Source organism: Glycine soja, chromosome 5, assembly GCF_004193775.1.
Source record: "Glycine soja cultivar W05 chromosome 5, ASM419377v2, whole genome shotgun sequence".
NCBI classification, from domain to species: domain Eukaryota; kingdom Viridiplantae; phylum Streptophyta; class Magnoliopsida; order Fabales; family Fabaceae; genus Glycine; species Glycine soja.
Genome location: NC_041006.1, coordinates 40,212,549 through 40,353,113, shown reverse-complemented (window position 1 = coordinate 40,353,113; position 140,565 = coordinate 40,212,549). Strand labels below are relative to the sequence as shown.

At 31.8% G+C, this 140,565-nt stretch overlaps 17 protein-coding genes and 1 non-coding gene across 30 annotated transcripts; 11 read left to right on the top strand and 7 right to left on the bottom strand.

Annotated features, from left to right (window-relative positions):
• Positions 1-6,074: 6,074 nt before the first annotated feature.
• Positions 6,075-20,068, bottom strand: LOC114413311 (ADP-ribosylation factor GTPase-activating protein AGD3-like). 4 transcript variants are annotated; one of them, XM_028377633.1, is made up of 20 exons: positions 19,852-20,068; positions 19,505-19,581; positions 19,237-19,332; positions 18,446-18,516; positions 15,444-15,506; positions 14,891-14,935; positions 12,473-12,538; positions 12,319-12,366; positions 12,133-12,228; positions 12,003-12,044; positions 11,171-11,386; positions 10,931-11,050; positions 10,619-10,843; positions 10,459-10,545; positions 10,036-10,371; positions 9,102-9,247; positions 8,942-9,035; positions 7,779-7,944; positions 7,447-7,696; positions 6,075-6,646 (listed from the first exon to the last, which is right to left on the bottom strand). In XM_028377633.1, exons 1-20 carry the CDS (start codon positions 19,875-19,877, stop codon positions 6,538-6,540), a joined length of 2,379 nt encoding a protein of 792 aa, XP_028233434.1. In that variant the 5' UTR covers positions 19,878-20,068; the 3' UTR covers positions 6,075-6,537. The 4 variants fall into 4 exon arrangements, with proteins under 4 accessions (XP_028233434.1, XP_028233433.1, XP_028233435.1 ...); XM_028377632.1 differs by having other exon boundaries at positions 19,237-19,337; positions 19,852-20,067; XM_028377634.1 differs by lacking the exon at positions 19,237-19,332 and having other exon boundaries at positions 19,852-19,880.
• A 1,755-nt stretch (positions 20,069-21,823) lies between these two features.
• On the bottom strand, positions 21,824-29,267 carry LOC114413309 (signal recognition particle subunit SRP68-like). Its single transcript, XM_028377631.1, has 14 exons — positions 29,107-29,267; positions 28,906-29,002; positions 28,700-28,766; positions 28,206-28,316; positions 27,467-27,662; positions 26,767-26,852; positions 26,300-26,495; positions 25,322-25,433; positions 24,536-24,663; positions 24,244-24,450; positions 23,994-24,103; positions 23,140-23,269; positions 22,375-22,521; positions 21,824-22,213 (listed from the first exon to the last, which is right to left on the bottom strand). The coding sequence occupies exons 2-14, from the start codon at positions 28,994-28,996 to the stop codon at positions 21,983-21,985; spliced, it is 1,812 nt and encodes a 603-aa protein (XP_028233432.1). The 5' UTR covers positions 28,997-29,002; positions 29,107-29,267; the 3' UTR covers positions 21,824-21,982.
• A 1,962-nt stretch (positions 29,268-31,229) lies between these two features.
• LOC114413308 (magnesium protoporphyrin IX methyltransferase, chloroplastic-like) lies at positions 31,230-33,555 on the top strand. 2 transcript variants are annotated; one of them, XM_028377630.1, is made up of 3 exons: positions 31,230-31,955; positions 32,746-33,160; positions 33,285-33,555. In XM_028377630.1, the coding sequence occupies exons 1-2, from the start codon at positions 31,383-31,385 to the stop codon at positions 33,145-33,147; spliced, it is 975 nt and encodes a 324-aa protein (XP_028233431.1). In that variant the 5' UTR covers positions 31,230-31,382; the 3' UTR covers positions 33,148-33,160; positions 33,285-33,555. The 2 variants fall into 2 exon arrangements, with proteins under 2 accessions (XP_028233431.1, XP_028233430.1); XM_028377629.1 differs by having other exon boundaries at positions 31,231-31,955; positions 32,746-33,543.
• Positions 33,556-33,744: 189 nt separating this feature from the next.
• On the bottom strand, positions 33,745-36,392 carry LOC114413307 (trihelix transcription factor ASR3-like). Its single transcript, XM_028377628.1, has 3 exons — positions 35,437-36,392; positions 35,259-35,303; positions 33,745-34,212 (listed from the first exon to the last, which is right to left on the bottom strand). The coding sequence occupies exons 1-3, from the start codon at positions 36,251-36,253 to the stop codon at positions 33,953-33,955; spliced, it is 1,122 nt and encodes a 373-aa protein (XP_028233429.1). The 5' UTR covers positions 36,254-36,392; the 3' UTR covers positions 33,745-33,952.
• Positions 36,393-48,240: 11,848 nt separating this feature from the next.
• On the top strand, positions 48,241-59,418 carry LOC114413306 (protein MEI2-like 4). 6 transcript variants are annotated; one of them, XM_028377624.1, is made up of 15 exons: positions 48,241-48,748; positions 49,540-49,642; positions 49,859-49,910; positions 50,559-50,840; positions 51,032-51,444; positions 51,552-51,710; positions 51,906-52,022; positions 52,122-52,270; positions 52,572-52,654; positions 52,734-53,141; positions 54,223-54,859; positions 55,264-55,348; positions 55,432-55,500; positions 55,606-55,785; positions 58,717-59,418. In XM_028377624.1, exons 2-15 carry the CDS (start codon positions 49,565-49,567, stop codon positions 58,861-58,863), a joined length of 2,859 nt encoding a protein of 952 aa, XP_028233425.1. In that variant the 5' UTR covers positions 48,241-48,748; positions 49,540-49,564; the 3' UTR covers positions 58,864-59,418. The 6 variants fall into 6 exon arrangements, with proteins under 6 accessions (XP_028233425.1, XP_028233426.1, XP_028233428.1 ...); XM_028377625.1 differs by having other exon boundaries at positions 49,476-49,642; positions 52,740-53,141; XM_028377627.1 differs by having other exon boundaries at positions 48,242-48,748; positions 49,476-49,642; positions 52,122-52,258; positions 52,740-53,141.
• A 4,263-nt stretch (positions 59,419-63,681) lies between these two features.
• On the top strand, positions 63,682-67,265 carry LOC114413305 (ethylene-responsive transcription factor ERF114-like; the record flags this gene model as incomplete). The annotated part of the gene is made up of 2 exons (XM_028377620.1): positions 63,682-63,910; positions 66,592-67,265. Coding segments are annotated over 2 exons (681 nt in total), but the record flags the coding sequence as incomplete, so codon positions are not given.
• Positions 67,266-72,127: 4,862 nt separating this feature from the next.
• Positions 72,128-81,232, bottom strand: LOC114413303 (phosphatidylinositol transfer protein 3-like). 3 transcript variants are annotated; one of them, XM_028377617.1, is made up of 8 exons: positions 81,104-81,232; positions 78,141-78,350; positions 73,661-73,675; positions 73,216-73,474; positions 73,051-73,087; positions 72,834-72,939; positions 72,499-72,609; positions 72,128-72,409 (listed from the first exon to the last, which is right to left on the bottom strand). In XM_028377617.1, exons 2-8 carry the CDS (start codon positions 78,279-78,281, stop codon positions 72,293-72,295), a joined length of 786 nt encoding a protein of 261 aa, XP_028233418.1. In that variant the 5' UTR covers positions 78,282-78,350; positions 81,104-81,232; the 3' UTR covers positions 72,128-72,292. The 3 variants fall into 3 exon arrangements, with proteins under 3 accessions (XP_028233418.1, XP_028233419.1, XP_028233420.1); XM_028377618.1 differs by lacking the exon at positions 81,104-81,232 and adding an exon at positions 78,485-78,607; XM_028377619.1 differs by lacking the exons at positions 73,661-73,675; positions 81,104-81,232 and having other exon boundaries at positions 78,141-78,488.
• A 6,994-nt stretch (positions 81,233-88,226) lies between these two features.
• Positions 88,227-91,570, top strand: LOC114413302 (probable beta-1,4-xylosyltransferase IRX10L). Its single transcript, XM_028377616.1, has 4 exons — positions 88,227-88,747; positions 89,702-90,090; positions 90,245-90,486; positions 90,833-91,570. Exons 1-4 carry the CDS (start codon positions 88,642-88,644, stop codon positions 91,344-91,346), a joined length of 1,251 nt encoding a protein of 416 aa, XP_028233417.1. The 5' UTR covers positions 88,227-88,641; the 3' UTR covers positions 91,347-91,570.
• A 4,271-nt stretch (positions 91,571-95,841) lies between these two features.
• Positions 95,842-100,000, top strand: LOC114413299 (transaldolase-like). Its single transcript, XM_028377613.1, has 6 exons — positions 95,842-96,137; positions 96,255-96,304; positions 98,382-98,682; positions 98,772-98,960; positions 99,070-99,252; positions 99,403-100,000. The coding sequence occupies exons 1-6, from the start codon at positions 95,982-95,984 to the stop codon at positions 99,670-99,672; spliced, it is 1,149 nt and encodes a 382-aa protein (XP_028233414.1). The 5' UTR covers positions 95,842-95,981; the 3' UTR covers positions 99,673-100,000.
• Positions 100,001-100,780: 780 nt separating this feature from the next.
• On the top strand, positions 100,781-102,418 carry LOC114411395 (transaldolase-like). Its single transcript, XM_028375090.1, has 4 exons — positions 100,781-100,807; positions 101,060-101,170; positions 101,699-101,881; positions 102,000-102,418. Exons 1-4 carry the CDS (start codon positions 100,781-100,783, stop codon positions 102,105-102,107), a joined length of 429 nt encoding a protein of 142 aa, XP_028230891.1. The 3' UTR covers positions 102,108-102,418.
• An 824-nt stretch (positions 102,419-103,242) lies between these two features.
• On the top strand, positions 103,243-105,025 carry LOC114413301. Its single transcript, XM_028377615.1, has 4 exons — positions 103,243-103,570; positions 103,685-103,743; positions 104,449-104,566; positions 104,671-105,025. The coding sequence occupies exons 1-4, from the start codon at positions 103,362-103,364 to the stop codon at positions 104,747-104,749; spliced, it is 465 nt and encodes a 154-aa protein (XP_028233416.1). The 5' UTR covers positions 103,243-103,361; the 3' UTR covers positions 104,750-105,025.
• Positions 105,026-105,749: 724 nt separating this feature from the next.
• On the bottom strand, positions 105,750-107,201 carry LOC114413300 (uncharacterized protein At4g14100-like). Its single transcript, XM_028377614.1, has 2 exons — positions 106,628-107,201; positions 105,750-106,049 (listed from the first exon to the last, which is right to left on the bottom strand). The coding sequence occupies exons 1-2, from the start codon at positions 107,112-107,114 to the stop codon at positions 105,874-105,876; spliced, it is 663 nt and encodes a 220-aa protein (XP_028233415.1). The 5' UTR covers positions 107,115-107,201; the 3' UTR covers positions 105,750-105,873.
• Positions 107,202-111,246: 4,045 nt separating this feature from the next.
• LOC114411566 ((+)-neomenthol dehydrogenase-like) lies at positions 111,247-113,855 on the bottom strand. Its single transcript, XM_028375209.1, has 4 exons — positions 113,661-113,855; positions 113,296-113,557; positions 112,802-112,996; positions 111,247-112,000 (listed from the first exon to the last, which is right to left on the bottom strand). The coding sequence occupies exons 1-4, from the start codon at positions 113,750-113,752 to the stop codon at positions 111,605-111,607; spliced, it is 945 nt and encodes a 314-aa protein (XP_028231010.1). The 5' UTR covers positions 113,753-113,855; the 3' UTR covers positions 111,247-111,604.
• A 1,334-nt stretch (positions 113,856-115,189) lies between these two features.
• On the top strand, positions 115,190-118,813 carry LOC114413298 (calcium-binding mitochondrial carrier protein SCaMC-2-B-like). Of its 2 annotated transcripts, none has more exons than XM_028377612.1 (5): positions 115,190-115,488; positions 115,697-116,230; positions 117,143-117,925; positions 118,066-118,156; positions 118,315-118,813. In XM_028377612.1, exons 2-5 carry the CDS (start codon positions 115,795-115,797, stop codon positions 118,505-118,507), a joined length of 1,503 nt encoding a protein of 500 aa, XP_028233413.1. In that variant the 5' UTR covers positions 115,190-115,488; positions 115,697-115,794; the 3' UTR covers positions 118,508-118,813. The 2 variants fall into 2 exon arrangements, with proteins under 2 accessions (XP_028233413.1, XP_028233412.1); XM_028377611.1 differs by having other exon boundaries at positions 115,628-116,230.
• A 3,286-nt stretch (positions 118,814-122,099) lies between these two features.
• On the top strand, positions 122,100-122,181 carry TRNAS-AGA. The gene has a single exon. It is a non-coding gene; the product is annotated as a tRNA-Ser (tRNA).
• A 1,301-nt stretch (positions 122,182-123,482) lies between these two features.
• On the top strand, positions 123,483-124,382 carry LOC114413297. The gene is made up of 2 exons (XM_028377610.1): positions 123,483-123,636; positions 123,719-124,382. Exons 1-2 carry the CDS (start codon positions 123,619-123,621, stop codon positions 124,190-124,192), a joined length of 492 nt encoding a protein of 163 aa, XP_028233411.1. The 5' UTR covers positions 123,483-123,618; the 3' UTR covers positions 124,193-124,382.
• A 2,963-nt stretch (positions 124,383-127,345) lies between these two features.
• Positions 127,346-130,984, top strand: LOC114413296 (calnexin homolog). Its single transcript, XM_028377609.1, has 6 exons — positions 127,346-127,546; positions 127,665-127,734; positions 128,955-130,081; positions 130,176-130,247; positions 130,332-130,448; positions 130,539-130,984. The coding sequence occupies exons 1-6, from the start codon at positions 127,439-127,441 to the stop codon at positions 130,671-130,673; spliced, it is 1,629 nt and encodes a 542-aa protein (XP_028233410.1). The 5' UTR covers positions 127,346-127,438; the 3' UTR covers positions 130,674-130,984.
• Positions 130,985-133,184: 2,200 nt separating this feature from the next.
• On the bottom strand, positions 133,185-140,114 carry LOC114413295 (ribonuclease TUDOR 1-like). Its single transcript, XM_028377608.1, has 17 exons — positions 139,974-140,114; positions 139,522-139,687; positions 139,261-139,335; positions 139,031-139,144; positions 138,842-138,946; positions 137,837-138,043; positions 137,544-137,759; positions 137,360-137,467; positions 136,494-136,664; positions 136,094-136,291; positions 135,636-135,998; positions 135,323-135,553; positions 135,053-135,241; positions 134,897-134,974; positions 134,613-134,807; positions 133,775-134,152; positions 133,185-133,653 (listed from the first exon to the last, which is right to left on the bottom strand). Exons 2-17 carry the CDS (start codon positions 139,678-139,680, stop codon positions 133,465-133,467), a joined length of 2,976 nt encoding a protein of 991 aa, XP_028233409.1. The 5' UTR covers positions 139,681-139,687; positions 139,974-140,114; the 3' UTR covers positions 133,185-133,464.
• Between the last annotated feature and the right edge of the window lie 451 nt (positions 140,115-140,565).

Below are 140,565 nucleotides of genomic sequence, written 5' to 3'. Positions count from 1 at the left end.
AAATATTTTTAAAAAAAAATTAAAATGATACACTTCAAAAACATAAAAGATCATAATAAAACTTTTAAAATATACTATATCAAAGCGAAATAAATAGGAAACAAAATAAATTAAAAGTGACATTAAACTATTTTAAAATTTAAAAATTAATAAGACACTAATATTTTTAACGAAAAATTTTAAAAAAATTATATATTTTAAAAATATAAAGATCAAAATAAAACTTTTAAACTTAAAATACCAAAATAAAATAACTAATAAAAACAATCAACTAAAAATCACATAAAACCTTTCTTTTATATATGTTAGTGTTGTTATCTCTTTCTACATGATAGCCACAATAGACAAATATAATAAATTTACACCTTTGATTAAATGCAATCAAGTTACGGTCATTTGTTTGAGGTATCTATAGATTTTTGGGATGGGGTTCTGTTGTGAAAAAATTGAATTAAAAAAATGGTGTTCCTCTTTATAGAACCATGCTTAATCATCATCAAAATTGGTTAGGGCCCAGAGATAAGCATATAAGGGGTAAGATGGTTATTATAATTCTATATTGTTTCTTCTGTTTTTGTGTCACAGTGAGTTTCTTTTATTATTCTAAACAAGTTATTAAAAGATTGATATTGATGACATCAAGATAATGAATAATGATAAATCACTAGAGTACGTACGTAGCCATAATTATTTAGTTGGGTCGGCTTATTTATAAAACTGTTGTCTGTGCAATGTGTAGCTACAGCTGGTACTAGCTACTTTTTCTTCTTTGGTAACGCATACATGACTTGTTTACTACCAAACAACATGGAATTGAGTGTCAAATTTGAACATTATTATAATTTAAATCAAAATCAAGGGGCTATCAATTCAAATTTAAAGTTTCTGTATTGATGAATTATATGTTCATGGCCATAGACTTACGGCCACTAGTAAACAAAAAGTTTTTAAATCGATTTTTTAGATAAGCTCTAAGAGGAATGCAGAATAAATAGATACAGATAGTGAGTACTTAATTTTTTATTATATGAACTATGACTAGAATCAATGTAGATTATTTATGGTCACAATTTATATAGAAAATATATTTTTTAAACTGTAATAAAACAGTTAAAGTTTGTTGTATATATATAACAAAAATTTGCCAATCCATTTTTATAGCCAATCTATATCACAATTACCAAATCTAGAGCTACTATTTTACAGAACCAATTCAGATAATTATATCACAATCCGTTTTTATATCACGTTGTAACCACACATACCCACTATGTTCCACATTTTTCCCGTGCCTTTGAATTGTTCTTTCTGCATATCATCACATGTGAACCTACGCCAGATAGGCCTTCTCCTGGCTGCGTGGAGCTTCACTATTGGAAAGTTGAAAGTTGAACGATGCTCTGTATTTGGTACAAAAGAAAGGGGTTCATTTTTCTTTCTATGACATTCGATTCAAAGGAGAATACAGTAAAATAAATAAAATAACAGAAATTAAGGAAGCCAGAAAAAGAACAAAATCCAACATATAGCTCATTCATATTCAGTGAATGATGAGCTAAGGGAAATTTTATTGTTATTTCAAAGGGAAGAAGGTAATATAAAATATAGTGATCACACATTTTTCTTCTTCTCCCATTACACTTCAGCATAATTAATCATACGACTCCATCCATGGGTTTGTCTTATTGCAATCATTCACATTATGCAGCTATAGTCTATATTTGTTACATAGTTCCAATAAAATTTTGAAAAGAAAAAAGTTAAAACATGTTCATACTTTATATAAAAATATTTAATAAACGTAAACTTGAAGAACAAGAATGAGTTGCACATTGAAGTTTTAATTGACCAATCCAATAAAAAAAATTATAATGATGAAACGCGTTCATGTTAATATGTTTAAAAATTAAACTAATATTGATCCATTAGAGAAATTATTGGTTCGCGGTTCATTAAAAAAATAAAATAAAAATCTAGATAGAAAAAAAATTAAATTAACTAATTAAGATGATTCTACTAAATGACTTGTAAAGTAAAAAATTAATAACGAGATACTAAATAAATTACTATAACAATTTACATATAGATACTAATCTCATCTGCAGGCATTTATTCGGCTGAAAAGCATTTTTGATTGAATTAAAAATATGAAAAATACAAATTAAAATAAATGGTTCTAAAAGTAACCAAATATGTGTGCCATCTTCTATCTTAATAAATTTGTTTAGAGTGCGTTTGGATAGAGAATTTTAACTGAGAAAAGTAATTTATTAGAGAATTTGAATTTCTGTATTTTAGAATTCATTGTTTGAATGTTTTTTATGAAGAATTTAAAATTTTGGAATTTTAAAATAAAATTTTAAACAACTAAAAATTTGGAATTTCAATTTCCTTCTATGTGAGAAATTGAAATTCTCTTCTTACGGTCTGAGCTCCTAAAATATCGATCGGGTACGAACATAGAGAACACGTATAACTAGCACACCAACCATATCTTCTCTTTTTTTTCATTCATTTTTTTCATCCTCATAATTTTAATTTTTTTTATCCAAACACAAAATTTTAAAAATAAATGAATTTCAATTGAAGTATTTAAAATTCTTAGAATTTAAAATTTCTCAGAATTTTAAATTTCTACATCCAAACACACTCTCAAATTAATCCATTTAGATAATCATTTCCGACGAAAAACAAGAGTTAGCTTCCAAGGGGTTTTGTAGATGAAACAAACTGGAATATATAATGCATTTTTGTTATATTGTTTTCCACATTTTCTTTGGTCATGGTGGATAACGTGGAAGCATTAGGATGACAATGTCTTCTTCAGAATTTTGCATCATTCATCTCATCCTCTTGGAAGAATTATAAATTATAAGTTTGCAAGTTGTAACTACTAAACATGGGATTGAATGGCAAGTAGATTGAATGGGTAAATTGCTTTTGTTTTTCATTATTGAAGGGAAATTAAAAGGGTATGTAAGGTCAATGAGGTAGCGGTATTTGACTCAAGTGTTGCCCCTTATGAATATGAAACTAAACTCTTTGCAAAACAGTTAGAGGTCGCTGTTTTTGTTTCGAGTTATTGTATTTTTATAATATATTTTTACAATATTTTATTACGATTCATTCCTTTTTTTTTTCTCTCCATTTCTCTCCACAACATCGCTTATTTTATATCCCATTTTTTCTTCTTCTTTTCTTCTTACCTTTTATTTAATTGTAAAAAAGATATAAAAAAACATTAATAGAAATTGTTTTTATCAAATTCTTTACTCGTCCGATTGAATGCTTTCTTGAAAAAGGACTTTGATGATAAAGTCAATAGGTATATATTGACGTTAGAAGAAGGTTTAGACCACTTTTATTCCTTAGTCTCAATTGTGAGACTTGTAACAATAATTACAAAGTTTCACATCATTTAAGAATCAAAATTATAAATTGTTTATAAATATTTTTTTTTTCTCAATCCATTAAAACATCTTCTATAACAATAAAACTGATTGAACACCTAAACAAACAATATCATCTAAGCTGATCCATCTTTATATTATATTTCTGTTTGTAGGCCATGCTCTAATGGACCAGTCAATGTTAAACTTCGTATTTCAGGTGATAACATCTATCAGAATACCCTAATAAACTAACTACTTGATTGATTGGTCTGTATAATGTAACACTATCCAAAGGAGGGTAGTTGTCTCATTTGTCTGACTAACTATAGAAACTTGATGTATTTCTTGTATTCTCGTGTCTGATTCTATTGTCTTAGCTTTCTGATTACCACTTACTACCTTCTTCCGTGGTCACCGTCATTCAGCTTTTTCCCTTAATTATTACAAGTTTCATTCTCTTAAAACTATACCCAAAATAATTATTAAAAATACAATTTTTCTCGTAGTTATTAGGGTATTTTGATCGATGCTATCAAGTGTAGAACATTGTATATAATTTATTACAGACCAATCAATCAAGTGTAGAACATTGTATATAATTTATATCTCCTTATACTATCTTCCTATTAATCAAGTCTGACATTTTGTTTAAATATTTTTCTTAGTTTCATCTTTGTTGTGTGAATTTCATTAGTACGCAACTAGTTATGTATATAGGTAATTTTTTCAGTGAGCTCTATCAAATATTGAATGGACTATTTATGTTCAACTACCCATTTTTTTCGACCTAAAAAGTAAATGGTAACTCTAACATAGTATTATTCATGCATATGTGCACGTATAAAGTCTAGGCAATTCTGGTTTGCTAGTCATTTAAAGAAAAAGAAAATGCAATAAATGTTGATCCAGATGAGTCTTTAAGATTCAACTCACTTGAATTTTTAACTAATAGAACAATACAATAAATTAATGTTTTTAGAGCTATTGTTATAAAAAAAAGTATATCTTAATTGAAGGTTTAAATATACTTTATTGCTTATCCCATTATTTAATCTAGCTTGCTAAAAGGTATGTGCCTAACATTTCTTAGAAAAGCATAACAACAGGAAGAGCAATTTGAGAGGAAAAAAAATGCAAAATAAACCGAACAGGTACAGGAGAAAATAATTAACTAGTAACAAACTGCTCACTAAGTAAATAATTAATTCAACTAAATTTTTAACTAATTAATGCCAACCAGACTCTAACTAAGATAGTACAGCATAGGGAGTTAAGCACCCTTAATTCATATTGCACTCAAGTCATTTATAGGATCTTATTTCATCATATGCTAGTATCATCGCAAGTATGACTTGGTGCAAAAGCACGATATAATTTTTTCAAAAAGGGTTGTGCAGGTCACATCAGATTTATATTATATCCATTTCCGTGGGCATCTACCACCTAAATTCTTGATATAGGTTGGGAGGAAACAAAAGTGAGAAAGGAATTTGAAGTTAAAGTAGTGAGTCATACTATGAAGGAGTTCAACTCATACGACAGTTAAAGCATTGGTATGAATGTACAATTGAGGTAAGTATGATTTTTGATTTGGGCAGTGTTAGTTGCGCTCACTAAAACATTATACGAACCTCAGACTCATTTATTTTAGTGGTATTTTAGATGTTCTTTTTTCTTCTTTGTTGGTTAAAGAACCTAACTTCATCTCTATTGATTACCATTGGAGATCTTCATTCTTTTTTGGGGTTCCTTTTCGAATTTCTTATCTTGACATTTTTTTTATATTTCAATTCAATTTATAAAAGAAGAATTAAATTAAATTTGTTTACAAAAATATAATTTTTAATACAACTTATATATTAAAAGATTCCTAATATTTTCACAGTAAAATAATTAGTATTTTTTAATATTTTATTTCAAAGATGTTTGTTTCCCGTTAGGTTTGACCTAATAATAAAGGTTGGGATATGTGTGAATAGGTTCAAATCTTGATACTCATAAAAAAATGTTTATTTTAAAATACGTTTAGAGATACATTTAGAATTACGCATCAAGGTGTAGCGTGTGATTTAATTTCCTTAATAACATTTATCTAAAATACATTATCCACCTAAATTATGAAACATGGAAAATGCTGGTTACATGAACCTCTCAAATTGTTAACACATCATTGAAAGTGAAGGAAGTGATTTTGAAAACAATTAGACCGGAAAAAACTAACTGAGTCGGACTTTTATTTATTTATTTATATCTATTTGTTTTAAAATTGATATTTTTTCTTTAAAATCCAAGTGACGACTAAACATCTTATTTGAAAAAGTTACCAACATTAGGTGTTTTTTCTAGTGAATTGAAGTAGATTAGGTGTGTTTAATTCAACTTATTCAAGAGAGAAAAATTGTTTATTTTGTATCAACTTCTGAATTTTTTAAAAATTATTTCCCTAAAAATAATGCTAATCAAACGAAGAACAAAATAGTAATAAGAAACTTGAACCCGAGCAGCATGATATTATAACTTCTAGTTTTTTTACCTTTGTATAAAAAAATCACTCAACCAAGTTATATATGGTTTCTGAAAGTCACTAATATCCTTTTAAGTATGCGGTATTATGGACAAGACATTTTTCTAATTAAAAAAAATAATGATTTTTACTACCTGATGGAACATTGAACCTAACAATTCTGTCATAATCAACAACTTAATTAAGATTCACGTTTATAGAACGTCCCTCACATTTCTCTGCTGTAACTGGGCCATACTTTATTAAGATCCTTACATTAAACCTCTTTTCTTCTTCATCTGTTTCTTCTTTTTTTGAATGAACTTATACACCTTGTTGAATAATCATTTAAAGTAACTTATATATACAGTCCTTGGAATACATGACAATGATCTGAGTCCCAAAAATTTAATGAGAATGGAGGCTGCAAAGTTGAACATTCGAATAGACGTGAAACCCCACAATCAGCCCATCACATCCATCAATTAAGAAGATAATTACACTATACAACATGGCCCAATAAAACTAAACCACCAGGCCTCTTTGTGCTCGTATGCATGGCTAGTTGGTCCTCAATCTTAATCTTCTCGAGAAGTCACAACAAGGAATTTAATGACCGCTCATTGTAAGATTTTAAACATGTCATCTGCTTGTCAAGAGAGCGAGAATTTCATCATCACCACAGCCAGATTCTGATGCAAGCTTAACAGGAGTTTTGCCTTCTTTATCTGCGACATATGTATTGGCTCCCCTGTAATGTTGGCATTCTATGTCAATTTTCCAAAGTAAACCACAACTTATCAACCATGAACACAGCATATCAGAGATAGTATATGAAGAAAATTTCCATGAAACTTAAGTTTAAAATTGAAATACAATATTTATCATGGTACAAGTATAAGGCTACTTCACGGTCAAGCAAAAAACTCATTTGAATGAGATTTTAATTCCAACAATCTAATCTCAAGTTCGAGTTCCTGTTGTATGGGTATGGTGTACAACTTACCAAAGGAAAAAGGGTCAATAATGAATTACAGAAATGATATTTTCATATTATAAAAAAAGAAACTTAACTAGTGCCATTTTAGATAATAAACAAGAAAAACATTTCAACGCACTATTTCTCTCTGATTCCTTCCCCCAAGCAAAATAAAAATAGTATAACTTTTTCTATGAGCAAATATCATGCTTACAATGAGCAAATGTGCATGATAATCTGTTTACAGCTTATTCTGCCAAGCATTACTATGACTCCAATACGAAATTATGAAGCAATGATGAAATGGAAGAATAAATTAATAAACATTCAAATTTCATAAAGTTCTGCACGAACTCAATTGTTTAGCTAGCATATACAATAAATGTATGTATAACATATATATGATGTGGGGGAGAATGCTTTAGTATCCCTAAAGGTTTGGTATCTTCCTCCGGGACTGGAGGCAGTGTAAATGTGTAGTTGATCCTTTGATGACTATAAAGTGAAGATAGCATATAGAATACGATGATTGAAAATGATAGGGACATACAAGAAAACGTCCAATTAATTACCTCATGATAAGCACTTTTGCAGCTGCGGTCTTCCCTTTAATAATACAATAATGTAGTGGTGTCTGACCTCTAGAATCACAAGCATTTATATTTGCCCCATGTTGTAGGAGCAGCTCCACCATGCCAATGTCACTAGTTAGGCATGCAAGGTGAAGCACGCTAGAACCATCTTGTATGGCCTCAATGGGCTGAATTTCACTTTGAGAGGCAATGTTTAAATTATTTGAAGAAACCATGTTGAAAGAGTCATCTGCACAACAGCTCATTACTTACTGGTTTTCCAACACCAAAAACTTCACTGGAGTTTAGACTTCTGGAATAATAAGACATACCAGACGATGCTTGCCAACCGATGGCATTGATGTCAAAATCTGACTTGATAATATGCTGGTAGACTGCTTTCTTATCATTGGCATAGATGCTTTCCAGCACCAGTTGTGCGGGTGAAAAGAGAGGGTGATATTTCTTTGTCCGGGGAATAAATATTTTCTCAGAATACTGCAATAAGAAACCGTCAACATATATTAAACTTCCGTCAAGTAATACTTCAATAATTAGATTGCCACTAAATGCTAAAGGCTATTTATAAAGGTAGAAAAAGTAAACCTATAACCTATCTAAGGTTAAATAAGGAAATAGTGGTGTAACATGGGACAATTAAGAGTTGAGACTTTATGCAGTAGAGCTTGAGAAATCTAAGATAGCAAATGGAGACAGTTGTAAAGCTGTCAACCTTATCTGGTCATTCTATTAAATGAACTCTACTTTACTGGGCAAAAAATAAGTAAGCAAACTACCGAACTGACCAAAACCTGCAGTCCGAACTAGAACACAAAGTGGCCATTTACTCTATCCATGAATATAAAATCTCGGTAATTACGTGAAGACTCATTAATTGCGTTTTCAAATCTCCCGTGACTCTACATACAAGATTCCTATAGACTTAAAGCACATCCAATGCACAAACCCATTTTTACCATGTCTGAAATTCAACTTTAATGAGAAGAATGGGGGAGCCAAGGATCAAAATCTTGACCACTTGGTCATAGAGACCTTGATATAATGTCAACAACTAGTTCTTTCAAAAGCTTGAGTTGAACGTTCATGAATGATTTCGTCGCATCTCTAACAACCACATGATGATTCATTAACTGGATGAACTAATAACTAGACTGAGATATTATCATATCATAAAGGTACAAAAAACTGGATATCAGCAAATCAAATATGCTACAGAGTTCACCATATTGGATGCCCAACTTTCAACTTCCAATAGAAGTCAATACAATAGAGAAACAAATAGAGTGTACATTTCTAGATCGCTTTAGTTATTTCTTAAGAGATTTTAGGCTAAGAATACATTTACTTACTGTTATTCGAAGTTGGAAAATATAGGCTATGAATTCTTTACTTCTCAAAGTTGGGGGATTCAAGCTTCCCCCATCTTTCTGAAAAAAGGTAATAGCAAAAGAAACTTGAAATTTTCTTAGAATACCTTTGCATGAATGAACCTTTCCTTTAATGAAATAGAATCGTCATGTTTTGGTTTTCTTGCATGAAAGAACTCCTCTCCATTTTCCTTGGATGAACTACATTGCAGGTACATATTAGCATAAGTTCAAACAGATAATCCCCTCATTTTTTGCAGCACTTACCTCGCAGGGGTGTCAACAGTTTGCAAATTACTCGGTGGATACAGCAGCTCCTCCCAAACTGAGTTTGCAAAAAGATTGCCCAGTGACTTAAGCATACTTAAAACAGAGGGATCCCACACTTTAACATCAAGTGTCAGTGATCTTACCTGCAAAAAATGTTTCCCAACTTAGCTGCAAAAGTGAGAATGAAAACAAAAGGATTTGTTTTCCCTTTTACTGATAAAAAAATTACTAAAAATGATACTGTTGAAAGGGGGTTGATTAAATTAGGAGTGGATCCCGTGCAAATGCAAGGGTTTTTAAGTGACAGAAAAGAGAGGAAAAGAACAGAGAGTAAAATATTAAAAAAATAAAAAAAGACAGAACTGTCCAGCCGTTGATGGGGACTACTGGACAGTTTTTATATAGATAAAAAGAAAGTAATGTTAGATTCAGAGTTTAAAAATAATTTTGTCTTAATTATGTTTTAGTCCCTCAAATCTAGGGGTTTATCTTTGTTAGTTCCCTAATTTAAAATTTGTATTTTTTTAGTCCCTTAAAGTGGTAAAACACTTTTTTTAGTCCTTCTTGATTGATTTTTGGTAGTTTTTGAGTGTAAGAAGGACTAAAAAAGATATTTTTGAATTTAAGGAACTAAAAAATTCAAATTTTAATTTGGGAGACTAAAAAAGGCAAACCCTCAAATTTTCTGCCAGTAATAACTTGACTAATTATCATTATTCTCCATATATGCAGACAATAAAACTTTAAACTTATAATTTAATTAATTTATATTTTTAAGAGTAACAATTGTTAGCTAGAAGTGAGGGCTTTGAGGTACCAGGTACCAGGTCCTCTAACCCTGTCTCTAGCTTTTATTCAGTAAAATTTTATAAGATATGAGCCATATACAACATTAAATTGTAAGATTAAATGTGCGCCCTCAAATACTTACTTTTGATATATGTACACCAAGATTACGATGAACACCAGAACACTCAATGCATATAAGGATGCCAAGGTTTAAGGATGCCCATTCTGGTTCAGGTTTACCACAATCAGCACATTTGTCATTCCCACTCACCCTCCTAAGAACATCAATTGGTTTTTCAATTCTCATACTGTGTTTATGCAACTGCAAACTTCTAGATGAACGAAACTGGTTTTTAGGGGTGGGATTCTTGGATGCAGACTTCACAGTCACAGTGTGATCATCATCTGGAGAGCTTTCTAACTTATCAATATTGTCATCAGAGTAAGAGTCGCCGTTTTCTGAGTCAGCTGAGAGAGGCTGTCACATAATTGTTTTACAATTGTAATAATCAAATTTTAAATGGGTATCAAAAGATGCATATAAAACAAAATATCTACTACGTACCATTCCCAGTGTCTGGACACTCAATAAGGAGGCAATTACTCCATTTATCTTTTCCATCCAATCCATCTGATCCACTGCATTTTCTGCCTGCATTGCTTCCTTTAGTATAAGTAATGATAAATGCCCAAACTTTAAACTGATAAAGTTTTGGAATACGTACCTGCAACGTATAGTTCTTCGATGGCGAAATAATCCTGAAGCAGAATCTTAAATCCGACTGGTCAGCATCAACCTTGATTGTTGATGTCAGCAGGCTTACTGTATGACGTGCTACAGATCTTTCATCATGGACACCCCCATGGTAATGAGAAGAAAGCCATCGACTCAGAAGCCCAGAACCATTTTCAGTGCCACTATTCCTCTTTGGAGATGGTTGATTGCTGCCCTGAAACGGGACGCTCAGCATTTATTTAGAAGAATGAGCATTACCTAGTTTAGTGTATTAAAAGTCGAGTTTTAGTTGGTTACTTACATATGGATTGCGATAGTAGTACAACATTCCTCGACTGTCAACAACAAAATACCTTCTTTTCCAGTCACCTCTCAAATTGGAGGATCGTTTAGAAAGATATCCTTGTCGAATGATTTGAACCTAAAATTTTGCAAGCGATGAAGAAACGGCAATGGACAGGACTCAACTCAGAATTGAAAAGTTTTAAAATGAAGTAATACATAAATCTCAGAAAGAAGGAAACGTCAAATTCTAAAATACCTTTCCATTTGCAGCGGATTCCATCACTACATCTGCCACTTCATTTGATATCCTAGAAAACGGAGGTGCAGAGTCTCTACTAGGAGAACCATAAGGACCATTCAAGGACAACCTACTTTCTTCATAAACTTGTTTTTTGTAGTCTTGCATTCTTTCATAAAGTGAAATCTGCTCCTGATTGTAACTTTCTTTTGACTGTTTTACATAATCCATAATCTGCAACATAGCCGAATCAAATATTTTGGCATTCTACCCCTTCCTCTTAGCATAAAGTTAAGAAAAAGGTTCAGTTTTTCCAATGATGGTTAATGCCCACCCTTGGATCAATATCATGCCTCACAGGAAGGAGACTATTAATCTTATAGTTTCTAAATTTAGCCACTAAATTGTAGCAAATCAATTTTAATTAAACCATTGAAAATCTCTTCAAGAAAAAAAAAAAAAGGCACCTCAGATATGGACAGAAAATCGAACATTCAGACAATAATCAGGAACGCTAATCATAATTTCAACCAAAAATTTTGTTCTTTTCTTGAAAGCAAATATATCACACTGATTAATTGGTGGGTTTCACGTCTGGATGCCCCTACCAATTATTCAAGGTTTTGAGTTTTGAGGAAGTACATTATTCTAACAATTCCAAATGTGTTAAATAAACCTAACAGTCAGATGGTAGATACATTAACTATGTGTTGTGGCTGCCTGATCCCCTTTGGTTTTTTAGTTTTAGAAAAATCAAAACAAAATGACATCTATTTATCTGTGGAAAAGAACTATGTGTACTGGCAGCAGTCAAGTTAAAATAAAAAAAAAATGGAACTAATAACAAAACCTCACTAATTAAAGGTTCCAACTGATGTAATAGCTGATACCCCTGCAAGAGAAGAATTTTCAGTTATAGCATAGGTGCAATATAGATTTGGAAAAAGTTCCGTATATGTACATGTGATTATGCCATATACCTGTTGAAAGTATCGAAGATGAGCATCCATAATTCCAGTTACAGCCTTTAAAACCTCAAATCTCTTCTTGAACTCAATGTTATTAAGAGTGCCAACCTAGATGGTTAAAAACGTCATGTGGTTAATCCTTAATGATATACACATCTTTCCTTTTCTAAGTAGCATCTCTTGTGCAACTTAAATTACCAGATTGAAACGGGCTTCCTCAAATGATGCTCTTGCATCCTGCAACTCCTGGAATGTCTCTACCATATTAGATTCAAAGGATCATAGTAACTCACGGCAAGCTATTTGACTAATTTCCGAATCAAACATGCCAAAGAAAAGCTGCTGGAAATACCTCTTCTATGACAGTGGCAATGTCAATCTTAGTGCTTTTTTTCAGTGACATAAACTTTTCACGTGCCTGTAGCACAAAATCCACATTGCTTGCAGGTTATGATCAAGAAATATGTAAGTGAACTTTCCACAGCACTACATAGACACACAAACTCATGCATCATACTCCTTCATAAGTACCACAGACACAATTTAAACTTTTGAGATGTAGTTCACCAATAAAATACAAGTACTTCCTGAGGGTTGTATCTCCAGGAACTGAGGGAGCAATTGATTTTGCCAAAAAAAAAAAAATGCAAGAACTTTAAGGTTATATGAAATGAGAATAACTGAAAGATCAAACTTGATTTTAAGGCAATTTGACCTAAGGAGAATTTGAAAATCACTGACATTAAACTGCAAGGTCAGTTTCCATTATCTCATTTAATTATACCATTAAATCCTGAATTCTTAGAGCATGTTCGGGAAAGATTATTTTTAGATATTTCAGCAGTTTTTGGGACAAAAAAGCTGTTTGCAAAATTACTCTCTCAATAATCAAATTTTGATGCAACAACATAAAAATTCAACAAGTGAACTGGAGAATTTGAAGTATAAATCCATGATGGTCATTGACTAGGAAGCATCTACACAATCCAAATATTGATTGACCTGTGAATTGTGAAAAATAGATTATACTGATTATCATACTCTTGGTATCAGTTAAAAAGAGAAGCTCTTATGCTTCTTATTTAGTAAATTGTATATCTCAAGGAGATAAACACATGTAGCAGAAGAAAAAAAGAAAATCTACAGGTAAAATGTATTATAGGTCCCTCAACATTTGGTGAAAATTGATTTTAGTCCCTACATTTTAAAAACGGTTGTTTTAGTCCTCATTTTTTTAAAATATGGTGGATGATAAACCACCTTGAGTGGTATTTTGTACGAGTTTTTGTGTCATTTTACATGCATTTTTTGGCAGAATTCAAGTTTAAACACTAGTTTTGTATTGCAAAGACACAACTGCTCAATTGAAAGAAAGAATTGAAAATTACACAAATTTAAGATTTGAAGACTCTACACTTGATCATGGCCATCGTACATTTACCATGGCCGTGGCAATCAACATGACCATAGTCAGGCGATAACAACCCTCCCAAAATAGCCTCAAGGATACAATAACGGCTATGATAAATTCATGAGGGTCGTAGTCAATTCATAATGACTCAAGGCTTCAGTGTCACTTCCGACCACGGCTGGCCATAGTGCACCTGCGCCTTTTCTTGCAGATATCTTTAGGAAGCTATATATAGCTCTCTAGGCTTTGTAAAAGTGAATTGTTCAGTTATATTTTTATCATTTTACAATTTTGAGAGAACCTAAAGGGTTTTTGAGAGTTGAAGATCGTGAACAACATCGCTTGGACGAATGTGACCCTCGTTCTTGCCTATTGGTATGTTTATGTTTACTTTTTATAAGATTGTTAGTTTTGCTTTGATCATGAGTGGCTAATCCCCTAGTCCGCATGATAAATATCGCTAAAACCCAATAATGCAGAGGAAATAAAATGAAGTACTCTAGACACAAAGTATGGAAAGATGTTTATAACTTCCCCTAGGACCTACCCTCAACCTGGGTTATGATGTAGCTATCAAAATGTATTCCTCTCCTTATCCTTAATGGAATTTCTCATTATTTTATGTTAATTAATTTTCTTCCTTATTTTAGTCTTTAGTTGGAATCGATCATTCTAATACTCAATCGATTGCATAATAGTGATCATCTCTATGTAATTGATAGATCTAGGTGAAAAATGTTTTGTATCAAATTGCGTAATCAAGCTGTTTGGATAATCTACGATAGATTAGTTAATCCTTAATCATCATCCCTAAAATTGATTTTATCTTTTGATTTAAGTTGATAGATCCATGATTTCATTAGGATTAAGGCTGGAAAAAAAATTGGTACTAGTAAGTCATAACCCTTGCACACTCTTATTATAACTCAAAACCTCTTTTTATATTCATTTATTTGTTTTCTTATAAAAATCAAAATCATAAAAAATATTTAATTCCTATTTTTAATCATTCATACTGTTAGTTTAATAAATATGACTAATTGGAAATACAATTGGTCCTTTGGGTTCGATATCTGAACTTTTGAGTCCATTGTTACTATTGCCTAGAATATGTTTGACTTTACGCGATCCTAACATATTTTATGCATGGATTTCATCCCTGATCCTATACTTCATTTTAACCTGACAAGGGACCAGATCCACCAAATTTCAGAAATACAAGGATAATACCATATTTAAAATGTAGGGACTAAAACAAATTTTGACCAAAACTTCAAAGACTTTAAACACACTTTACCCAAAATGTATTGATGCAGAGTTCATCACACTATGTAACTTTCATAGGAAAATGAGAGGCACCTGGTCATATACAAGGGAAGCTTTATCAAAACGCTTACGAGCTTCCTGCAAGCAATGCTTGAAATATTAGAATTAAAAAAAAAACAAACAAACATTAAACCAGTCATATGGAGGCAGAAAAATATGAAAGTATTATTAGATATGGAAAGCAAACCTCAGGCCAAAGAGTGTTCACTTTTAAATTGAACATTGATAACTTCACCATGAATAGTTTTGATTGACATTCTTCTAAAGAAGTTATTCAATCACAGTTTTTACAGCAGTCATAATTTCGACTTTACTGTTTCCTTACCAATAAAATATAGTATAAAACAGAACTGGACAAACGATTTATTTCATGAGATTTCACTACCAAGAGCTGTACATAACTTGAGAGAGGAAAGGCAACATCGTACTGCTTTACGAATTATGACTTAAATAGATCCACTAGAGAAACTACTGGAGCTAAGCCATATCATTAAGTATGACATCTTACTGTTCCATCGTTTTGATGTATAATAATCAACACTATTGTATATGAACATTAAAAAAAATCTTACTACTCACAGTATACCTTGACTTCATGGATGTCAACATCGACAATGGGTAGTAACTGGTCATTGAAAATGTGCTCTACCTAAGAAGCAATATTAATTAAGTCAGTATAGCAACATCAATTAGAGCAATGCCTATAATTTAATTAGGGGGGAATTCCAATCAACATAAAGTGACAAGTTATACTTGCAATAGAAGCTCAAATTTTAAAAGTAAAATACTGGAAAGGCACAAGTTTCACCAGTGGTCAAGTGTTTATCTTACTATCATGGGCCAAAATTTATTACAGGCTGTAACTAAACTGCCATAGGATCTGGGCACATAACAGGCACTATCAAGTATCAACTATGTACCAAGTTTTACTTATGGTTTGTAAATGCACCTGAGTACCATAAGTTTGTTATTCTACAATGAGGAATAAGTAAAGCTAACAGTCACATTTTTGAAATTATACAAAAGGGCATCCCTATACTCATGAATAAGCACTCAGCAAAATTGATAGAACATTAGGAACAAGTTGAAATATTTATTGAAACACAAAAAAGAAACACGGACTACACACTACAGCAATGATATTGCTGTCCCAGGGACTCAGCGTCTCCTACAAAGATATTCTTTGTTCTCAAACTTACAAATACCACACCATAACAGTCCACTTACAACCTAATTCTAAATTAAACACTTCAATGCCCTTCAGTTTTTTGAAGAATGCATCTGTGGGGAAATAATATCAGCAGAGGAAAACAATACAATAAGTAATAACATTCTATATTCTCCACTTCATTCTGCTCGTCTACCTCACTGGCCATCATCTACCACATCTTCTCCTAAAATCCCTAATATCGTTTTTTCTTTTTCTTTTTTTCTGAACATTGATGTAATTGATGAAATTTCTCCATACATTTTAAAACAGTCCCCTAGATTTTATTTTCCATTAACTCTTTGACAAGTTAAATGCCATAATCCTCTATTTTATCCTCCTTCACTCTGATCTTGTCCATCTGTCCTTTATCCTACTGTTGTCACAAAGGAATATGCCCCTCGATTTTATGAAAAATTAGACGTACTTGTTTTCTCTGCACTCCAATTTTGCCCAGCACAGCAACACAAGTCAAATTCTGCCTCCCTGTAGTAGTTACCAAACTCCTAGCCCAATGCTCCAATGCCTCATTTCGCTGGTTTAGTTGCAGCCCCAAGAAACTTTTTTTTGAACCCCAACACCTGCTGTTAAATCAACTTTCTCTGCCTCCAAATCTCCTGCTAATTGCATTGCTTGGTAACAGAATTTAGGCTTGAATGTATGTGTGGACTCTATACTTGAGATTAGGTCAAAAAGCACCCCAAAAATACCCTAAATATTGCTCTTGTTTCGGTTCTGTCACTTCTTGATAAGGATTTTCGACGTATCTCCCTGAACCGAGCCACTAACACCTTCAACTTGTCTCAAGTGAGTGTTTCTCCAGTTGATCTCAACAAGTTGAACTAATGTATGGTAGACCCATCCATACTTAATTCGGCCAAACAAAATCTTCACTTCTTAAATACTCTGAACTTCAAAATAAGTGTCAGCCTGAGTAGTTCATCCTAGTCCTACAGGATATTCTCCATTAAAACTGACTAATTCTATCTTCTTGACTGCCATGACAGATAGAATTTCCTTCCTTGAGGCTGCAACTCTCGTCTTCCTCCAGCAATCTCTTCCAAGTCCAAACAGCCTCTGCATCTCAGAGAGAAGCCTATCTTCTATGCGTCCCATTCTCTCCTCCACATGTGATATGCCCCATCTTGGTTCAAAGTTCTTCCATTTTTTCCTCCAATGAATCCATACATCTTAGCCATTGTAAGGTCACTGACCTCAATAAATACCCTTCCTTTTGATCTAGCAAGTCAGAGCATAAAATGATAGAACACCAGAAACTAGTTGAAATATTGAAAGTTCGAAAGACGGAAAAGTGAGAAAAACACAGACTACAGATCACAACTATGATATTGTTGTCCCACAGACTCACGTGTCCTACAGAGAATATTCTCTGTTCTGAAACTTATATATATAACCGTAATTGTCCACATGCACACTAGAAGAGTGGACCAGGAGTCCGTTAACATGCAAAACTGTAAAGCAGTTTTTGAGTTTTGCGTTCCTATTTTTCCCGCTCCCCGGCCCAGGACACATGTCGAAAGGAGACAACCTTATAAATAAAAATCCCCATCAAAGCATAACCGTCATATTATGTGTAGTAACTTCCATTCACTAAGTATAACTGCCCACTTACACAGATCCTACATGAACTAGTTGAAAAACAGGCACTCTGTGCCTGGTGCCTTAAAACTGTCTTTTTTTAGTTAGATGTGATGTGATTGTAATAATTGTCATGCTGAAAAGCTATTAGACAGTAACTACTATTTTTAGTTAAATGTAATTATAATAATTGTCATGCTGAAAAGCTATTAGACAGTAACTACTATTTGTGATTGTGAGTGATTTTTAGAAGTAGTTGAAGGATAAATTAGGAATAATAAATGTGTACACCAAATGGAATAATTGTTATAAATAATAATTGTCATGTTGAAAAGTTAGTAGAGAGTAACTACTTATAATTGTGAGTGGTTCTAAAAGTAGTTGAAGGATAAATTAGGAATAATAAATGTGTACACTAAATTGGATAATTGTCTTCATTAATAATGATAGATTATAAATAATATCTTATATGTTGAAAAGCTATTAGACAGTAATTACTATTATGAGTGGTTTTTAAAAATAGTTGAAGGGTAAATTAACAATAATAAATGTGTACATTAAATGGAATAAAGTAATTGTCTTTATTAATAGTTATACATTATAGAAACTGAAAGGCATAAATGTCATTCATTACATACACCCTCTTCCGCAATAAACATTCCGAATAGGACGGCTTGAAGATGGAGCATTGTTTCCAGCAAAAGTATAAAAACCTACCCTTTACAAAACAATACACTGCTAAAGAACAAGAAAGTCAATAACAACATTAGATAAATCATTACTTGAAACCGGAGCCGTTCCTTGTAAGTACTGATTTCTCTCAACGCTATAGTAAATTTGGCCATAACAGGTCCTGGGAATACCAAACAAAATTGATCAAAATCAACAGATTCTGGAAGCTCATTTACGGGCTTAAAAGTTAAGAATATCATGCAGAGCAACAGAACATACCTCCAGCAACATGACTTATTAGTTGTTATACTCAACCTAATTTGCATGTCAGTTTAAGTCTTGTGACTTGTTCAAATAATAAGACAAGACATGTAAATTCATTTAGTTGCTACAACCCAAGTAATCTTCAAATAAGCATATTTCGAGTTATTTCTTCTCATTGAGCATATCACAAGTAAATTCATTTAGTTCTAGGTTTAATTGCAAAAATAGTTTCCTATTTATTTCAATTCACTAAATCGGTCCCCTGTAATTGTAATTTGATTCACCAGTTAAGTCCCCATTTTTTTTTTAATCAGACTATTTGAGTTGACGGTCACGTATCATAATATCTTGTTGGACGTTAACTGTGACGACCACCATGTGTCATAGTCCTATTGGACGTTAATTTTTATACACCATTTTAACGTCCATTGGGATTATGACACATGACCGTCAACATTATCCATTAACCGTCAACGTCCAATTTTGGAGTTAAAAATAAAGACTAAATTCGTAAATTAAATTATAATAGACCGATTTAGTGAGTTGGAATGACCAACAAGACTATTTTTACAAGTCTTAGCTGGATAAGACAAGACATGTGGGAGGGAAAAGTGAATGATGCGTAGGGAAGACTTACCTCCCAAAGAAACAAAATGAGGATCATTGTGCCCTCCTCCAAAATTTTCTATGGCACTTGCAAATGCAATGTCCCCATTATATGACTCTCGAAGACCTTCCCTAAAAAGTGTTACCAGAGAAGTTAGATGAGATGTATAGTTAACTTGATTAGTTAACTTGAGAGGAGGGGCTCAATTCATTTTCCTTCCTTTATTTCCTTTATCTATAAGTGTTTTATTATTAAGAAGTTTTTCAAATAAGATGGGATGAACGTGGAGAAAACTCACATATACTTTCGACATCCTTTGTAGAACTTGCAGCATCTCGCGCGCAAGGATTCAGTATTTTCCTCCAAACACAGGAGCTGCATCCACAACCATTCATCAATTTACCAACCTATCATTATTATTATTATTATTATTATTATTATTATTATTATACCAACCACAAAACACGTTCTCGACACGACTTCATAAATTTTTAAACAGAACAGCTAGATAACATAAATCACCACGAGATGCAAAATGCGTACAGAAACGGCACCGTTTGAACACAATATATCGTTTAATTCAATATTCAAAGGAAGACGGCACCGAAAACTATAAAGAAGGAAACGGAAGAATAAGAGGAGAACCTGTTGGCGGAACATTGGAGTGTCATCGAGATTCGTGAAACGCATTTTTTCCAGAAATCTTCCCTTCGTCCTCTTGTGTTTCGCAGAGAAAGGAATCGCTACAACGGTTTGTTCAGAGAGAGAAGGAAAGTGAAAAAATAAATAACAACAAATATTATAATATTTGGAGCGCGTTTGAAGGAAAGAAGGAAGGAAGCGGTTAAGACTTAAGAGTGTTTGCGATATTTCATGTCTGTCGTTCACTCAAATAAGTTATAAGAAAATTTCATTAAAAATGATATCAGATTCTTCGATGAAATTAATTTTTAACAAAGCCAACCATACTCTACCAATTACATCTAAGAAAAAATAGTATGGTAACAAAACGACGTGTCTTTTTTTTTTCATAGGCATTGGCGTGCATTCAAAGTGGGGTTGCTTTCAACTTTCTTAATAGTAGGTTCAATCTTTCATGTTACACGTGAAATTGAAAGGAGCATCCATCCTTGCTACGTTCATTAAACTCAGTAAATATTCTCTAGATTTGAGGATAGTAACATGCACAATAAAATTTAATGAATATCCATGAGTTTGGGTTCAAATATAAGTAAATTATTCACAAAACTTTGTAGATATAAGTGTGAATATGGACATATACTTCGTAACTCTGTTCATAATAATCTCCAACAGTTATCAATGTAAATTGCAACAATTTTTCATGACGTCAGTTAATTAATAACATTTTTTTTATATTACACAAAAACACTTTTGAAAGATATAGTCTAAATTTTATGAAAAAAGTATAATCATAGAAAAGGATATTTTAATGAAAATGCCACTAATGAAATTACACATTTAGCTCAAGATTATTTTCATATTAATTATTTTATGCACTATACAAAATTTGACTAAAATCTCAAAATTTCCAAACACAACTTAAGTGTCCGAACTCCAAGTTCAAATTTTGGCCAAGTTTATTTTTTTCAACAGAACAACGGGTTAATGCGAGTAAACGGAACATGCTTCATTCCCTTCTTAGGTAGACGGGACGGGACCACTTTCATAATGTAGAAGCTGTGCTGGAGTTTTTAAAATGTTTCTGATTATTTCCGAGTTTGTTATTTTCCTTGAATATATTATGCTCTTTTTTCTCTTAAACATTTTTGGGCTTCTCTTGATAGACCATTACATTGACGAAAAATAGTCGAAGGCAAGTGAATGAGGAATTCCTCCCATCTGCCTTGCCTGGGATAAAAAAACGAAAGGTTGTGTGAAAAGTATTCATTTTTATATATATTTTGTAACATGTTTTATAAATTCCTATATCAAATTAAATTGATATTTTACCTATTTATAATTATTCAATTGTAATTTTTAGTTTTCTTAAAAAAAATTAGCAATACTTATGTTTCACAAATCAACATCAACCATTTCATGTCTACAATTAAATTAAAAACTCGTCATGTCATGCCTGAAATTCTAAGCACTCCAACGAGAGGTGAATATAATAGGCTTTGGTTAAAACAGGCCAAGTGCACGTGAGACGGACCCCTTAATGATTACGAGATTGAGAAGATGGATACAAGACCTACATGTAGCATGTATAAAAACTTCGTATCCCATTAGGGATGTTGTACGCAGCCTTACCCTTGCATATGCAAAGAGGCTGTTTCCGGATTCGAACCCATGACCAACAAGTCACCAAGGCACAACTTTACCGCTGCACCAGGACTCGCCCTCACATGTAGCATGTATAATTTTTTTATAATTATTTTATCGATAAATATTAATTTGTTAGTTTTTTTTATAAATGTCAATGAGAAAAATTCAAACCTAAGACCTCTATTTTCCTCCTTCTCCCTTCACCCCCTTCCCAACCGTTAAACCAAACCTTATATATCCGGTGGCGTGTGAATGTTCTACGACAGCCTAGCATGGCAAACGTAACAGCCTGCCCTACTTATTTCAAGTCATGCTACGACAAAATAAAAAATAGAAGCCACAAACAATCTCTCTACTGTAAAATTTCCAAATATCTAGACCTCTCAAAGATTTGTATAGTACATAACATCTCAAAATTCATAACAATATTCCACAAAAGAAATCACCAGATCAGTTGTCAATATTTATCAAAAACCCTAATTAAATATACTCATCCAAATATTCTACTGATAAAGCCGCCCTTGGCTTTTCTATCCTTCTTCATCCTGTTTTCAATAGGTGGGAATTCAATCATGTTATAAGCCAGATCCAGCACAATAGGATTACGGGAAATTGCCTGGAAAGCCGGGGGGAAGCCTGCAATGCGTGGTGTACACTTCACATTTGAATCACCCACAGCAGATTCATAAACATCTAGTTTCTCAAGAAGGAACTTCTCCAACTGTAACAGGAATACATGTCAGAATATATCAATAAATGCTCATGCAAATACTATTAACTCCAAGATATTACAAATTGAATAGGGTCAAAACCTTCCCATACGGTAATGCATTAGCAAAAAAAAACCATGATTTTTTGTATGAGAAGTAGAAACAAATGTACCCGCTCAGTTCCAGTCAATGATATATTGGAGACCCTTTCAGATAGATTTTCTTGAGTCTTTTTCTCCTCCATGATCCCCAATGCATGCTCTATACAACTGTTAGATCGGCACTCATTGCACAAATCCTCCAACTCTTTCATCATAGTCTGTGAAACCAAAAAAACAGAGAAAAAATTAAAGAAAATACAAAACCAATCAATACAAATGTGGGGTTTAAGTATTATTGGTATGAATGCTGAAATGAGATTGGACCTTTAAAGTGAGGGGTGTAATGTAGAGAAAAAGGTGCAGAATTATAACTGTTGATTGGAGAATCGACAGAGTGAATGTTAATAACTTAATAATAAGCCTAAAAAAATAATAATTTGTTATGCGTGTGTGTGTGTGTGTCTATACTTTATTATTACAATCAAGTATAATAACTCTACACTTTTCCCTGCAAATTGATTTTATTATTACCATCTTTAGATCTATACCGGGTCATTATACAAAAGGCCTTTGTTTAATTCTTTCCTGTTGCCCGATGGATTGTCATCTTTGGATCAATGCCGAGTCAGATCATTATAAAAAATACTATGTTTACTTGATTAATTCTTTTCCCATTTGTAACATTTGATTTCACACTCAACTTCAGGGTCTACCAAGTGCCCAACTAGATCAAAGTTATCATTTGAAAATATCTTGCAGCGCAAATAATAAATGCTGATCAGTGAGGTGTCCACAGTCCACCAATCTGATCCTAAAAAACAAATAATTAAAATTACCTTATTATCACCATCCAACATTTGGAACTTTTTTAAGGCATCATCTGCCAAATTGCGAGCACGACAGTACAATGCATATGCTTCAGCCCTCTTTCCAGCCACACTGTATGACTTTGCAACATAAAAGCACCTGCATGTGAGTTATGACCACATATCAATATATGTACCTTTAAGTTGAGATAGAAACATCATCTAAACCAGATACAGATTTGGCTGTACTGGCCACTCACTAATCATATACATTCATACCAGTCCACCACTGACCCCCTCCCCCTCCCTAGGGCCCTCAGAGGAGGGGAGGGAGGAAGTCCCACATCAAGTACAAATATGACCAAAAGACGGTACCAAAGGCTATCCTACTCTAATATTGGGTCACCCTAAGTTGTCGAAAAATGAACTTTGTTCCACGGATCTCCCAAGAGAGTTCCCAATGTAATACTTATACATAGGAAAAAAAAAAGAGGCCTACAACCTACACACTCAAAATGTCCAATTCTAGACATGAGGTGGGTGTGTTGAGTTGAGATCCCACATAGACTACAGATATGACCAAAGTAGAGCATAAAAGGGCTTGGACAATCCTCACCTCATGAGCTAGTTTTTGGAGTTAGACCCAGCCCAAATTTAAAAGGGATGAACAGCATGGTTCTTCGGGTGAACAGTAATTAGTGTCCTGATGAACTTTCTTTTGCAAAATCCCATACGTGTTGTTGGTACATGTTTTTTTAAGAATATATATTTGAAACATAGCTTTAAAAATAAAAACTGAAAATACCATGAGTGTGTGTACATTTAGTAAGCAATTAACAAAATTTCTAAGAATGATAAGACAGTATTTTCTCCAAGAAGCAAACCTTTGGGCTCGAAAAGCCAAACTTTTGCATGAACACACTTCAGCAAAGATAACTTCTTCTGGCTTTTTATCCCTTCCAGAACTGACTAAATCAGATAGATCACCTGTATTCTGTCAAATGTGTGATTAATATTATCAGTGTCATTCAAATTTGAGGAGCATATCATAAATAAATATGCAGTGGCCTGGAAAGTCTTTATGCAAAGAGATATTTGTTCAATTAATGCAAGTTCCAAAAAGTGGATGTCAACCTGCAGCAAGAGATCATATAAGCGAACAAGCTCTTCAGGTTTGGTGAGTTTTTCATTTTTATCATCATGACGCTTTGCAAGTTTGCTTTTTGCAACCTTAACCAACAAGAGGTTCCGATCAATGGTTCTTTCTCCTAGGACAGCACTGACAGCCTTATCAAGACCATTCAAATCATCTTTCACGCTTTCTGTACTTCCTGTAGTGGCCTAAAATGTACAGTAAATTAATACTAACAAGTAAAAAAATCTTGATAATTATTCATAGTTAACAGCAGCAAGCAATTTCCCATACCAAATCAGCCCGAATATAGCCTCTGGCTTCATGATATGCAGAAAAGATTTTGTCAAAAATAACAAGTCTTTTGTCTGCTGGAATTGAGTCTGCCAAGGGACCATGTATATCTTTCTCCAGCTCCTGAGCTGAGAAAAATATTCAGATAGAAATATTACTTGATATAGGCATTTAGCTAAAAGAGAAGCTACCATATGTTAAATCAAACAAACAATTACATTTTTAAAAAACCCAAAAAAATGTTACATTATTCATTATAGAAAAGAATGCATTTCACGTGCAAATAAAAAATTATGCACTCAACTTCACACACAAAGACACCTGATATTTGGCAAAATATAATGTGTTTGAATTGATAAATATACTTATCATGGACAAAGGAAAAAACTGTATCCAATTGTTTTTCAAATAAATTTTGGCAAAGTGAAACAAAGCCTTGGAAGAAAAGGATTGCAACAAATTCAAATGTTAGTTCTCAAAAAATTTGCATCACAGGTATCCACGATGTGAAAAGGCCAGCTTCTAACTCATCACAGTAAAGGCCATCTGGTGTAGGCAACAGTGCAGTGCAATTAATTAACTTTATCGCAGTACATGCATGAAAGAAAACACAACATAAAGAAAAGAATCTCATGCAGGGCAGTAAATGTCATTTTGCAGAGTAGAAAAAGAGATGGGACAAAGATGAGGTTAAGACAGGAAAAGATTACTGTTAAGAATAATAAACAGATAATTTTGTTTCCAACTAACTAACCTGCTAATTTGTAAGGGAAGAAAACTACCAACCTTTCAGGATGGAAACCCTTGTTTTGGCATTTGATATTGGAAATCTGTGGCCAAGCCAAAGGAATTCTGTCATGGAAGCAGCTTGTTGAGATCTTGCCTCAGCCATGGCAGCCTGAAACAAACATTATTCAATTCGGCATTTTTATCATAGGATGTACATACATGAATCCAAAAAAGCACCCTACTTGGTTCAAGTAATAGAACTGTTTGATTGAAAATATTGTACTTAAACTAATATAAAAAGGTGATACCCATGAGACATTTACAGTGCGTTGGTTCAAAAAAGGGAAGGGGAACGGAGGGATTTTAATGGAGGGAAGGATAGGTCCCCTTGTTTGGTTTGGTTCACCAGAAAAGGAGGCAAAGGAAGGGAAAGTAGACCTTGCAAGGGAAGGGAAGAGAAAATATGGATAATATACTGCCATATCATTATAAATAGTAATGGAGATGAGAGATAACATAAAATCTTGGAGCAATTTAGCCTACACAGTCCAAAAAATACAAATCACTTTCTCTACCCTCCAATATTGGAGAAGAGACAAAAACATGTGGGGAGGGATTTTAGCCCCTTCATTTCCGTCCAACCAGATACAGGCAGGCATGATGCATGTGAGGAATTTACAAAACTTTCTACCTAAGGACCCTGATGCAAAGGGTCTTGGTAATATAGTATGTAGTATAGGACCAACCATATTATTGGAAAAATGGAAGGAACCAATTGAAAATTAGGACTTCAGGAGTTCTTGAGTGTGAAGGTAGATTGTTCAAGATAGTATATCGATACTTAAAAGATTATCTTATGTCTACATGATTGTGTCCCCTCATTGAATAAACAAGAAAATGAAAAGTCTATCTTATCCCAATGCAACATTTCCTCATAAGAAATATATGAATACATTGATTTGCAAATATATGCATATCATATTACTTGTTTTCCTTTTCCCCAATTATACATATACAAAAGAAATTTATACCAACCTCTAATTTAGCTTTAAAAAGGTCTAATGCGGGACCTTCCACATCACTGATTTGCAAAAGTTCAGAGGCCTGTAAATCTGACTGGCCAATTTTGTGAAGGCAGTACCGGATACTAGGTTCTAGTTCCTCAACTCGCTCACGACACAAAACTTGGTTATCCAGATCTCCATATTTCCCCAATTCCTCATATACAGCCCTATTAAATAAGGACATGGTTAAAAACTCGAACAGGGTGAACAAGAAAAACAGAAGCATGCCAGAAGCTAGTATGCTATATAACACAGTCACAAACTAAACAAGTGTTTGCCATATGAAAACATATAATATAAAATCAGTCACAGAATTAATCTCATTCAAGCAAATATAAGGTTGTTCCCTTTTTTATTTTATTTTTTACCAAAAAGGGCATGTATTTCTTCTTTTTTTCAAGGCAATATGTATGAATCATGGAAGCAGGGTCAATGTACCTAGCACTTTTGAAGTTCTTTAAAGCCACGTCCCAATTCTGATCTTGCTCAAACAACAAACTCCCTTTCATATAGGATTCATAAGCCTAAAATTCAGTGAACAACAAAAAGAGAAAGAATGTTCATTTTCATCAACAGAAGATAAATAGTTATCCACCTTAGATTAAAAAACAAAAGGCTAAAGCCTCCAAAGTATTTACATTTTAAATAGCATGTCTCCTAAAAGTTTTTAATTGATAAATAATTATCAAACAAAAACAGAATAGGTAACATATCCCATAATGTGTAAGTTCAATTTGTTTAAGGAAAAAAAACTAATGAAATAAAGATGCTAAACTGCAATTTTAAGCACAAAACTGAAACGGAAATGCAATTGAGGGATGAAATGAATTGAAATTTATCCCTGTTCATGAACCAGAAGAATATTTTGCCTTATTAATTCTCATGTGTTGATGTAAATCTTACTTTTTTTCTAGGTTTACTATCTATTTTGATCAAACCAAACAGTTAAAATCTTAAAAGAAAATACAAATAAAAAAAAATATGATTCCATAGATAATAATAGGAAATATAGACACTTGAAATGCTAGCTAGTTGATCTCTCTGAAGCAGTGGATTGTAAAAAAACAGCACCAGGAGAAGGGGGAACAAAATACTGCAGTAAACTAACCATAATTAGATGGGGAAATAAAAGACACACCTCAGCTTCCAAGGATGTTCTAGAATCAGCTTTGACCGCACACAATTGTGAAAACAAAGTAGCCCATTTTACTGCTTTCCGCAACCTACCAATCAAATATATGCGCTGACGTGCATTTGGGCCATTTGGAAGCTGCCTTTTCTCCATGGCATGACTCCAAGCTCTCTCTGCTGTATAGAGAATTACATGAAGAAACCTGATTCGAAACCATAACACTTCCAATGTTAGACATAAATGTATAATTGAAAAAGTTACCAGGCAGATGAAATATTTATTTTCCTTTTCCAATAAATTATTGAAAAAGGTTTTGAGAAAAGCAAGAGGAATAAAGACAAAACAAGGTCTAAATGATGGTTTCATATATGTATTTAAGGATTTTTTGATTGGCTAACTCATGGGACTATTGTCGAAGGAAGAAGAGGAACAGGGGTAGGATGGGAAGTGACAGGGAAGGTAGTGGAAAATTTTCTGTTATACCACATCCTAACAAACATTCACCGTGGAAGCAGGGCAAGGGAATAGTAGATGCTGGAATCGGTGGCATGAGGCATGAATGTGAGGGAGGGGAAGGGGAGAGGGGTCAAGGACAACAAAGATAGAAAAGCCTGATAGCTAACAACCAATTGGAGCCAATCCTTTTAATATTCTTGCCTTCTATAACAAAATCTCAAACTAAGTCAACTACAAAAAGGTGCCAAAACTTATATCAGAAAAGAAAAATACCGTACGTAAAGCATACCTTACTTCGGTGACAGTAGACTCAGTTAAGGCCCTTTTTGCATATTTGCCACGACCATGGGTAAACTTCAACGATTTATATAACCTCCTCAAACGAGCTGTGCAATACCTCCTACAATATTGAGGGAAAATTATGTCTATTACAAATCGGTATAATGTTTCAACATGATAGCTAAAGCAACAAGCAGCTTAAATCACATAAATTGAATGGCTGGTCCATAATGCTAGAAGACTCTAAAGCCATGAAGCCCCAAGGAGCACAAAATTATAAAGGAAAACTGTCATTCAAAGCATTCAGAATAAAAGCGAAACTGACACATCAGTAAACATTTTTAGCTGTTTAGTAATAGAACTAGCACATTGAGTCTCCCAGATGAATCATTCTTAGGGATACAGATTTACAAAACACATCTAGATACACAAATTAAATTAAATTAAATTTTAAAAAAATTGAACGCTATTTGACATCATGTTAGCTACTATACAAATACATACCTATAGCGAGTGTAGTCTCCATGACGCAAGCCATGCTGCATTTGCGCAGATTTTAAGAGCTGCAGCACTGGTAAATTTTTTAAACAAAAATATTAATTAAACCAATCACCAAAGTTCACCGTTAAATGCTGTATTATTTTCCATTTCGTTGGTGAAAGGAATAGCGCGGAATGGAACACCAATGCACAACGAAGGAGAAAACAAACCGTTGATGGAGAATTTTGGAACGATCAGATCGGAATTCATCGATTTTGGAGCGTCGATTTCCATAGCGGACGTTTGGCTCTCCTTTCCCATCGAGTCCTGATTAATGAGTGAGCAAAAGATAGAAGAAAATAAAAATTGAAGGTTCGATTGAAGACGCTGCAACAGATCTCGAAATAATAAGGATAGGGAATGAGACAAACCTGGCCAGCGAGGGCTTCGAGTGTCGTGAAAGGGTAGAGGTTGAAGCAAAGTGGTGCCGCTGCGAATTTTTTATGTGCGCAATAACAAAAGCGCTCCGAAAATGAATGGAACTGTCACGGTAGGAAGGAAGTGAAGACCCCCGGTAAAGAGATGCAGTGTAGTCTACCCATGTGTTTAAATGGGCCGGGCCTTCCGCTTTGACATGTGGTAGAGGTCTTTTGCTTCCTTCACCTCCTTATTTTAAAATATCCCAACATTACCCTTCCTTCCATTTCCTATGAACAGGAACTTCTTGACCCACCTCCATTAACATGCACAATTGCACACTGCAAACTCTAGCAATCATATTGGGGGATACAGTATATAAGAAAATAAAACATTTTATGAACAGTTGTTCCAAAATGCAACTGATAATCCAGAAATGTATTTCGAAATATCTATTCTAGAATGTTACAGATGTATTTTGGAATAGCTATTTCATAATTGGAATAGACATCATCCAACATCTTAATACAGAATTCCACCATTAAAACCGATGATTGCATTTCCATTAATTCCAATTTGTTCTTGATCAACATAAGCCGTATTTTTTGTGGACCTGGCCACGGCATCATGAGAGTTCAGTTCAAGTCAATTTCCATATTATTATCAAGTATATATAGCATGAACCAAGGGGGCCTCCTCAGTTGGTTTAACAAATGCTTGAGTCTTGTGAACCCTTAATACTCTGTGCTGGATCAATAATTTTTTTTTTCAATATAAAGAATCCAAAATATCAATATTTTTACAAATTATAATTATTTTTAACACATTTTCACTTTTTTTTTAAATGACAAAAAACATAATTCAAACGTGTCGACGAGAAAGAGCTTTGGAATGGAAATGGGAAAGGGAAAGTAGCAGCATTAGAGGTGCAGCAACGCCGAAGGTGCTTCATGAGAGGGGGGGTGCCTAACAAGTATAACAGGATAAAGGACATTTTTGTCCGTTCGGGGTCATAAATGTTTCCTATCGTCGTTTGTAAATAGTTTCCGTAATGCTAATATGATATGTATTTAAATATGTAATGTCAATAATTATTTTAATGCATATGTGCTGTGTACCAATGAGGTAAGGTTTAGCCAAAGGAAATCGTTTTCACAATATGACATATTAATGTTCAAATCTTTTTTAGGAAAAATGTCTAAATTTAGTATCTATGATAGAATTATCCACATCAGTCTGTTTGAAAATGCTTTGAAAAACATACTTGCCATAAAAAATCACATCATTTCCAAAGCAGTTAGCTGTTGTTTTTTCATCTTTTCTTATCACTTAATAATCATAAGAATCATTTTTAAAAAAATCTAGGCTTTAACGAGACTAAAAAAACTAAAATCAAATGTAATCATTTTTATAAGATTTTAAAAACATATTTTATAAAAAAAAATCAAATATACGTTTACTTCAGTCCATTTTAAAATTAATTGGTTGATTTTATTAATTTTCAAATAGAAGTTAAAAAAATATTATTATTTCTTAGAAAATAATAACAGTCTAAAATTCTTTCCTTTTCTCATGACTAATTAATCAACTGCATTATCGCATTAGTTTCTCCTTTTCATAATTGATTATGTGTTGTTGATAATCGATTGTTTTCCACTTGTGCTTATGATAACCAATTCTTTTTGGCTTTGATTGTTTGTTCTTGACAATCAATTGTCAACTGTTTCTGTCTAAAATCAACTATTGTGTTTTTTTTTATCTACACCATTGTATAGTTTCATAATTGTTTGTGTAGTCATGACAATCAACTATTGTGTTTTTGTACATTTACCTGAACAAATAATTGATAATCTAATTCATCATTATATGTTCGTTTTGGCATAGGTGGTGTAGTGATGTACAATTTTGATTTCACGAGAATTTTGTTAGTGAACGATAAGTAAATCTTGTAAATACTAAATGAATCTTTTGAAAAATGTTCTGATCACAGTGAGTCTTACCTAATTGTTTCATTCACACACACACAAAAAAAAAGTACCGTTTTAATCTCAACCGTGGATATTTCCTTATTAAATCAACGGTAAAATGCTATAGGCATACAGATGCAGTCGTCTAGTTTGGTGCACAGCGGAACCCATCTGGAGAAGTAGGACCCACGAGAATCAGCTCGAGACATGGAAACTGGAATGTTATCTTATCTGGATAACATTTCAACCACTTACTCCACTCTTGAGTCCTTCACACTCGACGCTATCACCGGCCGGTAACGTCACACAAACCCAAAATCACAATGGCGTTCTCATCGTCCCTATGGTCTTCCCTCTTCGTTGCAAACCCAAACAGAACCGCCATTTCCACTCGATTCTCTCACAAACCGCCCAAACTCCCTCTCTCGCCGGCGTTCGCCATCCCGCCGCTCTCCACGGCCACTGCGGCGGACGTCTCGGGCGCCATCGACGGGACTACGATCGCGGTGGTGAGCGGAGGATTCGTGGCGGCACTGGCGGCGGTGCTGTCGCTGACGGACCCGGAGCGGCGGCGGCAGTTGCAGGCGGAGGAGGTGGGCGGCGGCGACAAGGAGGTGGTGAGGGAGTACTTCAACAACTCCGGGTTCCAGCGCTGGAAGAAGATCTACGGCGACACCGACGAGGTGAACCGGGTTCAGCGCGACATTAGGTTGGGCCACGCCAAGACCGTGGAGAACACGCTGAGCATGTTGAAGGACGAAGGTTCCCTTCAGGGCGTTACGGTTTGCGACGCTGGGTGCGGTACCGGTTCTCTCTCTATTCCTCTTGCCAAAGAGGGCGCTGTTGTGTTCGCCAGTGATATCTCCGCCGCTATGGTTGCCGAGGCTGAGAAACAGGTTAGTTTTAGTTAGTTAGTTACATTTTTAAGTGCGTTATCGGTTTCAAAATAAATGTAACATTTAAAAAGAAAAAATTATTCAAAACATGCGTCTCATCTGAAAAAAACAAATTCCAAAATAACTGTTGCATTTAATTTTTTTAAGGTAAATTAATTGTTTTTTTATTAATATTCCTAATAAGTGTAATTTTAATTGTCCAATATAATATTAATATTAAAGTTAGTCTTGTAAAATTATATTTTCTTTCCTCTATTTTTTAGCTTTATTTTTATATTTGTAAAACAAAATAGGACGATGCTTATCTTTAGACGGAAGAGTACATTAGTCAACGGGTAGGCAACCGTTGAGTTTTGGGTTTGTTTTATTTTAAAAATCACGCAGTTTGAGATTATCAAAGCAAACAAATTAATAGTAAAAAATATATATATATATATATAAGGTCCCGATAGGTAGGGAAAAAAGCCTACAAAATTGAGACTTGTATAAGGTCCTCCTGACTTGTGCTCCCTTCAACCAATCTCTTAACATTACTAATAATGTCATGTTTGACTCATTTATATACTTGAATTTTATATTAAGCTTAAATTTGCCTGTTTAAAAAACTAAATCAGCTTGATAAAGGAATTAACAAGTTAAATAATTGTGAAAAAAGTTGAGCTTATTTGTAAGATGAATAGCTGAGCTACCCCCTCAACCTAAAACAATGAACACATGAGAAAAAGCATTAGTGTGAGTTCAAGTAATGTGTCATTACTGAAGTAAAGCAATGACTCTCTATTTGGTGCAGGCAAAAGAACAGCTTGCAACCAGTGAAGATGGATCTGTGCCCGTGATGCCTAAGTTTGTAGTGAAGGATTTAGAGAGCTTGGATGGCAAGTATGATACGGTGGTCTGCCTCGATGTCTTGATTCATTACCCACAACATAAAGCCGATGGGATGATTGCACACCTTGCATCATTGGCCAACAACCGATTGATTCTGAGTTTTGCCCCAAAGACGTTTTATTATGATCTGCTAAAGAGGGTTGGAGAGTTGTTCCCTGGTCCTTCAAAGGCAACAAGAGCATATCTTCACTCTGAGGCAGATGTAGAGAGAGCATTGCAAAAGGTTGGCTGGACCATAAGGAAGAGAGGCTTAACCACTACCCAATTTTACTTTGCTAGGCTTATTGAGGCTGTTCCTATGTAGTGGGGATTGAAAGGTGAGTTTTGCATGATTAGAGGAAATTCTTAGTGTAAATTGTTAGGCCTTCTATTAAGTGATTTTGTATGCTATTATCCTCCACATGGACCACATATAATTCTATTGTGTATATTTCTTCATAGCCTAGAAGATGCTGACGAATTGAGGCTATGTTTTCTGGGAGAAATAGAGTGAAGTGGTTCATGATAATTTGTGTGGAGCTAGTGCCTAGTGAGTTACCGGTCCATTGGGTTGGTGGAATGGAGGCAAGCTCCCTTTAAGCTGTTCAGAAGTTACAGCGATTATTACTCAAGGGTAGTAATTAGTTCCTGTATTGCATTTTTTTTATAAAAGTGATAATGATAATAATAATAATAATAATAATAATATCACACTTTTTGATACTCTTTTTAATAATGTCTTTATTATTGATTAAAATCTCATGCTAGCCTCCTTAACAGAGACCGGAAGTCTGGAACCATATTTTGCATTATGATAGTTTATATTAATTTTACTGTTTCTAAATACCGGAGGTGTTGAAATACTGGTCCCTTTCTAAATCTTAGGAATAAGGGAAAAAGGAACAGATTTGCAAGCTGCATCTAGAGTTGAAAGAATAAACATCAACTGCATGAAAACAAAGACTAGTTTTCCCCAAAAAAATGAGGTAAAAAAACTGAGAAGTACTAATTAAAAGGGGGGGAAATGATGATAATGAAATCTAATGCCATAATTAACAGTAATATGCAGATCCTTATAGGTAGGTTTGAAGCCCCTAAGATCTTTCATGTGTCTTGTGACGCGAATTCATTTACAGCTTGTCAGCAATTTTTGTGAGGGCATCTGTGAGCTTGCCAAGGGCTGCAACTATAATATCAGTTTGTTGTTTCTGCTGGTCCCTGGCCAATTGGTAATTTATGTTCTGAGCCCCAAGATGGGCTTTTAGCATGTCACTGTTCCTCCTTAGTAGATTGGTAATGTTGCTGTTGAAATCTGTGCAGTCCTCACTACTATCCAACGGTAACCTCTTTCTCTTGTATCCCTCTTGGAACATAGGTTCCTTCTGAAAACCTGAACCAAAATACTTTTCATGAGATTGTGAAAAAGGTCACTAATGTTGGAATCAAATTCGGTGCAGTCTACTTTCCATGTATTCACGCAATCAATGAATCATAATCAATGGATGAAGATTGGACAACTCAAATCTAAAATGTTTTATAACCAATTTGGGTGTGTTTGAAAAAACGTTGGGTTCAATGTAACCCATGTTTTTCCAATCCAGTAGTATAGTTACTTCTTTGTTTGCCGCCTTGAAACGCATGAATGAAAAACTAAACATGCACTTTATCGATATAAAATATGTTTTATCCTATCTTCGTCTAATGATTGCTTCGTTGATTATATCTCCGAGTTTTTGTTTGTTTGTTTTATGTGTTTTTGAATCACTTGTCAATCAATTAAGCAAAAGTATGCTTAGTCATGAGTTCAAGGAGTGACCAGGCGTATAATATCAATTATTAAAGCATGCAAAACTGATAGCTTGCAATTGGTAACACATTCCTGGTAATACATGTCATTCTTCTATATCTAAGTAGTATCAGTGTCTGTCTAAAATGATATTCCAGAAATCCACTTTAATAACAGCAAAAAAATAAAGGTTCTAGGTCTATTAGTCTATATTAAAAGACCAAAGCCATGGTATTGAAATAGTAATTTTTTTTTATGATCAAATGCATAACATATGCAGCACAGGATTGCCAGATAAAGTACTAATGAATAGTAGTTCGCTATTTGTTGATCCAATTTAGAGTTTTATGCAACGATTGCATATAAAGAGATTGTTTTGGTGTAACAAAAAGCTCTTTGAAAAAGGGGAAATGGACAAAACAAAAAAACAAAAAAGTGGAATGATATTAAAATATAAAAATATGCGGAACAAACTTTACTATAAACGCTAAAACTGTTTCACAAATCACAAGTAGTATAAAAAAAATTGTTTCATATAAGTCAAACTGAATGATTTCAACCGCTTAAAATGTTTGACTATATGCTATGGACACAGGAGTAACCAACAACACATAGTATGTACACAGCAGAACTGAGTTGATTTGATTTACCAGGATCGTAGTTCCCTTGGTAAGATGGCTGCTGCTGTAGTTTCTCTGCTTATTAATTAGTTTAAAGCAACAACAAAACAATTGATCAATTAATAAGAAAAGGGTATAGATAGTGTAATTATGTGAACAACAATAACAAAATGAGTAGTGTGATGTAATTTATGTAACTTAGTTGTACCTGGAGTAGGCAATGTGAGTATGGGTGTCCTCTTGAGCCTCCCTGCAATACCTTTTTCCTTAATAAGAAGACCTGTTGGTGTTTTAAGAAAACCATTGATGTTAGTCTCCATGTTTTCCTCCTCAGTGCTCCAACCCATTTTCTCAGCATCAACAATCGCCTCATCTTCCTCCTCCTCCTCCTCCTCCTCCTCCTCTTCCTCCTCGTTCTCCTTACACTGTTCCTGATGATGAGACACTCCCTCAACAACAACACCATTCTCACCCTTTGGCACCATCTTAACCAGTGTCAAGGGAAATGCAACAGTGGTGCACACCCCTCCATCCAAAACATTGTACACCACAGAATCAAAGAACCCGGGCAACTTCTTCTCCTTCCTCACATCATTTCTCATTATCCAAAACGACTCACTCTCCACCTCTTTTACACCAGATTCCCACTTCTTGATCTTCCTGAAATCAGTGAGAAGATTGCCCCACCTTTTCCTGCACTGAACAGCCCCTCTCTTCACCCCTCTCTGCTGACACAGTGATGACACCATGTCCCATTTCGGATCGGTTTGAACGCACCCTGATGCTGATCTGAATCGGCAAACTTGTTCTCCATTTTCCACCATTTTCTTGGACTCTATCAGAACAAGTGTTTCTTGCCTTGTCCATCTAGGGTGCCTTGTGGCTTTGATTCTTTGAGTTGAAGTGCTTTTGGGTTCACTCTCTGGTGGTGCTGGTGCTGGTGCTGGTGCTGGTGCTTGTGTTCCAACTGGGGTCGTTGGAGACTCCGAAGCACCTTCACAAATTTTCTCTGAATCTTGTGCCATAACTACTTGATATCACCCACTTTGTATCACTGGTGGACTTCGAGGTTTGAGATGAGACATACATATAATGAAAATGTGCTTTTACTGTGAGTTAATGAACTTCCAAAGATGTTGCGATATTTTTCGTGTAGGAACTTCTTCCACACATGTTATTATTCTCTGAATCAACAAGAGATTTTTTTTTTATATATTACTTGTAGGAATTGAAGATATGACATATATAAAAAAATTACAACATCTTACTTATCTTATTCAATAAATTAAACTGGATCCGATAATATGACACTTTCTTATGCTGAAAAATATTTATGCGTGTAAATATAATTTTTTTCACACCATACACTAATTAAAAACTATATAATAGTTTTATGATTTGTGAATAAAAGATGATGTAAAATTCAATGCATCAACTATTTACAAAAATAAATTGTTGTAATCGGAGATCACCTAATTCCGCCAATATTTTCATGGCATATGTCATGTTTTTAAAAATTATTATTGTTAGATTAACGTAGAATTTAATTAAAAACACCTCTTAAAAGTTGTGACATGTGGTCATATTTTTTGAACTAGTAGTGTATATTATCACGCCTTATATGAGAAGATTGATTGAAAAAAGGGTGGCATCCCTCATACGGTAATTTATCGTGGACACTCAATAGGGTGCCCTTTCCTTCCAAGAAAGGAGCCATTTACTGTGGGCACAAAAAGGACCAAAAACATTCTTTCAGCAAAGTCAACGGCCCTTAATTTGTAACGGTGCCCTCTCCTTCCAAGTAAGGGCGAGACTTGATTTTGAAATGAAAAATCAATCTGATGAGGATGATAATTTTTTATGGTTGGATTTAGACTGATTTAACAAAATAAGAATAAATAATATATATTTATGGTATACCTTTTCTTTACATTTTTGTCTAGTTACAAATTAACATGAATGATATATTGGTTCTTTTTTATAATAATTACTGAAAATGGTTTATAATTAATTAGCGGTGCAAAAATTTAACTAGTGCATCCCTATTAAACTCCTAAAACAATCTAATCAGTTTTCATTGTTATTTGAATTAGATTGATAATTTAAATTTGTCTCTCTTTTTCTCAAGGTACAATCCTCTATTTTTTTTATTAATCAGCGTAACAAAAGAATCTTGAACTAATAAATGAATTCTTTTAATGGGTAGTTTTTCATTTAATGGATAACATTTATTATATAAAAAGTCATATACATAATAAATATACAAAAATATTCAAAGGATTAAATTTAATAATTAAGTCACAACTTAGCATAAATAAAAAATCACAAGTCAAACTAATTTAATTAAATTTGAGGATTAAATAGAAAAACTAATATAAATTTAGTATTTTAATGTTTAGTTCAATTTTAAACATGAGAAACAAAAACTAAATTGAACAAAAAAAATGATTTCTTTTATTTATAATTTTTCAAATAATAGTTCATTCATATTTTTGATCAATTTATTGGTTTGAAACGATTTAGATATGTTCATAAATATTTGAACTAGTCATTGTCAGTACAAAGTATAAATCATACGAGGAGTTTTTACCAATTCCAACTATTTTCCAAATTCCTTGTTTTTTCCTTATTTCCTTTTCAATGATTTTTGGAAAGAATCGGATCTTCAAGACTCAATATTAAGAAAATATCTCACAACTTTTATTAACAGGATGCATATACATGTTATGGTAAAAGAGTAACGGTCTAAAAAAATTAATAGATTGATTGTACCAGGGCAACGGGTTTGGCAAAGAAATAAAAACATATCTCTCCAGAAAAGGCTAAAACTTCAGAAAAAATCGTCCAGATCACACTATTTTTAACTATTCCATTTTATATTATACTCTTTTTTGGTAATAACATATGAGAAATATATTTTGAATGCATTTCTTTCATAATTAAGCAAGTATTTGTGTAAGAAAGGTGAAATGAAAATAAGTACAAAAATAAGGCTTGTGATCTTTAATACATATTCCAATTTTCTATTTGTTACCTAATAATTTTTTTTTCTCCTGGATAAAATAAAAATTTTAGTTTTTAGTCCTTGACAATTTTTTTACTCCTTGATAAATTAGTTAACTTTATGTTTTCTCATTGATAAAAAAAATTATTTGTTATTAGTATTTTTGAAAAAAAATGAAAACAAATGAAAAAATATCAGAAAATAAACACAAAATTAGTTGGGACTAAAAAAAATATTAAAGATAAAAACAAAATTATTATTTTATTAAAAATTCGTAAAAAAAAATTATTAAAAATAAATGTAAAATTTAAATATTTATTAGAAATTACAAACATATTTTAGACTAAAAATAATTTTATAGTTGTTTTCTTGTTTCACATTGCTTAGGGTAGTGACAATTGCCCGGACTATCCAAAATTCTTATTAATTCCTTATCTTCTATTTGATTTTTTAAAAATCCAAATGTAAACATTTGGCGTGATTTGCGTTTTTTTCGGTTGAACTTCTGATATGGCATTCTCTCAATTCGTGATTTTGATGTTTTGTTTGTGCATATTACCCCAATTCCACCGTTAGGCTGATCCTAATGAGTTCACATTTCTTTGTATTGAAACAATGCTTTATTTTAATAAGGAAATTTAATTCAACAAATTTATTTTGAATGGTTTGTTCTTCTTTTTAACGTCCTGGTAAAGATTATACCTATTGTTCACATGTCATACATACCTTAGGAGAGTGTATGTTTTGAGGGTGAGAAAAAATAAGAGAATAGAAAATCATAGGGACTAAAAAATAAATACAAAATTATTACTAACCGATCAAAGTGATCTACTATTACAATTTATTTTAGATGGTTCGTCCTAGCTGACACTTACGATCAAATTTGGTTTCAGATAAATTTTGAATTATGTGTTTTCGTTGCATGTTCCATTGAGGTAGTATTTGGAGAACTTTATCTCAATGTTAGTTCACATTATCACAAAAATTGGCTTCCAAATTGCGTTATGAAGAGAGGGTAACGCGGGGGGGAAATATGCAAAGGGGTGTATTAGTAATAAGGGAGATGTAAATAGCAATAACGTGAGACAGAGCATTTTCTCAAGAATTGAATTGGGTCGAGAAAAATGGAAGTTGTTGATTTTCATTGGATGGGCTGGCAGAGATAACTCAGCATTAGTGGATAAGGAGAGAAGGGTGATGCTAGGTGAACCAATTTTATTGTTTGTGCACCTAGTATTTTTTATTAATTTTAAAATTATTCTATGATTGATCCGTATAATTTGTACGGATGAACTTAATCCGTAAGTATAATTTAAACATATGGATTAACTTGATATGTATAACTCATACGGATTATGTTGATCCGTACAAACCATACAGATCAACTTGATCTGTATGAAATTCATATAATTCATACACATCAACATGATCCGTATGAGTCATATGGATCATGTTAATCAGTATGACTCATATGGATCAACTTGAGTGAAGGGTATTTTTGTCCATTCACTTAAAATGCTTGGTGCACCAATAATAATGTTGGATGCACCTAACATCACCCAGGAGACAATTGGACTTTGTTTTTGATACTTGTACATTGCCTTTATCAGTTTCCTAATTAAAATTGTCTGTCCCATGTTATTGTACGAATAATTTTAAATCTTTCTATTACGTTTTCTCATCACTTTTTTATGGTAAAAGTTAATATTTTAAATATTAAATTTATTTGTTTATTTATACAATATTAAGAAAACTACCAACTCGGACATAATTATTTTATATGAAAAATATTTATGACCTTATATAATATAAAAAAAAATGTAACATGCCCTGCAATTAAGGTCATTTTCAGATTATTGAAGGATTGTAATGTAATTATCCTCTTGGTTACATTGCCATGGCCCTCCCTAAACTAAAGGCACTGTGATCCAATTTCTTTATATCCTCCGTCTTTCTATAAGCTGTTTTTCATTTTCAATTCATCCCATGCCTTTTTTTTTTTTTTAATAAGGAACAAGACAATTAATCACTAGCCAAAAACTGCAAGTAATCTATTATCGAGTTGTTTCAATCCATCATCATCATCAAAATATCAACTAAGACATAATTCGAGCAATAAAAATGCCAAAACAGTTAAATATATGAATAATTATTTCTTTCATTTATCCTTAATTTGTCCGTACTTATTCTGAAAATTAATCTCAATCATGTTATAGCATCTAATCTCCATTCTTCAACTCCCTTTGGCCTTGTCTTCATTCTTATAACGTCCCTTTTTTGTGATCATAATATAATATGATAATAAGCGTACTCATATTCTTTTTTAAGGAATTTCTGTTGTATTATAAAAATTGTTAGAATTTAATTGGAGCATAATAATAATGTAGAGACTTTTTACTTTATGATAAATTATTATATATGGTAAGTTGTTTACTTTTTATAACAATTATGTTAAAAAAAAGTTATATCTAGCTAATTTTTTATTTATTGTCCGTGACAAGTGACAACATGCGAAAATTAAAATCAAAATAATATATTTAATTTTAAATATGTCATAAAAAGATTACTGGTAATTGTGCTGCATGCGAAATTTAAATTTTTCAAGAACTCCATTTACAGGTGGGAGAAAACTATAATTTTGTCAAAATGTTAAAATATGTTTTTTTTTTTACAGAAAATGTTAAAATATGTTAAATGACATAACAAGTATTAGTTGTCTAAAAATCAATAAATATGTCAAACCATTATAGTAAAGGAAGAATAAAAAGAAATCAACTTTAATATTTTTGTCTGTGTTATAGAATTCGGCAAAACCCAATTGTTTCAACTGTAGGCGGTAACTTGATATGAAGCATTAACATAGTTAGTCCAGGATGGCAACATGTTATATTATTAAGAACTTATATGATTCGGTTTAATTAATTCACAAGTTTTCTTCAAAATAATCTTATTTTAAAGGTTTCTATGATATTAAAATTACTTTAAGGGTTGAGTGATAATGACACTAAGGAGGTGAATATACATGGTGGTGGTAAAAGTGATTGTGACAATATTAATGTTAGTAGTAGCAATAAACTAATTTCACAAAATGTAAAAAGAAAATAATATAATTAAAAAACTAGACAATTATATCGTCACGGAAATTTAGAAGAGTTGTTATTATTGATAAAATTATAAAAGCCACAAAAGGTTAGCAATCAACTATAAGATATTCGATCACAAAGACAAACATACAAATGAGAAAAACAAAAGAGAAAATAACTAATTTTTGAGGATGATATTATATATTATGTTTATATTTAACAAAATTAATTGAAAGTTTAAAGTTGGTTGAAAGTTAAAAAATCAGTCTATTAAGTTATAAATATTCAATAAAATTAACTCTTAAAGTAACTAAAAAATATAAAATGATATGAAAAAATAATAAAATTATGATTTATTTTTAAAAGATAATAAGGAAATTAAATAAATGTATTGAAGATAAAAATAGAATAAAATATAAAAATTTAGAAATTAACATTTTAAAAAATATTATTTAAAGTAGCGTTTCAAAAAATAATAATAAATTATTAAAAAACTTGTTTACTAAAAAATCAAACATATTTTCTAGTCAGTAAAAAACAACTAACTTAAATATCTAGTCATACATAATCTACATAGCCAAATTTAAAAATGAAGTGATGTATTTTATATTATTATGTTCATAGACTTTGAGAGCTTAGATCAACTTATGTAAAATTATTTAGCTTTAATCAATGGTGCGAGTCTAAAAAAAGACAATAAATATTAGTTGTCAATTTATTTAGTATTTTTAGTCTTATATATAAAATTACATTAAATATTCATAGATAATTTTTTAAACTTTAACAAAATTGTCTTTCTTAAAAATACTTGTGGTTCATGAATTTTTCTTTTATAATTTATAATGATCCTAACCTTTTTAGATAAAATTTTCTTGAAAGATATTCATGATTCGTAAAAAGATTAAATTATTTTTTATGAACAATAAATTTCAACATAATATTAAATATTTTGCATGCATATTTAGGAAAACGTTGGTTAGACCAAAAATAATTTTGTCAACAAATCAAGATTCTTATTTTTTTTATTTATTTTACATTAAATTGTTAGATTTGTCTCGTGCTACACAACAAAATGAATGGAAAAACAAACACACTCTACATCATTATATATAAACACATTGTTTAATAAACTTTACCCTAATTTATCATTCTGATGGTATAAAGTTTTATATTAACAAAAATAATTCCATTTAATCTAATAAACACACATCACTTGTATACACGTATTTTTTTAAGAGCACATGTATAGGGTTTATATTTCGGTTTAAAGTACAGGTAACATACATTTACTACAGAAGTGTTCTGATGAGCTTTAAACTTTTACACTGTGAGAGATAAAATTGACTTAATTAAGTTGTAATGTCCAAATCTATAAACAAACAATTTTTTGCTTAAACTCGTTGAAATTATAACAATACAACGCAGAGGAGCGAGTTTCTTAATATACATCATTCATAGTATAAATACCCTAGATGTTGCTCTTTTCAGTATTCGACCATTCCATATCATAAAACTGTAAGTGGGTGCATTTTTTTAATCATGAAATTGGTATAAAAGGATGAGAGTTTCAGAATAAATGATTGGCCATGTGATATATAAGCGATAAATTGCTTCTGATTGGTCGGAACTTGTAGGTAGATGAGATGATCCATACACTGATTGACACTACCCAAGTTTGTTCCTTGAACGAATAAATGAATTAGTATAATACTATATAGATAGATAAATAAATATAAACAAATATTTAACTGTTGATAAATAATTAAAAATAGATAATAGTAATATTCTTTAGGAGGAGAGCTGTGAGGACAGGATCGAATCCCAAATATAAAACCACATCGAATAGAACAGCTAATATTATTTTTTTTATTGTGTTTGGTAAAAAATTACTATATATATAGAAATTGTGGTCTCTGATCCAAAGCAAAACATTTTCGTACACGACACTCACCTTGATGCGGTAGAAGATGGTCGATCGGATATGCAACAAGGAACAGAACAGATCCAATGTTGAAGAAAATAATACTATTTATTTTTCATAAATTATTGTATGATTTCGAAATTTTTCTGAAATGCATGAACGTTTTAGTTGGCTAATCGACAAACAGCAAAATAGGAAACCAAGAACATCTTTTTTCCAGAAATGGAGGAGGAAATTGTCGCGTTCACTGGCTTTATTTTTATTTCAAGCATGCACATTGGAAACAATCTATACCGTCTGCAATATATTTAACTTATTCAATTAACGGGAAAAAAATCTGACATAAGGAAATTTTATAGTAAAAAATTATCAGGAAAAAAATATTTAATCATTCTATTCTATATGGCAATAAATTAAATGACCAGTTTTTTTTAATACTTTTATTGCTTTATTTTTTATAGATTTTTTTTCTTCAAAATTTCGCAAGTTGCAACTAATTTAATCAATTAGCGGATTATAAATAGATTAAAAGATTCCTATCAAGTTATTTGCCGCATACGAACAAAACACTTTATTGATTGCTGCACTTAAAGATTATAGACAAGTAGTTTTAAGCCAATGTTTTTTTTAAGGTGGAATGGGTAATTTTCAAACTTAGATGGTTAGAGGTTATTTTTTTAAGGAAAATAAAACTATATTAGATCAGACAGAAACGGCGGTATTGTGGCATAATAGGCTAACACATTGGTATTTCTTTTTTTCTTCTAAAGTGAAGTGATGAAGGGTCGAGAGGCTCATCCTTAATCCTCATCTATTCACCCATTGAAATTGCTATATATTTAGCTAAATCTGCTAGTCTATCAGCATTCCGGTGTTCATAAAAAATTCAAAAAAGAAAAAAAAAACCGAAGCAAATTCTACACCTTGGGCAAATTTGGACCACCTGAATACTACGTTTCTATTCAGCACATGTAAAGCATTGGAAAGTAAAAAATGTAGATTTTTATTTATTTATTTGTGAGTAGGAGAGAAGAGTAATGACATGATCAGAAATATAGAGAGTGCAAAGGAAAGTGAGAGAAAAAAAATGAAAGTTTGATAGTAATAGCACCAAAACATTATTGATAATTGACGAAAAAATGTTGATAATTTTGTTAGTATGTTTTTACAATTTTGCACATTTTCTCCCTTATTGACTTCTCATTACATTGGAGTCATGTTATCATTACATCATCAACTTATGCTGGCACTACATGTATTGACATATGGTAAAAATTATCACATTAAAATTGACTAATGAAATTGTTAATCAATTGATGAAAGGATTAAATTTGCAATATTTTGAAACTTTGAAAACAAAATTCAGGAAAAAAATAATTGGACGCCAAATTGGTAACAAAGTCAAACTTTAGGAATAAAAAGTGTAATTAAGTCAAAATATTTTTATACTATAATCTAGTCACAATTTGTTAAATATGATCATTTTTAAAAAAATTATAATAATTATCTTAAAAATTATATTTATTATTATGATTGGTTAATGGTTAATAGTGTAAAATTTAATACAAAATCGATACATATGCAATAAACTCTTCTAAATATATAATAATATATTTTGTTAGACTATCTCTAGCCCGGGGTGATTTTAAAATCATACTTACAGCTATGATTGGGTGATAGTATAAAGTTTGTCACAATACATGAAAATTAAATCTTTACAAATATATAACAAAATATTTTATCATACATTTTTTACTTTATATTGATTATATGAAACTAAAATTACCCACAACATTATCATGAGTATATGTTATAAAATTAATTAAATTTAACATTAATATATATCTAAAGTTACATAACTTTAATTTTAAATTAGGCCAACGTTTGTAGTTAACAGTGGCAGATCTATATTCAATTGTTGCACCCTCACTTTAAAATATTACATATAAATATATTGAATGTGTGGTATTATGTTTTTCCTAATTTTGTATATTTGAATTCCTATTCCTAATTCTTCATTGCTTTAATGTATTTATTATTTTTATTCAAGTATTTAATGTAAAAATTTAATTTATCTTTTTTTTATTGACTCAATAGGATATGATAAGTCAATTATTTTCTCCTATTAATTTATTGTTTGTTATACTAATAGGATATCATAAAGTTATCATAACTCTTATATTATTAATGTGTATATTTTGCACTCCTATCTCGGGGTCGTAAATCAGTCATGGATAGTTTACAACATTGTTTAAAATTATTATTTGTTTATTAAGTATGTATTTGAATTTATTTTTTATATTCAAACATCTAAAAACAAAAATTAACAATAAAAAAGTTTGATTATGCGTTTTTTCTTCTTCTTCACATTGATCTATATGAATGTGAATATTACTCACAATATTATTGTGATTATATACTGCAAAACTAAATTCATTATTAATCGATTATAGAGCTAGATTAATTTTGCCCCTTTTAAAATATTAATAAACATTAGATATACAATTTACAATGAAATGTATAATAAATTATTTAAATGAACTATAATATTTAATATATTTTTTAAAAATACACATTAAAATTTTGACAATTAACACAGTTAATTTCAATAAAAAAATACATATACTATGTTAATTAAGAACACTATTTATAAATAATTGTTTACAATAAATTATAAATTGATAAACAGAAGTTTAATATATTTGTTATAGTTTATATTTAAATAAACTTGTACAATGTTGGAACATTGCATGTAATAATTCTATTAAATTTGAACTAGTTTTAACAATAAATTTAGATTAAAGTGTATATTTTTACTGAAAACTATTAAAAACATTTCTCCCGTGCTATAACAAATAGTAACATAGTCGTCATGTTGAACGGAAAGTATAATAAGTTTTAAATATGAGTTTTAAAAAGAAAAATTAATTTATTTTTACTAATTATGATTAAGCCAAATATGTTTAAAGTCTTCTTTATGATAATTGATATTAACCAGTAATAAGAACATTAATATAAACTTATAACAGTAGACTATTTTTTTTTAGAGAAAACTTAGTAGATCACACTTCAAGAAGGGGTAAATTTGTTTTACCGGTATTCTAACATGGGATATTATTTCTCTAAAAAAACATAGGATATTGTTGCTAAGAAAATGTCTTGACTTAGGGAATTCAATGTATTTTTATCCATCATATCACATATAAACATTTAATGCTTAAATATATTTTTATATGTAAAATAGTCTATCTATTTTGGTTTTATTACCTAAATTACTTTTATTTATTTATTTATTTTATTATTCGATAATTTTTTATGTTCAATTTTAGTATTCATTGTTAGCAATAATCCATTAAATAATGAAATAATACATCATTAATTAAATAATGATGTGACATGTTAACCTAGTATAAATAAATATCTTGTTAAAATAATAAAACCACTAAATTCATTTGTATAAAAAGAAGATAAATCACTTTTAAAAAAGAAAATGAAAACACCTATTTAGAAATTGCAAATGATAAAATCACATGAAAATAATACTAAATGAAGTTATAACTGATTTTATAAAGGTTTGATTAAAAAATTAGTTCTCTTATTTTTTAATTGAGTATTTGAGTCCCCTTATATTTCAAAATATCCTATCTCAATGTTTAAGAAAATACTAGAATCATAATTCTTAAGGTAAAAAATACACTTTTTTTTATCACTACACCCAAATACATATTTGAGTATTTGGTATAAAATATAATATTAATATAAGTTTTATACGAAAATAATTCAATTTTTTTTAATTTATTATATTTTTATAATCCTATATATTATTTTTTAAAATATAATATATAAGATTAAATTATATTTTCACATAAATTTGAATATGCATACTTATATAAGTTTTATTTTTATTTTATACATTATATTTTTATAATTTTATCTATTTTTATCACACTATTCAAAACTTACTTTATAAAATAAATATATAATATAAATTTTATTTTTAATGTATATTTTTTTATATAAATTATAATTTCATCAAATGATAATATTTTATTATCTTTTTAATATTTATATATGTGATTTAATGATAATATTTTTTTATCTATATTAAGATATTCTTATTATTTATTATAATAATATTTTTTATTTGTATTGAATTTTATTTAATCAGGTACAACTTTTTTAAAAGAATTAAATTATATAATAAAAATATATAATTAAATAAAATGATAATATTTTATATTTTTAAAATATTTATATATGTAATTTACTGACATTATTATTTTTATTTATATTATAATAAATAACATGAATATCTTGATATAAATAAAAAATATTGCTACTAAATTATAAATATTATTATAAAAGATAAATTTAATATATAAAATAAAAATAAAACTTATATAAATATTTTTTAAGAACTGTGATTTTAATCATTCCTTAAACATTTTTTAAAGTTCTTATTTTTTAAGATAATATTGATCAATTATAGTAATAAAAGATTAAAATAAGTGGGGACAAAGATATTATATTTTAAAATATAGGAGAACTCAATTAATAAATAAAAAAAATAAAAAAATAGATTTAATATAATAGATAAAATAGGAGAATAAATTTTGTAATTAAATGTTTTTTAAACTATATCCAAAATGAAAAGAAACGAATCAAATAAATTTACATCAGACGACAGAAAGAAGTAACAGAAGCAAAAAAGAATACGTGGACTAATTGTAAACGAAAACAGAGGTTCCATATAAAAAAAAATAAAAATACAGTAACAAGTTCTCATCCTATGTATAAAAGATAAGTGTCCTCTTTGTAACATTTGTTTCTTCAAAACTTTCCGTGTAATATGCGGTCTTTAATTTTCATTTTATTTTCAAATTCAAAAAATACTCGCAAAACACGACCTGCGCGTATTTAGTATTTGTTATTAATTTTTATATATATATATATATATATATATTTTATTTGTTTAATTTATTTTAATTAAAGCCAACTAACACACTTTTTCTCTCTCTTCTTCCTTCCTTCTTTCTCTCTTTCTTTCTCTGTTACAAGGTCTCAAAACTCTGTTCTTGGGTTGTCTGATTCTCTCTGAACCACACAGCGTGACCGGCGAGCTTAATCTCGCCGGAAAATTGCCCTACGCTGGCCGGAATCTCCAAAATTTCCGATTTGAAATCCGAATTGTGATTCTGTTTTTCCTTTTCTTTTTGCCAGTGTTTGAGTCTTTAGAAACAGCCAAAAATAAAAAAAGAATTTGCTTTTCTTCTTTTTATCCTGGAGTGAGATTGCAAGGAAAGCAATGCGGAGAGAGGAGATGAAATTTTTGAAAAGAAATCTCGAGATCCCTTATTTCTGAATTCCTAGTGTTATATACCTCTTGCAAGATTCAATTTTTCTTCTTCTCCGTCTTTCTTTTTCAAAAGTTTCCTATGAGAAGGTTGTTAAATTTTGTGAAGAATAGAGATTTTGGAGTTTTTTGTGCTGGGGAGTTGGTGTTTGAATTGAGGTCAGAATTTTGTCTGGTTAAAAATATTATAATCTGTGTATTATTATTTTTTAAATAGCAATATTTATTTTTTGGCTGATTATGTCTTGGTGCTTCCGACTTTGGGATTATGACCTGTTTATGTTCATCATCACTAATTCCCCTTTTGGAAAATTGTGTTTTTGCCCCTGATCTGTTCATGTTTAAGGCTTTTCCTGCAAAATTCCCTTACAAAGGTGGAATTGAAAGCCTAAGTCTGATGCCTTTTCATTTTCATTTTTTGGTTGGTTGCAAAAAGGGGAAGTTGGCTGTTATTTATGTGCAGTTGAATAGGAATCTCCTAATTTCTATGGATGGTTTTGTTTCTATTCCCTGCATTTTATTGGCAACCAAAATGGTTCAATTGTGTTAGGTCTTTGGTAGGTAAGCCACGAGCTTTATTCTTTCCCCCCAATAGAATCCCTTTCCGGTGGTATTTAGTTGAAGATGCAACCATTTTTGCATCGATCTCTTTGAAATTTTTGGCAAGTAGAATTTAGGTAGCATAGTTTAAATTACCCGGTTCTTGCCCGTTTTTTTTTTTAATCTAATAGAATCTAATAGTCAAGAGATTAAGATAACTGATATTTTCTGGGTTTGACATGGCCTCAAGTTTCTTGTTTCTTTTTTGATTGGAGTTTCATGTTCACTGTTATGTGCGCTTTCCCTTGTCAAGTAAATGACCTAAAATTTATTTCCAATATACAAGGATGAATAGAGTCCAAGGAAGCTAGCAATTGGTGAGTTTTTCAGCAATATTACTCTTTTTCCAGATTCTCTGGACTCTGAGGCTGCAGGATGCCTTTTCAAATCATGGATCAGAGGGGGGTTTCTGCTTCATCCCACTTTTTTGATGACATTTCCTTTCGCTCTGAGGTATTTTTATTGTAATTTTAGTTTCTTGAACTTCTGTAATGTGACCCCGAGAATTTAATGATCATCAGATCCCTAATTGTACAGTTTTATTAAACTTGGGTCTTTATTTATTTTTGCTTTCAAAATGTTAATTAACTTCTCTCTGACCTTCAATGCTATTACCTTTATGACTCGTTGGTTTTGTAAACTTGTCCTGAATTCTGTTTTTTTGGGCAGAGGAATGTTGGATTGCAGAAACCAAAATCTATTAATGACCATTACCCACAAGGTAAGGACAGATCACTCCATTATTTGTTCAAAATTGTTCTGTATGCTGTACCGGTTTACTAGTACTCTCTAATGCCCTCATTAATGCCCCAAGATTTCTATCTAACAAAATACTACCAATTGTTATTGAGACATTAAATGGACTATTCAGAATTTGGTTCACAAATTGATTAGTCACTTTTGTTTATTTTAGGATTATTTTTCTGTATGTGTGTGTATGTTTCTGCATACTTTATACTTTATAGGATAGAACTGCTCTCAATTTTGAATTGTGGTAATACATTTCCATTTTAGGGCTTTTCAGCCAATATTTCTTTTCCTTCTGTTTTGGACGACTTGTAAATGTTTGGGTGCACATGGAACAAGTGATTATTAATGTAAACTAGAAATTGGCTATGATATGTGTGTGATTGTTAAGTCGATTTTCCTCTCACTTTTTAGCTTTCAACAATATATAAATGTTTGGTTGTTCTTGCTCTTGAATCTGATATAATGATCATCAGTTATCAATCAATATAGTAGAGTACTTTGAATGAGCGATTGATGTCAAACCATTTTTATACATCTATCTCAATTACTGTATTACTTTATCTGCAAAACATGTTACTAATTGCTGGATAAGTAAGTTGTGCTATTCTGATTTTATCAGGAAACAATGGAATGGTAGCATCACCTGGCAGCATTTTGAATGCTACACCACCCCTTGATGTAAATGCAAAAGTTGGCTTACTGGTGCCACAGGCTAGTCTACCTGAGGATAGTATACATTCCACGGAATCATCGAATTGCCGTCCCAAATCATTGTCTGATGCATGTCTGCAGTCAGCACCTACCTCTTATGGTTTAATTGGGAACAAGATTGTGACCAATGCTGCCCCTTGTGAAAGTAGTTTATTCTCAAGCTCCATGTCTGAGATATTTAGCCAAAAGTGTAAGTCTCTGTTTCATGCCTACCGAGCATACATATATGATGGGTATTGTGGCATCATTAAGTGATCGGTACTAATGAAATGTCCTTTCATCTGTCTAATAAGTTATTTGCTATCTGTTTAAGGTTTTCTGATTTTACTTCAGTTAAATTGATATTATTATCTGTCTACTTACTTGCATATCTTGGTGCAGTAAGGTTATTCGGGAATGATGTTCGGTCTGATCATCTCATTAATGCTGATTCCCCTCCTGAGGAAGAACCATATAAATCTCTTGAAGAAATGGAGGCTGACACTATAGGGAATCTCCTTCCTGATGAAGATGATCTGTTTTCTGGTGTTGTTGATGAGTTAGGATGCAGTTCTCATGCCAGAACAAATGATGATTTTGAAGATTTTGATCTGTTTAGCAGTGGGGGAGGCATGGAGATGGAAGGAGATGAACATTTAAGTTCAGGAAAAAGAATAAGTGCTCTCGATGGAGATTTTGGTTTCTTTGGAGGTTATAAAGGAAAACTTCCTTTTGTTGAACAGCCTTCTAGAACACTTTTTGTTAGAAACATTAATAGCAATGTAGACGACTCTGAGCTAAAGGCTCTCTTTGAGGTGTGTCTATATTCTTCTTTGCTGAATGATGTTATCTTATATTCTCAGGAAGCATTTCATATCATTAATCATAAAATGTAAATGCACTATTATGTTTGTTCTGGCAGCAATATGGAGATATCCGAACCATTTATACAGCCAGTAAGCATCGTGGGTTTGTCATGATTTCTTATCAAGATCTAAGGGCAGCACAAAATGCAATGCAAGAACTTCAAAATAGGCCATTGAGGTCTAGGAAACTTGATATACATTATTCAATTCCAAAGGTATAATATTAATAACTTGTCCTGTATGCATATTTCCATTTCCATTGCTATCATTTGGATAAAATTGGTTGCTATTATCGTTCTTATCATCTTAGCAGTTAGTATTAGAACTATGTGCTTTGCTTTTTCAATTACTTTCTCTTCCTACTTTTTACACTTGGGTTATAGATGTATATTAACATGAAGACATGTTAGGTCAATGCTCCAGAAAAGGATATTGGCCATGGTACACTGATGCTATCTGGTCTTGATTCACCTGTTTTAGATGACGAGCTTAAACAAATTTTTGGATTTTATGGAGAAATTAAAGAAGTAAGTTGTCCATTGTTGGTTTCCCCTGTTTTTAGTTTAGTTGCATGTGTTTTATGAAGATTATACAAGGTTCCTTAAATATTATGTCTTCAATGGCAGATCTATGAATATCCAGAAATGAATAATCACAAATTTATAGAGTTTTATGATGTCCGAGCTGCGGAGGCTGCTCTTCGTGCATTGAACAAGATTGACATTTCTGGGAAGCAGATCAAGCTTGAACCTGGCCATCCTAGGTTTGAAACATGGTGGCTTGACCCATTTTCCCCCTCTTTTTGTAAATTTATTTTCTTCTCTAACTTGTAGCAGCTCTTGTAAGTGTTTTCTGTATTTTATGTGTGCCTATCTAAAAGATATTATGCAGGTGGTTTTATTTTGGATATGCATATCTATTTGTATCACCTTTAATTGCTGCCTTTTTTTTGTTGGCTTTTATGGTTATTGGAATGCAAAGTTGTTATAGATCACCTTGATGCAAAACTAGTTACATTTTCCTTTTGAGAAGCTATTTCCTTCTCTTTCACAACCATGGAAACCTTGCATTTGTAGTTTGATGCACCAGTCTCGGAAGGGGCAAGAGGAGCGAGATCTTGGTCAAAGTATTATAGACAACTTATCATCAAGACAAAAAGGTAAGATTTTATCTGCCTGCACTTATTTTTTTCTTAGGATGCAAATGCTCTTCATGGTTTAACTAGACATTATTTACAGCAACAGTGCCTTCTGGAGTAATTGGATCTGGTTGCTTTGAAAATGGATATAATCAGAGATTTCAATCTACAGTTAGGCAACCGCTGAATGCATTTATGGATAATGCATTCATTCATGTGAATTCTGGTATTCACAACACTGTGAGAGGGGCACCTGCTGGAAAAGTGTCCAGTGTTTGTGAGTCAAGTAGCTTTATTGATGCAATGAACTTTGCATCTGGTTCGAGATTTCATCCTCATTCCTTACCTGAGTATCGTGATAGTTTAGCTAATGGTAGTCCATATAACTTTTCTAGCTCCATTAGCAACATGGCTAACAATATAGGTGCTGGAGCAACAGAAGCCTCTGATGGCAGGCATATTCAGGGAATGGGCTCAACTGGGAACTTGGCAGAATTTAATGCAGGAGGTTAGTGCACCTTTTTTATGTGCTAAGAATGCTTAATGTGTATTTTTCCTTTTGTGCAATAGTTTTCAAAAGATTACTGTCTATTTAGAAAATTGTTACTCAAAGCGGCTAAATGACTAGAGAGGATAAAATTGTTTATTTGAACAACATCCTAGCAAGTTTTTTTTTACTGACATATGCCAAAAATATTAATCACTTATTAAAGATCAAGGTATTGGTTGAACAGGGTTTTAAATAGCGTGCTATAGTGGTGCAGTGGTGCGGAGAAGCCCCTGCCCACTACAGGGGCTGCTGTAGCGGAGCAGTTTAGTGTAGCGGGCACTATAGTGTGGTGCTATGTGTTGATTCCAGAAAATCCCTCTGAACAAAGACATCAGGTCTTTCTTGGAGGGCTATTTTTGGGATTTTAATTTCCAGAAATAAAATCTATAGATGTAATAATAGTTAAAATGATAAAGAAAACTTGGATTTAAAAGATGATGATATTTGATGATTGATAATTCCTATCTAGGATGCTTGTATTTGTATTTGACATTTGTTGGTATGAGTGGTGATATTTGGACACCCATGATTTACAAACACCCCACCAATACCTCTCATTTCTCTCTATCTCTCTCTTCACATCACATCACCAATCTTATCTGTCACTTATCTCTCTCAAGGTGCCTACATGACCACACCCTTTGGGTGTCCAAGAATCTTTTTCCTTGTTGGTATTTACTTGTATGTTTTGTTTAAGACACTTCTGACTTTTTATTGTTAAATTATTATATGTATATAGCATACATTATATAAACTATGAAAAAAAAAAATCAAAATAGTGGCTATCCCGCTATACCCTATCTCTCTATGGTGTATTTTGAGCCAACCGCTATGTGCCGCTATCCGGGATTTAAAACATTGGGTTTGAATATTTTAGAGTTGTCTGACTATCTGGGATTAAGAATTCCAAATTAAATATGGGTCTTCAGTTCAAGTGGTTGGAACTGGGTAATTGTAAGCTGAACAAATTTGTAATGTGGGTTTAACAGTTTTACATCTAATCCTGATGTGGCATCTTTGTTTTACTTTTGCTCATCAGGAAATGGGATACGCCCACATCATGGACTTTATCATATGTGGAACAGCTCCAATTTGCAACAGCAAACTTCATCAAGTACCATGCTTTGGCAGAAATCACCATCATTTGTTAATGATGCTTCTTCTCCGGGCCTTCCACAGATGTCAAGCTTTGCTAGAACACCGCCTCATATGCTGAGAACACCACATATGATGGACCATCATGTTGGATCAGCACCAGTTGTTACAGCCTCACCATGGGAAAGGAAAAATTCTTACTTGGGAGGGTCCCCTGAGGCTTCTGGTTTTCGCTTGGGTTCTCTAGGAAGTGGAGGTTTTCATGGTTCCTGGCAAATGCATCCACTGGATTTTCCTTCTCATAACATGTTTTCTCATGTTGGTGGGAATGGCACCGAACTAACATCCAATGCTGGACAGAACTCTCCTAAGCAGTTATCTCATGTTTTCCCTGTGAGACATCCTATGTCTTCAATGTCAAAATTTGATGCTTCCAATGAACGTATGAGAAACCTTTATCACCGTAGAAATGAAGCAAACACCAACAATGTTGATAAAAAACTGTATGAGCTTGATTTAGGTCGCATATTGCGTGGGGAAGACAGCCGAACTACACTTATGATAAAAAATATTCCCAACAAGTATGTTAATTGTCTCCCCCGCTTTTTGGTTGTTCTTGCTTCTTAATTTTCTGTCTTCAACTGAATGTTGCACCGGTAAAACTGTTAGTTTCCTTAAAGCCATTATTTTATTTTTATAGATTATTTTTAGATCTACTAATACTAACATAGACACATGTTTTACATTTAATGGTTTTATCCAAGTTGGCAGCTGAGCATTTGGCTCTTGAGTTTTTAATTTTGAAGCGTTTAAGTTATTGCTTGCTAATGCTTCCATTGACACACTTGTGCATGCCTGTCCTCATCTGACATATACTTTTATGTTTATCGATCAGATTTTAGAGGCAGTAAAGAATTCATACTCTCTTGCATTAGTCTCCCGGTTTGACCTGTTTCTGTTTTTTTATTTGCTATTTGTTTGGTAGGTATACTTCAAAGATGCTTCTTGCTGCAATAGACGAGCAATGTAAGGGAACTTATGATTTTCTGTATTTACCGATTGATTTCAAGGTAAGTATCTCTGGTTGATTGATTCTTTCCTTTTGAGAATAAATAATAAATATGTTTCTAATTTGATTCTACGATGATTGCAGAATAAATGTAATGTTGGCTATGCATTCATAAACATGATTGATCCTGGTCAAATTATTCCTTTCCACCAGGTTATTTGGATGTTGTTATGTAATATTAATTTGAGCTTTCTATCTATGTACTATCAATTTTGAGTTCCTCATGTTGATGGAACTAAATAAAAACATGTTTTGCAGGCTTTTGATGGGAAAAAATGGGAGAAGTTTAATAGTGAAAAAGTAGCCTCACTTGCCTATGCCCGAATTCAAGGAAAAGCTTCTCTTATTGCTCATTTTCAGAACTCAAGCCTGATGAACGAAGACAAACGTTGCCGTCCTATTCTCTTCCATACAGATGGCCCAAATGCTGGTGATCCGGTAAATCAAGCTTGTTCTTTAGTTATACTTATTAACCCTCCCCCTATGAGCTAGTTGGGGTTGAGTTAGGGTCAAATCCAAATTCTAAGATACTTACTATATTATCCACACACTAGGCCCATTAATACTATGCGTGAGGGGGTGCATTAGAAAAAACTCAAATCTCACGTCAACTCAAAGATAGTGTCAGGGTTACATATATAAGTGGGGGACAATGCTCATTCTTTGAGCTAATTTTTAGGTTGAGTTAGGTCCAAACTTATGTACAGGTGAGACATGCCTAAGGTTCATTGTGACACCCTCTACCCTTACAATTATAACTAACTAATTAAATAAATCATACAAAATTTATTTAAAAGATTATAAACACATAATAATAAAAGAGAAGAAAAAAAAAACATGCAAAATTAATTAATAATTTTTCTTTTTAAACACATTTAATTTAAATCAATTCAAAAGGATAAAAGTTCACATCCACTTAGTGAAAACATAATAGAATTTATTTTTTTTAATAAAAGGTAAGATTATCCCGGCTCAAAACAAGGCCGTCCACTCTAAATAAATAAATAATAAAAAGAAACTAAAGTAGAAAAGTATAACGCAATTGTAACATTCAGTAAATCATAACATGTGAAAATCATAATATGCGAGGTAAAGTCGTATGCCCCAATATCACACTTATCAGAGCATATCCCTATCACAGACTAATTCTCTTCATCTCTAGCATGTGACTCATCATATGAAGGCTCACCTGAAACAAAGTGACAATCAGTTCAAACACAAACACACACCGGGAGTGAGTTATCACATTCGTATATAATAAAACATTAGAGCATATGAAATATATAATACTTAAAGCTGAATTTATATAAAAAACATTACTGCACAAAATCGCACACATTATTCACACCCATTCAAGTTTACACACTCCATAAAATAACAACAACCACAATTGTTAACTCAATGAAATTCAAACACAAGCGTTATGCAACAATTATACTAAGACTTAAGCCTACATGCAATGTGGTACCATTTTTCAGTGAAAAACCTCGTCGGGCGCCTAGGAGTACATGACAGGACATGCCTCACAATGGGCAAATCAGGTCACTCTCACTAAGTGAAATCATAGGGAGACCAGTCAGGGGCACGCTGTTTTGCGAGAATGCTCCAACCATGTGGGATCGGCACAGGCTTACAGGAGCACTCAAACCGGATGACCCCCAAGGCCTACACTCCGAAGAGTCCGTCAGGGCCTCTCCCTCCTGATTCAGGTCCAACCCAAAAAAACATTTGAACACACAGACTCTACCTATGAATTATGCAATACACACAACTACTCAATTGTTTTCAAAATCTCAATTGTATATATTTTAAAAATATATATATATATATTTTAACCCAGTGCACCTCAAGTGATTAACTCGTCGGGTTCCCACAGTGGATCCCATCACAACTCATCGCGCATTAACTCGTCGCCCTTAAAAGGTCTTACAGTTGTGTGATTACATAATTCATGGCTCACAATTCAAAACAGACAACATCTCAAGAGTCATGTAATTCACAATCCATCACGTATCAATTGATTATCACTTACACATCATCTCAATCACATTTTCATAATAAAATAATTTATTGCATCTCATGCACCCTACACATATGATTCAATAGTAACATTTACTTGACATCACAAAATATAAATTAAATCGAAATATATTAATTCAGCAAAATAAATAAAAAGAACTTCTATAACAATTAATCTATAAAGTCACAACAATAATCACTATGAAACAATAATATCTATAACCCTATTTTTATTTATTTATTTATTATTATTATTACACATCACAGTAAAAGTGTTTACTTGAAATACACTAAGACAAAAATAAATAGAGTACTAAACCATTTTTTTTATACTTTCAAATGTATCCTAAGGCTCAAAAATATTTCAACTAAGTTACCAACATCAAGAAAATGCCTAATTACAATGTGAATACAACTTAAGTTAATTTCTTTAAATGATTTTAGCCAATTCATTTATCCAACAATCCCTACACATACGAATTTCATGACGAGAAATCACCCACGTGAAATAAAATATAAAAACAGTATCGATATATATGTACATGTATACACTGCGGTGTGAAAAAAAAATAATGATAAAAAAAATAAAAAGAACAAGATTGAAAGGCCAACATATCTGGTATAAACAAAATCACCACCACACAATTTTTATGCTAATTATAAAGAATTCTAATTCCTAAGGTACACACCTAACACAGGAACACATCAATACTACAACAAACTCGCAACAGAACACCAATTGGTTCATCAAACACACTCAATCTGCGATTAAATATGAAAACATAATTAAATTTATAAACATCCCAAAATAACCCAAAAATTGATCCTCTAGGGATCCCTACACATGTTCATTCTAATTCCCAAGCGTGAGTAACTCATCCCTTACCTCAAGGTAGTCGCTTAAATGTTCTCTGTTAGCAATGGTGGCGTCTCTGGTGCTCTCTAGAGCTCCTCCTCTGGTTGCTCTGTTAGGGTTCTTGTGCGTCAGAAAAGAAAAAGGGACAGAAGTGTTTTGTAAAAGCTGCTCTAGGTTAACATTTGGTTTATATAGTAGAGATTTATGACCTAATTATATTTTTATTTATTTATTTATTTATTAACTTATTGCTGTATTATTTATTTATTAAAAAACACGGCTGTTACATTCATAAGCTCTTATGAGGCAGTATCTCTGGTCAACGAGGGTCTTGTGGTCAATAATAGAATTAGGATATAGGTTCTGGAATCTCCAAGACCTGATGTGCATTTAACAATAAAAATGGCATGTTTGATTCCAATTAGAAGGAATAACATATTATCTGATTCTTCTGGTGGTGATAAAATTGATCAATATTTTTTTTGTCTCTGCAGGAGCCTTTTCCCATGGGTGCCAATATTAGACTGAGACCTGGAAAATCTCGCACTGCTGGCAATGAGGAGAATCGAAGCCAAGGGAGCCCTTCAACTTTGTCAAGTGGAGAAGACGCTAATGGGATAGACTCTTCAAAAAACACTTAATTGATTTAGCCTTGCTTGGGCACTAACTGTTCAACATTGCACCATAATGTCATGTCAACCCCCAAGTCTGTATATTGACATTTTCTTTTTATGAGAGAAGAGCCAGTAGGAAAAGGGCTCACAATTTTTTTGCTTATAGAGGAGCCTTAAACACAAGTTTTCTGAGGCCTAAGGTACATAACCAGAATGAAGTCACTCATTGTAGTAACCTTTCTTTATTTCCTAAATTTTTGATTGGCGTCCTGCTACCTTCTCACAAGTTTAGAGAATGGATTAACTGAAGCTCAAAATTTTTGTTAGCTTTGAACAGATGATGATGATGTCACCATTTGCATTAAGTTCCCTTCAGAGTTGTGGGGTTCAAGGGGACTTAACTGCGGATTTTGTTGTTCATTATTGTTGTACTACTTTTTTTTGTTGGACAAAATATTGTTGTACTGTTGTTTATATGTATTTTTTTATTTTATTTTATAAATTCTGGGGCGTTTGTGCCCTTCTGGGATCAGTTTTTTTTCTATAAAAGGGAATGTTGAGGAACATCTTCGTTTTACTTTATTATTATTATTTCGGATATTGTTATTTCTCTTGCAATTGCAATCTCTGAAATTCTTGCGGCCTACCCAATACCACTTTGCAGTGATTTCTCAGCCGTCAAATAGATAATAGACAGAGCTTTGGCTGCATCGTCCAATCATAAAAAGATGCATATGGTTTAAAGCTCTGATTTTTAGCTCTCAGTCCCAGCCATGACCCTCCCCATGTCTGGTTGTGCATCTTTCAAAATCACCTCATTCTCCATATATCGTCCAAACACAAGGTAAATTCTATTTTAAAGAAAAATCAAACACAAATTAATTAACTCCTAAAAGAATAGGAGCCAATTAGAATGTATCTAACTCAATTAATTTTAGACTTTAATTTTCAATGTTATAAATGCAAAAAAAGATGTGAATAGTCAGGTTATTTATTAGTTATCCGTAAAACTAGTAGATTATGTTCACGATGATAATAAAAATGCGAATATACTTTAATAAAAATATTATGTTCAGTTTATTTATAATTAAATACACATAATAAAAAGGATCAAAATAAGATTTTCTTAAAGAATATTAAATTACCCGTTTTTTTTACAAAAACGGCTACAAAGAAGTCGTGCTTAGCACGTACTAATATATTGTAAGAACGCCATTTGAAAAAAAAACAACGTGGAGACAGACGGTACTTATTTTTTAACTTATTTAAGTGAATTATATTTTTTGAAAATTAAATATTTTTCAATTTGTATTTGAAAATTTTACCCTGCAGGGTATGTTTTTTAAATCCGGTCTCGTTAGGAGGTAAGTGTATGGAGTTTGTGAAATTTGTAAGCCTAACTGGAAGAAAAAGGAAAGAAAAACACCTACCTTAGATAAAAATGTTCGGGATGGAGAGTTGAAGAAAAAAAAAAGAATGATAAAAGTTTTTATTTCAGTAAATACTTTTAATATAAAATTTTTAAAAATGGAAAACAATATAATAATATATGAAAAATTCCATACGCTTCTTATAATTTTATAAACATTATATTATATAATTACTTAGTTTTAATAGTACAGATTTGTTCACCTTTTTAAACATTTCCAATCATATACTGTGGGCTAACAATCATTTATACTTACAAAACTTTAAAAAAATACATTTCCCCATCATCAAAAGTTAACTTTTGTGAACTTTTGTTTACAAGAACAATTTACAGCTTCACATCGATGTGATAAATCCCAGAAATTTTCTCCATGTTCAATTCAGAAATTTGGTCTGTGTTGAGGAGGGACATCACACCTTCAAAGATTGGGCTCCACACAATAGTGTTCATGTGTTGCTAGAAAAAACGTTCCTAAGATTTGGTAACTGAACTTCACATCCTGGTACAATGCATATATGCTTTTATCATAGACACTGGATCCAGGTCATAGGGTGTGGGGGAAATTGCCCACACAAGATTTTTTTAATTGATCTCCAGTCACATAATAAAAAAAATTATCCCCATAGAAAAATAGATATTACCCCCATAAGATGAATCGTTCTAAAATGAGTAAAAGAAAATATAAGAAATAAAAAAGAAAAAATAAATTGATATTAATCTTACTTCTTTGTTCTTTTAATTTTTGATAGTATTGACAATAAAAAAATATAGAACATTTTTAAGTATAACAATTCATAAAAAATAATTGCAATATGTAAAAATATAAGTATTTTATATTTTTTTATCATGATATTACATATTTTATGAATTGGTGACATTTTTTTGTGTGATAATATTATAAATTAGTTTTTGTCTCACTGACAAATTTTTTTGGATCCACAGACTCAGTCGTAGTAGTCTAGTAGATGCCAAACTTTATTGTTGGGGTAATCAAATTCGGTGAGGGTGGTATTGGTGACATAGAACGTAATTAACTACGAGAGGATGGCACAATAATACAAAAATTCACAGCAATGTCAACCAATATTTTTTTTCCTTGCGGAAATAACTACATAAAGTACACAACAAAGACGCAATGCATCTATTCCCAATAGTTTTTCTCATAAAAGATATTACCAACTTTGATATCATAAAATGCAATGTCCTATATATAACATCACGTTGGACCAATTACTCTCATTGCGGAATAAGTTTATTTTAATGAAATTGTTACTTAATTTTGCTTATGAAAACACACATGAATTTTTCACTTTTCGATACGACATAAAACATGTAGAACTATAATATGCTACAAAAGAAATATAACAAGATAAATACTTGTTCGTGAATTTCCTTGGAGGATCCAATTGAGGGATTGATGTCCCATGCATAAAAAAAAACACACACACACGCACATTTATGCATACAAAATTTAAAACAATAACAGAACCATGATTCTTTGAAAAGGATATTTTTAGAAAAATAAAATAAATTTCACCCGGCGGAGCCAATAACAATGGCATCGAGGCTAGTAGCAAACCCATTTTATACACTTTATCTTCTTCTTGGCCACCCAAAGGCTTGGATATTAGAGTAATTGTAGGTAAGTTTGGCTTGTAGGCAATCGTTAGAAATATATATTTTTTACTCTGGTTTGAATATTCCTCCCAGATTATGTAGAAACTATTATGGATGATAAATGTATCTTTATAAATATATTTATATAGTATATGTACTATGGACTAACAAGTCTTTGTTCTTAATTAATGGAATTAAGCTTGGTCCTTTTTTATCGCGGTCAATCAAGTTTCAGGTGAATATTAATCATTCACAATTTTGATGGATAATTCATACTAGTAACATGATTATTGTACCGTTCAGTCGATTATCAACCGAGCTTTGATATTTGATTAGTCACTTCATGCTTCGCACTTGGGCCCAATGAGCTATGTACCATTCAATTGGTTATCAATAGAACTTTGATATTTTACTGAGCCTAAGGAGTTGTATACCGTTCTATTGGTTATCAACCAAGCTTTGATATTTTACTAGCCTCTTCAAGCTTTGTAGTTGAGCCTAGGGGTTGTGCATCATTCTATCAATTCTTGGCTGAACATCTAGAATCCTTGATATACAACGAGCCTCACCTCTTCTATTATATGAACTCATGACTAGATTAGTAGTGTAATATCATGCCCATATATATTATCATATTACCTTAATAAATGGAAACAAATATTCATTATATCCTAATTAATATCAAGAATATATTTCATCTAATTATAGAATCCTATCTTATCTCTCAAATAAGAAAACGTATGTAGATCGATCCTGGAGTGTCTATAAATGACACCCTAGGCCCCTGAAGACGATATGACACTTTTAATGTTGTGGATAGATAATTATGAACCCTAGAGATCCTAGACCAAAACAACTAAAAAAATAGTGTATTCAGAATTTTAACCTGAGATCGTTTAAATCGAAATAACTATACATGTATTAGTTAATTCACGTCCATGATGAGTGAATAAATATAAATAAAATCAAAGAAAGAAATAACATTAATAAATAAATAATATATAGAAGAATTTAATTGGTATGTATGCATTAATAATATAAAAAAGATTACACTCTAAATCATAATTAATGATATGTATGACTTTAAGGTAATTTGAATAAGATTTAAACTTTAAAAAAATGTGACATTGTAAAAGTGTATGTCAATTAAATTATATATAAAATATTATATAATTTTTTTTAATCATCATAATTAATTCGAATAAAACCTTAAGATATTTTTAAAGTTTCGATTCTTTGGATTATTAATCATCAATTTAAAATTTAGTCATACTTGAAATTTCCTGTCCCTCCCAAAATAAGACTGTATTTTTACGGAGATAAACCCAAATTCTCCTGTAAATTTGGCGTGCGATATCAAGTTATGCATACTCATTGAAATACAATATGAATTTTAAAAAGTGCAAGAATTGTTTTAAGAAGTAAACGTCCAAAAGTAAACTATGAAAAGGAAGAATACGGGAAACTGATGGAGACTTTTTTGTTCCCCTTTCATCTGTTTATAGACCTAAAAAATTCGTTGAAAAGCCCTAGCTTCTTCCCTACTCCTTATTTTAGCTCGATTTTTTCTTCCTTTCTCCAATCGGCTTTACGCTCGATCTACCCAAATACAATAGCATCAGGTGCTGATATTAGTCGGATACAATATTACCTTGCGCACCCACCCGGTCACGTTCAACGGAACCACAAAGGAAATGGTGTAGTCAATTAATACTCCATCATAGTCATTACAGAACAGCCAAGTGAAGAATTACGTACATCTAGCTACTTGATACCTTTCACGTAATCGATCGATCTGAGTTGCCAAAGTGGATCGAAAACATGGAAAGAGACCACTTCCTTTGGAAGAAGAAGAGAAAGCGTTTCCGATTTATTCTTCTCGGTCCCAGCAAGACATATCGGCTGTGGTATCGGCTCTTGTTCAAGTCATTGGTGGCAATCCAGAACACAAAGATCCAACAACAGCGTCTCAGTCAAGTGTTGTTGGAAATGATTCAAATGAACAATCACAACCACCACAACATCAAGGTATGCCGTTCCTGCCTTTGCCACATATATTCATATATACATTTTATGCCTCTTTCTTCTTATATATAAATTAGAATTAAATTTGATTTGAGGAGTGAACAAGGACCATGGAATATTGGGAATTAACAGATAGGGCTGAAGACTTGATGCACAACCAAGTCTTCTTTCCCCTGTTGTGTTCCTCTCTATCTTTCCCATCGATCCTGATTCAGACCCCAAAATGATAAATATTTCATGTTATTACATGATGTGAGGAATTCATAGATACATGAATGTTGTTTGTTTACTTTAATGTGTTGTTCATTGTTTTGTCAATCTTGTTTCCCATGCACTAATTATATAATATTGGATACAAAATTTTTTTTAGTTTACGTACGTCTTTACTTCTTTACACTCCCCTCTTCATACCCTTCTTAATTATACGTAATAAAATGCTAATGATGTGAAGAAGAAAGAGAAAGAAAAAGGAAAGAAAGCTCTTTTTTAAAGATGTAAGTGTCCATCTTAAAAAAAAAACAGCAACAGCAACAGATGTAAATTTAAAATGCTATTAATATATAGACACCACAGTTCAAGACCCTCTTTTGCAAACACTTTTCCATTTTTGAGAAAAGAAAATGATGAAAAACTGATCATCCATTCATTCCTTGTATGTCTTTTCCTTTTTCTTTCTTCAAATTAAAAGTGATACAACATATACACCCACGAAGTGTTTGATATGCATCTTATAGGACGGTAAAAGAAGTATAGTACAAGATAAGTAGACGAATCATGGCGGTACAAGTTTTATTGTTCTGATTATCATTTGCAGTCAATGCACTATACAAATAATTTTGTGTTATGTATTGTTTAATTTGATTATACATTAAACATGTGATGATGTGAACAAAGTATAACGTATATATAGTGTATGAATACAAACTAGTTTAAAGATTAGAGTGATTAAAGTTTGGTCGATGCTATTTGAAACTTTCGTTGTGTGTAGTTTTTGGGGAGTAAAGAGAGTAAAGAAATGGGTTATTATTTTTCTAAATAAGAAAAAGAAAGAAGAAAAGTATAAGATAATTTTTCAATTCGTATAATGGTGAGTATAAAAGAAAATAATGTAGGTTATTTTTTATAAAACTAATTAAAAATTTAAATATTAAATGAATGCTAGAAAGTTTGCTACTAACCGAAAATTATAAGCTAAAAAATTAATTTATTAAATTGTAAGTGTTTGATAAAGTTAATTGTTGAAATAGATAAAAAAAATATAAAATGATAAAAATATAATAAAATTATAATTTATTTTTTAAAAAAATTAAATAAATATATTAAGGATTAAAAATATATAAAAAAATTAAAATTTAGAAATTAACGTTTTAACAAATAATACTTCAAGTAATGATTTAAAAAATATTATAAACTATTAAAAAATTATTTATTAAATAATCAAATAAATTTTCAATTAGTAAAAACAGTTAAAAACTTATTAAAATATCTTAATGGGCATATTCATAAATTAATCATGTTCATAAAAAAAATGATATAATAAAAATGTTTTTGTTGTTTGCTTACCGATAAAGAAGATAACATTAATTATTTTTATAAGCTGATTTTTTTATTAATGATGGAAGTGTTATTCACAAGGCGTGCCTAAATTGAATCTCATACAATTCTTATATGCTAATTTTTACACCATGGATAGCGTGATAAGAAATACAAAATGAAAGAAGTTTACCCTCTTAGAACATCATAAATGAAAGAAGATAGCCTATTCTTTATAAGCTAAAAATTACACACAGCTTTGCATGCCCACAAATAAAAAGAAGATAGCACTTTTTTTATATAGCTAGTGTGAGATTATAACAGAAGTGCTTCGAGTTGAATTCAGCGTAAGTTTTATCAAAATAAAAACTTGTATGCAATTATTACACACCTAAACTAGCGTCATAAAAATAAAAATAAAAAATGATTGAAGTTGTAGCCTCTTAGTACATTAGGAACGATTTTCTTCATTTCCCCCTATTAATTATTACATTTCACTTATTTTGCTTTTAAAGAAAGTATATATTCTATTGTCTTTATCTAACTTTTTTATCATTTTAATAGGGGCATATAGTATGTCTTTTAATCCTTACACATATGATAAATTTTAGTTTTAATTCTTAAAAAAATTGTTAATTTTGATTCTTATAAATTTTGAAAATTAATGGTTCTTATGATAACATGACATTTTCATCTAGATAAGTCACATTATATGTCATCTCATAGTAGTTGTTAATGTGACATGGTTGTATGCAACACATTATTAAATGATGAAAAACATATTTTTTTTAAGAAAAAATATGAAGATAAAAAACTAACAACTATTTAAGAAATAAATAAAACTAAAATTTACAGCATTTGCACGATTAAAACCTCTTTAAAAAAGGAAAGGCGGCTAAAAGAGGAAAATAGTACTTAGACAATTAAAATTAACACCTACAAGAGATAAAAGAGAAAATATATAGGCATTAAGGTGATATAATATGACGATAAAAAAAAGATAAAGAGAAATGATTAGTATCAGATAGATGTTTGAGAAAAATGGATGTCTAAATATCATAACTTGTTAAAAAAAAATAAAAAATAGTGTAACAAAGATGGGAGCAAATTGTTTTGTTGAAATGTATGGACATGTGTGTGTGTATGTGAAGGAAACGTAAGAAGGCACTATAGAGGAGTGAGACAACGACCGTGGGGGAAGTGGGCATCGGAGATTCGAGACCCAAAGAAAGCAGCGAGAGTTTGGCTGGGAACCTTTGAAACTGCTGAGGCAGCTGCACTCGCTTACGATGAAGCAGCTCTCAGATTCAAAGGAACCAAAGCTAAGCTTAATTTTCCAGAAAGGGTTCATTTCTCTAAGGAATTTGGTTACCTCACTAATCGTCCATCATTGTTCCACGCCTCGGCGACGCCACTCAGTGATCAACATTCTCAAGTGTTTGGTGGCACTGCAACTAATAATGATGCCATGCCTCGTTTATATGGGACTGACGTCGTGTTTCTTTCTGCTGAACAAGACCTTCTACCGTTTTCCATGCAGTCTTCTACTTCTGAGCCTCCTAGGAAACCAACATGTGATTTGGATGGCAAAGACAAACTATGAGAGAGGACCTTCTATACACTATTCATTTACATATAAAGACTTTTTCATTATTTATATGCTTATCAGTTTTCATTAATTAGTAACCCGTATAAATATATGTATGTTGCCAAGGGAATATTTGTTTGAAAAAGAATAGTCACACAAACCTAATTGTGTATGCACCCTTTGTGTAGGATTGTATATATGATCGATATGCATATATGAAAGATGGTTGCAGATCAATAATGTTCGTGAAATCGACAAACAATATACTATTCTTCTAGATTAATGTATAAGTAAAATAATTATTTTCATATTAATTAAAAAACTTAGTTGAAATGATTTAATTTTATTATTCTCAAGTAAATCATAAGATTATTTTAAAAATATCTTTCATTAAAATTTATATCATGAATAAAATAAAATTCTTAAAAATAAAGTTTTAAGAATGATCATTAAATAGGAGAAAAATTAATTAAATTTTCTTATATTTGAGTTCAGAAAAAAATAACATTGATTCAGAGGTCACCTTTAAATTCTCCTAACTAACATTTGACGATAAAGTAAATTACATGAAATCGATAAACCATATATAAGGGAAAGAATTACCGTGGTTTAAGACTTTAAGTCCCAAAGTCGATCGGCTTCGATGAAATGAGAAAAGTACGTAAGAGATAATGAATAATTAATCTGCCATGAAAGAGAGAGGTTGAGGACCAGAGAATACTGCAGAGTTTATCTAGCTTTTACCTGCATCTCAAAACCATCAGCTAGCTGTGTCATATATAACAAAGAGAGATATATAGACAGAGAAGAGATAAAAAAGAAAAAGAAAAATCTTTGAAATGAGTGATATATGATAGAGAAATAATAAAAAAAATGGTATAAGTTGCATATAACTTTACTCTATAAATTACAACTACTGTATTATTTGTAGCATTATTACTCCTTCTTCTATGTCTTTCTCTCTTATGGTATACACGAAATATAATTCTATAAATTAGATTTTGGACAGTGGAGTATAACATATCTGTGTGTAAAAGGGATAAGAAAAAAGAAGCAAGTTTGAACACGCAGTTAACGCTGACCTGGGAGTTTCGGAAAGATACGGCGAAAACCGCGTCACAATAATGATGCCGGCATGCATTTCGTTCGTTCCCACCAATCTAGATTCTATAAAGAAGCATTGAATCCAACGGAGTTGACTAATTATATATAGTCATAAAATATTCGTTGTGTTTGGGAATTAAGACTTCTTACTTCCTGTTCATGTACCTTCATTTTATTTTATTTTTAAATTTAGCTCCCGTATAAATAAATTATATTTACTGGAATAATAACAATAAAAAAATAATTATACATTAATAATATAAAAAAACTATATAATCATTCAATCACATTTCATCATATGATAAATTTATTCACTTTTAAAATAACTTATCTTAAAATAATTTAGACATAATTTATAATTATATTACGTTATTAATACATATACATTACTTAAAAATAATTATTTACAACGATCGATATTGATATACTACATCAATCCAAAATTCCAAATCAAGTCGAATGACAATAAAAATAAAAATATTTCTCTAATTTTACTTTATTTTTTTGCTAAAACAGCTTTTGTTATAACTAATTTACACACTTGGTGGTTTGGTTTGAAATATAATGGATGTATTCATATAGTAATAAAATAAGAAATTGCATATATAGCTTCAGTTTTTTACTAAGGAGACATAAGTCTTATTTATTTTTTTCGAATAAAGTAAGAAATAAAATGTAAATAAAATTTAAAAATTAGATCAAAATTATGATTTTTTAGAAATAAAATAAAATAACTAAATATCTTTATTTTAAATGTTGGGACAAAATTTGCAAATTGGACAAGATAGGAAAAGTAAAATTATAGTTAAATCTTTCTTTTATTATGTAAATAAAAATTGATTGATTTTTTTACAATAATTACTTGTCTATTCTCCCAAAACGTTTATAACAACTCCAACAGACAATAAGTCAACTTTTCGGAAAGTAGTCTCCGTCTCAAGTCGTTGTTTGGGCCAAAAACGATTGAAGATTGCTCCTGATCGCTATTAGTTTATCGCAACGTACACGGATGCTTTTTTTTCTTTCCATTTTTATGAATAATTATAAAATTACTATTTTTTATGAATAAATGATATATGTTCTAATAATATTGTAATAATCTAAAATATTTTACATTATCATATAATCATAAATTATTAATATTATGTATGATATTTTATTGTTTTTTGTAATTACTTTCTTTGAAGTCGTTACAAATATAAATTTTAATTAATTAATCAATAATATAAATATTTTTATATATGTCTATTAAACTCTTATAAATAAAAATTACATCAATTAAATAGTAAAGAACCGCATTCTAATCTGCAAAAAATAGGTCAGAAAGCATAGAGAAATGATTTGCACAATTCCATCAACATAACTATCAGTAGGTAGTTGAAACAAGGAGTACATATCAAATCGTAAGAGAACATTTGTAATGTAGTGTTCGCATATCTTCCTGTGAAACGTTATGACTTTGATAGCAACTTTGTTTCTTAATTTATACTATATCTCTTACACTGAGAATTCCTCAAAGAGCCATGTAACCTCCATTCTTTGACTGGAATGAGTCCTCCATATACACCTCCTTTCCCCACAACTTTCTTCTTCTGAAAACATATACCATTTTATTCCACGTAGGTGCTATATATCAAGATCCAATTATGAATTAACCAATACTTAGCGACTAGATATATTTTCAATATATAATTTAATTTGAGAGAAATTGTAACTTTTGTTATTTTAATTTTTGAAAGTTTTGTTTATACAAAATTCTATATACCAATAAGTTTGTATGCTGTCAGTTTACTGATAAATTTACCATCGATTTTTTTTAATGTTAGTGGGTCTTAGAGTATAATAAATTAAATTTTAAAAAAATTATGAGAATGGGAAAAAATGTAAAAGAAAAAAGTATAATAAAACAAAATAAAAAAATTATGTGTACAAAATCATTTGTTCCTTAAACGACGTATAGGCAGAATATTTGCATCCGCACCTTCAAATATAATAATTCACAACATATCTCAACCCAACAAGCTAAGTTGGAAATGGGACGGATCAGATCATATATTTACATCACTACCTTGAGTAATCAACTAATTTCATGAAGCCAATAACAAGTGCAACATTATTTATTTCAATGATATGTGACTATATCAGCAACTGCCTTTTATAACCATGCCATACTTTATCCTATGGTCATGAATAGTGTGCATTTCAAACAGTGCTTTGCCAACCTCTGTTATATTCTGATTACTTTCCCCCTTCGGCTACCGAAACTTTAATTAGAAATTCGATATGGCAAATGTTAACTTAAGTCATTGGTACGATAAGAAATTAAAAAAATAATTTTTTTATTAGAATGTAAAAAAATTATGTTTTTATAACTTTTTATATATTTTCTTATAATTTCTGTAATAAATATATATTTTTTTAATTTTTTAATTAATATCATAAGCACACTGATTAACAATACCAATTCGATATCAATTCAACATATTAAATTAGAAATGTATATACCAATTAAACTGAGCATAGAGAGAAGACTTGTGGTGGATTCAGCGATATAGCAAGTCACTTGTCATTGTTGGTTTGGTGAAATGAAACCTATTAAGTCAGTTTTCTACTCAAACACGTTCCGGTCAACTGAATTTGGATTCACGTTATGTTTGGGCTTCATCCGAGGACGTTATGTCAAACTTTGCGGCCAGCAGCCGTATATCACAATCTACAATACAACTACAAAATTCCTTAACAATTCATCATCGATTGCTTTGTAAATTTAATTTTAGATATTTCTATTTCGGCTTACGGGAATAACACATTTAGAAGAGGTTTAATTTTTGTATTGCCTCCATACTCCATAGACATGCTCTTGTAAATTTTTCCTCACTTATCCACCATTAAAAGTTCTATATATTAAGCTAAAACAATAGTAATTTTGGAACTTAAACCTCATTTTCTCATCAACAAGAGCTTCAACAAATTACACCAACGATGCTACCAATTGAGGAAAGGGGGAGTGGGGTTAAGCGCTATTTTCATATCTGAATGGGTTTTTACTTGTGGATTATCCCCTAATCCAATCCTTTTATTTTGTATTAATTCTATGATTAACTTTTTTACTTTATTTGTTATTTACTTTTATGTATTGACATTTATTTTATCATCTTATTATGTTGATTTAAATTTCTATTTTGTGGGTTTGTGATGATAATTATTATTTAGGCTTGATTTTAAATTCTTCGTTGCTTATTTTAATTAAATGATTATTTTGTACTGAAAAATTGATTAATGAACTAATATGAAATAAAAAAAATAAAAATTCCATAGCTTGTTGTTAATCGGTTGGGCCCATTGTTGTTGTTAGACCAAAAGGATTTTTTTATCATAAAAAAAAGGCTAATTTATTCTTAAATTACTTAACTGATTTGTTATTTCACTTATGTCTTCGTTATTTATTTTTATTATTATATTTTATTGCTTAATATTTTTTTCATGTTTAAATTATGTTATTTAAAGTTTATTCAATCTTAATTAATTGTTTTTTATGTAATTTTAATTTATTGATTATATGTTGATGATTTAGTATAATGGACTTTTGGCCCACTCAAAAAGAACCGAGGAGACAATTATTTTTAGAATGGGACTTGTCTAGTAACAATTGATTGAATAAGGAATTGGGTTGTTGCTTCATGCACTTCTCAAGTTGCTTCCTCCATTTTTTTTTGAAATAGTTGTTGACCTTTCAGATTGGTCATTCTAAAAAACAAAAAGAGACTGTATTGCTGAACGTAATTTTACATCCCTGATTGATTGTTCCGAAAGACAAAAAGGAGTGCAGCAAGCACTAACCAAAGAATTGATACAAGTAATCTAATTTATAAAAAGACGAATTTTGGCCCATTTACAAATTTGTAACAAAAGACGAATTTTTTTTCAAACTCATTTACTAATTGTCTACGTGACTAAGAATTTTTTAATTCGGATTCAGTAGTTAGTTTAACATGTAGGAAAAAAAAATCGTACTCATTTACTACTGAATATTGATAGCTGATACAACAGTGTAAAGTAATTGGGTAAAAAGAAAACGGCATAGAAACACATAAATAAGAAATAACAATATTTATTTTTAGGCCCGCCTCTCCTTATTCTGTCAGCGGTTACTTAATTAATTAGCTATCTTGAATTGGGACTAATGGCAGTGAGCCACCGAATATCTCTGGGACCTGACTTTCCTCCATCTCTTCTAGCAGTGTTGATTTCACCTTATTTTTCTCCACAAATACTATCTGCAATGCAAGTCAAACCCAACTTTCTAAATATTTTCCTCCAACATATGTATCATGCATTCAGATACAAGCTGAATTTGAAACATAACCTTTTTCTTGGTTTTGTTGTCAATGAATGGGTAAACAATTTGCCACACTTTCATAAAGATGTATGGTGCGTTCACAATAAACAACTTCCCCAATCTCTCTGGGTAGTAATCCTGCCTCCAAAAAATTACAACCATATAAGAACGTATGAATTCCAACTTCACACGCAAACACACACACACATTGTTCAAATCTTATAAGGACTATTGATTCTGACCATATTTCTAACTATAGTGTGTAACATCTTAACAAACATATACAAAAGATCCTCAGAACAAGATGTTTATCAACCTGTCTTATAACATGTCTGAATACTAACACAAACAAAAAACGGTACCTGCAAAATGGATAGAGCACTAAGATATCCACGCACGTCACTGTTTGAGTATCCCCATCCCTTAAGTTCTGCTATACCGACAAACTTTTCTTGCCCAGGTGGCATACTGATACGCCAAATGGTATGTATTGTTAATTACTGTTCATATATGCAAAGCTTCTAATTGAATTCATAGTTCAAAAAGCAGGATCTAAAGTAGAAAAAGTGATATAATTACCTTGCACATACTTTATCAAGAACATAAACAACAAATCCTGTATTACAGAGAAATTATATATTTGTCATTGAGAAACAAACTTGTTTATGGCTAAAGCATATAATATATATTTTATCATTGAGAAATTATATGATGCATGACCCCATTATTTGAAATTAAACATACGCTTGAATTCATCAAGACCATCCTTGTTCTGAAAATGTCTTCCACCGAAGACCATAAGTATAGGTCGACCTATCTTGTCGTGTCCTTGCATGAACACCTTATCTTGTGCAAGTTCGTTAGGAACATCTGACACAGATACAGAGCCATTTGGAACAAATGAATTTCTCCATTTCAAGTACTTGAGGAGCATTGCCGAAGCCTTCTCTACATCTAAATCACGAGCACGCAGGAATCTTCTAATCATAAAATCATCCTCTTCCTGCAACCAAGGAATCAAATCAATTTCTCTTAAACATTAGTACATATGTCATAAGTATTGCTCATAATTATTTACCAAAGTGAACACAAGTCAAAGAATAAGGTAGGTTATACTCTTTATTTTTTATATATAAAGGTAAGTCATACTCTGCATGCCTTAGTAAATATATTCATAGTTATAGTTCACCTGGCTACAATAGATCTGTAGTGCCACCGAGTACGTGGGAATTGATTGCAGTTTGCATAGACAGAGTAATGATTGATTTTGGGAACAAGGTACAAGCCCAGCATTAGTTGAGTTTTTGTCGTGAGTGAGGGTGATCCTCACCGTGGAACCAATAAATTTTGAGTATTGATGAAAAAATAAACACATAATAAAATACAATGAATTTAAAATAATATAAATAAACTTACCCATCCATATTTCATATCATTAAAATTCAGCTAAATTATACTTTTTGTCATTTATCTTTATTTAAAACCCTAATTTAGGTTTTTTTTTTATATCATTTTTGCTTCTTATTCTACTTCTTTATCTTTTTTATATAATTTGGTATTTTTCGTTAATTATAATGGCAATAGTTTTTGTGAATTATAACAAATTTTATATTTGTGATAGTTTTTTACTAGTACTAAAACCAATAACTTGTAAAATATGATAAAAGTAAAACTATATATAAAAAGGGAAAATAGACTAAATTAAGGAAAAAGACAAATAATTAAACTGAGATTTTTGAATAAACATAATTAACAAAATTTATAATTTAGCTTTGAAATTTTGTCTTATATAGATGGTCAATCTTCTCTGCACACGTGTATACTCGTATATACAAACATAATAATACTTTGATAAATGTTAAAAACTAATACACTATTTTGAACACACTCTACTCTCCTTCTAATTGGTTGAAATTGAAATTTATTTAAAATGATAATTTTATGGATCCCAATTACAGAGAGAGTGCTTGAATGTGTTAGAGAGTGTCCTTAAAAAGTGTATTAGAGGGTGTGTTCCAACATTCTTCTAATACTTTACATTAATAGATAATTTTGTTAGCATACTATTACAGTAACAAATATTAATATAATACATCATATTCTTAATGTAGGCTCACAATGTAGAAATTAATAATTTAATGCATGTTAGATAAAGATTATATTGACAAAGATAATACTAATGCTTAATTTTTTGTTTTATTAGTGAATGGTGATTTTTCTTAGTGACAATTTAATACTCTTAATGGTGATATTTTTGTGGAATACAAATCTAACCAATTCAATTACCAAAATATTAAATATTATCTTTCAGATTATGTTTATTAAAATCTAAATTATTTAGACAATTGTATATTATTCACTAAAATAAAGCATGAAATACCAATTAGTTTTTTTTTACATAAATTTTACGAAGTTAATCTACTATATACAAACATACAATTCACAACATATGGATTTGTTAAATTTATATTTTATAAAAAATTATTAAATGAAGTAAGTGTAAGAGGTGAGAAGGATAAATCCAAGTCATTTAATCATGTATGAATGGTTAAAATTAAAAAGTTTTTTAAAATCGCACGATCACTTAAATATTTTTTCAATGCAAATATTAATTAATTTATCCTCTTAAATCGTTAAAAATAATTTTAAAAAGCTAGAAAAAGCTGTTGTTAAAAAAAAAAAAAAGCTAAAGAAACTATTATTTTACAATGGAGGGAGTGGTACAAAAGAGTCTTACATTACTTTAGTCGTGATGTATCATTTTTTGGTTACAACAAAGTATGAATACATTGACATAACATGGCGGTAGAGTATCACATTAGTATATTTATATTAAATATTATACAATTAAAAATGATTTTTCTCTCAAAAAAATTATGCAATTAAAATGATAGGATAATTAATTTTCAAAGGAGAAAAAAACAAATTTTAACAATAATGAGAGAACCAACTCATTATAAAAAAAATAATAGGCATTTAAATTTTGTGTCCCACGCCTCATGTCAGTGTCGGTTGGTTGGTGCATTACTTGTATGACAGTGTCATGACTCCAACTAAAATTTCAAGTCAATATCACCAGTTAAGCTTACAAGAAGCAGTTTTATAGTTATAGTGATAGGTTTACAACGAAAATATAAGGAAATTATAATAAATATCTTATTTATTTTTATAAAAATTATTCGACCTAGTTCAATAGTTAAAAGGATTACTATCTACGGAGCACTGTAATTTTTCAATTTATAAATGTGAAATATTTAATTTTTCATTAATTTTATTTAAGAACTAAGTTATTATATATTAAAACATTTAAGAGACTAATTATGTATTAAAAATAAAAATACTTAATAATTTAAATGTATAAATTTTATAATTTTGCAAAATTATTTAGTGAATATTTATTTAAATGATTTTTTAATATTAAAGATTATTTACTTAATAAAATTATAAAATAAAGTATAAAATTGTCATTGAATAAGAGAATTAGAGTGTAAATCGCCTAACAAATATAAAATTAGTTATAATTAAACAATACGTTATATAAACAATATATAAAAATGTGTGTATAAAGACGTATAAAAGAAATCAAGTGATGAAATATTAGCGTTTAATTTGTTAAAATTGAGGTTAAATCATTTGAGTAATATTTGAGTTTCATCCTAGAAATAATTATTGAATAGGCTTTACTTAACTTTCAGTCAAAATTTAGATTAATCAAATTTTTTTTTCCTGGTGAATCAAAAGATTAAGGGAAAAAAATGTAAATGAATTTAGAATATAAAACAGTTATAGTTAAATAAAAATTATACAAAGAATAAAATATAAAAGTGTTTGTATAAATATATGTACAGTATTATTTATTTATTTTTGAAGATCATGTAAAGTATTATTTCAACTAAAAAAACAAAAATAATTACATAAACAAAAAAAAAACACTAGATTTTCTATTGATAATTTGTTTTTTATTTTATGTTTTAGTCAACATGAAGAGAGAGAAACATCCAGAACTTTAAATAATTAGACTATATAACCTGCAAAGATCGACTTATTGATAGAGAGGATTAAGATGGTTTGTACAAGATCTGAAGATCAAACTTTATTAATGCCCGCATTGTAAAAAAAAGTTCGAAGAAGATAATTACAGTATTACACTATTGAAAATTGAAATAATTATAAATTGTTTGGATAAAAGTTGGCAATATGTATTTAAAATTTTTAATAAATATATTTTTAAATTTAAAATGTAAAATAAAGAAAGACAGTTTTATTACTTTTAAGAGTAAATAGATTTTTGAGATCTTCCTAGTTACTACGGACATTTAAAGATGCACTATGTCAACACAAGTCTATGTAATAGTCGTCTCTTACGTACAACATCTGTGTCGATTCCTTATTAAGCTTTTTTTTTTTTTTCCTTTGTTTTTTTCATGGCAGGTCCGTCCAAATAAGCTATTGATAAATGATGAAAATGAAAGATTACAAAGATGTCATTGTTAAGTATTTAGCAAGGATATTGAAACTTGGATAAAAGATTATGGAAGCAAAGAAATAAAACCTTTAATAAGTTTTTAGTCTTTATATCTTATAAAACTATTTTAGTATCTAACTCACTCTTTTAGTTCCTTAAATATGTTTTTGGTTTAATTTTTTTTTTAATTTCAGTTACTGTAAATTTATATTTTTTTTAATTTTGATTCATGTAAGTATAAATTTATGAGAGTTATAAAAAAATTGAATCTTAAAGACACTAAAATTCAAAAAAAAAATTACAAGAATCAAAATTAAAACAACACCAATTTACATACACTAAAATTCAAAAAAGAAAAAAACAAACTTACGGAGATCAGAAATGAAAAAATATTAATTTAATAGGACCAAAAATAACTCTTGTTTTGAAAATTTTACATTTAGTTTCCCTATTTAAGAAATATTAGGTTTTTTGTTTAATTTTTATTAATAACGTCATCACTAAACATAAAGGCTAAAATGCAACCAAAAAAATTATCAGAAATATAAAAAAATAATCAAAATGAAAATAATATAATTTGGTAAAAATTAAAAAATCATTTAGACTAAGAAAAAAAGAGGGTTACTGTTTAAAAAAATTAACAAACCACATAATGCCCTAAAAATGTATAAGAAAATATTAAAAATTCATGTATTAAACTCATTTTATTACTCCCATCTTTTTCTAAAGTCCAAATAATTAAAGATAATATTTACTTTGAAAATTTGTCCATTTAATTTAATTTTATTTCACTTTCAAACTCCTACATAAAAAATAAGACTAAAAAACATTTTTAGTCTTTCATCTTATTTTCTTAATTCTTAAGCTTACAAGTTTTATTTTAATTCTTTAAAGTATCTCTTTTAGACAAAGTTGATTCCTTTCTGTTAGCTTACTACATTAACTTGATTAATTTATGAAAAAAGTCAAACTATATAAATGTTATTGTATCATCTAAAATTAACATGGTTAAAACGGAAAAACCAATTTGTTATTTATATAAAACGAATACTTCAAGATATTAAAGATAACTATTTTAAAGTTAATAGACCATGAAAATGAAAATAATAAGACAAGAGAAAAATGTATTTTAATTTTCACCCCAAAAATAAGAAAATGACTAATTTGACTATAGAGGTTGAGGCACAAGAATAGTGTGGTTTACCTTGGAAGAGGGATCACGGGTTTCAACAATTGCCCTGAGGAGACGGATTTTGGTGAGTTCAGTCTCAGTGCTGTCCTTGGCTACGCCATCACCTTGACCTAGACCTATTGCTCCTTCTCGACCAGCTCTCACTGCTTCCATTTCCTGCTTCTTCTTCCTTCTCTTTCAATCACCAACAAATTCGATGGTTGAGTTGGCCTTTAGCTCAATCTCAAAACCAAAAATAAGGCAAGTGAGTTTCCCTTTATAAGGCTAACTTGGCTATGGCAACATATATATAGCAGTAGTGATATCTTAACATAAACTATTATCAACCCAAATTAAATGTTTCTTCCCCCACTCACCTATGATACTGATATTGAACAACTTAATTTGCTATTTATTTGATTTTCCACGCTAATTCCAGAGTTAACGACAAAATGGAAAACCAAGTCAATATTGTTGCGGGATCGTTCTGTTTTTGGACGTGAGTATTTATTAAGGGGTTTTCGGTCATTGTTATGCTGTGCATGGGTTCCTTTTTAGGGTAATGGCAACAAAAAAAAAAAAAACTACAGTTTAGAGCATTGAATGCTTTAAATAAAAAATTAAGAGGAGGAAATGAGAGAAGTGAGCAACCAGAGTGAATTCTTCAAAAGATATGTAATAGTTATGAAAAATTGTTGTCTTTATTGGATGATCATTTAAGCATGGTTTAATTACAACTACTAGTTTTCATATTTGATGTTTCGGTGAGGAAAAGTAACTACAACCACTGTTCGTTCCAGAAACCGAATCTCATTAATTCATTTTGGTCAATATGGTCATCCATAGACGGGTGTCTCCACCATAGTTAATGCCATAAGCTTTCCCCAAACTTTTGGCCTAAACGAAATCACACCAAAACGTGGATTCTCTTGCGTCAGGCATTTTTTTAACAAAATAAATTGATTTTTTTTTTGTGTGTGTGCAATAAATTGAAGAATTTTTAATACTATATTTAATAAGATACATATCCATGAAAAAAAATAAAAATAATCATGTAGAGATATCTTGAATTTTGTGTTGATAGGTTGACGTGAATTATGAACCCACCCAACATTTTAGAGCTTGGAGGAGAAAGAAATGAGAAGTTTGTGGCGAAAGCGGAGGGTTCAAGTTTTTTTTTTTTTTGAGAGGAGGGTTTAAGTTAATAAGCATGAGCTTAGAAACTCGATTTTGATGTTAGCTTATAATTTGGGCTGACTTGTTGGTTGTAGATTAGGCAAAAATAAAGAGGTTATTTCAATGTATAATTGTATAAACCTATGTTATATTGGCTGAATCACGTTAAATTTCTACGTTTTTCTTCTTATTGTTTTAATTCTATGTAAGCCATATAAAAAAATTTACAAAAAATGGCATTGTATATTTAATTGTAGATTGCTCGATTTAACTTAGATCCATTAGTAATTAGATTTAATCTTAACTTGTTCCATTTTTAGGATGTGATTTTAACTTTGATTTTTTAACATATCTAAGGTTTTAGCATATGGCCAGTTACCCCGTATGCTTAATACCGAATTAATTGCTATGTGTAAAATCTTAAAAAAGAAAATGTTTGGTAAACATCCAATATATTATCCAACACCTACAAATATAAATAATAATATAAATATAATAGAATTTATGATGTGATAGAAAGAAAGATAAAAAAAATAATATATGATGATAGGATGTTTAAAATTATGAGTGACTCATATCTCACTAAATGAATAAATTAGCGAAATCAAAATTATAAGGAATTGTTTCATTGAAATTGTGATGAATGTGTATTATAAGAAAAAGGGAGGCGGGCTAACTTTTTTTTACCCATTAATGTTAGTTTATGTTTAAATGTTAATAGGAGATTCGAATTTATAACCTTCTCCTCTCTTTAATTCTTAAACTTTTCTTTTTTTAATTACCAAATCAACTTTATAATTCTCGTGGGTTAACCTACAATCTACTAAAATGAGTTGAGTTAGATGTAATTTATTATTTCAATCCACATAATCCACCCAGCATGTTAAAAGATGGTTTCGGTTGAGTTGACCAATTGGATTTGTGTTTTTTTGTTATAATTTTTATAAATTATTTAGTTAAACATTGTTTTATTGAACATAATATCTTTTTAAGGATGGAATATAATGTTTTATGAAGTATTGTAAATTCCATGTTATTTTGTTGCTTTATTTTACATTTATTTAACCTATGATAAGTTTACAATTTTCGTTTGTCTTTAATTACTAATTCATGATTTTGATCTTTTTTTTTCTCCCACAATTTTAGTCTTCATATTTTAAATGTTTTGTAATTTTGATTTAATCATCAATTTTGCATACTTTCAAAGTCATAAGCTAGCTTGTAAAAACTTTCTTATATATCATTTATAACAGATTATTTTTAATTTATACATAAGTTAATTTAGTTTCTGTAAAAGTTTATTTTTTCTTCTAATTTTCTTATCCTAAAAGTGTTTTTGATTCTTTTTTATCTAAACATACCCTATAAAAAAAACTTGTTATGATTAAATATTATCGACAACGATCAAAATTAATTAAGAAATAAATTTGAGTATATCAAGTTGTCGTCATAACTTGTATTCTCAAAATTTCTAAAGGTCAAAAAGAGGTAACATCCATTCATCCAATCAACCCCTTTTTTGCCTCGATAATTTCATCTATTTAGTTTGATTAAATACTTGATTTTAATATAATTAAATTGATATTTTATGGTTATTATGTTCTCAGGCTTAATCAAGTAAAACACAAGAAAAAAAATATAAAAACTTTTTTTACATAAAAAATATACAAATTTTGATCATTTATTTGCATCTTATTGTTCAGATATTCAGTTCTTCAAACCCAATTTTATTGCACAAATTTCAGAATTAGCTCAATATTAAACGTTCGAACAGCAAATAAAAACAACAAAAAAGGCAAGATAAGTTGAGAAAAACACACCTTTTGAATGAACCTCCTACTGCCTGTATTGGGCTGATTTTGTGTGTGTTCTTCTCCCCCGGAGAGTTACTTTGTAATTGGGCTTAGGCCTCCTCTTAATAAAAAAAAAGCTGAGAAAAAACAATGAGCCAACTTTAGGATTGTAGTAATTACTTAACGCACTCCCCTTTTTTCTCATACACCTCCAAGTTTCTAATACCCCTTTTTTACCCTTGCTCTTCCTCTCTCCCACCACCTCCTTCCTAAACCACCACAACTGCGCGACCACCACCACTCACCCCTCTCTTCTCTGCCCGCGATGCCACCCTGTCACCACCCAAACGCATCTCACTCAACCAGATATGCACGCCCCTCTTTCCTCCGCGTGCCCCGTCACCAAAGAGAGTCTTAGAGTGAAGTGTGCGGATGTGAGTGTGAGGAGAGGTAAGAAATCAAGGCGAGTGAAGTGTGCGTCAGTGCGGCATTGAATTTTGGTCAAGAACATCAAGATTAGGGAACAAAGGATAAGTGTAACGCTGAGTTTTGTTACCTTCGATCCCATTACGAATTGCTCAATCTATAATATAGTTTTTTTTATATTACAAACTGGTTAATCCATAATACAAAATAATACGTGAATTGTTCAATCCGTAGTACAAATGCATTATGAATTGTTGAATTCATAATGATGGTAGGGACTGGGTGGGATTGAGCGGACGCGACGCGCGGATCAAGTGACGATGGTGTTGTGTTTGGTCGCTTGGGTGCAAGAGTGATGGTGGCTCGGTGGAGGTGGTGGGAGGGAGGGAGGAAGAAGAAGGATAAAAGGGACATATTAGAATAATAAAAAAAATTGGAGGAGTTGAGTAATAGCTTCATGGTGTATAGCAGAGCTTCATTTGAACCCTTGAGAGTTCAGATGACATTCATTGTGAAAACAGAAAAACAGAAACTGAAAGCTTAAGGAAGCAATTGAATTGATGAATGAAGAGAGTTACTGACCACTGCGCCTTTCTTGCTTGACACAACACAGTCAAGCTCGCTCTATTCTGCTTGCATGATGATCTCCGAAGAGAGCATGAGCAATTAATCAGAACCTTTACACGTGTTCTGTTTCCTTTACACGTGTTCATTTGGTAAGTCCCTTTTTTTACCCACAGCGCCTATATAAGGATCATTCTTCAAGCAATTTGTTGTGGTACTAGATCTTTACTGTTATTGAAATTCTTTTTGCGACGTTGTTTGACTTTCCAATTCCGTTGGTATGTTTGCTTTGTCAAAGTCTTTATCTTGTTTTGACTATTGACCAAGCTTATGCACTGTGGTCGTGGTTATTCACTGACAAATTAATTGGAGTCTTGCTGCATCTAGATAATAGTTATTCACATAGCTACGTTTGTTGGGGTTGAAAGATGATAGAAATAAAAATATTACATTCTTATCAGGTGAAGGACGAGAAAAACTGAAGAAAGCGCAATTGGTGAAGAGGAAGGATGAGAGGGGGATTTGACGGGGTAATTCAATTTGGAATTTGTCAAAAGGGATTATTTGTTGATTAATTTTCAAATGGGATAAGTTATGAGAATTTTTATGACTTTTTGGGGTAAGAAGTTGTAAAGGAATTCATGATTTCAATTTTATTTTTAATGGTGAAGTAATAAAAAATTCAATAATTTTAATTTTTTAAAAGTTGTGATTATTTTTTTTTATTTTTAAGTTAATTTTAATTTTTTTTTAATTATAATTTTATATTTTGGTTTCTATTATTTTATTTTCTGTCATGTCGTCATGTATAATAATTCTTTCATATAATAAGTTTATTTTGCTCCAATCTCTTATTTCTTTTAACATATTTATTTTTAATATATTTTTCAATTAATATAAAAAAATTTATTTTTAATATACTTTGATAAGTATATGATATAAGTTCATTTTTCTCCTATTTTATTTAATACTTTTATATTTTGATTTGTAAATTTAGAAATGAAAAGGAATGTAAGCAGTATAAATTAATAATATAAAAATAATTCCTTGTTCATTTTATCTAATTATTATTATTAATAAAATATTAATTAGAAAAATAATTAATGATTGAGAATTAAAAATAAAAATCATGGGAATATAAAAAAATAGGTGTTTTAATTATAATTATTATTTGGACTGTTTTAAAGTCGTAAATTATAAAAAAAATATTAATTATAATTATTTTTAATTTTAAAATAATTAAACAATTAATCATGAAATATAAAACTATAATTAAAATAACTTTAAGGTCATTCAAAATTATTATTTTTTTTTTAAATAATCACGACTTTATTTATGGCTTATTCTCATTCGAGAATTAATTAAAAAAGTATTCTCATTTGATAAATTTCAAATGAAATTAGATCTTTTTGTCAAATTCCCGGATGAGAGAGAAAAATGTTTCATTTTCTTTTAAAAATAATTAAATCTCGACCTTTGAGATATTTCAGTAGCACTTGGGTAAAAAGAAATGGAGATGCCTATTTCTATAGGAAATGGAGACGATCCGAACTCCCCAAACATATGCTGCTGACTTTTTTCATTTTATTTGTATTTTATATTTGCTTGCTATTTTTCTTTATGAATTTTTATTGAGCTTGTTGTAACTGAACTTATGTGATCCACTTCGCCCATTTACGTTTTGTAACTGGACTTATGTGAATAAGGCCAGTTACTAATTACACTTCTATTTGCTAACCACACCTCCTTTCTCTTTACATTTCTTTATTGCTAATTATACCCTTTTATTTATTAAAACATAATTCTAAAAATTACTTTGTATTTATTGCTAATTATACCCTTTTATTGGACAATACTTATTTCAATGTTACACAATAGTTGGTAATCACTAATTATTGAACAATACTTATTTCAATGTTAAATCAGGGACGAAGCCAACCATGGATCATTATTTGGCTCCATGGATCAATATCAAATTTCATAAAAAAAATATCCATGATTATGTATTTTTTTAAAGGTAATATAATATAAAATATTCAAAAGCTTTAATTAATCAATGCATGATCTTTTAACTTAATCAATAGTCTTAAATTTGAGTTTTAAATATACAACTGAATATTCCCAAAAATGCTTATGGTGGAAGATAAATGTTGTTTGTAACAAAAAGAAAAAATAAAATAAATTATGTTAGTCATAAACAATGGCAAGAACAATGACGAAACCAAAAGAAACAAAAAGAATATATAAAAACAGTAATATGTAAGATGAGAAATTTGTTGATGTATCTCATAATTCAAACTATCAATCTCTCTTACATAATTTTGTAAGTTTGTCTTCTTCACAAAGGTTAATAAATAATATGTAACTTTTAATTATAACAAATTGATATGAAGGTGAGACTAATAAAATTATTTTTATCTTCATGATATTGGTGTAAAATATCTACTAATTTTACCAATGAATAATGACTAATCTTTGTTAGATAATTTAAATAATCACTTTTAATGTAGTCTTTCATTCTAATTATATATTTTTTTCATTTATGAAACTCAAATTTGATACTTTGATTAAAGAGATGGAGTCTAATTTGGTTTGTAAATATAATTATTTATAGTTTTTAAATAACAATAACGAATTATAAAATAAAAAGACTATTAAAAAATTATACTTAAATATTTTATCTAAAAAATATAATTATATTCACAGTAAAAAAAACTATAAAAAGGAGATATAATATTTTGTAAAAAAGGTAAAACAAATAAATAACACTTTAAAGTTATCTACCATAATTTAAAAATTATAAGGAAAGTATGTATGCATTTTTTTTATAAGGAAACTAATATCAAAACCTTCATTTGAGGCTGTATAAAATATTAGCTGCTGACCACTTAACTTCATAGCATTCTCGCTATCCTATCTAAGGATTTCAAATTGAAAAAAATATAGGGGCGCCAAGGCCCTCCAACCAGGGGCGTATTTGTATTGTAATTTAGGACGAGGAAACGTAGCTACTCATTTTAATAAAATTACTTGTATGTGTGACAAAATTTTATATTTTATATCCCTAATTTTATATGTATCTAGTTATTTTAATATTTTTATCTCTTATTTTTATATGTTTGAACTTATTATTTCATTTTCTTACTTTTTTATATATTTATTATTAATTTATTTACACATTGATTTATTAGATTTGTTTTTTTAAAATAGATTGTTTCCACTGATCTCAAGTCCTAAATTCACCGCTTCCCCAATGTTATAGGTAGATCCCTCCTTATGCTAGATATTGAGAGAGTGATTATCCTATTTGAAATTTTGAATGGAAGAATGTAATAGGTTTGATTTATAATTATTGTTACTTTTATGAAGCTATTTTAGAGAAAGCTTCGGTATAACATGTTGGATGTAAGAGAGAAGCTTTATTATTTATCAGTTTATAAGACACAGTGATACTTTAAGATATCTAACAGTGTGTTTGAATTTGGATGGAGAAATCTAAATTTTAAGAAATTTTAAATTTTAAAAATTTTAAATACTTCAATTTAATTTTTTTTTATTTTTAAAATTTTGTATTTGAATAAAAAAATTAAAATGACGAGGATGAAAAAAAATAAATGAAAAAAAAGAAAAAAATGATTGGTGTACTAGTTATACGTGTTTTCTATGTTTATACCTGAATCGATATTTCAGGAGTTAAAAAGAGAATTTTAATTTCTCAACTTTTAGAAGGATATTGAAATTCCAAATTTTTAGTTGTTTAAAATTCTATTTTAAAATTTCAAAATTTTAAATTTTTCATAAAAAACATCTAAACAATGAATTCTACATTACATAAATTTAAATTCTATGATAAATTACTTTTCTCAAATTAAAATTCTCTATCCAAACACATTCTAAATAAAACTGCTTTAACTTTAGAGACTATTGCCTTAAAAAAAAGAAGACTTTATAAATAAAACTGCTTTAACTTTAGAGCCTACTGCCTTAAAAAAAAGAAGACTTTAGAGCCTACTAATACCCCGCCATTATAAATGCTACTACCAAACTGCCCATAATCATATGGATGCATAAACTAGGGAACACCACATTATTTTCTTTTATCAAATTCATTTTCCTTTTTTGGTGATACTCTTATCAAATTTAAATGAAACATAGGCCTGACCCAATCTGACCATTTGGCCTTTTGGGAGCGTTTAAGAAAATGACAGACCCTAAGTTTAAGAGACACTTATAGGCCGTGTTCGGTTGATTCTTTTTTTTTCTTTTCCCAATAAAAACTGTAAATAGCTCTAATATGTGTTTGATTGACTTTTATAACGTTTAGAAAGAAAACATTTCTTAAAACTAAAAAAGATATTTTATTGTTTTCTTTTCAAATCTGAGAAACAAGAAAACGGTAAAAATGTGGTAATAGTTTTTTAAAGGAAAGATGTGGTAATAATCTCTCAATAAATTAAAACTTAAGCTAACATATCAATTTTTGTCTTCTAAACTCTTGTTGGTTTCACTCTTCGCCATCCCACTCCAGTCTTGCAATTGCATCATTCTGTTGGTGTGTCTCTTTTGTTGATGCTTCTAGTGCTCTCATTAAAGGCTTTTTTGATAAATACTCTACATTAAACTTGGTTTTCGATGAACAAGGCTTGAGAGTAGATTAACAAAGTATCAATATGAATGCTATTCAAGTAAATGAAATAACACAGATTTGTGAAAACATTGCAAATCAAATATAAGAAAGTTGTTATATAACTTGATATAATTTTTATATAATTCATATATAAAAGTGAAATTTAGCAATGAATAAGAAAAGTGCAATATTAAGCGTTATCTATTAAGTGTTATCGCTGACATTCAAAATAATAAAAATGCCATATTAGCAACAAATAAATAAACAATTACAACAAAAAAAATTAATTACTCTCATGTTTTTACTATTTCATATATTAAAATTAACAAAAAGAAACTCCCAAAAACATCCATAATAGATCATTGTTTAACTGAGTTTCTTTTCTTAATTTTGTGAACATTATAATTTCACATAAATTTAACACTCTATAGAAAGATTTACTCTGATGCTAATTTTTAAATGAATGCTTAAATTGATTTTGTGAATCTCATAATACTTGAAAAATATATTATTTATGATATAATATTTTTAAACATAAACAACTCCATATCATTTACTTCAAGTGATAAAAAAAATCAATTTTACTTAAAGTTAAACAATTAATGTAAGTATTCTCATCTAAGATACTCTAAACCAACATTTTGATTTTTGAATTATGAAATTTTTTATTACTTGACTTTATAAAATGTCATTTCCTATAGTCTATTTATTTTATTTTAAAAAATGAATAATGTTTTGTAAAATAAGAAATTAACGAGTATATTTTAAATGTTTAAAAACTAAAATGACTAACCCATACAATCTCAAGGAAACATTTGGAGGTTTGCTCATTAAAAGGTAGGTTAATTTAGATTAAGAAAATACTACTTTTTTTTATCAGTAAGAAAATACGACTTCTGTGTTTTATAATATTATATATAGATGCATTTAATTGTAATGTATGCAAGATAGAAGAAAGTTTATAAAGTGTTTACCAAAAGTACAAGAGATCGCCGTAAAAAAAAAAAAAAGAAAGAAAAGTACAAGAGATTTGAGCTGATCAGTCAAAATCATTAATATATATATATATATATATATATATATATATATATTTAAAAATAAAAGTTTTAAATTTAAGTATACTACATTTATAAAATAAGAAAATTTTATATAAAGAAAAGAAAAGTTGTATAAAATAAAGGGGAGGGTAAGGGTTGATTATTTACTGACTGGTTAAAGTTAAAATCTAACTTTGGACGTTGAAAAAATCAATTTTAAATTAATGTGATTTATGTTAAGATATTTTTATTATAAAATTAAAATTTAATATAAAATTTTAGATTTAACAAAAAAAATATATTCAAGATTCCTTGAACTTAGAATTAACTTTCGGACTCAATCATATTTAAATTATTTTTTAATGTATAACCAAACATCTCAAAATATATTTTAAAAAAAAACTAAATCCATAATCAATATTCCAACGTAAAAATAATTAAACACTAACAGCGTAACGTAATTGGATTTTTGGTGCCTAAACGGTTGTGTGAGATGGACTTGTTATCAAACCTCACACGAAGAAAACCTCACTAAACCAGATTTTTTTGGCAAATCCATCTCCTCCAATTCACCATCTTCATCTTCTATCTTCTACTACACTGTATTTGTTTCTTCAAAGCCAATCCACGCTGTGTTTGTTGGTCCCTCAATATTCAAATCTGTCTCTCTCTCTGTTCCTGCTGAGAAGAACCCATGTTCCTTTCCTTCTTCCAAGTGAAGCCCCATTGACAAGAAACCTCTCACAACTACTTTCCCCTGTGACTTCTCAACCTTCACCTTCTTCTGCCGACCACAATTGACTTCCTTATAACACTCACTTTCCTTGTTTTGTAGTTCCACCCTTCATCACCCCCCCTCCCCCTTTCCCCATTCTCCAATCAAAAATCATTTCTTTTCTGGGGGAGCAAAGATGGGTGTGTCGAAATTGGGTTTTTTGGGGCTTCTTTTTGCTGATTTTCTCTTTGCAGTTGGAGCTGTGGAGCTGGGCAGGAACCAACCCACTGAAAGAATTTCAGGTGCTTTTTGTGTGTCTGTGTGTGTGTGCTGATTTTGGTTTTTCAGCTTCTTTATTTGCTTGGCTTTACTTTGGTTGTGATCGATTTCTTTCAGCTTATTTATTTGTTTGCTTGCTTTGACAGCTTTGTGTTGTGGTTTTTAGTGTTGTCTTTGTGATTATTGTGGGTGTTTGATATTAAGATCTGCTTTGGATTGAGGTTGATTACGATATTTGTACTTGTTTTTGCTTGTGATGTTATTATTTCAACCACAAGAATTGCTTCTTCTGCATTGAACGTGGGTGATTATTACTAAGGATCCTAACTTTGAATTACCAAGCCTTCCAGCTAGATACTATAGTACTGAAATTTGATAGTTTTTTTTAGTGGGTTGCTTTTTGACATAGTTCCTAAGGTCCAATGCCTGCGATCAGGGTCAGAGTTTGGAAGATGAATAATTGCATAGGGCGTGAACCTTTAATGATAATGCATGCCAAATGACGCCTTAGAAGATAATTAATAGGTTGTGCTTGATTTCCAATAGACACATGAAAGCTAATTAGAGTATCTGAGACACGTATTGGTTGGTCCCCTTCCCCTCGTTGAACTTGCTCACACTAGAAGATTGTAGATTGGTAGCCAAAATATGAAAGCTGCTCCTTAACAGTACTTAAGTTTGAATTTTATGAAGACGTTAATATCAACTCACCCAGTGGTATATAGATTTTGAACATGTTGCATTAGATTGGATTGCAATTCACCGGGGAAGTAACTGGAATGGGTGTTAGGTAAAAGATGTAAACAAACAAATGGACATCCTTGGTCCCTTGGGATTTTAAGGTGTTTATAAGAAGTTGTGTGCTATTTCTCAATGACTTACATTAGCAATTCTATTTCTGGAGATACATTGTAGTCAACTACACTTTTTAAATTCTGCGTGAGGCTAAATGCATGTTGTGGTTGAATCAATTGCAGGTAGTGCTGGTGATGTATTGGAAGATGATCCAGTGGGAAGGTTGAAGGTTTTTGTTTATGAACTTCCAAGTAAATATAATAAGAAAATTCTGCAAAAGGATCCAAGATGTCTCAACCATATGTTTGCTGCTGAAATCTTTATGCACCGGTTTCTCTTATCCAGCCCTGTCCGAACCCTTAATCCTGAAGAAGCTGATTGGTTTTATACCCCTGTATACACCACTTGTGACTTGACACCAAATGGCCTCCCTTTACCCTTTAAGTCACCACGAATGATGAGAAGTGCTATACAGCTTATTTCTTCAAACTGGCCTTATTGGAACCGGACAGAGGGGGCTGATCACTTCTTTGTGGTTCCTCATGACTTTGGGGCATGTTTCCATTACCAGGTACAAGATTTTTCACATATCACTGTTAGTTTTACTTAAGTATTTGAACCAATTATATGCTGTCTTGAGAAGTAACAAAGAAAAGCAGTTTAGATGTAGGATACCTATCCAAAAGTAACACATAACATGCATTTTATTCATTATTTTGTTCTAGGAAGAGAAGGCAATTGAAAGAGGGATTCTTACACTACTACGGCGTGCTACCTTGGTTCAAACATTTGGACAGAGAAATCATGTGTGCTTGAAAGAGGGCTCGATTACCATCCCTCCGTATGCTCCACCACAGAAAATGCATACCCACCTAATTCCTGACAAGACTCCCAGGTCCATTTTTGTATACTTCCGAGGACTCTTTTATGATGTTGGCAATGACCCTGAAGGTGGTTACTATGCAAGGTAGGTCTTATTACAAGTTTAAAGGAGGGGGTCTGAGTGTGTGGTCTTTTATTTATTTCATATTATTTCTTCATAAGAAAGCTGACTTGCATCCTATTACTGAAAATGCAATGAATAATGACTTTGATTTATTTAAGTATTGTATTTTGTGTAATTATTATCTAAAGTGGTCAACCTTATTGAGATCAACTGTATTCATAACCTGAAATTGCGCTCTCTAAATTTCCAATTCAAAATCAAGTCTGCATGAAGTTTGGTGCATGCAATGATGCTTTCATAACAAAACACACTTGGATCAACAAATAATCCTGGTTGATGAAACTGACCGTGTTTTGCAATCTTGCAGAGGCGCAAGAGCAGCAGTGTGGGAGAACTTTAAGGACAATCTGCTGTTTGACATCTCCACTGAGCATCCAACCACTTACTACGAGGACATGCAAAGAGCCGTGTTTTGTCTGTGCCCACTTGGATGGGCCCCTTGGAGCCCAAGATTGGTAGAAGCTGTGATATTTGGTTGCATCCCTGTTATTATTGCAGATGACATTGTTCTTCCATTCGCTGATGCAATCCCATGGGAAGAGATAGGGGTGTTTGTTGATGAGGAGGATGTTCCCAAGTTGGATACAATACTCACATCTATCCCACCAGAAGTCATATTAAGGAAACAGAGATTGCTTGCTAACCCTTCCATGAAGCAAGCAATGCTTTTCCCACAGCCTGCTCAACCCGGAGACGCGTTCCATCAAGTTTTAAATGGACTTGCACGTAAGCTGCCTCACGACAACACCGTGTTCTTGAAACCAGGGGAGAAGATCTTGAATTGGACTGCTGGACCTGTGGGAGACCTTAAACCTTGGTAACAATTATATTACTTTTATGAGGCCATTATAGGATTCTTTGTGTTTCTTGCTCAATCCTTCCAAAGTGTTAATAGGGGTTGGTAATTTAGATACCTTTTTTCTTTTTCTTTTTGTATTGGAAATTTTGATATTTCCATAGAAAAATGACAAATCATTAGATCATGTAATCCATTTTACAACATGATTGAAGTTTCATAATATGCTCAAGTTTCTTGTTTCCCTGCTATGTCGTCTTTTATGAAATGCATGCTAGACTCGGTAATTTGGGTGACACTGGAAATTAAAACTGTAATGACAATTGACTTCAGAATGAGGGCTAATTCTTGATGGATTAATTTGTTTGTATGTGTCATGACTCATGACACTTTAAGAATAACAAGGTTTCATGCTTTGGTGAATTTTTTTGGTTTTTCATGTCCATTTCATTTGGACATTTTTGGGGAGGCTGGGCAAGAGTATCAAATCATCATATAAGGATACAAATTCAAGTGTCCAGTTCAGAGATCACAAATTGATTGCCATTTAAAGCAACCATCCTTGGTTTTAATTTGATTTATTACTTCGATTCTTATGAAAGCTATTGGTTCGGTGATACGTAATTGTAATTTATTCTCTAGCTAGGCTGGTTGGTAGTTAGTACTGTCTTTCGACGTTAAAGTTACTAAGATTCTAAATACTTTGACTTGAGCACAATTTCGTTACCCGTCCCGCAATTTCACTTCATTTTGATTGAGTATTATAGTTTAAAAGATTTATTAAATTTCTCATGCTTTTTTAAAATTAGGCGCCATTTAATAACAATGACTCCGGGACTACGGGTGTTGGTAGTGCATTTTGATTCTGTTTGATTTTGTGATTTTATTGTTATTTTAATCTATTATCATAGTTTAAAACTGTCAATTAAACTTACATGATTATTATATTTGATATATAATTTTAAAAATGAATTTTACTTTTTTTAAATTGTGTTTAACATATTTTAGTTAAAGTTTTATTATCTTTACTTCTATTTAGCATTAATATAAAATAATATTACCAACTCTTTTTATAACATACTAATAATTTATGCATCACTTGATATTAAATTATTTTTAGACAATATTAATACATATTTTTAACATATAAAAATAAAGTATACATCTTGATTATAAAACGAATAAAAAGTAATAAAATATTTAATACTTATTATTAATTATCATAATAAAAATTAACATAATTATAATATACAACTTTTTTAGATTTTTGTTTTTGCAAAATTTGATTTTTTTTTGGATTGGTTTCACAGTTTACAAAAGATTTGATTTGGTTTTAAACACTCCTAACAATGATTAGTAATATTTTATTAAGCTAAAAGAACTTATTAAATATTTTAAAATTATACTGAAATTTGAAATAAACTTTTGTGATTTTAAATTTATAAAATAGTATAACATATTATTTTATAATTTATATTTAAAAATCTATATTAAAATTTATATCCATCTTCTTTAGTAAGTTTGACTCTTTGAAAGTGAGAAAATGTGTAAAATGAAAAAAAGTAAATTAATTACTAAGGTTAAATTTTAATTTTAGTTCTTTTAATTTCTTATTTGTGATTTTGGGTTTCCTATTTTATCTTCTATCTTAGTCCAAACATTTTAGAAAATCTATAATTTTTGTTTAATTCTTAATTTTTTACATGTTTCTCCCTTATATTTTAATTAATTTAATATTTTTATAGTACCTTAAATAAATATATTAGATTTAGAATTCAATTGGACCAAAATAAAAAATAATAAAACATATACAAAATATGAGAACTAAAATCCCCCAAAAAGTTATGAATGAAAAATTAAAGAAAGATTAAAATTATAATTTAACAATTTAAAGTTAGTTAAAATTACAAAATACTTTAAGTCAAATTAATGGTAGATACTAAATACATACAAAGTACTTTAGTTAATAATAGTTTTGCTTTTGCAATCATCTTACTAAGTTTACTTTAACAGAATTTTCAATTTTGTGAATAAGTAATCTCTAATCTCCGTACTTTTTTTATATGTGTGTAACTACAATTTATATTAATTAAAAAGATTTACAATTACATGCTATTAAGAACTTGTAATATTTTAGATAGAAACACTTACAACTAAAAAAATTAAAACTAATCACTGAGAAGGTAGATGATACTCCCTGTTTCAGAATATATGATATATCAGAGAAGAAAAATGATTTCAAAATATATTTCATTAAATAAAATTAATATTACATTAATTATTTTAAAGATATCTTTAATACATACTTAACGATAATAGTGCACAGAAAGAATAAATTAATCATTAATTAGAATGATAAAATGTATATTAGGAAATTATTTAATATTTTATTTTAAATTTAATAAATTAATTACATTTTTTAATATTTTGTGGAAAAATCTTAAATGTCTTTGGAACGGAGGATTTCTTTTAATATTTTAATGTATACCAATCACTGAAAAATGAATTGAATATAAATCAAAGTAGCTAGTAATGTAATAATAGAACAACTACAAAGTATAAGGAAGTTAAAGTATCAAATTATACAATACAAAAAGAGATTAACCATTTTTGAACTAAATTTTAAAGAATTACGGTATAATTTACCCTAAATTACATATGTATGTTGTAGATACGTGTTGAAGGAGAATATGTTCCTATTGTAAATTCTATTATTCGAGTTTTTTTGCGCGTTCATAAAAAAAAGAACGACAAAAACGAATGGGAAACAGTTACCACGAATAAAGGTAGATAAGAAGAGGAAAACACAAAATATCAGTTCATATTTTAAAGATAAGGATAATATAGGAATAAATAATAATAACTTATTCCACTCAACAATTTTTGTTCCATTCCATTGTTTATATATCCAAAGTAATTTTATTCTATTATTTTCCGTTCCATTGTAGTCCATTATCAACTATTCCATTTCTTTTCATCAATCCAAACATATAGTAAACTTTTTAAGTTTTTTCATTTTCCAAAGTTGGGTGCACAATGCACCCTTAAGGTTAGTCCCCTCATCCCATCACAAGGGTTTATCCCACAAGGGTTTGGCCCCTCTCATGTGATATTATTGGCATTTGAAATCCTAATCTTTAATAATAAAAATAAGAGAATCTTAATCTTTAATTAAGATTTTATTAGTGGAGATTTTTATCTAAGAATGCGTTTGAATAGAAAATTTTAATTAAGAAAAGTAATTTATCAGAAAATTTAAATTTTTGTAGTCTAAAATTCATTGATTCATTGTTTGAATGTTTTTTTATGAAAAATTTGAATTTTTGAAATTTTAAAACATAATTTTAAAAACTAAAAATGTGAAATTTTAATTTTCTTCGAAAATGTGAGAAATTGAAATTTTCTTCTTAATAGAAGAATCTTTTAAAATGTTCGCGTATTTCTTTTATAACCTTCATCCTCTCTTCCATCTCAAAGTTCCCGAAATCCCGTTCTTGAATTTGCCACTCTGCCCTCACGGATCCTTTTCTTCAAGAAACATTGTCTGAGCTTGTGGAGCATCGATCAAGTGTGGATATAGGGGGACACATAAAATTGCACCCGCTAGTCAGGGGAGCAGGTGTCGCTATCCATCACGTAACAGAGGTACTCACCGACGTGGAGGGTCTAAGTCATGCTTGCATCGTTGACTGAATGCTATGATCTGGGTGTGATGGTGTATGCCGTCGTGTCCCGGTTCCCCTATGACCTCCAGTGTCGCATCAATATTCTTTTCTTTGGAAGCACAACAACCATATCTTCTCTTCTCTTTGCATTCATTTTCTTTCATTCTCACAATTTTAATTTTTATCTAAACACAAAATTTTGAAAATAAAAGAATTTCAATTGATGTATTTAAAATTTTTAGAATTTAAAATTTCTCCCTCATTCAAACACACTCTAAGAGAATTTAAGTAAAGTGAGATTAGAAGTCTAGATCCTCTCATGGGAATCATAACCTTTAATTAAAAGAAGACATGGGATTTGGTAGTAGAGATTTTCATGAGAAATTTTAAGTGAAAATCTACATAAAATAAAAGATTCATTAATTTCTTTGTCTTTTTCTCTCATTAGAGTAACTTTAGTGGTAGATTCTAAATTAGGATTTCAGAGTAACTTTAGTGGTAAATTTTAAATTGAGATCTTATATCACTTTTTGGTGGACATCACAATAACACAATAACACGTAGGATTAAAGATCTCTCTCAAGATCTCTTTTATTTATTTTTTTTAATAATAAATCTCATGTGTGATTTTAGATAACTTTTTATAAGTTTCACATAGATTCTTTTTTAAATATTTTTTAAATTAAATATACTTAATTATGTAATTAAATTTAATGAATCATGAAAGAAATTTGTTCATAGATACTAAATGTTAATAAATGACGAATATAAAAATCAAATTTAATTATTGTTGTGAGGTAACATTTCTATTTTTTGGACTATTATTATGTACACCCGTGACGACAACTTTATACACAATACTTCCTTTCACAGTGTCTTCCATCCTCTTCCAACTTTCACACTTTCACTTGCTCTCTCTTTGCTCTTATCCCTTTTCTTTTTTCTTCTTTTCCTTTGGGTTTTCTATTCTCAGTTTGCGGTGTTTGATAGAAATAATGGATCGGAACGGGCCAAAGATCAAAAGTACAATTCTTCACCATCTCTATGAGAAGCAGAGACAGAGCCCTTACTATGACAATCTCTGTCGCCCTGTTTCAGATTTGCTTCCATTTATTGCCAATGGGATCAGAGGTGTCACTACCAACCCAGCGGTACTCACTACTCAGTTTTTTCTTCACCTGAAAACATTACTCTTCTCCATTTGGTTTTATTTTTATCTAGTTTCTGTGTGTTGGTTATAATAACTTTTCAGTGTTCTCACATCGCAGATTTTTGAAAGAGCTATTTCATCCTCAAATGCCTACGATGATCAGTTGAGGTAGTTTTTAACTTGTTCTTTGATTCACAACGGATTACTTCTCTGCATGAATAGAAAAGGAAGTTCAGTTTTGTTCTTGTATTCTTGCAAAGAAGACAGATGTGCCATTAGTACCTTTTTCTTTTTTCAGAGGTAGAAGAGACACAGAGAAACCATTAAGAAATACTACTTCACCAACTTTTTATTCTATATAAATAATTAATTCATCAATAACAATGCAAATAGTTAAATTAATTTTAATTTAAGTGCTGATTATATATAATGATACTATTTGTGTTTGTAATTTTAGAGATTGCATTTTCTACCAATAAATGTAGCTTTACGAGTACATTCATTTCAATTGTATGAAAAAAATGAGTGAGTCTCTTATGAATAGATTTCCCAATAAGCATTAAGCTAGGTTGAAATAACATATTTTAGTAACTTATTTTTTATAAATTATTTGAAATAACTTATTTTGATAAGTTATTTGAAGTAGTTTATGAAAAATAAACTAGTTTATAAATTACTAATTTTTTTCTCAACTTTATCTTTATTATTTATTTAAAAGTTCATTTTACCTTTTTATGAAATTTAAAAATCCAAAAAAAAAATTAAAATTTACCAATCATAATTAGAAGATATGATTTGTATCATATTTTCTAGTCATGAAAGTAAGAAACGTATGTAGCCAAGTTCTTGTACGAATAAAAAAATAAATGTTTAAGAAAAAAACATTTTTTTTGTTTAAAAATAATATTATTAATAAAGTATTTAATTGTTAAAAAAATGATTATGAACAATATAATTCTAATAAATTTAATTTAATTTTACTTTTCCAAAAAAAAAAATAATTTTACTGTTTTTTATAATACAAAATTAAAAAAAAATATTATCTTACTTTTTAATATGATAAATTATTAAAAATAAAATTCAAATATTAGAAATATTAAATATGTCCTTTTATGTCATTTGACATCTATCAAGTAACTTATCAAGTAGTCTTACCAAACACTTTTAATTAAATCAAGTAGCTTACAAGCTTTCAATTAGCTTCTATCTTTACATCTCTTAACTTATGGCTTATATTAGTTTTATCAAACATAGCTTGTTTAAAAGGAATTAGCCATTAATACATTTAAAAATATATCTATGTTAGGTTAATTAGGTTTTTGGTCTTAAAATTTGTTGTAAATTTCACTTTTATTCCTAAAGAAAATTTTTAGCATTTTTTTATCCCTATAATTTTCCTATGTTAATTATTTTAATCCTAATGTCAAGTAATAAATTTGTATTAATTGATAACATAAGAACGACCTATGCTTTTAATCTCTAATGGTCTCACCAACTAGTTGATGTGATGTGATGTGATGTCTGAACAAACTAGGGATTAAAAATATTTTTTCTTTTATAAAAAAATTACACATAATTAATTAATTGGCTCGTCAAACTCCTTGATGATGCAACAAAGTGTGGTTGTTATATTATTAATTAACATTGTTACTTCATCAAAGTCTAAAATTGTTATCAGGGCAAGAATATAAAGACCAAAAATGCTAATTTTTTTTTATTATGAACTAAGAGTGAAATTTGTAAAAGGAACTAAAAACATGATTAACACATCTATATTTCTTAAAGATACACTCATCTATTCCTTATAAAAAGAATTAGAGGTAGAATTTAATTATTTATATTTAAATGGCATATAATATAACATGATTTTTGGTGTTTCATCCATCTAGCTGAATTCACTTAATGGGAAAAGATAAATTATAAGAGGGGAAGCAAATTTTTCAGTCAATGAAATTAAATAAGTGTTATTCTGTTATTTGTTCTTGGGGCAAATTGTGAGTTGTGAAAAAGATAAATTCATTCTCATTGACTTGTTTGTGGGATTTGTGGATCGGGCACTTTAATATGCGATGACATAGTGTATTGTTTTTTTTTTTTTTTTTTTTGTCAAAGGAACAATTTGTTGGATCTCAATTAGTAAAAATAAGATCTGCAGTTTTCTTTCATATCCGGAATATGCAACTGTTGCTTAGTAGTATTTCTTTTTGGGTATAATATATTATTTATTTGATTTGCAACCAAGCAGGGAATTGGTAGGGGCAGGGAAGGACATAGAAAGTGCTTATTGGGAATTGGTTGTGAAGGACATACAGGATACTTGCAAACTTCTGGAGCCAATTTACAATGAAACAGATGGGGAAGATGGACATGTATCTCTTGCAGTTTCCCCAAAGCTAGCAAATGACACCAAGGGGACAATTGAGGCAGCAAAATGGCTTCATAATATGGTTGGAAGTCCGTGTGTTTACATGAAAATTCCTGCCACTGATGAATCCATCTCTTCCATGAAGGAGGTCATTTCTTTGGGGATAAGTGTAAATGCCACTGTAAGTTTGTTATGTGCATTCTGATGTCACAAATTTTGATCCTTATTGGCTGTAACAGCAATAGGCTCATAGTTTGCGTATTTGAACAGCTCATATTCTGCCTCCCTAAATATGAAGCAGTGATTGATGCTTACTTGGATGGCCTTGAGTCTTGTGGCATGACTGATCTCTCTAAGGTTTCAAGTGCAGCAGCATTCTACATCAGTAGAGTGGATGTTACACTTGACAAGAAACTTGAGCAAATTGGTACTACTGAGGCTCTTGATCTCAAAGGAAAGGTAATGTGAAGCATTTTGCCTTTAAAACCTTTCTCCTTTTAGTTTTCTTAACCAATGCCCTAAGGGCACTAGTTAACATTTGCCTAAAATATTATATCAATTCTTATAGGGTGCGGTTGCTCAAGCAGTCTTAGCATACCAACTTTACCAGAAAAAATTTTCTGGTCCAAGATGGGAACGCTTGGAGAATAGAGGTGCCAAGAAGCAGAGGTTGATGTGGGCTTCAACAAATGTGAAAAATCCATCTTACCCTGACACATTTTATGTTAATTCTCTTATTGGACCAGATACAGTAAGTTATATCGGTTTCCTTATTTTTTTACCTTGACTGGATGGCCATGTGGGCTAATATGGATTAATGTTGGTGTGAAAAAGCTTAAAGTTGAGATCATTCATTAATAGGTTGCTGAAATAACCTTGCGTTTATTTGGTGCCTCTATAGATTTCAACCTTACCAGTACAAGCTCTTCAAGCATTCATGGACCATGGTATTCTTTCAAGAACTCTTGATGCAAAAGTATCAGAGGCTCAAGACATTTACAATGCAATTGAGAAGTTGGGGATTGATTGGAGTTCTGTTGGATCAGAACTGGAACATGAGGTGCTGGATTCTTTCACAAAAAGCTTTGACAATGTGCTTGAATGCATGCAAAAGAAGGCTAAGCTTAGGGATTTCAGCAGAGCATATGAACCGTGCTTTCAGGATAACTAGTACAAGTCTAAGACAAAAATATTCGGAACTTGTTTTTTTCTGCGACACTTGTTGCATATGCAGCATGCAACTGATGCGGTTGAAGCTTAGAACTTTGGCGTGTAACTAAAATAATATTATGGAGTATGGACTATAAATAAAATTAAAGCGATTATAGTATTTACGCAATCACTTTGTAGTAGTGGTAAGCGTGGGATGTGTTGGGATGAGTTTATCTTTGTTCTTATCTGACCCAGAAATTTGTTAGGTCAGTTTCTTGAATCTGAACTGGTCCCAATCAAGGCCCGAAAAATTTAGAATAAAATCAGGTCCACCGGTTTACCTATTAGTATAATATATCAATGTATATAATTAAATCGTAATGAAAGAACAATAACACTTAAGTTAAGTTATATTTTATGATATATATTTTAAAATAAATAATATTATTATAAATATAATACTATATTAAAAAATATTATTTATTATATAAAAAATATTAATAATATATATTTTTTTAAAAACTTAAACTTTTTAAAATAACATAAAACTTTGGATCAAACTAAATATGGCCAAATTATAAGACAATTATCATGTTATTTAACCTGATTCGTTGGATCCCGATTCTTTGGATCAGGTTGGAACAGCCCGAGGCATAAAATGAACCTGTTTTTAGAATATTACGGATTTTATTTTTAAAAACCTTAATATGTGATATGTCAAAATCAACTTCAGACCAGGTTAGTTAGGTCTCTTCACCTATACTTTCTAGTATGGTAATATGTAAATTAAATACATTCACTTCGGTAATGTATAATTTGTTGATCGTATAAATTCAAATCACTCTTTTATCAGAATGGTTGAATTAAACAATGTTTTGCATTGGGTCTGAGATATTTTTTTTGGAATTTCATCGGGTCTGAGTTCTGCAATGTAGCTTTGTTTTTTTTTTTACCTATAACACAGTCCGTGATGTTGTGACGTGACATTTGCAGCCTGCTGCATTTTCCTGTACTTGAAGCCTTAAGTTAGTAGACTTTATTCATTATTCATTGTATCATTTTCTCTTAAGAATAACTCCAAATAATCTGATCGGTTGCAACAAGTTTTACACATTCCATTGATGACTATGGCCATGGCTTCAACAGCCACCTTGGTCAGTTCTTTTAATACTGCATTGGTTTTCCATTACCATTACCACGGTCAAGCTTTTTCACTCCCCTAAATCGGGTGAACAGTGAACCCTTAAGGTTACTCACATGACACCCTTATCTTCTCTCATTCTACTTTTTCAGCTACACAAAAGTTGCACCTTATTCACATGCAGCTAATTAACACTAACACAAACACTTGCGTTTTCTATTCTCAGTTTGCGGTGTTTGGGTGGAAGCATGGATCATAACAGTAACGGTTTTTTATTTATCATGCAGCAGCTTTTTACATCAGTAGAGTGGATGCTACACTTGACAAGAAACTTGAGCAAATTGGTACTACTGAGGCTCTTGATCTCAAAGGAAAGGTAATGTGAAGCATTTTTGTTTTCAACTTTAAGGCCATTTTGTTTGAGAAAATGTTACGAACAGAGGACACAGACCTTGTTTTGAGGACAAGCAAAACCTCCTTACTCTAAAATATACTACTGAAATTCTTCTCTCCGTTTTCATTTCTTTAAATGAGTATTTATACATGATTTCATGGTTGTCTGATAGTGAAAAGAAAGAGAGATCATAAAGCATTATCTTCATAACATAGACGCACTCCTAACAGAAATGTGCTAGCACTAGTAACTTCCTGAGAGAATTGCTCTCTACAAATTCTGTTATGACCTATGGCTAGATGGTGATGGTGCTGTAATCATTGTTGCTTCTTCCTATCAGAAAACGACTCCTATTTTTATTTTTTGTTTTCCCTTTTAATTATAAAAATGTCTTTATTTTCACTTTATTTGCTGTTTTCCAAAGTTTGTCCAAGATAGTTAACTCCTTTTCTGTTTGGGGTGTCTTGTCCTTTTTATTTTTGCCTGAAAATGTTATAACAATTCTTATAGGGTGCGGTTTCTCAAGCAGTCTTAGCTTACCAACTTTACCAGAAAAAGTTCTCTGGTACAAGATGGGAACGCTTAGAGAAGAGAGGTGCCAAGAAGCAGAGGTTGATGTGGGCCTCAACAAATGTGAAAAATCCATCTTACCCTGACACATTTTATGTTAATTCTCTTATTGGACCAGATACAGTAAGTTATATCAGTTTCCTTATTTTACCTTGATTGGATTACCATGTGAGCTAATATAGATTAATATATGTTGATGTGCAAAAGCTTGAAGTTGAGATCATTCATTATTATTTATTAGGTTGCTGAAATAACATTGTCTTCATTTGGTGCCTCTATTGATTTCAACCTTACTAGGCCAAGCTCTTCATGCATTCATAGACCATGGTATTCTTTCAAGAACTCTTGATGCAAAAGTATCAGAGGCTCAAGACATTTACAATGCAATTGAGAGAAGTTGGGGATTGATTGGAGTTCCGTTGGATCACAACTGGAACATGAGATGCTGGATTCTTTCACAAAAAGCTTTGACAATGTGCTTGAATGCATGCAAAAGAAGGCTAAGCTTAGGGATTTCATCAGCTTATAAACCGTTATTTCAGGTTAACTAGTACACAAGTCTAAGGCACAAATATTTGGCACTTTTTTGTCTGACATTATGAAATTAGTGCTGTCTAAGCTTAAAACTTTGGCTTGTAACTAAAATAGTATTATGGACTACTAGTTGGATTAAGCTTAAAATGTAAAAGGATATAAAAAAAGAGTTATTGTGTAACATAAATTTTTTAAAAAAGGAAATTAAAAAATAGCTTTGCAAAATGCAAATATACCACCTATTTGTTTGTTCAAGAAGCTCCTTCGTCTTCTTTACTAGTACAAGTACATTGATACTGACATAATGTGAGCCTTAGATAACAAAATGAATTGTGATAAATAAATAAAAATTAAATTTTTGTGTATTGTTGTATTAAATTATTAATTAATTAGAAATTCTTATAAATATGACATTTAAAAAATACACAATAGTGTAAATTATGTTTTTTACACAATCTGTCCATTTAAATTAAATTTACAGAAAAATGAGCTACGAAAAAATGTGGTAAAAAATTATTATTTACTCAAAATGCATTGTTGACATTGTAATATGCAGCTAGTAGATGTGTAAAATACTTAACTTTACCGCTTACAATAATTCTTCAATTTCTTTCTCTCACGTCTGGAAGCTTAAAAACCCGTTAAACGGAAATTGTAACATGAAAACCAGCATGCACCCTGTCTTACTCAATCAGTCTTTCATGTATATAACCTTGTTGGTTGTGACATGATAGATAATTTTATTTTTTAAATATATAATTATGAGTTTAATATCTGATTTGTTTGATATATATAAAAAAACATATGTTAAAAAATATCAATATTTCAGCACTTCAATCGAAAGATATTCAAGTTCACACCAAAAATAAATATATATAAAAAAATAGAAACATTGTCCACTTGGACAGAGAGGATAAAACAAGAGTGAGAAAGTAGATGGGTTGTGTGGTGTAGTTGGGAATGCCACGCTTTCCACGTAGGCTTGGGACACGTTTGCACATCCACAATTTTCCACAACCATTCTCTTATCTTCTTCCTGTGTGATCCTGAACAAACAAAACAGAAAAGAATGGCCCTGCAGGCACCTAGCTTTCACATCGTCAATGGCAATGCTTGCCTGAGACGACCCTTGATGAACCCTTTTGCTCTAAAGTCATCCTTCTTCTCTGGTTCCCTCAATCTCTATCTTCATCCCAATCACCACCATCTTACTTCAGCTCCACCCAGGATTTCCATGCGCGTCGCTTCCAAACAGGCCTATATCTGTCGCGATTGCGGGTTAGTGGGTTACCCTTCTTTTCTTTTTTTCATGATTGATACTATCAATTATTCAATTAACTTATCTTTTGCTTTTGCTAATGTTATTTATTGTTAATTGATGCTATGCTGCAGGTATATTTACAAAGACAGAACTCCCTTTGAGAAGTTGCCTGATAACTACTTCTGCCCTGGTAATTTCCTCTTGTTAGTTGCCCATCGCAAAATGCCATTTTATCCTGCTCATATTTATTCTTCATTCATGAGTTTTGTAAATTACTTTTAAAAAACAAAGAGTTTAATTTATAGATTACCATGCACTTATAAAAATTGGCCTTTTTACTATGTCATGTCATTCTATTCATTAATATATGATATGATGATAAAATAAATATTATAAGATAGTCTATATAGATTAAACTCAGAGAGATTGATGGTACATTGGCCATATATACACACAGCATGTATGGTATGGATGAATATGTTCGTTTCTATCTTGCTTTTCAATTGGAGTTCCCCAATGAGTCAGGCTCTTGTAAATTGTAATGTTAACAGTGTGTTTGGATTCTTTGAAATATTAGCTATCGTGAGTTTAGGTAAACAAATGTTCATATATTTTAGTCTAAAATTGATTTTAAGTTGCAGTAACTTAACAGTAATTTAATTTTATTGTTAACTTGCTTTCAGAATAAAACATTTAAATATAGTAAATCATATTACTTCAAAGTTCAAAATTTATTTTGTAAATACTCACCCGAACACAGTTATGATAAGATAGAAAAATGTGGTTTTGGAATGGTTAATGGTCAGGCAGCTCTTGTTAGAGCTTGGTAGAAACAGAAGAGTTGAAAGAAGTTGGTAAAGTGCATTATCATTGCCATAAATAAAGTGTTTTGCAGTTTGTGGTGCTCCAAAGCGAAGATTTAGGGCCTATGCACCGGCTGTCACTAAAAATGACAATGACACAGCTGTTAGAAAGGCACGAAAAGCAGAACTACAGAGAGATGAAGCAATTGGGTGAGCCATAAATAAATCTTTCTGTTTCCATGCCTGCCAAGGCATTATTATACTATCTATCAGCATTATTTTGGCGTTAACATTATGAAATAAATTTTCCACAGGAAGGCATTTCCTATTGCAATTGTCGTGGGAATTGCAGTGCTTGCAGGATTATATTTCTATCTGAACAGCCAATACTAGGCTGAATGAATGTTCGATTGCAGTGCCCTTTAACATGGGGTGTAGTTTGTTCCGGTTCTTTCCCTTTTCTTTTGTTCATTCTGTTGTAAGCACCAAAGTGGCCATACAATAAATTGTACAATTATTTTGAGAGAGAAGAATGGTCATGTTTATCAACCCAGGCGGGTGAAGGATCGATCCAATGTAGCCATAGAGAGAAGAATATATTTATTTACTTTGTTGCCATTAACGTGATAAGAAGCATTTTATATATATATTTTTTATGTTTTTCAACAATGTCGAAATGAAAGGTAGCAGAAGGATAAGGACTCTCATAAGAGACCTCCACACATTTCTTCTTTATTGAAATTGTTCTCTTCACACCACTTCCTTTCAACTTAAGGTGATATGACTCCATTCATAAATGTGAGTTAGTAGATATTAATTGCCCCACATTTCCAGGAGCCATTTAAAGATATTCATCTCCTTCATTCAAAGATGAATGTGAATTTAAGAAAGGCCGAACTACACTGTCTACACATCTAGGACTAGGAGGGCCAAATTGTCTCTGGAAGACTGGAACCAAAGATTGAGAGAGATGGGAAAACAAGTTGGAATCGGAACCAATTTGCAAAAAGATAGATTAAAATGGATCAAAGAAGCTGCAACAAAGACATACTTGAGACTAAAATCTTAAGAAGAAAAAAAGTCATAGAAGGGAAACTGGGAGCAAATAAAAACACACGAGTTTGGTGGTGGTAAGCAAATTCCATAAACTCAACATAATGAACAGAAGAAACATTTCATTCAGGAAGGTACTTTGACTTTGATAAGGGAATAGGTAGTGATGGATATCTAAAATTGATTTGGTCTGATAACATGTGTTAGACGTGTTACAGCCACACAAGATAAAATCATTGAAATGCTAACCTTGATTTATATAATTATATTAATAATAAATCATACTTCTAAGTTCTAACTAAATAAAGAAGTAAACTATAAAATAAAGTAAACAGCAAAGTATAAAAGTTAATCTAAAAAATAATTTAAGATGTTCTTAATCATTTCAAGATATTATATATATGGTAAATCATAAAGTGAACACTCCATTCTGAGAATTACTTAGCATATGCAGAATGAGGTATCTATCTCATTAAAATCCCATGAGAAGAACCACCAGGAAAAGCATCTTGTGAATGTAAGAGGGAGGTACTTGTTTTGTTCTGTGTCTCAGCGTCACCAAAACAGTAGACAGGAGCCTGCCAGTGTTTATCCTCAAGCACCGCACCAACCTCAAATGTCATCACATGAGCAACCATCCCTGCACCCACCACAACAATAGGAATGCTACATTTATATTTTATCATTCACAAATATACACTACTCATCCCGTCTCAAAATGACAGCACTTTTTTAGCCTCTGAAGAAAATTTCAAATTGACTTACATTCTCACTTTTCAATAAGATATTTAATAATCCGGTTGCCTTGAAACACTTAATAATGCATTCCGGATTCATAGGAAGGAAGCTTAATTGGACTGAATCAGACTTTTTATTCTATAATTGATCAGCAAAAAAAATCCTACATAATGGAGAGATAGTGGGGGGAGGTAACAAAACCTATACTTTCCATTACAAAACCAATAAACCTGAAAAAGATGGATTATTTTGTGAAAGAATTTATGGGCATATTATGCTCAGCTGAAATACAAATCATAAAATTGAAAGTACCGGAAATTCCTAGTTGAAATAATACTGTAGTAATTCTCTACAAACACTGGTACTTAATTTTTTTTAATATATGTAAAAAAACCTTAAACATGAATCTTTTGGGACGGAAGGAGTAGTAAACAAGATAATAATTCTGAATGGTAGTGTATAGAGTAGTAATTGACTAACCGGAGGAGGAGAAGATCCACTTGACGGGTCTTCGAGTGAGGACATCCTCGTAGTAAGAAATGAAGTCAACTTTCTCCCAAACATTGCAGAGGAAGTTGTCGACATGCTCCTGACCGAGGTAGTTGGCGCCGTGGAGCCAGTTGGGGCGGAGAATGCCAACCTCGAAATGGACGATTTTGCAGGTTTTGTCGAAGGGTTCGAGGGTGTAGTAAAAGGAGGTTCCATTGTCCCATTCGAGGTCGTATTTGAGCACACCCAACTGGTGTTGAATGATGTTGAAGTTGCGACCGTTGGGCCAGTCGTACCACAAGTCCGTTTTCTGGAGATCGCCGCTTCGGTTTATGAACAGAACCGAGTGGAACTGTTGCGGCCAATCAGCTGGAACTGGAACTGAAACTGAATCATCCGCCATTATTAATAAGGAATATTGTTGAAGAAAGAGGAATATGAACAACAATTTATTAATGGCTTCTGTTGCAGAGGCCATTGCTATTGAAGGGGAAAGCAAGGAGGAAAAGAAAAACAAAACAAGATAAGCAATTTGCTGTCACTGTGAGCTGTCCAATTTATGCTTTGCAGTCAGCGGTAAATAAATATACAACCTCTCTCATCCTTCGCTTATGTTCATTATATAATTCAATAAAAAAATAATATGATATTTTTATCATAATAAAAAAATTAAATTCCAAAAATAAGAATTTCATCTCTTTTATGAAAAAGTTTTCATTATAATAAACTAATTAAAAAACATTCCCAAGAAAATATTATTTCTCAGAAAAGTTAATATTATTTTTTTAAAATTTATATCAAGCATGAAAAAAAAATTGAACCTATGATTCTCAAGGAGAAAAAAAATTCTCTTACCAAATGTCCCAAAAAGAAAATGAATACTATAATTTTGATTTTAACAAATTTCTTCGTGGGAAGGCCTAAGATTGTTCCGATTCGTTTTGTTTAGGGTTTTATTACAATTTTTTCCTCTTTTTGGTATAAATCACCTGTATCTTTTCTCAAAGATAATTATGTACAATTTAGATTGGAGTATTAAATAATTGAAATAAATTTTATTTTATTTTTTTTATTTTTTTCATGTGCATAATCAAAAATCAAATTCTCTTAACATGCTAGAAAAACTCAACTATCTAACAACTTTAGTAGAATTTATTGGTTTTTTTGTTAAAATGTTGGACAATTATTGTATCTTAATAAGAAAAAATTGGATTGATGTAAGAAAAAATAAACTGAGAATTTGACGATTTGATAACAAAGGGACTGGATTTTTTTTTTTTCCATGACCATACGATAGTGAAGAGATGGATCCAAATTCACTGCATCCGTTTATTCACGCATTCAGACATTCAGCTACTTCGAATTAGTGGTATTTGCAAAACGGTTTGGATCGGTTTTTGAGTAAAAAAAATATTCAATCTAAAGATTAAAACAACTTATTTACAGTTCTTTTCAGTTTTCAGATTGGATTGTTTTCTTAAAAAATCCGATCCAATCCGCAAGCAACTACATCAAATTAATGAAACCATCGTAGTAGCAACGATACCCTTGATTTATTTGCTTTATTAGTGTAGCTTATTTGCCTTTTCTTGATAGAACAAACCAATTCAATAGTAACATGAACATATAAAGGGGGTAAAACGTTAGAGTTCAAAATATCATCATGAACAAAGATGCATTTTCACTCCTACCAGGCACATTTTAAAAAGAGATACACGGTTAGAACAGAAAAAGAAAAATCCAGAATCAAGCATTTCAAGCCACAACACATTACACTCACAATATATATACAATGGGAATGCTGAACGAAAGGCTTACAGAATGTCGATCACAATCTTCTAGTTTCACGGTTTCAGCCCTTTTACCGATCTCTAGTAGTTAATACAAACCTTTATGTTGCAGTTAGCCAGCCCTTATTTATAGTGAAAAATATGGTAGAGCAGATATTTTTTCATTGTTACAAATGAAAAGATTGTTCTCAAAGCTACTGATTCCCAGTAATGGGACCACCCGGAAACTTCTTGTACTGCGCCAAAGACCCATGCGCAAACGATTGGCATGAGAATTGTAACGCAAAGAAAAACAAAATCCAACTAAATAACAAAATTGGAATTTCATCATTTAAACAATGAAATGAGACTCATTGGGTTTATGTTGATTGATTCTGGGGGTTGCTCTTGTCCAGATATCCACTTCCATAAATCTGGATTCTCCTGTACAACAGAAATATGAATTTAAAGGTGGCACTAACTTGAATCAACAGATCTGTCTCTCAAACTTATGCAACTAGTTGCTATCTCGTTTCCATTCTGTATCAGAGCAAAATCATCAAACAAACTACATTTACTACTAACATTCTCAATTTACAGACTCGAGATCTAATTCGCTCATAAAAAGTGTACAAAGTAGTTAAGTTCCAAAGGTGCTAAAATAATCTTACTATCTCCAACTTATTTTGGATTAATCTCATGAATTAGCAAGATTCAAATCACTCCATCCTTTTTTCATTGTACTATAAGAAGCTACATTTTCCATTTAAATATTCCAAACATAAAAAGGCCCTAGTAAAGGAGATACATCAATTGTTAACAGGAAAATAACCAGAATTAAATAAAGCATTGGTACATTGAAAAATATTCTGGACCTTTGTACAGGTGAAATTAATTGAATGAAGTCCATTTTCGCATACAAGCAGGGAAAAAAAAAAAAAACACGTCTAAAACACCCAGGCTCTAGTTGCAAAGACATAGTAGGCCCTTTTAAATGGATAAACAGGTTACCTCCAAAAATTCATGAAATTAGACCCAATATATCATTATTTATTAAAGGTCTTAAAGTTTGAATTTTCAGATAGCATTTTCATCATACTAAATATGAAGTTCATCCCAACTAAACAACAATGTCTGAGTTTTGACATGGAGTTATAAGGTTATCCTCTGAAATAAGGTAGATAACAGAAAAGAACTATATATACTTTATTCTGCTCTAATAGTTGGAGTTTGACAAGATTCCAACAATAGAAACAAACATTGTCTAACTGATCATAGTGGAATTAAGATCCCTGGTAATGTTCGCAGAACCTCTCAATGAACACCAAAAGAAGCTAAGCAATTTGATTTATCGTTGTTTACAAAGATCAACCACATGAGTTCATGACAACACATTTTCAGAGAGAGGGGATGATAACTACTGAGCTTGTTTTAATTGAATATGGCAGTCCAAGAACCAAATCAAAATACTACACATAGAAACTCCAGTTACTCGAATGCCATTTGCTGGCATGAAATATTTAGTGCATGTTTTGATGAATGTTGTTGAAATTAATTTTGAATGGAATTGATTTTAAAGTAATGTGATTTATATTTGAATGTTTTTGTTATAGAATCAAATTAGTTGTAAAATTCAGTATAAATTTTCTAATCAAACACAAAAGTTACTCAAAGTTACATCAACTCAGAATCAATTTTGAAATCTTGTGCAACATGAAACTAAACATGTAAAAGTTGATCTAAAACTAATTTTGGACGCAGAATCAATTATCCAAAGTGAAACCAAAGACACACTTGGTATTAATATGTAAAAGAGGAAAATAAAATACCGAGTCGAGGAGATGAATGAGAGCTCGTACGCGATATTGATCCAAGGAGTTAATGTTGTCCTCTACCCATTTTCCGAGCACCAAATCGAGTTCGAGGAAGCCTCGCTGCTTGCTTCAATATAATAGCCTATTGGAATTGGGAAAGGTATCACATCACTTTTAACATCATATATGAATCAAAATTGGATGATTAAATAAAGAAAGAAGGGGAACCTGTTGAACAAGAGTCTTTTGCTTTCTTCTGAGATGGAAAGAAGCCATTACAATGATTTAGCTGTTGTGTTGTGTTACCTTAGTTATGAATTCAATTGAAGAGGAAGGAACCTTTCTCTGCTTTCTGCTTTTAGCGGGTAAGCTACCATGGCTTTCTTTCCTCCACTTCCCGCCACCCCAAACCAAACGCTATGAATATGAATTGAAGAGTAGTAATGTTTTTTTCTTTTCTTTTCCTTTTTAGTATTACTTTTTCATTGATCAATATCAATTATTGTGTTTTTATTAAAGAATAGAATTAAACTTACTTATAACCCGTCCCAATGTTTTCTCCATGGTTAAGTTTATATATTTTCAAGTTCCATTTCGGAACAATACTTATAATAATTTATCATTTTTAATTATTTTTAAAAAAAAATAAAAGTTTGATCTCCAAGTTCATAAGAAACATGTAATGAGGTAAAAAAAAGAAGAAGATCGTATTTACTATTTAAATTAAAATGCCCAAAGAACTAGATTCACTTGGTATCAATGATAAATACATTATTAGTTTCTTACCTTTACACATTTTCTTGTTTCATAATCATTATCTCGCTTATTTGAGCTTCAATTGTGCCCTTTATTATAGACAATTATCTCTCTCTCTCTTAATTGTTTCATCATTTTTTTTAAAACAAATAGAAAAAAGGTTTACGGCCTAACATGCAAAGGGAGGGACAGAGGAAAGAAGAACATGCTTCCTCTTTTGCTGTATTTGTAACATGTATTAATAAATTGAGCAACTTAATGGTGTGAGAAAAGGCAAGATAGCATATTTTAAGTACTAACAAACATGCAGTAACTTGCTTTCTTTAAGCATCAGTGATCACTGACTAATGAAGCACTCGTCACTAAATTACAAAATAACTCAGAATAATACTAACAGTAACATTCAACACGTACGGTAAGTAAGACTTCCAAGGAGTGAATAATCACTTGTGTATGTGGTGACATTGAGGAATTGTTTTGGTAATCTATCATTCTCAATCTGAAAACACAAAATGGTCCTTCAGACAAACACAAACACACACACTGTACCGAATCATATTTCCTTCAATTTGGTGAAGCTGGTTCCAATTTGATTGATTCTTCAACTAACATTCATTATTCCAAACTTCTTAAAAGTTAATTTCCCGTCTCTCTGCAAAGAACTTGCCCGTAATAGCTTGATCAGGAATAAGGGAAAGCCAGACACCAGAATCAGCACCATCCTCAACTGAAACACTTCCTGCATAACCTGTGAGAGCGGTTTTCACCCAACCGGGGCAATAGGAATTGATATAAATCTTTTCACCATCAGGTCTCTCAGAAAGCTTCTTTGCCATGAACCTTGTGTAAGAATTAACTGCTAGTTTTGACACCGAGTAGTCAGTGAACGTTGGAGGCCATCCTCCTGATTTCCAACTTCCATCTTCCACTTGTTGCAGAAAAGTTGATACCATCCCATCAATCACTTCCTCTGAAAGGGATTCCTCATCACTTAGTTGCTCCCTCAATGCTTCATTCTCCAATCTCTATAGTAGTACATGTTACCCCCACCAACTTAGAATCACTTTTTATATAATTATTCTACCACAAGTTAATTCTAATAAAACTACTACTAAGGCTTCTTTATCGTGAAGGTTATTAAAGGAAGAAAAAAATTTTGTTAGAATCACACTCTTTAACATACTCTTTTAAATATATTTTTTTATTGGTTGAAATTTATTGAAAATGATAAAATTTAGTGAGTCTCATATCATATTTAATGACTTTTTTTTTTAATTTTATAATTTTTAATAAATTTTGACTAATTAAAAAGAATATATGTTCCTAGCACTTCTCATCAAGGAAACATCTATTGTGCAGGTTTCATTTCTATAAACTGTAAAATAAAAATATTTTTGAGCAAAGTATGTGGTAATTGTGTAAAGGGTTTCTATACTATTATTCACTTACAAACTACTGCTTTGTTGAATATTTTGTGAAAAAATATTTTAAAAGTCATATTAATATTAGGTGGTGATAGTCAACATAATGCATAGAAATCAAACTCGAAAGCTTTAAAGAGATATAAAATCAAATCTGATCATTTTACAAGATCATCATATTATGAATATGATGTGATGACAAAGTAAATTTCCTATTGGATGTGTGTATAAATACTTCAAACGGATAGTTTACAAAAATTAAACTCTATTTAACATTCCAAAACACGAATATTTATGCGAAAAAACATGCTTAGTGTATTCCCAGTGAATGGATATTGGATTAACGTTGTTTGCTAGTACATGAATAAAAATTTATATTCAGAAAACAACATATTTTTTACTTACATTTCGCTTCCCGTTTAGTCGACCTAAACGCGAGCTCACATTTACAATGCGTCCGCCAGCAGAGGAAGACTTCATCAATGGAATCATGGCTTTAATCATACGTTTGGTGCCATAATAATTTGTTTCAATAACCAATTTCGAATTTTCAACGGAATTATCAGACCCAAAATTGAAATTAACTCCGGCGTTATTTACCTGCACATATAGGATATATTACTGCATAATAATTCGAAACATATAATAAGGACATCTGCTACACTACATGCTATAGATATGTAACCAAAAACCAAAACTATAGTCTTTTGCTTCCTTATGATTTATTGCGGCATCCTTTGATTTCAATTTCATTTTACGTTGATCAAATAAGAACAAATCCAAGTCCCCATTTATTGAACATAAGTTCCTAACAAAAAGGCACAAATTCAATTGTAATGAGCTAGCTTATAAGGAGGTAGCTAAGCTAATTAACCACATGTATTATTTTAGAAACTTACCAGAATGTCTAAGCCACCATAATTTTCCTTCAACCACTCACAGAATTGGTTGATGGAAGAAGTATCTAGAATATCAAGTTGATGACATGCCACGTCCTGAAGACCACCCTCTTGCAAGACCTTGATTGATTCAACACCAACACTAGCATCTCTTGATGTTAGTATTACCGTTACTCCATGATCAGCAAGTTGTCTAGAGATCTCGAACCCAATTCCTCTGTTTCCTCCAGTAACCACGGCAATTGTTTCCTTAGACCACCACCTATCCTTATTATCACGAGAATTAAGGGAAGAGTAGATGAAAATCAAAATGAATGAATATGAACCTATGATGTATGAGAGGGTAAATAGCTAGAAAAAGCAACCTCTGGTGATCAGCATATGGAATGGTCCTCAGAAGAGATATCTCTTGCAATCTCTTCTCTTTTCGCTCTTTAGATTTTTCTTTGTGCCCCATGTCTTGCTAGCTTATCTCTATTGGTTTAATTAGCACAAATTATTTGAACTCTGAAATTAAGCTGGATTGCTTGGGACGATGAATTTGAAAGAGATGAAGGTGTTGTATCTCACACACACACACACACGAGATGCAAAGGAGCAAATGAGTGGCAATGCATGCATGCCACGTTGTTGGTCTAAGCACATATGTTGGCCTTTCGGTCAAATGTGTAGAACTAGACTTCAGGCAACAGAATTTTTTTTTTGAATAAGCTAATATAAGAATCTTTTTTTAAATGCATAAATTAATTTTAGTTTAGATAAATAAAGTAAAAAAATAATGTTTTAATATGAATTTTGAAAAATAAAAATAAAGTAACGGTCTTATAATTAAAAATAACAACATTTTTTTCCAAATCAAACTATCCTAAAAATGATATCAATATATATATATGTCTTAATGTAGAAACTATATGAGAAAGAACCAAATTTATGTAAGTGTTTGGATTTATTTAGGATCATCCCAAATCATGTTAAAGGGTTAGCTAATATGATTTTAGATAAACATTACCATGTTTAGTTTTATGTTGAATGATTAATTGTTGGTTCAAAATTAATTTGAAGTTTGAGCAATTTTAGATAATTTTCGTTAACTTTTATTATTAAATTGTTTTTAAATAAAATATTCAAATATAAATCTTTTTATTTTAAGATTAATTTTAACTAAAAAGGATTTTATAAAATTAATTTTATTTAAAATCAATTTTATAAGTGTTCACCTAGGAATGATAAGGTGTATCTGGACCTTACCAGTATCTGCAGAAATATTCCTAAGTGAGGTGAATAATTATCCATAGAATTGGAATCGGATACGGGATGAGATATACTCACAAGTTTACAAACACAATATGTTTAGTAATATATTATTTATACATATATTTTTTTGTGAAAATAATTATATTTTTTTATAACTAATACTTTAAGTCTCCAATGTCTACTAGTATCATTATTAGAGAATGAAAAATTCTAAATTGCCATGTGAATGATTCCATAGAGTTAAAAATCTTAAACCTTTAATTAAAATTTTTGTTAAGCGATGTAAACATTAACTTTAATAAGATGATTATTTTTATGATTTTATTTATTTATGACTTGAGTTTAAATGAATCAATATTATATTTGTTTGTTTTTAATATTATGTGTAAAGACATTTTTTTTTCTTAGAATACATATTATTATTTTATAGATTAAAGTATATTTCATAACATACAATTCTATACTTTATTTTATATTTTTTTAAAGGACCTATAATTTATTTTTAAAACATTATTTTTTATTTAATCTATTCATTCCGTATTTTAATTTAATTTTAGAAATACTCCTAGAATGCATGTAGACCTATAGTAGCAAGAAGTTAAAAGGAAAAACTTGGATAAAACAGGGGCAACCAACCTAGAGAGGAATATCCAAATAATAACATAATATCCCCTTTTCTTCTCTAGCTGTTAAGAAAAGAGGGATAACAACACAACACAATCAGAATCAGAAATGGATTGATTTCCTCATCAGCCAAGTACCCTCCTACAATCACAATTCATAATATGAGGAACCTCTCTCCCCTCTTAAATATTCTGATTCGGTTTCCACAATACCTCCCTGGAAAAACCACTGCATAATAACCCATTGCCTTATGTATTAATTAACATATATTGCTACATAAATTGAAAAAACCGTCCTCACCAATTGCAATTCCAGGTACCTTCTTCATTCTTCTTTGTATAATGACACTGCACACTATGCTTAGTCCAATTAGCTTCTGGTTAATCTCTTATGTCACTTTCTTCTCTTTCCTTTGACCCACCCTTCAATTCAATCGCTGGTTTTCTTCTTTCAGTTGTTGGTTTACGACTTTTGCGAGTTTTTGAGATTTTGACCCTTTAAACCCCACGAAACCGCTTTGCAGATCTGAGGCCAAAGTTAGCATCTTTCGGTTCTCCACAATTCAAATGCTCCATTGGGTATTTCCAATTTTTTATTTTCTGAGATTCTGAGCGAAAGAGCATGTCCGGGGCAGGCCAAGCCATAGACATGGAGCACGTGGGGTTTTCGAAAGCGAAAGCCGATCATGGCCGTGGCAAGAAAACGGGTCCGGTTTCGATGGATCACGTGCTTCTTGCACTGCGCGAGACCAAGGAGGAGAGGGATCTTCGAATTCGGAGCCTCTTCAATTTCTTCGATGCTGCGAATAATGGGTACTTGGACTATGCTCACATTGAGGCCGGTTTGTCTGCACTGCAGATTCCCCCTGAGTATAAGTATGCAAAGGAGCTTTTCAAGGTGTGTGATGCTGATAGGGACGGAAGGATCGATTACCGCGACTTTAGGCGGTACATGGATGACAAGGAGTTGGAGCTTTACCGCATATTTCAGGCTATTGATGTGGAGCACAATGGCTGCATTCTCCCTGAAGAGCTCTGGGATGCACTTGTCAAGGCTGGTAGGTATTCTGGTACTACTACTTTGTTCATTGTGTTTTGTGCCTCGTGGCTTGTAAGTTGTAATTATTGCATGTAAATCATTCGATCACATACATATTAACATATATGGTAAGTTTGTTGATTTTTGTAATAATTACTTCATGCCTAAGATGGATTCTGATTGTTGACATACCTAAGATGATTTCTGATTGATCGGCAGTGCAACAATCTTTGCATTCACAATGCATGGAAGTGAAATTATTATTTAATTGTTCGTGTTGTAGGTGTTGTTGTTTTCTATCTGTTCTCTTCATCCTTTCTGTGCTTATGGTGATGTAAGTATGTTGTTGGCTGTTCATTTTCCATGAGTGGGCCAAGACATGTTGACATTCGATGTTGTTCCTTAAACTGGCATTGCATTTGGTCGTGGTTGTGAAGTGGGTGAGCTTGTGGTGGGAATGGTTTTCGTTTATGATAGGACTTTCGTGGTTGTAATCATAACAATTATGTGTGAGAAAAGGTTGAGTCTTGACTCTCGAGAGACTGCAGGGGTTTTACTTTTGTTCATAGCTTTGGTGAATCCTAGTGATTTATGAATAGGTATCTTTTTTGAAGATGTACTGCTGTTTTTGTTTATAGATTCAAAAGAGAGAGAGAGGGAGAACTTTGGGAATAATTCTATGAGTATGCATGGTGCTTTAGATTTGTGAAACCTGGTTCAGCTTCAATCTTTGATGGCAAATTCTATTGCATGTTTGTTACTTCTTTACTTGCTTTTTTTTTTCTCTCTGTATGTAGTGATCTGCTCAGTCATTTATAATTCATATAGGTTTTCTAGATGGTGTTCCTTGGTGCCTTTTGTGGATGCTTTTTCTGTTGTTTCATTTTTCCTGCAGTATCAATTGTAAGCATATTCAGCTTGTATGTTGCAGGGATTGAAATTGACGAGGAAGAGCTTGCTCGCTTTGTGGAGCATGTTGACAAGGATAATAATGGAATTATCACTTTTGAAGAGTGGAGAGATTTTCTTCTACTTTATCCTCATGAAGCAACTATTGAAAACATATATCATCATTGGGAGAGGGTGTGCCTTGTTGACATTGGAGAACAAGCTGTTATTCCCGAAGGCATCAGCAAGCATGTGCACAGGAGCAGATATTTTATTGCAGGGGGGATAGCAGGAGCTGCTTCTCGTACAGCAACTGCTCCACTTGATCGTCTAAAGGTGGTCTTACAAGTTCAGACTGGACGAGCTTCTATTATGCCGGCAGTGATGAAGATATGGAAACAAGATGGCTTATTAGGGTTTTTCCGAGGTAATGGATTGAATGTTGTGAAGGTAGCTCCAGAGAGTGCCATCAAGTTTTATGCTTATGAAATGCTGAAAAATGTAATTGGAGATGCTCAAGATGGCAAGTCAGATATTGGTACTGCAGGAAGACTTTTTGCAGGTGGTATGGCTGGTGCAGTTGCACAGATGGCTATCTATCCAATGGATCTTGTCAAAACTAGGCTACAGACTTGTGCTTCTGATGGTGGAAGGGTTCCTAAGCTTGTCACACTTACAAAGGATATATGGGTCCATGAGGGACCTCGGGCTTTCTACAGAGGGCTTGTTCCATCTCTTCTTGGTATGATTCCTTATGCAGGGATTGATCTCACTGCATATGACACCTTGAAAGATCTATCCAAGAGATATATTCTTTATGACAGTGGTATGGTATTACTGCAACCACATTATCTCTTGAACTTAATGATTTTATTTTACCAGTTTGAAATTTTTTAATGACAAATTAACACATGTAAATTCAACCTTTGAAACTTAAAACATGTTATTCTTTTTTCTCCTTTACAGATCCCGGTCCTCTAGTACAACTCGGATGTGGGACAGTTTCAGGTGCTCTTGGAGCTACTTGTGTCTATCCGCTGCAGGTTATTCGTACAAGGTATAAGGTCGTGTCAGTAGTAGTATTATTTCTCTGCTCTCCTTCCCCCAAAAGGAAATGTGGAGTGGGGGAAGTATAAGTTTTGTTCTTTTAAGTTAATTTTCTTATTGATACTTTATGTGTGCTCTCTGTTGACATAGCATTACCATGATTCTCAGACTGCAGGCACAACCTGCCAATAGTACTAGTGCTTACAAGGGAATGTCTGATGTATTCTGGAAAACTCTCAAGGATGAAGGCTTTAGAGGTTTCTACAAGGGGCTCATTCCTAATCTCCTCAAAGTTGTGCCAGCTGCAAGCATTACTTATATGGTTTACGAAAGTATGAAGAAGAGTCTAGATCTTGACTAGAGTGTCATAGTTAAACTAGCTAATTTCAAATATTATAAAGTCTTGAATTGTTGATGATGACGAAAAAAGAACAGAGATTACTAGTCCTGGTAGGAACTATTACAAATAGTCATTCTTCTGAGGATATCTTAAAACACGATTTTGTAGTCAGAAAGTTTTTCCCCATGCTTATCTGAACTAAAAAATTGAGAAATTAGGTTGTATTCTAGATATACCAAGTTAATAGGTGTCATCCTTTTCAATCTGTACTTTTCCCACTATTTCCTATAGTCAAAAGTGAAGGCACATAATTGTGTTTCTCCTCTATGTTCATGTCACTAGAAATACCATTTACTTACAAATTGACGTAAGGATTTGAGTGAATAAAATTGATGGACGGGATGATGATAAAAGTAATTATTATGAGTTTTCCAGTGAAGAAGATTCGGTTGGTCAAATTTCTTTCTGCTGAATGTACTATGTAACTAACCCTACATGCAAGTGCAAGGAACATGTGTTGGAAACGAAATAAAGATTACTAGCGTACTTAGGTTCAGTACACAGAATTGCTTATAGAGTAAACCTCGGACTCTGATAGTTTGGAATTACTGCCTGGTGAATATCTCTATTCTCTTTTGGGGATCCAAATTGCCGACAAACAGTGTTGAACCACACCACTGACAAAGAGAGTTAAAGATAAATATGTTTACAAAGAGAGTTGAAAATTATCGACAAACCAAATCATTGGCCGGAGATCACCATGGAGGAGGTGCCATACAACGGTTTATCATCTTTGATTGTTGAAAGTAAGGAGAAATATTGTTGAATTTTTTGACAGTGTGACGGAGAGAAAAGTGAGGAGAGATGACAGTTTAAAAGCAAAAAACGTAGTTATTTAGAATCAATTACTATGAAAATTACAAGATTAATAATCCAAATAAGTTAATTTAAAATTGAATTGACATTTCATTGCTATCAATTGAATTGGTTAGTATTTCAAGTTCTATGATATTTTAAAACTCCTCATTCAAACCCATATATGGTAAAACTTCCCATGTGATATGCAACATGATTGTTCATGACTTCCTGTCATAAGCTTGGCATACTCATACGGGAGATGTTCTTCTACGCGTAAATTGCATACTTACAGTTTTCATATTCGAAACATGGACATATCACACATAGCACAAATATGAACAGTAATAGACAGAACAAAGTAAATAATGACAATATTCATTTTTCTTTCTTGATGCCAACAAAGAGTTCACCTCTTTATTTATGGCTTCCAACAAAAAACACAGGAAAATATTACATTTATCTCAAATCACTCACTCACTACCTCCCTACCTGAGTCAACCATTCAAACTGACAATTGTGACAAGAATAGGTGGAAAAAGAAACAGAACAGTAAATGAGCTACATAGCAACAAACACAAACATTGATTTTAAGATGAAACTACAGTCTGTGCATGTCTGGCTTAGCTAGCTGCAAGGTTTTAAATTGTGGACGTGGTTTTGTAGTGTTCTTTGTTATTGTGAACATGTGTCATTGATACGGCTACGATTGTGGTCATGTTGTGATCATGGACACCACAAAAATCTTGGTGTTACAACCGAAATCACGGCCACAGACTGTTTTTTAAAACCTTAGTTAGTTGAATCACCAGTACAGGTGCAGCTTCGTGAATTGAACCTGGAAGAAAGGCTTTGCCTTCCCTAAGCCTTTATGAATTGCCTTTTTGATACTCCTTTTGAATTGTTGTCATCTTCCTCTTCACTTTCTTCTTTCTCCATATCAGGATGTACTTAGCTTGGCCAGTAGATTAGACGGCAATTGGAATGCCGGACATTGGTGGTTTCTTATCTCTCATATATAACCACTCCAAAAGCAGTGACTAGTGGAACGATTACCATCAGATTCCAACATATTAGGGTATAGAAAAAGCGGACAAAAGACAAACAGATAAGCATAGCTAGGCATTAAAAAAAAAAGAATCAAACCACATTTCAATCTCTCATAAGCATTCTATTACACACACAAAAGAATATTATTGTTCGTCTGCTTTAGAAAAATTTCTCTCGCAATATTCCATGAGCCTGTTATTCCACGTCTCACGACCAACAAGAAAGGATTATTAAATATTAAAGGGCTTTGAAAAACAGGTAAAAAGAAGTGGAAAAAATGGTATAATAATAAAAAGGTAGTTGGTTAAAGTAATTATATGGACAAAATAGGTAAAGAGACAATAGGGTTGTGGATAAGCACTTGTGCATTTTAAAAATGTGGTGGTATGCATGGGGGTTGCTAAATTCGGCATCAAGTATACTATAATTAAAGAAAGCCAATGCTCTACTTTTTTCTTATATATTTTTATTCCATACGGAGACAAATAGCAATTATTGGAACCCCTCGTAATAAAATAGTTCCCCTAATTAGGTCAAGTGGTCACTTCTTTCTCTCCTTGGCAAAGCACACTTTGGTTGGTTCGAGCCTTGAGCCTTGAGCCTTGAGTTTGTTTTTCTGAGTGAACCTTGGTTATCATCGCAAATTAAGAAAAGCTTTAGAAAGTCCCTCAAAGAAATGACTAGGCATTGCTTGTTTTATCCACATACACAAAATGTTACTCTTTACTTCAGCATAGCTTTCTTATTTGTAGTTTTATAGTAATTAACAATGAGATATGAATCGACAATTTTATTTAATTATCCAAATTCGCTTATTAGTGGGTACCACTGGCACTATTGATGACCTATGAACATCCTATCTTTGATGACAGGTGATGCCTAAATTTTTCTTCAGGTAGCGAATAATTAGGAAGCTCATCCAGACACGGTATCTTTCATACGTAACATTTGTAGCAAATATTAGCAACCTCAACCAGTGGATTTACCATAACCAAGAAACCAAACACATGTTTTCCCCAAATTTCTCCCTTAAGGTCCCCCACTGATAACTTTATGGGCCATTAGAGTGCGTTCGGTTTGGTATGGTATCGATGGAAAAAAGAAGAGAGCAATGGTATATGTAATAAGAGAGAGATAGGAAGAAAAGGAAAAGATAGAGAGAGAAAGTAATAGATCATATGGGCAATGTGATTAAAAAAGAAGAGAGAAATAGAAAGAAAAATGGAATTGAAAATGAGATGAATGAGTATAATTTTTGAGAAAAAAACTTAGAATATTACCTTTCAATCTATTTTTGTTTCTTTTAAGAAAGATCAGAAAGAATAGAAAACAAGAATTCGTTGGTGATCATCTTTCTAATTTCATATTTAGGATTGTCATCCTTTGCATATATAGTTTTTTGCTAGGAAGGGAAAAAATTATCCTCTAATAAATTATTAAAGGGTGTTAGTGACATTTTTCTAAATCCAAAGTAATAATACATAAATCACTTTTTATTTAAAACATCTCATCAACATTTTTTTTTTCTTTTTATCATATCATAGAATCTATCATATTTATAATTTTTATCTTTGTTAGATATTTATAATTTTTATCTTTGTTAGATAACACATTGGATGTCTATCAAACATTTTCTAATTACTTAAAGAAGGCATTCCATTAATAGTTAACATACAAAGATATTATGATTGCAATTACGTGTATTATGGTGGACGTGCCGGAGTGGTTATCGGGCATGACTAGAAATCATGTGGGCTCTGCCCGCGCAGGTTCGAATCCTGCCGTTCACGTTTTTTGGCTCTATGCGTCCAAGCACCTTGCATTTGCAACTAATAAAGCAATGTAAATCCACGCCCACATTCCCAATCTTAAACAACATCCTCTCTTCCAACTCAAACTCAATAATAACCCACTATGCACTTGTGAGTAAAATGTTCTTGTGTGTAATTAGATCTTTACACTTCAAGTTTTTTAGCTCTTCATCCAGCTCGAGAGCATTGATATTGGGGGCCATATTGGTTCATGACAATGCATCACCAGAAATGTGTCACTTATTCTCAGTAGAGTAAAATAGTTCTCTGAAGATATTAGGTCAATTATATCTACTCTTGGAAGATAAAAAGATCTCTGAATACATACCGTCGATTAAATTAGTCTCTACATTTCTTAAGTTAATTAAAATTAACATGAATTGTCATGCTAGATGCATGATTCAAGTAACTTTCTTTCACCCCCTTTCACGCAACGTTATTTTGGTATTTGGAAGGTAAGAAATTGCATTATCAAATCTTGTCCAAATTACTTTCTTCATCCTCTCGCATTCAAACTGGCTGGTTTTTGCTACCAATTTCATTTAACAAATAACCAAGATCTTTAACTTGCCATTCAGCAAATTGGAGCTTTCTTCCTTCTAGAACTGAGTTTTTTTTTTTTTTTTGGATGAATTTCTAGTACTTAGATTACCATTCTTATCAAGCAATAAATTTTGAAACTAAAATCTTCACCCTTCTCTATTCAAACGAAGAGTTTTGAATTTTGATTCAATAAAATTTTAGTCGGATCTCATGCTTAAGCCACCCTCGGGATCTTGTGTCGTTGTCAAATACATTGATGGCCGCTCCTTTTAACTTTTGCGAAAGTTTCATGAGTAAGGACCTTTCCAATCTCGAAGCAACCCAGTAAAATATCCAATTTCTCCTAGACTCTTGAGAAATAATTTTATTTTTAAAACTAATCCCAATTCATTTTTACATTTTAACACTAATTCAGTATGATTAAAGAAATAATTTAACTATTTATTCAATATCAATTTATTAAGTTAGAATGTGTGACAAATTTAATGTATAAATAATTTACTCTTATCAATCCATTTGCTACTCCTGAGTCCTGACCACAAACAGTGCGTGGCACTTCCGGAGGCTTCTATGGCTATGGTGTCAAGCATGAAAAGTGACAAGTGTCCTTTAGCTTCCACATTCTGCTACGTGGATCCCGAACCTTCTTTCTTTTCACAGACTCACTTCACTTCGCTTTCTGTACAAACTCCAACGGAATCATATCCGATCCATCAAACTATATATATAAGCGTACGTGGTACTAGAAAAAATAACAGCGACACCGACAGCATCAAGCAACCAACACAAACTGATTTCTCATTTCGTAGCATCAACCGCTAACTATCCAGATACTAATTTTCGCTTTGGTTTGGTTCAATTCTGTCCGCAGACATGGTTTTCAGGCCAATGGTACGGTTTTCTAAATTTTCTTCCTTTTTCCTCCGTGTTTTTTCTTTTCTAATCCTTACTCGACGTTCAACATGTGGTGCAGAGTGGTAATTGGTTAGCACTGTTAAGAAACAGTTATGGAGGTAAAGCCGCGTACGCAACCTCAACAGCACCAAAGATGAAAGCGTATGCAGCTGCGGCTGATTACGGACACAAGCAACAACATGGGAAGTCGGCCAAACGGGACTTTGTGGCAATTTACGTGGCGATTGGGATGATAGCTCTGTCCACAGGGCTGGGTCTCCACACTGCGTGGCAGCAACTGAGGAATTCCCCGACGGTGAGCGTGAAGAAGCAGAGGAGGGAGACCCTCCCCGAAGTGGTGGAACCCGACCACGTGGCGGAGGAGGCTGAGAAATTCATGAAGAAATCCTTCTTCAGGAAGGTGGCGCACGTGCAAGAGCGTAGCTACCCTGATCACCACCAAATCCTTAGTCCCATTCACGGAGATGCCTATACTTATACCCCTCGTGTCGAGACCCTCAAGTCCGTTGGGGTCGATCCCTCGCACGTGTGACTAGATAATTACTCTAGTTTTTGCTTTTCTTACAGGTTGTAAATAGAACTCTTAAGTGTCTATCTATGTGACTTGTGCTCTGCCTTTTAATATCTCAGTTTTGTGTTAGTAAGTTAAATGTGAAAATTTCATGCCAGGCCTCTCTGCGGGTATTTTTACAATTAGTAAGAATCAAGGGAATTATCAAAAAGTGCTTCCATATAAAATATCCTTGCAATACAAAAGAATTTTGTACATTATACTTTTAATTAATAATTTTATTATACATTGACAATCATGATTAAATTGTGCAAAATACGACATTTTATTGGCAACCTCATAAAATTGGACTATGTATATGGCGTAAATTTCCAATTAACGGGACCACATAAGATATCCTTAATCTAGGGAGGGACAGCACAAGAAATTGATCGAGTTAATTAATGTTGGATGTCCACGAGGGTTTTTCTTCTAGTTGACGCGGAGCTTTCAAAGAAGGTTTGATTATGAAAGTGCAAGTTACTTCCAAATTTTGCTAATATCAAATGCATGGAATACTTAGCCCTGAAGCACCTGCTTCTGGACCTCACTGCTTAAATTTGTTTCTCTGTATGCCGCAGCTCTAACACAACAATTTTGGAAATTCAACGTCTTCTGAACTCTCTCCCTCAATACTCATTGTTACAGATCTTCTTTCGTAAGAAGCTCTTGAGGGTTGAGGGTTCGAAAGACTTTTAGTTTCCAGAATTTATGTAGAACCAAAAAAGCTTTGTAGAAAGTGTATACTTTGGTCTTCGAAAGGATAATTTATTGTGATTGAGATCCTTAAAAATAGCAAAATGTCATTTAGGTTCGTGAGAGTGGAATTTTATTTGTCAATTTAGTTTTAACATTATTTGCCTATATGGCAATTGGAAGTGCTCAACTGAATAACACTCAACAATTCAATATCTATATGTGACAAGTGAACAATTTTATCAAGGATTAAAAAATGATGATATTTACTTGTCATTGTCATTCACCTATAGACAGTCAATTGTTACATATCCACTAGATCACTTCATGTTATTCATGTGTGTATCATCAATTGTCATATAAGTAGTTACGATATCACGTAGGTACAAATGTACAAATGTTAACTTTAACATAACAGATAAATTATACTTTCAAAGACTTAAGGTCATTTTAATACTCTTAAAGACATGAGTGATAATAGACCAGACATTTGACTTGCAAAGTGACAATTGATTTTTTTTTTTATTGTTATATAGATGGTTTGTTATTAGTAATAAATTTTGTTCTAGATCTAGTCCGGTAAACCAAAACCTCTTTCATCCCAATCTCAACCGTACACAAGGTATAAAACCTTTCCTCTAACAATATTAAGAATCGAGAAAAGCTAATGACACTCATTCTAACACTTACTTTATCATTTGCTTAAAATTTATTAAAAATTTCCAATTTTGCGGCACATACATAGATGATGTTTACATAGCAAACTTAGATGATGTTTGATCAAAATTACAGTGAGAAAAGAGGCTCTTAAATTCATGTAATTGTCATTCGTGAGAAAGTTAATCAAGTTGGCACACATTTGCAACTAATATTATTTTGAAAAAAAAAATATTAAAGAGCCACAATACACGAGTTAATCATAGAATTTGAGAAAGATGAGTGTAACATCCTTCTTTTGCAAGCAAATAAACTGTTTTTAAAATTTGACCTTCAAATCTTATAGCAACAACTTCATTACATCAAAGTTCAATCCCTTTTTGAAAATTAATTATTTTTCAAAAACTATTCTATAAAATTAAAGAACAACATCCATTTAATTAGAATATACCAATCAAACAAAAATCTAATGCATGTTTCAATTAGCTCATTATTTTATGTATAAAAAAAAAGTTTATACCAAGTAACTTAATTGTCAAACTTAGTTTTAATCAGTGTGAAAGAAAACAAGAAGACAGATAGACGTGTTTAAGTAAAGTCTTGGTTTGATTTTATTCCTAATTACACCCCTCCTTATTTTGAAATATAAAATGTTTCTCTTTCAAAAAATCATCTGATTTATGTTTGAGTTTATTTTAATGTAAATGAACTTTATAAAGGTTATTTTTTCTCCCATGGATGATTCTTAACGTGATTAACAATTAGTTCTGAACCTTTATTATCAATTTTGTGATTTAGAAGGTGAAATAAAGATTTTAGAAAATTTCACAATATGCTAATAAATATATTTAAAACTTAATTCATTATTTCTTTAAAAAATACTTTTGAATATCAGTTATTAGTGATATTAAAAAATAAAATATTATTAAGAAACATGTTTGTAATCATTCGTCACTATTAAGAAGTTTATTTATATTCAAAGGATTTTTTTCGGAGATCACTTGTATTTTCAATAAAAAAACAATTTTACTAAAATCAAATATAACTATTATAAATGATAAAACTTCTCTTTTTAACTGTAACTCATATTTAAAAGAACTTTGATGTATCTCATATTTATCTTTTAGGAAAAGTGAATATATGTTTTAAAGTATTTAAATATCTCACAAGAGAGAAAAAATAATTTATTCCGGAATCTATTTACATAATTTTTTTCTTGATTTACATAAGGTATCTCTCAAACACCAGTTATGTAGATAATTGATATTCTTAATTCTAAAAATATAATATTTTCAATTTAATCATATGTTACAGAATAGAATATAAATCATGATTTTTTTAAAAATAAACTTATTTCTAAAATGTATAAATAAAATTACATCCAATATTTTTTTCGTTGAAATTACATACACATAATTTCAAGAATGAAAAACTAAATACAAAAACTAATTAAAATTTTCACACTCTAATAATTATATTTATTTTACAAGTTTTTTTTATCTTTATATTTCTATATGACATTAATTTCCATAGTTTTTATTATTACCTTTTAATATTTTTCTTCCAGTCAAAACTACTACCCCTAACCCCAAAAAAGTCATTTTCTCTAAAAAGAAAATGAATATTACAAGGTTTCATTTGAAACGGTGGAACTGGGAGAGGCAGGGGGTGTGATGCTAAAGAACAGCGTGGCAATATATTATTGGGTGCTGTCACGTGGTGCGTAAAATCATTGGTTGAAACAGCACGAAAGCAAGAGTAACGAAGATCTATAAGTACCCTCGTCTTCGAACATCACTGAGATTTAAAATTAAAACTAGAGATTGCAAAATTCTCTTCCGTTTCAGGATTAGGGTTTCACCGTTACAGTGAAACATGGCAAAACCAAAGCGAATCTCTCTGCGTATCTTTGCGCTGCTCCTCTTGATTTCCACCTCTTCGTTTCAGCTTCTCCGCGCTTCCGATGACGCCGATGATGATGCGGTAATTCATCTTCTCCTTTTCTTTCGTTTCAATTTTGTGTGTTGCGTGCGTTGGATGATTCGATCTCCTTTATGGTGTTATCGTAATTGACGGATTGTTGTGTGTGGATTTGGTTTAGATCTTCTATGATTCGTTCGACGAGGATTTTGAAGACCGTTGGGTTGTGTCTCAGAAAGATGAGTACAGTGGTAATTAGTACAAACCTCGGTTCTTTATGTGTGATTGCGAATTGTTTATCTTGTGATGATTATACTATTTTTTTTTGTAACGTTGTTTTTACGTTGTTTGATTGATATTGTTGGTTTCAAGAGAATTTCTTACGCACTTCAAGTCAATTTTTAATCACACTACTCACATGTCACGAATAGCTCCGAAATCCAACTCTATTTACATAATTGGAAGAAAATTGGATGATAATCTTTCTAGATCTAATGATTCTAGACGTGCAAAACGAGTCCTGAAAAGTATAGTAGAAGGGGTGGTCTTGGTAGTTGAAGCAATAATCATAAGGGTCTGCTAATCCAGTGCCTAGCAGCAATAATATGAGTTAAATTCTTTCAATTACTTAAGAAAATGTTTTGATATCATGATTTTAATTTTTACCAATAAATACTTTTTACTACTTTCTTAACAAGTGCCTTTAGAGTGCTGGTTAGCTTTTATCCTAATGTAATGACTAATGAGGGCACTAGTTGAGAACAAAAGTTGAACGCTAATTAAAAGAACATCTATTGTATTGAAAACAGAAGATTTATTCAATGTCTGTTTCTTCAAGTAATTAAAAGCATGTAATAAGGAAAACACTCGTTAGCTTGTTAATAATATTGCGTAATTTAGCTCCCATTGTATTAATGCTCATGACACCTTGTCGGATGGGATGTATCTATTGAGAGGAACATATATTGGTCATACAACTATAATGGTTAATAATTAAAAGCTACTTAAGAGTCACATGAACATTAATAAGGTGACAACTGACATGATTTCTGTGTTCTACTATTCTTATCATTCGTGGTAAGATTTAATGATCAGTATTTGTCCCTTTTCCTCTACTTTCTATGTCCATTTGCAAGTGCAAGTGTGCGCTCAAGAAAGCCCTTATTACACTTGTTAAGAATTCAAAAATGGAAGTATTAAATGAAAAGTGAAAGCTATTACGTTTTCAATATACTAAATGCTGTGTTTTTTTAAATTAAATACTCTACTGATTATATTCCTTAGCAAGCCTTCAAGGTATTTTTTAACAGTAGCCATATTTATTTAATATTTAAGGCTGTGTATGTATAATAATCGAATCTTTTACATCATGTAGATAGATATTTTAGTTTTTAATTTTTTGCTATTGCAGTGATGATGATAGTTTGTTGCTGAATCTGATATAATATTTGATATGTCGTTTTGATTCTAGGTGTCTGGAAACATGCCAAGAGTGAGGGACATGATGATTATGGGCTTCTTGTCAGTGAGAAAGCAAGGAAATATGCTATAGTAAAAGAACTTGATGAGGCCGTGAGTCTCAAGGATGAAACAGTTGTTCTTCAGTTTGAAACTCGGCTTCAGAATGGCCTTGAGTGTGGTGGTGCATATCTAAAATATCTCCGACCACAGGAGGCTGGATGGAAATCCAAGGAATTTGATAATGAATCTCCATATTCTATCATGTTTGGTCCTGACAAGTGTGGTGCCACAAACAAAGTACACTTCATTTTCAAGCATAAGAATCCCAAGAGTGGGGAGTATGTTGAACACCATCTTAAGAATCCCCCTTCTGTCCCGTCTGACAAATTATCTCATGTGTACACTGCCATTTTGAAGCCTGACAATGAGTTGCAAATTTTGATTGATGGGGAACAGAAGAAGAAGGTAAATTTCTTATCTGCTGATGATTTTGAACCCCCTCTTATCCCTCCCAAGACAATCCCAGATCCTGATGATAAAAAACCTGAGGACTGGGATGAGAGAGAGAAAATTCCAGACTCAAGTGCAGTAAAGCCAGATGACTGGGATGAGAATGCACCCTTGGAAATTGTTGATGAAGAAGCTGAGAAACCTGAAGGATGGTTAGACAATGAACCTGAGGAGATAGATGATCCAGAGGCAACAAAACCAGAAGATTGGGACGATGAGGAGGATGGTGAATGGGAAGCCCCAAAGATTGAGAACCCAAAATGTGAAGCAGCCCCCGGTTGTGGTGAGTGGAAGAGGCCAATGAAGAGGAATCCAGCTTACAAAGGAAAATGGCATGCCCCACTAATTGAAAATCCTGCTTATAAGGGAATTTGGAAGCCTCAGGACATTCCAAACCCTGACTACTTTGAAATTAAAAAACCTGATTTTGAGCCTATTGCTGCTATTGGTATTGAGATTTGGACAATGCAAGATGGTATATTGTTTGACAACATCTTGATAGCTAAAGATGATAAAATTGCCGAGTCCTACCGGGAGACTACATGGAAGCCCAAGTTTACCGTCGAGAAAGAAAAACAGAAGGAAGAAGATTCGGAAGCTGGATCAAGTGGTCTTGCTGGCTTCCAGGTAATGTCATTTTGCTCCTACTTTTAACTCTCCCACTTTCAATTCTCTTTTGTTTTACTCCTCTTATGCAAAAATTTTCATTTTGTCCTTGCAGAAGAAGGTATTTGACCTGTTATACAAGATCGCAGACATTCCCTTCCTGAGTGCCTACAAGCTTAAAATATACGTGAGTAATAAAGCCAAAATGTATCTGCTGTCGGAATAGTATCTTTGCTGTAATATGTGACTTGAATTCTATCCATCTCTGCAGGATGTCATTGAGAAGGGTCAAGAGCAACCAAATCTCACTGTTGGAATTGTTGTAGCCGTTGTGGTTGTCATCGTGTCAGTTTTCTTGAGGCTCATATTTGGTGGGAAGAAGAAGCCCGTAAGTGGTGAAACAATTTTATTTTCCCCTGAACTTTTAGGTCATTCTTATTATGTTGATCTCTGAAACCCCGTGTGTGTTGTTGTGCAGACAAGGGTGGAGAAGACAAACGTAGAACCAGCAGAAACTGCAACTAGCCAAGGCAGTGGTGAGAATGAGGAAAACAAAGAGAAGGAGGAATCATCTGCCCCTGCACGTCGGAGGCCAACAAGGAGAGATAATTGAAGAAATGATTGAAACTTAACAGACAGGGGCGGCCATTAAAGAACACTACCGCACATAAATTTTGAGCTTAGTTTGGGCATTAGGCCAATTCTGTAGTAGCAGGTTGTTGTAATTTTTCCCTTCACCTTTTGAAAGATGATATTGCGTAAGGAGTGTAGATCAGATACACAATTATTTTTCTTTATTTTTCTGGTAATGTAACACAGAAATCAACTCACTGTTACATTTCCATCCCTGGTTTGAGTACACATGCGTGACGTGATCCAACTTTAAGAATACGTGGGTAATATACGCTGTTTCCGCTGTGTGAATCTTGACGGCAGAATCCGTACTTCACTAATAATTTTTCGGAAATGCTAGTTATGAATTTACTTTATAAAATCCTTTCAAGTTCGTATAATTTTGGGAAAATAACATTTTACCGGTTTACTTGTAAATTAAAAATTAAATATTCCAATTTTGGCTACCCCAATATTATTTTCCCATTTGCGGGCTTAACTATTCTTTTTGCGACAACCTCTACAGTCTCAAGATACAAGCTCTCTTAAACCAACACTAGCACCACTTACTAGCTAGGTTGGGAGAGAAGAAACAACAAAACAAAATACAACTAGTGCATTATTGATCGAAAAAAGCTTCATAACTGTGTTAGATTGTGAGAGAAAAAACACCAAAAACATTAGTGCATTATATATATTATTCTATCAAATATCAAATTTTTATATAAAAAATGATTGATTGATATTTCAAATAGTACTTTATGTTAGAAGAAAGCTTCTAGTGTTATCAAAACTAGATCATTTCGAAATTGAAAAAGACATGCTCCAATAACACTTGAAACTGTGTAATATAGGGATCAATAGTTTCACATAGAGATCAGTTCTATGCATATACTAATGGTTGATATAAGTGATACTGGCTAGTGTTCCTTAACTAAATGGTCCAGAGTTTGAATCTTAATTAATCATTAGATATATACTAATGGTTGATATAAGTGATACTGGCTAGTGTTCCTTAACTAAATGGTCCAGAGTTTGAATCTTAATTAATCATTAGATATAAAATAAATCATGCAGAAAAAAAAAATTGACTTGTATGCATATTATTCGCATCCCCTCCATCATTTTTTGCTACTTCTCTCCACCTCCTCGAAAATACATTATGCCATGTCTCGTATCATATCTAGGTGGTGCTTAGCTCAAAAATCAAAAAGCATATCTAGTTTGATACAATTGTGAAGCTTTTTTCTATCAATAATGCACTATTCATTTAGAAGCTTTTGAAGATATTATTTATCAACCTTTTAATGCCAATCCACGAGTGTGTCAAGGCTTGAACTTCAAGAATATCAGCCTGGACAGTCTTAGAAAACTTTTTTTTTTTTTAATGATGAAAAACTTGATGTATAAGATGTTTCGAAGATCTTGTGTCAACCTTCCGATTGTAGACAGGTAGCCTTTTGATCAATGTTTAGCATTCTTCTAAGTACAGTCAGACAACTTTATGGTATTGTGTAAAGCAATCTTCTAAGTCCAGTTTTAAAATTACATATCATGTTTCTTGTGAATGATTTTGATCATTGTCTTGTTGAGTGCAATACAGTCAGTACTGCAGTTCTTGATTACGCTCGCTTCACTAGAAATTAGTTTCTTGATCATTGCTCAAATCCAATTTCTTTGGATAGGCTTCTATTTTCTTAGGAAGTTTTTTGTAGCCATTCGTCAATCATTTCAGCAACTGCTAAGCTTCTAATTACATCCAGTTAAGCTTTTGAGCAATATATGATGAGCAGCATTCATAATTAATGTGCTCACTCCTTATTATCTTTTTGAAATCTTGTTCTTATAATCATCCAACTCCGAAAGAATCATATAATAGCATTCATTCAGAACACTTTAAAATATCAAAGGATTCTGAACCTAACACTTCATCTTGAGTGTTTTGTTAAGCCTAACGAGGACATAAGGACATAACTCCAGTTATGTTGAATTGTTGGCATAACCATTCCATTTCATTCCTTATGTGCACCTTCTTTGGTCAACCTTCTTCATACACTTTACTATATAACTTAGATTTAATTCTCCGAAACATTCATAATTTTATTTTAAATTTTTTTTAGATTCTATTAGATGCAAAGATTTTCATTCGTAAAAATCTAAAGAACTTGGTATATCTTTCAAAATAGCCGGTCTCATTTTATTATTGTTTTCAAAATGGTTATTATCTTCATATTATTAAGCGTGTAACATCCTCGTTAGCAATTGGCCACCAGTTTGCAGAGTAAGCATTGATATTTTAAAGAATACACAGGGCTTAACATATTTAATGTAAAAACTAAAAAAATATTTTATGAAAATTAAAACAAAAATTGTAATATTGTTAAAAACCAAAAACATATTTATCCCTTTACACTATCATCCAATCAACATTCCTACATCAATGAAGAGTTTGACATTAAAATATGATTATGTAAAAAATTTATCCCGACATTGAACTTAAGCTCTTCTAAAAAGATTCCATAAAACCTCAATTGCGATAAATTATTACTTCTATAAAACAATACCTCTGCTGTCCCGAGATATGAAACACCTGCCATATGCACCTTTTATTATAAAATAAGTTTAAAAAATTGTCTCAGCCTACCAACAAAATTTAAAACAAAACAAAACTTACTAAGGATTACATATGGCATTTTTTTCCTCTACCTTGAATTAAAATGTTCATGCCTATAACTTGCTCATTTTCTTTGAAAATGTCTATTTTATAACTTATCTCCCCTCTTAAAATACACTCATTTTCTACCACCAGCCTTTCTAGCAGGAGGAGCAGTGTCCTCGTCATCAGACTGGATATCTCCATACTGCCACATTCCACGCCTACTGGTTCGAGCTTCGCCCTGGAACGGAACCAAATTGTCAAGGGCCTGTTGTCTTTCTTTTCCGTCCCACCTATTCCTTTTTTCTAGCCTAGCAAGTCCTTCCTGGAAATTTTCACAAAGGAAACAAAATCAGAGAAGTTTGTTTATTAGGTATCATTGAATGTATATAAAAGTATATGCCTTTGCAAGCAATTCAAGCAAAGGGGTGAATAGCAATTAAAACCTGTAGCATGGCAGCATTAACACTGATCTCCGAATCCACAGCTACTAGAGTTACCGCAAGCACTGTCCCAGTACCCTGCCCTTTCGCTTTCCCTCCAGATGTATCTCTCTCCTCGACCTTGGCCCTAAACTCTTTGCCACTGTTTAAAGTGAGTTCGCTCAAATATTCAGCTGCTTCTTGGCCAAAATCCTCTTCCAAGTTTGGAACCTTCACATATGCAAGGCTGCACAATTGTGCAATACCAGGAGCAGCAGATACAGATGGATCGATAGGCCGTAGCTGAGAGTAAGGTACTTCTTCTTGATTTCCATAATCAATATAGAATACTTCAAACATGTCGTTTGGAGATTCAACAGGTCCTCGAGGTCCATTGACTACCTACACAATTCCATACCATTTCATAAAGAAGTAAGTTTGACTGAACAGACTAGGTGGTACAAGCGACACTCTGACTATTTTGCATCTCATCAACCCTATTCATAATACTGAAAATTGCAAAACGTGGTGACCAATAGCATGTGCACAAAGTACTGGACATATAAAGAAATATCTGACTAAATAAAGTCTCGTCTCAGATCCTGGCAATGAAAAAGAATTGTCTAAAGGATCGTGTTCAAGATGAAATATTGCTTAATGAGATGAAACCAAGCAACAGTAATACTATGGGTTTAAAATTCTAGCTGGCATTAATTGTGCAATTAAAAGTATCAACAGGTTGATTAATGGAAGAAAGAGGTTTCCATAACTTATAGAATGAGATATTTCTCATCAATTTTTTCATCTATAGGATGGCAATGTCTTATCAATAGTATGGTACGGAACTAAATTAAGAACTTACCATTGCCCGGTACCAAGATTTATCAGCACCAAAAAGACAAAGGACTGTGTCACCCTTCTTAGGATTGAAAGCTCCAAGCAGAGGAGCTTCTTGAAGGTTCAAAAAAGAAAGCTGTTGCTGAATGGATGCTATCCTTTGATCCCCAACAGGCTGCACATAGAATTTACCTCCACCCAAGACTTCTGTTACTGTCACCTAAAGAACATATAACAATGGGGCAAATCATTCAGCATTTTTTAATACAAAAAGAAAGGCCGTTTATAATACAACAGTATATTAAGAACCTTGAGCACTTCTTGTTGTTTGTTCTCGACAGGTGCACCATTAGATACTTCCTCCCCTTCAACATAGTTCTCCCAAATCTGCAATATAAATCGCTTTAGAACAGTAAAAAGCAAGATAACAGTGGCAATGTCAAGCATGATTTGGGACCTCCTTACTCTCAGCTTTTGCTTCTTGGCAGATTGTTCAGCTTGCTCCAGAAGATGAAAATCAGGAATTCTGTCACTGCCAAAGGAGGTTTGCAGCTTTGCAAGACCAGCTTCGAGCAGTGTAATTGCCATATTGGTCCTTGACTCCCATAAGGAACCCAAGAAAGTTCCAGTTCTGTCAACAGTCTCTACCTCAATCTGAAAATTAAAAAATATATTTTATTAAGAAAAAAATTGACAACATGGAGGAATTTAAGTTTACAGAGGAAACCTAATTACCTCAACATCTCTCTGCATTATTTTCCGCCTCATGAGTGCGATGGATTCATCAGAATATGGCTCATTGCGACCAGGACATCTGACACCAGAAAATGAAAAGGCAATGCTGCAAGTTTCTTTTGGAATTAACAATTTAAAACGATGGCCACTAAGGACATATTCCACAACTGCAGGGATTTTTCTACTTCGGTGAAGGAAAGGCAAGAAATCCTTGGCTTTCTTTGCTGATGCCTAAAATGAATCAAAAGTGGGGAAAAGATTAAGAATGTTTCAGAGTAAAAGTTGAATTTAGTACAATTAACATTTTTCTCACTGTGGTCAAGTCAGTTATATGCATGGCTGGAGAATCCTTGGCAGAATGGATCCCTTTTCTTCCAGAAATAGCACGTGATTCAGCAGTAAGGAGAGCATCATAGTAGTTTGATCTCTCTTCAAAGTCACGGTGTCTAACGACAGTTCCAAAGCCACGGCTAACTATCAACTCCCCAACATTCACCCCATTTTGCTGACTTCCAGCAGGTGGAACAGATGAAGGAGCATCATCACCATCAGCCTTAACGGTGCTGGGTAGGAATACTGATCCAAAATCCATTGCTCTAGCTTCAGAAGCTCCTGATGGAACCGCAGATCCATCTGCTGGACCAACCTTTCTAGAATACTCCATTTGAACATTTACCTGAAAACAGGTGTAATCGATTAATTATAATATATAACTGTATTCACCAATGATAGCAATATAAGCCATTACATATTTATATTAAATTTTCATACTTGACGACCAATGAGGCGTGTTCTCAAGAACTCCTTTGCTTCGCGAGCATATGGAGCTGGTTTTTCATCTCTACGAGGATTGCCTACTTTTGGACACCTAATACTTGAAAGGTTGACTCGCCGCTCTGCTAGTGGACTGCCATACGGAATCAAATCATCAGCAACAATGATGCAATCTCCACTAACAACCTCAACCACCTGGAAAAAGATAAGTCCAAAAAAAGACTTAAAATGAATGAAGATTGAACATTTGGGATAAACTAATACAACAACAACGTCTACAATATATGTGGACCACAAGTCACTAGGTTTGGTTAAAAACCAAATTCTCAGGGATATTATTATTCACCATGAGATCCCTTTTAATTTGGGATAAACCAATTTTTCGAGAAAAATTTACCTTTCCTGTAAAATTCTGGTCATGTATTGCCTTTGAATTTGTTGCCGGTGGTACATAGTTTGTCCAAATCTTTAACCTGTTTTTCTTAGCCTGAAGCTCTGAAGTCTTCAGCTTCCGTTTTGCCTCTTCTTCCATCATATTTGCACTCCATTCAACATATTTGGCAAAACCCTGTATGATTGAAGAAATCAAAATGATAGAGATTTTCAGGCTACTTTAAGTGATATCTCATCAGATGAAGAGACAAGGAAAAACATTCAAATCTCCCTCCAGAAAACTAATACATATCACTTCAGCACAATTATCAAAGCTACTGGCTAAGAAACCAGAGACTCCAACTAAAATGTCAGAAAGTAGAGATTGTACAAGTGTTATTGGCTTATTGCATTAAAACTAAAATAAACAAGAATAAAATAGCTAAAATTGACAATTAATGAAGCACATATACTCTACTAAATCTTAGTTTATTATACAAAGAACAAATTGGCCAATCTTTGGAGACAAGATTCTACCCATACAAACAGTATTGATGCTTTCTTTTGATGGGCCACTTGTTTCTATGAACCCATAAGTCTGCACGAATGGTAAGCACAATTTTCCCATGTCAAAATCCATGGTTGGTATGTAGTTAATAAAATACTCTTTTGAAGCTTCCATACATACTGTGTCATGTTCATCGCATATAGATCCTAATAATGGACACCCCCTCAAATTAAGTTTCAAGTAGCTATAAGTTTGTTGCTCACATAAGCCAGTGTAGTCATGCAAAAGTGGAAAATTATAGCAGGAAATATTAGAAGTCCAACATGAAAATTGTTAAAACAAAATAAACCATAGTAATATCACTGCACAAGTGAAGCACTTACATTTTCCACAAGCTCCAATGCCAGGTCTTTTGCTGAGTCACCATCAGGATAATACACTGACCCAATCAAATTGTTGAACTTATCAACACCTTCCAGGACAATCCGAACCTACATGTCCACTTGGTATTTACAAAACACGCAGAAAGGAAACAAGCAAAATAAGTAACAGAAGCAGATTACCCACATCTCGATTCAATACTCTAATCTCGGTGAAGAATTTAGCTTCAGGAGCAAAAGGATCAGCAGCAGTTTCAGCAGATGCAGATGCGGAGGCTGCAAGTTTTTGGGCAGATGTTAGTGGGGCTCGAGGTTCCCCAGTAACATCTCCATTAGTCGCATCAGCTGTAACCTCTGGTTCAGCAACACTTTCAGGTACCGCTCTCCTTCCCATTTGTGGGGCCTAATTTAAAGGAAAACCATTATTTGCATGCTTAGAAAAGGGTAGAAATAGAAACAGCATTTATGATATATACATACCTGAATTCCAGCAACAAAAACTTGGACAAACTGAAACTCTGGGAGCAAATAGACACGCAGGGTACTGCCATCGCGAACCTGCTCAACAATTCCTTCCATGGGCCTGCCCTTGTTAGCATGTAATAAATCCCTAGCATTAAAGTTGCTAGAGTCACCAATGGCCGATGGTGGTAGATTTCTGATGGATGCCTCAGCAGCACCAGGAATCTGCAATCAGCAACAAAATCATATATGGTTCACTCATGACAGATTATATAATATGTTCACTATGTTAAGAAGGGATAGGAATAATGCTTTTCTATTTTCTGTCACACTACAGCATTAACCCATTTGGTCATTTTGAATGGAAGTGTATGAACTTATATAATATATTGGATGACACTGAGACAAAGCATAACCTTATTCTGTAATTAAAACCTAGTCAGTGTTATCAATGGAGGAATCTAGCAGTAGGCCAAAATTCTACAATATAAACACGCCATTGTTTATGGTGCTGCCATAGCGGGCCTCCCCTCACAGATTGCCTATAGCAGAGGGGTTAAAAAACGCCACTTTATAGTGTTTTAGCAGAGCTATTAGGGTCATTTAACAACATTGAACTTAATATGTAAAGCGACAGAAAATTCCTCATTTCCATAATATGCAGCAACATGCAATTAAGTCAACACTTAGATAATGTACATAAGTAAGGAAACAATTTACATCAGCAAAGATGCCAAATAGAATCTGCACTGGTTTAAAGTTCCCAAAGATGCCAAAAATGCTAGGGGTCTGCATGTAATTTTTGAAGTTGCAAGTAACACACGCGTTGTTCTTTACAATTAAAGTGCGCCTTGTTCGGTAATGACAGTAAGCAAGGGGTTTGCATGTAATTTTTGAAATTCCAACTAACAGAAACCTTGTTCGTTGCAACTAACAGACACATTGTTCACTAATGACAGTTTTTGAAATTTCCTGTTACGTTTTTAACTGTCTAATGGTCCAACACTAAAAACTCATACGAACCTTGCTCCAACGACCAAGGCCTTCTTGTTTAGCTTGTTCCTCCAACCGTAACAATTCTGCTAGGTAAGGACTTGCCTCGCCCTTCTGTTGCCCCTGCTCTCTTATCTGCACCAACAACAAATTGACAATATAACAATTCACCAAAGCATAAATAATTCAAACACCACACAGAAACACACGGCAATCAACCTTTGCCCATCCTGCAGAAACAACCAGCATTGCAACATTCTTATCCCCAATAAAAACTGTGCCAAAGTCACGATTTATCGATGGCACGGTGTAATCAACTCTGAAGGCCACCTCCTGTTCCAATCATATACCAGGTCAGAGACTTAGAATGATTTATCTAAAAAAAACACAAGCAGACTACCAGAGTAAGAGCTACTAAAACGGGAAAAAAAAAATATCATTTTGCCTACCTTCCCAATGCAGAGCTTCCGTAGAAACTCTCTACTTTCCCATGCAAACGGCTCATCTACACCACCTCTACGCGCCTAGCAAATTTTTTAAACAAAGAGCTTTAACGTAATGTAAACACCCCAGAAGTAGCACAAAAAGCAATTTTCAATTTCGAAATTAGAACACGGAAAACATTATTAACACAAAATCGATACAGAAGCATTTCAAAACAATTTCAGTTCATAGTTACAACAAAATATCCATGAATCAAGTAAAATTACCAGTCTAGGAGCCATTAGAGATGATAACGTGATGGACTTTTCAGGCAAAGGACCAGGCTTGCCGGTAGGCATGGCCATGATGACCACGCAATCCCCCGAAGGAACCGATTTCACCTTTCCTCTGTACCATCCCGTCGCTCCACTCGCTGATGACGCCATTTACAATCTGCGATTCACACACACACACAGATTCAAATTCAAAACAACAAAACTTTTTTTTTTCTTTTTATCCATCACACATTGACAGATCCACAGGCAGAAAGCGTGCATGCATTAACAGAACCACCGAAAATCAAAACAGCAGAACATATGCACGATGGAGAATTGAAATTGAGATCCGAATACAGAACAAAACATGTAATCTGAGTGCATGCTGAATAGAAGAAATAAATAAAGAGCAAAATAAATTGGGGAGATCTGAGAAGGTTGAGGATTGATAGAGAAATGCGAACCTCTTAGAGGAAACAGGATTCGGCGGCGGATCACAATGCAGGCAGGGTAAAGAGTTCAATTCTACAAATGGCAATGTTAACGACGAGACTTCAATTCTACAAACTCAGTGAGTGTGTAACCCTCTTTTTCTAACAAAATTACGGAAACTGCCACTTTAAAATCCAAACGGACCAAACCAAACCAAAAATTTCTGCACCCTCTCTCCCTCCTCATTAATGAAGTTTTTAAATGTATTTTGTATTTTCTTTTTAATCTAGAAGAAAAGAAAATAATGCTAAGAAGCTTATCTTATCTTTATTCAAAACAAGTAACTGATGTTGGTTAGATTAGTGTTACAAACTATTGTCATAAATAAATAAAAAATTGGAGTTTTATATATAAAAATTCAATAAAATTCATTATTGTGAAATTTGTATGTTCACATTAAATGCTTTTTTTATTACCTATACTAAATGCTTCCACTTTTTATTGAATTTATTACTCTCCCTCCCTATTTGTAAAATATAGCTAATAATTTTTTTTTGTCAATTGTTATAAGATTTTATTTTATGTATTAACTATTTTTTATTAAAATATTCTTATTTTTCATCT

What these genes read in the sequence shown, in the direction of transcription:
- LOC114413306 (XM_028377624.1), top strand. Translation starts at nt 49,565, where the DNA reads ATGCCTTTTCAAATCATGGATCAGAGGGGGGTTTCTGCTTCATCCCAC. An exon ending in TAATGACCATTACCCACAAG is followed by an intron (nt 49,911 to 50,558) that starts GTAAGGACAGAT and finishes TGATTTTATCAG; the next exon opens with GAAACAATGGAATGGTAGCA. An exon ending in TACATTATTCAATTCCAAAG is followed by an intron (nt 51,711 to 51,905) that starts GTATAATATTAA and finishes AAGACATGTTAG; the next exon opens with GTCAATGCTCCAGAAAAGGA.
- LOC114413302 (XM_028377616.1), top strand. Translation starts at nt 88,642, where the DNA reads ATGGGTGTGTCGAAATTGGGTTTTTTGGGGCTTCTTTTTGCTGATTTT. An exon ending in ACCCACTGAAAGAATTTCAG is followed by an intron (nt 88,748 to 89,701) that starts GTGCTTTTTGTG and finishes AATCAATTGCAG; the next exon opens with GTAGTGCTGGTGATGTATTG. An exon ending in GAAGGTGGTTACTATGCAAG is followed by an intron (nt 90,487 to 90,832) that starts GTAGGTCTTATT and finishes GCAATCTTGCAG; the next exon opens with AGGCGCAAGAGCAGCAGTGT.
- LOC114413299 (XM_028377613.1), top strand. Translation starts at nt 95,982, where the DNA reads ATGGATCGGAACGGGCCAAAGATCAAAAGTACAATTCTTCACCATCTC. An exon ending in GCCTACGATGATCAGTTGAG is followed by an intron (nt 96,305 to 98,381) that starts GTAGTTTTTAAC and finishes GCAACCAAGCAG; the next exon opens with GGAATTGGTAGGGGCAGGGA. An exon ending in GGATAAGTGTAAATGCCACT is followed by an intron (nt 98,683 to 98,771) that starts GTAAGTTTGTTA and finishes GTATTTGAACAG; the next exon opens with CTCATATTCTGCCTCCCTAA.
- LOC114413307 (XM_028377628.1), bottom strand. Translation starts at nt 36,253, where the DNA reads ATGGCACAAGATTCAGAGAAAATTTGTGAAGGTGCTTCGGAGTCTCCA. An exon ending in ACTCACATTGCCTACTCCAG is followed by an intron (nt 35,304 to 35,436) that starts GTACAACTAAGT and finishes ATTAATAAGCAG; the next exon opens with AGAAACTACAGCAGCAGCCA. An exon ending in CCAAGGGAACTACGATCCTG is followed by an intron (nt 34,213 to 35,258) that starts GTAAATCAAATC and finishes ATTTTGGTTCAG; the next exon opens with GTTTTCAGAAGGAACCTATG.
- LOC114411566 (XM_028375209.1), bottom strand. Translation starts at nt 113,752, where the DNA reads ATGGGGCACAAAGAAAAATCTAAAGAGCGAAAAGAGAAGAGATTGCAA. An exon ending in CCATATGCTGATCACCAGAG is followed by an intron (nt 113,558 to 113,660) that starts GTTGCTTTTTCT and finishes TAATAAGGATAG; the next exon opens with GTGGTGGTCTAAGGAAACAA. An exon ending in GACTAAACGGGAAGCGAAAT is followed by an intron (nt 112,001 to 112,801) that starts GTAAGTAAAAAA and finishes GTACTACTATAG; the next exon opens with AGATTGGAGAATGAAGCATT.
- LOC114413300 (XM_028377614.1), bottom strand. Translation starts at nt 107,114, where the DNA reads ATGGCCTCTGCAACAGAAGCCATTAATAAATTGTTGTTCATATTCCTC. An exon ending in GTGGATCTTCTCCTCCTCCG is followed by an intron (nt 106,050 to 106,627) that starts GTTAGTCAATTA and finishes TGGTGGGTGCAG; the next exon opens with GGATGGTTGCTCATGTGATG.
- LOC114413298 (XM_028377612.1), top strand. Translation starts at nt 115,795, where the DNA reads ATGTCCGGGGCAGGCCAAGCCATAGACATGGAGCACGTGGGGTTTTCG. An exon ending in GGATGCACTTGTCAAGGCTG is followed by an intron (nt 116,231 to 117,142) that starts GTAGGTATTCTG and finishes TGTATGTTGCAG; the next exon opens with GGATTGAAATTGACGAGGAA. An exon ending in ATATATTCTTTATGACAGTG is followed by an intron (nt 117,926 to 118,065) that starts GTATGGTATTAC and finishes TCTCCTTTACAG; the next exon opens with ATCCCGGTCCTCTAGTACAA.
- LOC114413309 (XM_028377631.1), bottom strand. Translation starts at nt 28,996, where the DNA reads ATGGGAAAGGAGAGCCAAACGTCCGCTATGGAAATCGACGCTCCAAAA. An exon ending in AAGGGTTTCCATCCTGAAAG is followed by an intron (nt 24,664 to 25,321) that starts GTTGGTAGTTTT and finishes TATTTTTCTCAG; the next exon opens with CTCAGGAGCTGGAGAAAGAT. An exon ending in GCTATATTCGGGCTGATTTG is followed by an intron (nt 24,451 to 24,535) that starts GTATGGGAAATT and finishes TGTACATTTTAG; the next exon opens with GCCACTACAGGAAGTACAGA.
- LOC114413296 (XM_028377609.1), top strand. Translation starts at nt 127,439, where the DNA reads ATGGCAAAACCAAAGCGAATCTCTCTGCGTATCTTTGCGCTGCTCCTC. An exon ending in TCAGAAAGATGAGTACAGTG is followed by an intron (nt 127,735 to 128,954) that starts GTAATTAGTACA and finishes TTTTGATTCTAG; the next exon opens with GTGTCTGGAAACATGCCAAG. An exon ending in GTGGTCTTGCTGGCTTCCAG is followed by an intron (nt 130,082 to 130,175) that starts GTAATGTCATTT and finishes TTGTCCTTGCAG; the next exon opens with AAGAAGGTATTTGACCTGTT.
- LOC114413301 (XM_028377615.1), top strand. Translation starts at nt 103,362, where the DNA reads ATGGCCCTGCAGGCACCTAGCTTTCACATCGTCAATGGCAATGCTTGC. An exon ending in TGATAACTACTTCTGCCCTG is followed by an intron (nt 103,744 to 104,448) that starts GTAATTTCCTCT and finishes AGTGTTTTGCAG; the next exon opens with TTTGTGGTGCTCCAAAGCGA. An exon ending in CAGAGAGATGAAGCAATTGG is followed by an intron (nt 104,567 to 104,670) that starts GTGAGCCATAAA and finishes AATTTTCCACAG; the next exon opens with GAAGGCATTTCCTATTGCAA.
- LOC114413308 (XM_028377630.1), top strand. Translation starts at nt 31,383, where the DNA reads ATGGCGTTCTCATCGTCCCTATGGTCTTCCCTCTTCGTTGCAAACCCA. An exon ending in TTGCCGAGGCTGAGAAACAG is followed by an intron (nt 31,956 to 32,745) that starts GTTAGTTTTAGT and finishes TATTTGGTGCAG; the next exon opens with GCAAAAGAACAGCTTGCAAC.
- LOC114411395 (XM_028375090.1), top strand. Translation starts at nt 100,781, where the DNA reads ATGGCCATGGCTTCAACAGCCACCTTG. An exon ending in TGGCTTCAACAGCCACCTTG is followed by an intron (nt 100,808 to 101,059) that starts GTCAGTTCTTTT and finishes TCATAACAGTAA; the next exon opens with CGGTTTTTTATTTATCATGC. An exon ending in CTCTTGATCTCAAAGGAAAG is followed by an intron (nt 101,171 to 101,698) that starts GTAATGTGAAGC and finishes CAATTCTTATAG; the next exon opens with GGTGCGGTTTCTCAAGCAGT.
- LOC114413303 (XM_028377617.1), bottom strand. Translation starts at nt 78,281, where the DNA reads ATGGAAGCAGTGAGAGCTGGTCGAGAAGGAGCAATAGGTCTAGGTCAA. An exon ending in TGGTCTTGATGAATTCAAGC is followed by an intron (nt 73,088 to 73,215) that starts GTATGTTTAATT and finishes TCTGTAATACAG; the next exon opens with GATTTGTTGTTTATGTTCTT. An exon ending in GTGCTCTATCCATTTTGCAG is followed by an intron (nt 72,610 to 72,833) that starts GTACCGTTTTTT and finishes TTTTGGAGGCAG; the next exon opens with GATTACTACCCAGAGAGATT.
- LOC114413311 (XM_028377632.1), bottom strand. Translation starts at nt 19,896, where the DNA reads ATGCGTTTCACGAATCTCGATGACACTCCAATGTTCCGCCAACAG. An exon ending in CTTCCCTTGTATATGACCAG is followed by an intron (nt 12,539 to 14,890) that starts GTGCCTCTCATT and finishes TTTGTGCTACAG; the next exon opens with GCACGTGAAAAGTTTATGTC. An exon ending in CGAAGAACTATACGTTGCAG is followed by an intron (nt 10,546 to 10,618) that starts GTACGTATTCCA and finishes GAAGCAATGCAG; the next exon opens with GCAGAAAATGCAGTGGATCA.
- LOC114413295 (XM_028377608.1), bottom strand. Translation starts at nt 139,680, where the DNA reads ATGGCGTCATCAGCGAGTGGAGCGACGGGATGGTACAGAGGAAAGGTG. An exon ending in TTTCTGCAGGATGGGCAAAG is followed by an intron (nt 138,947 to 139,030) that starts GTTGATTGCCGT and finishes TTGTTGGTGCAG; the next exon opens with ATAAGAGAGCAGGGGCAACA. An exon ending in GCCTTGGTCGTTGGAGCAAG is followed by an intron (nt 138,044 to 138,841) that starts GTTCGTATGAGT and finishes TGCTGATTGCAG; the next exon opens with ATTCCTGGTGCTGCTGAGGC.